Here is a 144,179-nt window from a genome sequence, read left to right as displayed (position 1 = left end):
AGAACTGATATCAGAACAGTAATTATACAGAGGAAAAAAACAGCTTGCGTCCTTGACTTATTTTCTAAATGGGGTATCTGACTCCAACAGTATATATTGAATGGAAAATGAAGGCCTAGTAATTAAATTTTGATTTCAGTTTTAATCTTTCATTTAATCAGACAGCTCTTCTAAATTGTACAGTGGATTTTGAAGCTTTGCATCAATTTTATCTTGCATTCACAGCTGAAAAAGAACTTTATTCAGTATCCTATGATAAAAAGAATGGATGAATGGATTCTGGATAAATATATATAGGCAGGGATTATAGATATAGATATGGAATATTTTTGGACACAGGTAACAAATATTGTTATCGCTAAGTCATTTTGTCAATACCAAAGTTTTTGTTAGTCATTGTGTGCCTGTGCTGCAGAGTGGCAGCTGCTGAGTCATCATTTAGGCTCTTTAATGACTAATAAAAAACATATTATAAAGATGAAAAGGGTTAAAGTTGGTTTTAGTTAGGGAATCAGCATGTCTACCATGTTTCATTAAGCAGGCTTCTTAAGTCTGATAAATTTCTCCTGGTCCAAAGGCCCAAATGACTAAACCACAACAGCAGTATTCTCCTGTGATAGAAATCTAGAGATAGACATATTTTGATTTTTACAGCTGTAATAGTCTTCCTCATTCACACTGCTTTCTGTGGTTTCCTATGAGTAGTAACATATAATTTTTTTTTTCCACTACAGATTGACCTTGTCTTATCAGTTCCTTTATTAATCATTAAAATACTCCTCCAGTGCAGCACTGTACACACACACACCCTCAGAGAAAACCCTGAAATGTATACACAGTACTGCAGCATCTACAGCTGCTGCTCTGAGAAGGGATCAGTAGCTGCAGCTCAAATGCCCTTGCAGGAGGTCTGGAAGCAGAGCAATCCCAGCAGCTCCTCATGCCATTGGATCTGTGCACACTGGACTCAGCTTCTGAAACTGCACGTGCACTTGGTTTGGAGCTGCCAGGGCAGCAGTATGGTTAGGGGGGATTTCAGGCATTAATTATGAACAGCTTCTGTTGTGCACAGTTACACTGCTGAGAATTTGGGATTATGCAGGCCAGACAGGTCTAGCAGAAGCAGGGTTTTACACTGCGCATATTTAGCACATTTCGTCAGTGTTTCAGTTAACATTATCTTAAGGACTGCTCAAATTCAGCAGTAGAGAAGAAAACAGGATACCTAGAAAGTTTTGGCAAGCAAACCCTCTCAGTGTCTCTCTCACCTTTAACCTCAGTAACTGCTATCAAAACCTAAATGCTTGAAGCCTCTCTATTGCACTAAGCTTTATGTGAATTCATAGAATGCTTCATATATTCACAGAAATTAGACATGAGAATGACTATGTCAACCTGTCCTTCTTCTGTTATTGACATACAGTCCAAGGTTCAATGTCTGAACAAATAGGAATGGGCCTGTTGAGAAAAAAAAAAAAAAAGTTGCTGTTTAAGGACCTGAAATACATTTATGACACACATAGGGGAGTTTTAGTTCAGAATAACTGTAGTTTGAAGGCTCATGCACATTAATGCTTGGAGCAAATAGACATATTCCTGGATCATGGCTTCTGGCTTACTTTAACCCAAAAGGAGTCTCATTTGCATGCCATCAGGCTGCTCTGTGATGAAACCAGTGTACAGAAGGAAGGACAGTAAGGAGATGAACTTCAAATCCTATGCTAATGCAGGCATACCTGGTGAAACATTTAGCTGGGCTGAGCCAGAATGTAGGACACCCAGAATGTAATAAAGTTGCTGTTTGCTTTCCTCTTGACAACCAGTGTTCTTGGTTTTATCCTCTCCATCTGTGGTTCATCCCACACACTTCCTGCTGTTCAATGTTTTGGAGTTTGAGATATTTGTAACCACATTCCCACAGATAGCATCAGATACCTGAGATTTACACTAGAAACCTGGGGGGGAGGGGATGGATAATTTGTGTTTTCAGTGCTCCATCCCTGGTCACTTCTGGCAACGCACAGTACTGCTGGTCCATTCTCAAAAGCTTCAAGGGGACACTTTGGGTCAATGAAACAATTATTTTTAAACATGATTTCAAGGCATAATTCAGTGAACAGTCAACACGTGATCCCAGCAAAAGTTCTTTTTCTTTCCCTTGATTATAGTAATTACCATTACAAATGTCTCTGTCTATCTCTGTCCAGGACCACTGATTCTATTGTTTTAAAACAATTACCTTTTGATTCTTACATGGATTTTAGACACAGTATATTTAAAACCATGTTACCTCAGAAACTCAAAATATTTACTAACAATTACCTCAGAAACTCAAAAATATTTAATCACTAAAATTTCACTTACTGCAAATTCCTTTGTATTTCCACACTTTTCTTACTTAGCTATGGTTTTATTTAATTTGGTGTCTTTAGAAGCTAATTATTTGATTTCTAGTCAGGAGAGTGACTAATTACACAAATACACAGAGGAGAAAAATATATTGGACTGTGTGCTGTAAGCTTGGAATAGCAGTTTCCAAACAAAATAAAGCTGCATCCTCTGAATTATTTTCCAGATTGTTTACTGGCAATCTCAGTAAACTGTATTTGTTTAGGTTAATATTTTGTAGCCACTGGGTTATTCATAGAAACAAAAATTTTAGAAAGTGTCTCCTATCTGTAAGAGAAATCTGTTTATTTTGCTGTACAACAAGAGCTTGCTTAAATTTTTAAACAGAACTTCTGACAGTCAAAAGGAAAAAAAACTAGGGAAGGGTATTAGCCAAAATATCTGTCAGCTAAACAGAACTTGTAAATCCAGTCAAACACCTAAAGGGCATTGCACTGTCAAATCATCAGCTTGCAGATCCCTGCCCTGTGGTTTGCTGTCTTTTAGAGAAGGATGCAAACTGTTTAGCTTTCCCAAACCCTCCCCCCTTCCATCTGCCTACTGACCCATGCATCTGCCTTAGCATTCGCGTTCGCTCCACTGGAAATTTCATGCCTGCCTTGATAGAAGGAAGTAAAACGTTGCAGTGACAGCAGCTTCAATGGGACTGAGCAAAGAATGATGGAGAAGACTAAATGTGTTATATCTATGGATAGCTGAAAATTGGATAAGAAAACTTCGTGAATCACTGTGCACCAGAACTGTCAGAGCAGAATGTTTTAGGAGAAATATGAAAAATACATGGAAGCCCCAAACCCAAAACTGTAGTTTGGATCACCATTAGGAAGGGAAGGAAATATATGTAAAGAATATGCACAGATATTTAAGTGCTCAAATGCAGAATACAACCATAAGTGCTAAATCTGCTAAAAATCATATTAAATCCTACTGAGACCCGCTTATAATAAAAGTCTTGTCTGTTCTTGACCATCATTTTCTTCACCCTGGCATTTAGTAAAAATGTACTCTAGAAGGTAATTGAGCATGCTTTCTTCCTCTGGGACCCATAAGTTTACTTACAAAGGAATATTTAAAACAGTAACAATGTAATGGATCTCTACAGAATTATTTCCTTAAATATTCATGGAGGTAATTTTCTGAAGGGGCACACATTGGTTGATAAGCTTCCATGGTATTCACTGAGGCAGGATACCCTTGCCTACCCTGTAGACAGGGTAAGCAAAAGGGATTGCAAGCCATTATATTGACCAGAGTGCAAAATATGTTTAGCCTCAGCAAAAAAGAACCTTCTCAGGAAAAGTCAGTGCAACAAAAAATGTTATTTCAGGTAACATTTTGCACAATTAATAAAACTTTCGGATGACCTGTTAGACATTGCCTGTGATAGTCTGTGTTACAGCCTCTGTATTTTCTTGCACACAATATTTCTGTTTATTCACTCTGTAGGCAACCCAGGCAAACTGCCAGACACAACATCTCAGGAGGTAAGGTTGAGACCACAAGATTGTAATAGCATTTACAGGCAGTGTTGCAATTAGCTATATCCAAATTTTAAAAAGCTATCCAACCACAAACCTAGATTAATTTCAGCCTGAAGAAATACACTTTATTCCCCATTTTCAACATACAAAGTTAGCTCTGTTTATTCCCACAGGCTATATCACCGGACAAGAGAGATCAAGGGCTTCTCATTATTTTTTGTGAAACTCAAACCTTAAGAGAGAAGACTACTGTACTCAATGATACTAATCTCTTTAATCACAGTGAGTTCAATAGTACAATATTTACTGCTGATATTTTAGAACAATTTGAAGCCTTTGCTTTTGAAGACAATGATAATCACGGGGAAACTGGAGCCACTTTTATGAATAAATTTCACTATGCTGTACTGTACAATGCCATAGTTAAGAACCTGTGAACAATGAAATTATAAAGATTGTTGGAAATTGTTGTAACAAAAGCATTTGATAATTGTTATCTGAGGAGAAAATTACCAGAGAAAGTCTCTGCATAGCATGTGGCACACCACATATACCCAGTTTCTCTTTTGGAAACTAACAGACACATTCACTCTCTATGCATATCGCTACCATTTCACAGAAACTTATTATTCTAATAAATGGAACCAAAGTACAGCAAACAAGTCACTGAAAACAAAGAAATGTCAATCCTATTCCTTGTCTATACTGTTCTGCCTGGGGAACTCTTCTTCTCCTCTTTCTCCCTGCACACATGCATGTCTTCTCTTGGGTCATTTGAAATTATAGTGATACCAATTCTGGCAGTTAAATGTTCCAATCTGTGAAGCTACCTCCTTCTCTTTCAGCCAGCCCATAAAATACACAGCATTTGTGCTTATTTCTTCAGTTACATTTCTACCTGGTACCTGCAATAACTCCTTTTATACCTCCAAACAACATTCCTCAATCACTGAGGGTTTGTCACTGATATCTCGGCAAGAGAGCTTGTTATTAAAACTGGTAAGTACACACACATCTCACAGCCTCTTTTGGCAATAGATGAAGATCTTATGGTTTCAGTCTTTTTACTTTCCTGCTTAGGTAGTACCTCTTTTGGTTAAGTAATTTCTGCTTTCTCTTGTTAGTCTCCCAAAGTTCTAGACACACACCAGCATGTTTACCCATACCTTTCTTAACCCAGCAATGATGATTCACCTAACTTACATTATTGTAAATGGAACCTGCATGCATAAATTCCAACTACCTCATATACCCTTTGGCATGACTATGATAGTGTTTTAGATGGGAAAATTATCTGTAGAAATTTCTAGACCAGTATTGACTTTTTTGTATACAGTAAATTCTTGATGAATTGCTGAAGAAAACAATCTTAAGGTTTGTTACAGTGCTTATTTGAATGCAACTACCCAATGAGTCACTCACAGGAATTATCTAACTGCTCTTCATAGACAATTGCACACATTATCTAAAAGCAACTGCTATACAAACAGAATTCCATTTCCAAATTGATGCAGTAGATATGGCCCACTGCTCAAGGTGCTGTATCTCAATTATCTTAAAGGACAATTTTAGCAAATGAACTTCATTAAGCCTAGGTTTTATCAGTCACAACCTTGGCTGGCCATTGCCATTTTCTAGATGTGAAGTTTGTTCGCAAACATTCACAGCATGGAAAAACCCAAGACAACAGAAAAATATTTCTGATGTTAGAAAATATAATTTACTTTTATCGCTGAATGTCTCAATGAGAACACTGTGGTGAAGCACTGCACAAAGAATTTGCTGAATCATGAGTAATAAGAAATTAACCTCAAGCAATATGAGATGGCTGTTTGCATAAATAAACAGTTAAATCTGACTTCACTCCTCTCTATTTCCATATTCCTTCATCCTTAACAAAAGTTTGTGGCTCCTTGGCACCCACTTTTGCTGGGTCCCTGAGCTGTGTTTCAATTCTACCACAGTTCCTCTGACAAAAAATAACTCCCCAGTTCTCAATAACTGACTGATATAGCTAATTTCTCTATTTCTTTTCCCCTCTCCTATTTAAAAATAAGCAAACCACTATTTCTACTCCCATTTACTGTTGTCAGAAAAGATTTTAAAAGTTCAGAAAATATGGATGTTTGGGCAAAACATGTGCCTGTAAATTCTGATCCTTTCTAACACTGACTCAAACTCTCAGTTTCATTGAAAATGAGTCAGAAATGGCCAAAGATTTATTTTTCTCCAGCCTAAAACCTAGACAGACTTCTCACTTTCTTCTTCAGTGTTAGACAGGATTAAGAAAATATAGTATTTTGTAATGTTAAGAACAAAAAGTGAGATCAGATTCTATTGATATTGCAGTCAAAACCACGAGCAATGGGAGAAACAATACAAACTCCTAATGCTCGCGTTTCATCCAAACTGACTCAGCCATGCTTGGTCTTCAAACCAAATCCTCAATCTTTGACCTTGATTTCACAGTGAAAAATAATCTGAAAGAACTTCTTTCATTTCACTTGTTCCCAGATACTCATTTTATACATTTGTGCCCACTGTTTTCTTGAAAAACAAGTGATCTCGAATTCAGTTAGTTACTCAAAGCTCCCTCTTTTCTTTCATCTGATGAAATACCTCAGACCACCAGGGTAATAGTACTATGCAGTGAGAAGTAAGGAGGCAAAGACCTGTGAACATGGCCTAAGAAAACAGATTTCCCCTCTCTCCCGCCTTTAAAACTGCCAGTTCCCAGTCTGTAAGTCACAGAAGCGGAATGGGAAGGGCTGTGATGAATAATTAGTGCTAGTAACTTCGTCCTGTTGCTTTATTCCCTTCTTGTTCCACATTGCAGAATACTGGTGGATGTGAGGAGTAGCTCTCTAGGCAGAGATAAGTTTGTGCAGCTTAAATAGCTTTGTGAGCTTAAATTGCTTGCATTACACCTGTGGCTAGCTGGCAGCCTGCTGTGAATGGATGAACTAAACGCCATATGTAGGCATTTAAGATTTCTCCTATGTCAAATTTTTACCCTTTAATTTAGAAGGTTACTTTCACAGATGATGCACAAACCAATCCCTTTTTTTACCAATCAAATTAACATATGATTCTAGTTAATGATTTCATGGTTTCTAGCACCCAGAACTATGATAAAATGGTTATTTTGAACTCTACTGCAAAGACTATGGAATACAAACATAAAAATTCTGTTCTGTTGTGATGTTTCCAGTTTGAATTTCTGAAGGCCATTGTTTTGCTCTCAATTCCATTTGATTCACTGCTTGTTTTGCTGAATTCCCTAAAAACAAGTAAAGCACAGCCCTAACATGAGGAAGGACTTTGGGATAGAGGAAATTTTTACTACTTCACATTAGTCCACAGTTATCAGAATTTGCTACCTATTAGAACAACATACTCTAGGGACAAAAGGAATCCCTTTACTCTTTCCTTCTACTAAGGATAAACTCTTTAACCTGTTATTCCTATGAATCATTTTGAATGCTCAGTTTTGGGAGCAATTATCAGAGAAACTGGAAGTGTAAAAAATTGTTTATAAAGTAAGAAAAATATTTTCAAAGCCAAAAACAGTCAAACATCAGGGATCACGATACAGTGAGATTCAAGAAAGTGAGCAGTATTCTCCACTGTAGCTTTTAGAAAGCAGTTCTTTATAACAGCATATATAACTTGCTCTTTTCTGTGAGGATAATTAACATGAAGGCTTCTTACAAATGCCACTCAAATGCAGAGCTGATGGTTTATGAGCTTAAAATATTTGCTGCACAGAGCAACAAAAGGCAGCAGTTGGACTTCACTGAATTTGTCACGCAGTGCACAGCTCTATCAGGCACACAAGGAAAGCTCTGAGGGGGTTAAAAGTCAATTGCAAGACCTGGGACCAGTGCCAATAAAATTGTACCTGGCCAGGCTTAAATTGAATTTTAGCTGCCAACTGTACATTTTCAGATCTCCAGAGGAAGCTGGTTCCTCCGTGTGGGTGAAGTAGACAGAGGCAGCTGTTGAAATGGAAACCATTGTATCAGACAACTTGGGAACTGATTGAATTTAAAATTGGACTTTCTTATGCCTTGATTTTTGCCTCAGAATACACTGAGGAGATGCAGGTGGCTGATAAACAGAAATGTATCACTCAGCCAAGAGGTTAAAAAACCCTTCCAAACAAACAAGAATTTTGTCTTTTGGGAAAGGAAAAAAAAAAACTCAGCAAATTCAGCAATAAGGTATAGAACCAGGCTATTATTAGAAATAAATCAGATTAGTTATTCTGCTTTACAGTAACATTAGTAGACTGATGCTCAGATTACTTAGTTAAGCCAGTGTAAAATGAATGTAATAATGCATTAATTTGAATATAATTACATAAGTCTGACCCTAGGAGTAGAGCTGGATTTGAAATATGTACATATGTGTTATATATGTGTGTGTGAGTATTCCCTAGTGCAAGGAATTTTTTTAACCTGTGCATAAACACAATAAAAAGCACATTAATATTTCCAAATGCAGAACTGCACAGTAAGAATTCCTGGAATTAAATTGTTCCTGTATTATGAAGAAAGTGCTGGGTCACATCCTAATCTTTTCCCCTACAGGATTTCAGATAATTCTGACATGGGGTTCTCAGGTGGTGTGATTTCTTTTAGCTTCAGTGGGAACTGCATTCCATTTACACCAGTGAAGGATCGAGTTTAGCATGTTCATTCAACTGAGTCCAAGCTATAAATGCCCTGCTGGGTACACCATCCTTGTCACCACTGATGGCCTTGGTGCCTGCTTCTAGTTCCTACACAGGAAAGAGAAAGTCTATTTTTTATGTGACAAATTTTTTTAAGCAAAATAGAGAGATAGAAAAAATAAGGAAACTATTTAATTCCTTCCATAATAGGTAAAACCTGTGGTGCAACAAAGTTTACTGCAACTCTTCCTTGTATATTAGTCATCCTTGGTGATGTGCAAAGAGTTGCTCAGTCTTTATCTTAGATGGTAGCAGGATGTTAAAGTGAGCTTACCCTGATATGGTGTCATCAACTATAGTAAAAGTAGAAATGTACATATAGAATTTTGCTTGTATTTCACTAATTCCAAGCCCGCAGATACCATTTTTAAGTTTACTGTTAAATCATGTTTCCTAAAAATTGTTTTCATAGTGAAATCTCAGTTGAATTTGTCATTGCCAATGGTGAAGTGCTGTAAACCAAACTGATGACCCAAGGTCTTGAAAGATTTTCCTTTGGTAACATAACAAAACACTTTTTATATATAAATCAGAAGTTGAAACTTACCTGGAATATTTTTGTCCTTGAAATGTGTTTTTTTTTTTTCCCACAAAATTTGAAACACAAATAGACAGAAGACAGGTTAAAATCTAGCCTTTCTTTACAAAACCAAAAATACAGTACTTGTATAGCTCTAGCTATATGAAAATATATATATATATATATATATATACAATTCCTAGCAGGATGGTACAAAAAAAAAATGCTTCTTTCCTCACCATATGCAAGGTGAAGATAGGAAAATTAAGCAAGGGTTCTTGGCCACCACAACATTATTTTAGAAAGTATCATAGACTGTCTTTTTCTAAATTATCAAAGAAAAAAAATTATGGGAAGATGTTTGTCTTGGTGCTCTCTGTCCGTGTTATCACTGCTTTAAAAAAGGAGGAAAGCATTACTGGGTCAGTTCTATTCCTATTGTACCTATCACAGCCCAGGTACGTAACTTCAGCCTAAGATAGATCAAAAAATAATGACACCAGTGAAAAAAAAATAAATTAGAATAATAACTGACCTGGTATAACTTTAAGACCTGTTTGACTTTCAGATAAAACAAAAAAAAACACTTCGATAAAGTGAGCACTCATTTTTATATGAAGCTTATTTTTAGCCTCAGTAGAACAGTGATATACTGCTCTCTGAGGAATAAGAAACAAGCACCATGGGTAACTTAATAGGGAATTTGACTTTGAATTTATTTCCCATTCAAGCTTCAAGAATTTTTCACAAAGACTGGAATATTTTGGACTATTTTTAAAGAACAAACAGAATTCTCCCTCTCCATACTCTGTCTACAAATTAAAAAGCCCTCTCTGACAGCTGAATTAAATCCTCTTTGAGGTGAAAAAATGGAACCCCAAGCACAGTACCTCTCTGGCATAATATCATTGAGCAGTTCTAAGCTCTTTGTTCTTTCTGAGCCTATTTTGAAAAGGAAAAGAGCAAAGATGTGCATGTGATATAATGGGGAATTTTCTTTCGTTGAATATTTCTTTCTTCCTTTCTCTGTGATTTATGTGAGTGCATAGGAAAATTTGCAATGGTCAGAGACCAGAAAGTTCCCCTAATGTAATTCTCTCATTTCACTGCTTTTTTTTTTTTTTTTCTTTCCTGATACATTCATCCTTTTTCTATCTCCAGATGCTTTCAAGCTTCTATTTAAACTACTGTTTTTTTTTTTCCCAGTGCCTTCATGATACTTTAAATGTTTTGTTCTCTGTATATGCAAAGTAACAAGTTAAGAATACAAGGTGACCTGTAGCACAAGCAAAGCAAAACTAATAGAAACTCATTGCTCTGAAACTAGATATATAATTTCCAAATCTCAACAACATAGGTAGGTAACATTTCAAAGGGGAATACTTAACAGGTGTCCTCAAGACAAACTAATATACAATTACACTATTATCTAATTTGGTATGTATTTAATTTGCAGTTTACAACCATATATAAGCTTATCCTTCATTATAACAAAATGGGCATTTAATCAGCAAATCTACAAAGGGCATACATATAGCAGATTAACCTCACCTCTTTCAAGGCAAATTTAATTAAATTTTGGTCCCACAGAAATCAACAGAAATCTTCATACTTTGCAAAACAGGTCTGGGGTAATTTATAAGGGATCGTCATATTGCTGTATTTCTTAAAACATTAAGGTTTCATTATCTTGCACAATAGCTTGGAGTTATTTTGCATTTTGAACTGGTGATTTTCTACCTGGTAAAGTCACAGTTATTAATTTTATGTGTAAATTTTATTAATTTTATGGTAAGACAAAGTGTTTTGGAGACTAAGTTATATTTTTATCAGAGAACCATCATTTAGGATGTGGTGCTGTAAATACAAATGATTGCATCAGTGTTTTACAGCTAAAAGTTACTACAGAACAATTTTCACTTTACAGTGATGTGTTTTCATTGGCATTTTAATAAAGGTGATTAACTAAAGATAGTATTCTAAAAAAGATTTGCCAGCTATATTTTCTGCTCTGCACTCAATAATTTAGCACAGTGCGTCATTTCTTAAAGTGCAAGCAATATGCACAACTTAATTAATTTGCATTGGATCTGACATGAAAAATGCCAAAAACGGTAATTGATATAACATACTGGTAATCATAAAGCAAATAATAAAAATACATTTAATTAGATTTTACCTCTAAAGACAAGGCTTAAGTCTGAATTTATTTGGTATGTTAACAAATAACCACTTATACATTTATCCAAAATAAGAGACATAGAAATAAACTGACACACTGAGTTTCACAGAGGAATCTGTTATGGAATAAAATCAGGTCACTGGAATTCTGGACCAAACATTTAATTCAAAGTATTTTTTTAAACAAAACAAACAAACAAAAAACCACCCCACCCCCCCTCACCCAATAAAAAACAACAAACAAATCAAACAATTACAAAACATCTCCCCTCCCTCCAATCTAGTTTTATTCTTTGGTAGCAAGGGGCAGAATCAGTTATTTAATAAAACCCATCACTCTTGGATTGCACTCAAAAACAATTTTTGATCTTTTTTTTCTTGCTGTAGATGTCATCTCATGCTAATTGAAATTCTAACTTAGTAGACAACAGACATTGCAAAACGTACAAGAGCAAAACGTCCCTTTGGATCATGAACATTTTATGGTAAAGCGGCACAAAAAGGTGAGTTTTGGAGAGAGAATTAGTTTGTAGCCCACCAATAACTGTTTAAAACCAGATGGCTGTACTGCAATATATCACACTCAGAGTATCTGTAGGAGCTACTACTATCTCTGAGTTCCAAAATTTACTGCAGTTCTGTCATAGATGGCTATGTATAAATTATTCCCCGTTACGGGAGCCTTTTTCAGCACCATGGATAGTAGCAGGTCCTGACTTTCCTGAGCGCCTACCAGAGCAGTTACTGGTCATTCTAGTCCAAACCATGATGACGTTATATATATATATATTATATACATATATATATGTGTGTGTGTGTGTGTGTGTGTGTGTGTGTGTATGTGGCATGAGAATGCTCTGGAATTTGTAAGAGATGGAAGGAATCGAAAAGGCAAAGACCCCATGGTACTCAACAATGTGTGATAAATAGTAACTAATAGATGCCCTGAAGAGAAACCAAGGAAAAGCAACAAGACTGATGGCATTTTAGAATGCATAATCTAGGAGGAAATTTTAAACAAACAATTTAAGATTGAAAATTAAAGATAAAGCAATTAGTTTTTGAAAAGGAAACAAACATACACAGAAAGGGACAAGGTACTTTTCACCATTTCTATCAGGTATACGGCAGGAAGAATCAGTTTAATTTGCCATGAGTGTGTTTTATATGAAATATTAGCAGTAACAGCCTAACTGCAATCAAAGATATACTACTTTGGCAAAGATATCAAAATGATAATTAATCTGATGTTTTAAGAGCATGTGTGCAGCAATATATATGCACTAAGTATGTTATACATTAACTAACGGTAGTGGTCCCCTCTAACATCCTTTTAATTCTAAATTTTTAATGTTAAAGTCTACTTTTTGGTAGCCAAGACTCAAGTGTTTAAAAATGCTCTGATTTCTAACATGTTGATCACATAGCCCACTGTAATCAAAATTACACATAATTATTTGGGTCATCTATCCATAATGGAATCACTCAGATTCATCCGTTGCTGTCTTGATCTTACAAGGGAAACCAAATCAGAAAACTTTAAAATCCCAGGAAATAGACCAAAAGCCAGGGTGTGTCCACATTTACATTTTTAAATCTAGATATTTACTGAGACTCGCCCATACATATGGAGATTGCATTTGTTAACCCAAATCCTTTATACTTTCCTTTATGTAATAAATAAAGGATAGTAAGTGTAAATGAAAAAAAAAGTTAAAGTAAAAACATTTAATTTCACTGCAGGATTGATCGTTTGCCAGCAATTTTTACTGTTTACAATAAGTTATACAAAGCAAAATATATTTTTTGTATATTTCATATTTCTATATTCAACTATTGAGAGTTAAAAGCAGTAACGAGCAACTCTATTAGAAACTCTCAGTAACACCAGGTTACTTAGAATGAGTGATTTACATAGTAATTGACTAGGTTTTTTTCACAGTTTAAAACCGGCAAGAGATAGTACTTTCCCTTAACATTCCTCAAGTTAATGACCCGAAAAAGAACCATGCAAAGCAGGTCATCACTTGTTAATTGACCTGCTACTAGTCCTGTATGAAACACTGAGCAATGCATCCACTGTGGAACCTTGAGAATACATTTGCTGGTTGTGCTGTGCCTTGGGACAAGCTGCAAAGATGAGCACCCAAATACATTTTACAGAAACAGAAAGTGTTGACTGTTCATTAATGAGATAAATATACATTTTCTGTGAACCCAGAGATACCTATACACTTTTCAAGATCTGTGAATATGGCAAAGACCCCACCAGATAATCTACCACAGTGCCCACTGTGCAAAGCTTTATTGTTGCAAAGCGAAAAAGAAGAGTGCATAGTGAGAACTAAAATTTCCTTCAACTGAAAAAAAAAAAAACTGTGATGAGAGCAGGCATGAATGTGCTCAGAGGTTGAAAATCACAACTTGCAGAAAGTTGGTTAAGTAGATTATTTTTCTGTCCTCTCAGAGATTTCTTTGTTTCATTGCAGTTGATAAAGGTCATTATAATCCATTATGCACACTGGCATACGTAATCTGTCCTTATAATTTTTTCAAAGCTCAGACCCCACTAATTTCTGTAAAATGGTAGAAGAGCATAGAGGGTGTATCCAGAAGCAACATGCAAATGTTCATGCTGTTTATTTGCACACCAATCTCTAGCATGTTTTTAAAACACATTTCTTCATAACTCTAACAGGATCTGAGAATGGGATGGTAAAGAGGGAAGAATAGGAGGAAAGAAATACTGAGTGGTTTGAGCGATCATCCATTGGTTTGGATATTTTTCCTCTGCTTGGCAAACAAGAATCTCAGAGGCTTTTATGAATTTTAGTCTCTGCATTAGACCTTTCCTGAGTGATTGTGCAGGGCAAGTTTTGTTCTGAACAAACAAAAAGCATGTGGCGCGAGAATCCTCTGGAATTTGCAAGAGATGGAAGGAATTGAAAAGGCAAAGACCCCATAGGACTCAACAAACTCAGCCATTCTGCATTCTTTAAACATATCACATGAGAGCACATTAATCAAGCAGTGAAGAGGTGAAGATGACAACCTGAACAAATTTCTAGCCAGAATTGATGACTGTAGATGAATTTGGGTTTATGGTCTACATTAGCAATAGTAAATAATTTCAACATTCAGGGACATATGATGGAATTTAGTGGTCTATCATTAACTTCATTTTCAATTAAATAAATTCTAGCCACATTTACAGTATGAACTGGAATACAAAATAAGGCTGCCAGATGCTGAATCTGATTTAAAGCAAATACAATGGAGAAGTAGCATTCACAGGGAAAATATTACAGGGAAATTATAATTTTCATATCAGTCTTGGGATATACCTGATCAGAGGTACCTGGTAAATGACACAGAAATGATTGTGATCTCCCCAATAAAACAGGAGGAGAAATAAACTATCTTGAGTTTCACTACTGTGAATGGTGTGTGAAAAGAAACATGTTGTCATTACATGGCTGATAACCAAGTTACCTGATCTTGGCACACACATATCACAGCAGAAATCTGCATCATAAGAAAGACATGGGGAAAAAAAACCACCAAACCAACAGAAAAGTAAAAGACTGAGTAATATTTTTTCTTTCTTTTACCCCTAAGGGGCCAAAAGGAAAAGAAAGAAATATTCAAAATGGAGAATACTAACGAAGAACCTAGTTTTTTTAAATATAACATTAGAACTAATTCATAGGACCATTGAAGCCCCTAGCCATTTTCAAAGTATACAGTAGGGAAGAAATCCATTTGATCTGAGGATATCCTTTATAGTTTGCCCTTGCTTTTGGAAGCAGAAGTCACCAGACTCTTGGGGAGGCTTCAGTTCAAAACGTGCAGCATATCTGTAGCCCCAATTACACAGGGAACGGAGACAGCAAAGACAAGACAGCAAAGATATCAGAACAAGAGCCTAGAATTTTTTTCAGTGGGACATAAATGCATATTTAACTCCATATGTATTAAAGAGAAATTCAGAGATTGAGGCTAAATTTTCAACTCTCCATTAATGGAAATTTCTTCTTCTCCTTGACAATTACCTCTGTGCTAAAATATCACGTTTACTCCTTCCTTCAAAGACACTGGTGAATGAACTATATGCTGCCATCCACAGCTACCTCTGCCATCAGCTGCAGGCTGCTTTTCAATTTTGTTTTTCTACTAAATATTTCTTTGGAGTTTTTCCATTACATTGAGTAATGTGTGGGCCAGAAGGATGCATGTGGCATGATGAGGTTACTCCTCTGTATTTCACAGAGCTTCACTAATACTTTTATTTCATTATATGATCTTTTTCCTCCTTTTCATGGACTTCTACATAAAGCTCCCTAAATTGCCTTGTGTGGCAAAAGCTTAGCTGATTACTTTGAAAATGAGAGCAAAATCTATAGAGACACTGACAAGACAGATTTTGCTGGCGCATGTAGATACCCATATATTTCACTCGGCATTTTAGAGAAAATGAGCTTAAAAATGTTTTGTTAACAATATCTTGGGTAAATGATGCAATTAGCTATTATTTAGAATGCACTGTAAATGCACTATAGAATACTGAGCTAATGTTTTTTCATATTAGGCATTTCCAGGCCTTGAATAAATACAGTTTCCAGTTCTTCTTTTAATTTCCTTTCTACTGTTAAGTGGGAAGTGGCCAATTGAATATGTCTCTGTATTTGTCTGAGAGAAAACATTTTCATCTACTCTGTCTTGACAGAAGAAAATATAAACACTTGACTCCTTTCAAAACTCTGCCAATGGAAAATGTTAAGACAGAAACCATAAGAAAGCAAGCTGAAGACAGACAATAACCATCTCTTTTTTACTGTTTTCTTAATTATTACTCCTTGAAGGGAGATCTTAATCTAAAGATTGAGTCATATAGTAGACAGGATGATACAGAGGTAGCAAGGAAATTATTTAGCTTCTAAGTGAGTTGAAGAAGTCTGGATGAAAGTAATGTTGCATTAATGTAAGGACATGGAATCAAAAATGAAATAATATATTAATTGCACTCTTTTTCTTTTAACATCAATGAAGCTTCTAAAGATATGGGAAGATTGCATATGTGAAAACTTTCATGGTTTTATGCAATCATTGATATTTTTAAACTAATCATCAACATTTATGAGAAGGAAAAAAGCAAATAATTTCACATGAAGAAATTTATTTCCATAAACTTCCTCAAACTGGTCTTATAATGTGACAGCTGACTAATATCCTGTATTCGGTTTGCACGACCAGGTTTTGGTAGTGGAGGGGGGCCTACAGGGGTATTTGCTGTGAGTAGTTGCCAGAAGCTTCCTCCGTGTCTAGCTGAGACAATGCCAGGTGGCTCGAAGATGGACCTGCTGCTGGCCAAGGCAGATAGAAATGGTGGTAATGCCTCTGTGATAAGACATTTAAGAATGGAAAAAAAAAAAAAAAGAAATTGTCTGGCTCAGATATAATTGTGGCCAGAGAAGAGCAGGGTGAGAGTACGTGAGAGGAACAGCCCTGCAGACACCAAGGTCAGTGAGGAAGGAGGGGCAGGAGGTGCTCCAGGCACCAGAGCTGAGATTCCCCTGCAGCCCCTGGTGAGCCCGAGGTGAGGCAGCTGTGCCCCTGCAGCCCAGGGAGGGCACAGGGGACCAAAGATCCACCCACAGCCCATGGAGGAGACCTACTCCAGGATGTCTGAGATGAGGCTGTGACCCTGTGGGAGTCCTGTGCTGGAGCAGGTTGGGGACAGGGATCTGCAGACCCATGGAGAGAGGAGCCCACACTGGAGCAGGCTTGGTGGTAGGACCTGCGACCCTGTGGGGACCCCAGGCTGGAACAGGCTGTGCCTGAAGGACTGAGCCCTTGGAAGGGTGACCCACATTACAGAAGTCTGTGGAGAAGTGTTGCCTGTGGGAGAGATTCACATTAGAGAAGTTCATGGAGAACTGTCTCCTCTGGGAGGGATCCCACACTGGAGCAAGGGAAGGACTCCTCTACCTGAGCAGCAGTAGAAACAATGGATGGAAACAGACCATAACCCCCATTGCCTGTGCTGTTTGAGGGGAGAAGGTAGAGGTGGGAAGAAAGGGGTGGTGGGGAAAGTGTTTTTTAAGGTTTTATTTTACTTCTCATTATTCTGCTCTGATTCTGCTATGAATAAATTCAATTAATATCTCTAATTCTAGTCTGTTTTGCCCATGACAGTATTTGCTGAGTGCTCCCTCTCTTTGCTGAGTCCTTATCTCTGCTCATGAACATTTTATTATATTTTCTCTTCCCTCTCCAGTTGCAGGGGGTAATGTGAGAGACTTTGGTGGGTGCCTGGTATCCAGCCAGGGTCAACCCACTCTGTATCCCTACCTGAACAGGTTTGTATGTGGTCAAGGACTCCAGAGTACCTTCCTACATCTGAAATCACAAGGATTTAAAGGTACAGACATACCATCTCTTATTCCTGGAAGCAATTTAAGCTCTACTACGCACAGAAAAAGAAATCAAGCCATGACTAACATGAACAGTAAATGCCTGAAGAGTATATGACAAACTCATAAACTGAGGTTTGTTGAAGTCTCATGTTCTTATTGTCAGAAATAGCTACCACCTCTGCAGAAATTATTCATTGAAAGAAAACAATCATATTAAAAATGTCAACATTTCTTAAATGCATTGTTCAACTTGTTCTGATTATTATGTAAGCCACAGTAAAAATTAATTTTCTGACAGAAGTCCTAGAGAAAGCAGAGAGTGGAGCAGTTGCTCATTTGCCGTAACACACGAGAGACCATGCCTGGCTTCTCTAGAAGCAACAAGTTTATATTACCTCCAAATATAGAATAATGGATTAGATAGTCTGTTTCAATCTGGCTTTTTCCTATGATCCTTTGTTCAGAGTGGACCAGATGTCTGCTGTTTTGTTAAGAATTAACATTGTAATTGTTTAAAAAAATATATCCAGCATACCAAGGTGTGGCACAGGTGTATTTTAACTGCTCTGCTGTGAGTTCCTCTAATTTATGACTAGGACTCTGGATGTTCAGCCAGGTTTCTTGGTGTTGTTTTGAGGATGCCTTTTTGTGTTGATTTCGTTTGGCTGTTCTTTTTTTTTTTTTTTTTTTAAGGCTACATGCTCACTGTATTAAAAAGAAAAGGGAGGGAAAAATTATTAAAAGCTGCAATTACTAAAGCATCAGATAAACACTTCTATGTGTTTGTGCAGGTTTTGGCTAGAGTAGAGTTAATTTGCTTCACAGTAGCTGGTACGGGGCTGTGTTTTGGGTTTGTTCTGAAATGACTGTGGATAATATAGACATGTTTTTGTGGTTGCTGAGCAGGCCTTGCTCAGAGCCAAGACCTTTTCTGCCTCTCACACCACCCCACCAGTGAGTGGCACAAGGAGCTGGGAGAGGACACAGCCAGGACAGATGGCCAGAATTTACTCCAGGAATATTTCAGACCATATGACATCATGCTCAGGATATAAAGTGGGGAAAAAAGAGGAAGAGAGGGGACATGTGGAATGATTTGTATTCCTAAGTCACTGTTATGTGTGATGGAGCCCTGCTTTCCTGGAGATGGCTGAACAGCTGCCCAAACATGGAAAGCAGTAAATCCATTCCTTGTTTTGCTCTGCTTGTGTGTGCAGCTTCTACTTTCCCTATTAAAATGTCTTTATCTCAATACATGAATTTTCTATCTTTCACCCTTCTGCTTCCCCACTGGTGGGGGAATGTGGTGCTTAGTTGACAGCTGGCCTTAAACCATTACAGAGTTGTCACACACAGGTCCATGAGAGAATTCTGCTGGTAACAGGGGACAGCTTCTATAGCTCCAAGGTGAGTCTTTCCCAAGGAAAAAGATAAAGAAGGAAACCTTACACGGTACAATAAGCATGTGTAGGTGTTAATAACCATTATTCATTAAACATCTGAAAAGAGGAGATCGACTTCTCTGTAAGATTGAAAAAGGTGAAAACTCCTGTGGAAAGGCAGGCACTCAGAAAAGGAAGAAAAATACTAAGTTTATATCACCTCTCAATCATACACTCACAGTTCTCCAACAGCAGGGAAAACTTTTAACTCTCCCATTTTAGTCCTACCTTGCTTTTTTTACCTGTACTCTTGGTCACTTCCACTTTCAGTACAAAAACTATAATATGAGTGGATGTACAAAAAATAATACTTAGAAATTCCCCTTAATGCTCTGAGCGCAATTTTCATCTGATAGGCTGACCTCAAGCAGCAGATTTGTATCATTTTATTGTCTTTTTGTCTGATGGGTTGAACAGGAAAAAAAAAATTGTACACAAAATACAGAAGAAAAATCTAAACTAATATCTTTTTTTTCTGGTACATTACAAACTCTCTTCTTCTAGACTTTAGTTTTTAAGAACTTATTTTTAAAAGACAAAGAGAAAGGCTTTCATATACAACCTAATTTTGTGGTTCTCTTAACTTCTAAATATTTCGCTTTGCTAATCCAGTGAATTCTTAATTTACATCTAATAAGCCAAAAGAGTGAAAATATTTACTGCAATTTTTACTAATTGTTTAAATGCCTATTTGATATATTATGACAAAAGAAATACCACTGTAGCTCAGTAGGGTACATTTTTGCTCAGTGGTGGCTAAATCTTCCCTAATTGGCATATCAGTTTTGAGAAATAAATATAATACTGTAGAAACAGAAGGAAACACAAGAAAAACAGTAACAATACAGAAGGAATCATCTCAAAACTAAAACTGTCATCACTCTGTAATTTTTAACTCATCAGTGATTTTATGTCTTTAAAAAGAACTTTTATATACTAAATAGCTGTTGTTGTTTAATTTATGCTACTCAAAGTCTGTATTTATCACAATGAAATTAGGTTCATGCTTGAAGTTTCAAATGCCAGGCAGGGAAGTATAAGTAATACAGATCAATATATACTTTATGATCATTTAATCATATGTAAAACATACATAGGCAGGTCAAAAATATATACCATGGAGCTCTTTTTCTGTCATAACAAAGTGTAATTTACATTTCTAATTCACTTTGAACATCACAGGCTTTATTGGTAAAGTACGATCTCCAAAACATGATGTTACAAAAAAGGAAAGATAGTTCCACACGAGTTGTTCAACACACAGTAGTATAAATAATGCAGTAATACTTTCTCACACTGAATAGATTCTTTGGTGATTAGAGGAATAATAAGTAAGGCTTACCTTCTTGATAGATATGACAGCCACTATTATATCACTAATTCAGAATGAGGTTTATGAAGATACTTTTTGATACTGCCTCAGTTGAAAATTCTCTCTATTATCAGTAAGATCCTTCTCCTCATCCCTCTAGAACACAGAAACAAAACCAGACCTTGAAACAACTCCCTGCAACTTCCTGCAAATCTATTCTTCCACTTCCTTTATATCTCTTTAAAGAAAAAATTATGCACCTTAAGAAAAAAATAAAAGTATTAAGACTGTGATATAGAAACCTTCACCCAAAAATGAAAGAAAATGAAGATTTTATGGGATTTTTCAGAGTTGACAACACTGTACTTAATTTCATGCGAACAACCTTGAGATCCTCTATAGAGAAGGCAATTTAGGGAGATACAAAGTGAAGTTGTATCTGTAGTTGCCATCACCTGACATTCAAAGCCCAGTTATATTTGCAGGTCTGAAGAGATTCCTGTGGTTTCTTGTAAGAGCCTTATGTCCATGCCTCTCAAAAATGCAATATAATTTCTGTGAAAGCAGTTCTTACCTGCTACCACCTTCTGCTGAGGTCCTCTCTGGAAAGCACCAACTCAGAATCCTTGCAGACTCCGGAATTCAGATTTGGCATCTATTTTCTTCTACATGGGAAAAGTCTGGGCTCCTGCTGAAACCTCCATCCTGTAATCATAAAGGGATGTAGACATCACTGCTCTCTCCCTGAGTTTGAAACTGCTGAGGGCTAGGAAAGGGAAGTTCCTGTATTTCACAAAAGGTAGGTTTCTTAATTTCACCTGATGAGGGACATTTTGTTTTCTTGACAATGCACCTGCCAACTGAAAATCATTAGAAAAAATATTAAAAACCCAACCAACAGTGTGAAAAAAGTACACTATTTTGAAAAGGAAAAAAAATACAGAAGTGATAATTGGCAGATGAGCACTAGACCATATTTTGGTTTTTTATTCCAGTCAGAACTGAATACAGATATGCCCCATCCATCTGCTGCTGGCTGTGTATTATCCTTGTGAGCTTCAATGAGTGTCTCTGGTATCTCAATGTCAGTGAATCCCTGGTGCACCATAGCATTCTGCTGTCTTACCTGGGTTCTGAGGTCTTCCGAGGTAAACTGCTAAGAAACCCCTATGGATCAGAGCTGACTTCAGAGCTTCTCTGAGTGACAATCTAATGTCTGGTCCAATGCAGAATATAAATCTGAATAATTTCTACTCTGCTTTGGGTTTGATTATTGATGAGTGGGAACATAAAATCCTGATTTGAAGGAATGTACATTCTAAGGAAAAGGAGGTCATAACAGGAAAACTTGAAAAGATAAGACAGAATCTTTTATCTGAGAAGAAGAATCAATGAGATTGAGGTACTGTACCAAAGAGTTTATAGCATGGATGAGCTAGAAAACATTGAACTATCACTTTTTTCCCCTTTAAAAATTATTAGGGGAAAAGAGCAAAAATGAAAATGCAATTAAAATTTACTTCTCTCCAAATTACTCCTACTAAGATTATGTCTTACAGAAATTGTTGTGGTTTCATTACACAAAATGTGTGACCTCAGCATATTATTTTAAAAGACTCTTGCACAAAAGTCTTGGAATAGCATAACCCTTTTTCTAGAACATCTTCTTCTCAGTAATTCCTAGGGTTTGGTTCTTTATCCAGAAACATTCTCCTCCAAGAATTAGTGTTTACTGTTTCACAGCACTTTCCCTTTTGGTCCTGGGGAAAAGAGAGTTTTGCCACGTCTGATTTTTCAATCTCGTATTTCCAGTAATTAATACAGGCATTAGAAATGCCACACGGGCTCACACCTTTCCTCTTGAAAAATGTTTAACAAGTAACTGTCTGGAAATTCCCTTGCTTATTTGTCTACTTTGTATAGTTTTTACTTCCAAAACAAGAAATCATGTCTAGCTTTTGGAGGAATATTACAACTACTTAATTCTGTTGCTGGAGCAGTCTGAATGCTTTCAGTTTTGTAAACAGAAATCTTTATGTTTTTCTGTTTATTCTGTATGAAGCATTGATTTGCAGATGCATTTTTAATCTGTTACTTCAAACAAACCTTTCTGCTAGAGCACACCTTTTTGCCCACTTGGACAACAGCCAAAGTCAAATCCAAAAATTCCAGTTTAAAATTCCTTTAAACTGACAAGTGTATTGGAGTATCTAAAACAGCCATGGCCAGACTAGCTGTATATCAGTAAATCTTCTAAAAGTTAAATACAGCAGAAGAAAAAGCAGCTAAAACAAACTTATTACAAGTTTCAGTGGTTTTTCCCTCTTGGTCACCCTCTTGAGTTTTAATGGAACCTAATATACAACATACAGGACTAAGCAAGCAGCACTGGCTCATTCTGGCAAGTGCTTTTCAGCTGAAGAATCCTAAGCCTTTTTAGTTATCAGAAAATCCTAAGAAAGCCTAGAGAAGCTGAAGGACAATGTCTTTGGATCAGGGGTTCTCATTTGCACAGGTGCTTGTGCCAGGACAAAGTCTTTCAGATTTTGAGACTTGTTGAGACATTAATGACTACAGATTACAGAGACTGCCAGTCCTATTTTACTTTGTCATTTTTGTTTGGGTTTTTTTTTCCTATTATAAAGAACTTCAAAAAAGGTGCCGCTTTGGCATATTCTTAATTCTGTGCTCCTCATTTGAATCTTTGTTACTAAACAAAAAGTGTGTTCATTTTGGTTTTCCTTTCATCTGAATTTTCTGGATGCTGAAGCCTCATGTCTGGATGCTTCCCAATTTATAATTATCTGAAAAGATACTAAATCAATAAAAAATAATTAGGTTCAAGTGAATGAAATCTACCTATATAATTTATACAAAGCTGTCACTTTATTTTTGTATGAAATTGGACAATTGCAATATTATTATTTTTTTAATGATTTTTGGTGAAGAACTATGTCAGGGCATATAGGTGCACAGGGCAGCTACAGAAATTGTGGTATATTGGTTTTGTTTTGGTGTTTTTCTTGCCTGGGTTTTTTAATTAAAAAGACCCAAATCCATTCAAATTTAAGTGGGGTTATCTATCTTTGTGACAGACTTAGGGGGCAATTCTAAATTGGAAACGGCATTCTAGATCCTGGGGATATCTCAATTTTTTTTTTTTCTTTTAAATCTGGGCAGGGAAGAGATTCCAACAATAAATGGTGAAGATTTTTAAGGTATCAGAACAATATAGCAGTAAATTATCTGATTCAAAGTACAGAGGTATTTTTAAATAATTTAATCTACAAATAATTTTTATTGATGATTAGAAATTTTCCTTCATAAGTAATAGTAGGGAAAACCAGGGAGATGAGTTTGACATGGAGAAGTAAATGGACTTTTTCATCTACTGACTTATCACTGAAATATTTTGGATACTGAAGAGACCGTAGAGCTTGACAGATTCATGGGAAGGACAGCAAGACCTTATTTAGCTTATTCATAGAACAGCAGTCTGTGAACAAATATAAAAACAAGCAACTGAGAATAATCAGATTATGCCTGGAATCAGTCCATAAAAAGATAAATCATGAAACATTACAAGTATACCTCAAGAAAAAATATTTCTCAGTCTGCAGGTGCTACAACTCAGACTTCACTCATTCACTTTACTGGATGCTTGCCCAAGCCAAGTACATGAAGCTGTTGTTGATCCTGGAATTGCAGTAGAAAACTAATTTATTCCCAAAATTTTTTCTTTCCACATATTTGTAAAAATTAATGTCTGATATACACCGGGGAATTTTCCTTTGTGTGGTAAAGTGTGCAGACAGCCTGAAGTGGTCCATGAAGAAAATGAAGAGTTATATTTCAGATCAGATAGTATTAAGTGTCATGCAATTTCTGGAGAATACGTGACAGAGAAAATGTGCAGAAAGCCTGGGAAGGCTGACAATAAGGAAAGCAGTGGTGGAAATAGTAAGACAAGTGATGCATAACCAACATCCAAGGGAATCAATGCTTCTTAAAAACCTGTACTTCCTCCCTCCTCTCTGTCACAGAGCTTTGTTTCCTAAATTTGGAGAAGCATTGCTTGACACATGGCAGTAATGTAAATTACTGATACTTCTTTCTACCTGGCTGCTTGATACAGATTTTACAGAGGATGAAGCTAAAAATCTCACCAGGGAGAAATCGCTTCATTTTTTCTGAAAAGTAACATATTCAGAACTCAGGAGCTGAATGTGAAAAAAATATACACAGCACTTCCCTGCAGGTCCCCTTTGCTGTGGTTACTATTAGCAAGGATCCACTGAGAATAAATTGTTGAATTAGAAGCATGAATGTTCACTTAATAAGAAAATGATGGAATTTTGTTAGTATGGCAATATATTTGTGTTGCTGCTGATACAAGAGTATGTGTCAGGGTTTCTTTATCAGCCATCTTCTAAAGGATTTAAATTTTACATGCATGATTAAACTAAAGGAAAAAAATTGCTTTGTGACAAACTTTATTCTAAAACTTCTAGTCAGGAGCTGATTGATTTGATTCTAATGGAGAAATATAAGATGCATATTAATATTAAAAAATAAATAAGAAACCAGAGCTCAGCAGGGTTTTTTTTCCCCTCTTCATTCCATCTTTGGATTTTTAAATATCTAAATAATATCAGTACTAATCCAATAACCATAAAAAAATATTCAGAGCACCAAGTGACTATGTAAAGCACTAGTTTTCATGCACTGGTTAACCCTGGGGAGAATCATCTCTGAAAAGTTATAATGGAATTTGGTATAATTTGTATGCGGATGTCTAAATCCTTAATAAGTGGTCATGAACAGGGATTTAGGTGTTTAAATTACAGCAAATTGCAATCAAATTTTTAATCTGTGTTTAATTGCATCTAAAATATTACATCTGCAAACCCATAGTCCAAATTTAAATTTAAAATTAGTATTTTCAGCAGCTTAGAACACAGAATAAGATTCACTGTTCAGTACTCTAAGTATCTAGTCTAGCCAGATCCTGTAGAGGGTCTCCATTTAAAGTAAGTTTAAATAATGAGGGAGGCAGTTATATGTATGTCATACCAGGGAAAGAATTCCAGTGACAACAGTGGGTTTGTAACACAGTTAAATCATGAATAAGTATCAAAAAATGTACACTTAGGTTATAAAGGGTTCATCAGTAAAGCCAAACAAAAGCAAAACTGCTTCATGATTTTAACCTTAACTTGCAAAATTTCAAACAGTGACAAATAAGCAGCTGAGCACTTTCTGCAGAATGACCATATTACAGAAGGATCACAGCACCAATCTGAGAGCCTCAGGTTCCAACACAGCCTCTACTGGCTATCTATACTCTACATAATTAGGACTAACCACACTTCCAGGATTTGGAATAGACTATTGTCAAAAACAGTGCAGTATTTTTTATATGCAGGACTCCAGTACAGAGCTCCTAAGAACACCCACATGAGGGACAGGGAAGTTCTGATGATCACTAACTGGACAGAGCAGTAACTTACACGTCACATATCTGGAGATCATCAATGCTGTTTTGAACCAGATATCAGTAGCAAAAAATATCAATAGTGAATCTAAATCTATACACAAATATATTGTGTCTATATATAAATATTCTATACATACTACAAATATATAGATATGTATTTTGTATATATTTGTGTATGTATGTATTTGCATATATATTTCATACATATACAATATTTAATACATACATATATATAAAGCACACATAGGTACATTGCCTCGTCTTGAATACTTTATGCACTACACATACACAGAACAAATACTGAATATCAATTCAGCAGGATTCTGTAACATCCACAGGAAGAAGGAAATGCAGAAGACTCTGTGGGCTACAAGAAGCCATTATTTTTTTGAATAGCTTCTGTCATTCCTGTCATATTTTTTCCTCCAACTTTTAAGAAAGTTTGACATCACTTCGAGGTGGCTTTGAGGACAGAGAATTAGGAAGAAGGTTCTTGCAAGTGTAACCTGGCAAACATAGGTTTGCAGTTGAAGAAAGGAATAGAATATTCAGTAGATGCTCCAAGTCAAGAGCAATGGAGTGAGGCTACCGAGCTGGGAAGGAAATGTTCCTTGAAGTTTTGTGTTGAATTACCCTGACACTGGAGGGGTAGGTCACCAACAGGAAAATTATTTGAGATGGGAGAGCAAAACCAGCATTAATTATGACAATGCTCTAGGACTACATGTAGTCCAGGACTGGTAAGCTGATTTTAGTTTAGAAATTATATTTAGGACATGAATAATAAGGCAGCAGGATTTTTAGATTAAGAAAATGCCTTTGGTTGGTTTAGACAGATCATCTGTCTATTTAATGCTTTATTAAAAACTTGATCCTTTTCAAGGCCTTACTGCCAATTAGTGTCAATTAACATAAATTTAATCAGCCTTCCTCTGCTCCCAGTATAATGCCGTAAAAGCAGTGTAGTTCTGGCAATTTCAGTGTGATTTATACCAGCGTAAATGGGAAAAGAATGAGCCTTAATAGGTGTGCATTTAAGTGCATGTTCTTAAACCACAGTTTGTAATGTGCCCCAGCCCAGGTAACTAAATTCCTGTGGGGCACATTTATGATCATAAACTAGACTTTTACTTTAAGTTAATCCAAACAATTAGGTTCTCTGGCAGAGCCTTGGAGGCAACTCTGAAGAGGTAATATTATACAGCAGCTTTAATTACGAGTAAACTAGATCACAGAATTGCATTAGTAATTCTGAACATAACTTAGCTTGGTTAAAGTATCCAATCATGTTTCATAAGATATAAGAAAAGAGAAATCAGCATGGATATTAGACTAGTGTTGCGAGCATGGCAAGCCTGACTGGAGATTTGGAAGATGAGGTGCTTACAAAATAGATAATCATGAAATCTAAAAATTTTATACTGGAGGATTGAAATGGAAAAAAAAATGTCAATAGAAAACCTTGGTAAACATCAATTAAACTGCTTTTAATGCAAATATATTTACCTCACAACATTTAAAATGTGTGTCTAAAGAGTAAAATATATATTTTTTAACACCTGTTTTAGCAAATCTCAGTTCATATAAAATTCTTCTTTGTCTTTTTCATGTATTCCTCAGAATATCACAAGGATTGCATGAAATGCACCACAGAATTAGGCATCAATTAACAAAAATCTATCCCTAAATATGCCTCATTAAATGACACCAATCTCTGAAAAAGGTACCTTAAAATACCAGAGAGTGAGCAACACGAAGTCAAACATCTATATAAAAACATATATAAAGTAAATATGTCTAAAAGAAAGATTAACTATAAAAACATACAAAGAAAGAAGTGGTTGCAACAATCAGGAATTCAAAATTAGGAACAGCAAGGACTGAACTGACCCACAACATCACAGATTTTACAATCTCTGAAAAGGCACTTTCATACGGCTTTTGGGTAAATATATATGTGTCTATATATTTACACACACATCAACCTGGCACCTGTTGAAAGACATTTAAGAATATGAACTTGTTTTCAGTATGTCCTCTTCACCCTTCATTGCAGCAGCTGGAAACTGCATTATGAACAGGATGGTGTCAGAAAGGCTGGTGGCATGGTTAAATCAGTTTTATCCTGCCTTGCAATATTGGATTATGCTCCAAAGCCTCCTTCAAAATATGTGTGTAATGCTGGGCAAAGCAATAAAAATCAAACCTTTTTTTTCCCCCATAGGTGTTCACAAACTATGTGCTTGAATACATACTTTGAGGCATCTTGATACAATCTAAAAAGCCAACTACAATTGAACCCTATGGAATGTCTGCTTTCAGCATGCAAAATATAGAGTACTCTGACATCACAAATCTAGATGCCCCAAATAATGGACAAATCCTTAACGAACAGCCATTTCCTATGTAGCTCAGAGTTTTTCAGTGCAGGTACATCCATTATTATCTATGTAGCATCCTTGTATTTTGAAAAAATTGCTAGAGAAGAGACACAAGAAAAATAAGACTCTATCTCTTTGTATCCATTATTAAGTAGATTGAGGCTGAAAAGTAAATGAAAATGGTATATGACATAAATATCATAAGAGTATGATATTTATATTATTCATAAAAGTGAATGGGACCACATGCATAATATTGAGTACCGTGAACATACAGCCAAAACAAAGAGGACAGAACAAGTGTCATGCTTCTAACTTATTAATTAGGATCACTTGACATTTCAGCTTTGGCATTTATTTATCAAATTCTGAAAGTATTAACTTCTCAATAAAGTAAATCTGGTTAAGCCTGGGAAATTCTAAAATTAAAAACCTATCTCATTTTTTTTTGTTACCAATTTGAAGGCTCAGAACCTCACAAATAAGAGACTATTCTTACCTTGGTAATTGGTAACAACAACAGCCAGGAGCACAACAACTGTCAGCAGAGGGAAGAGACAAATATTTTCTAATAGAAATTAAGATATTTCTAGCACATCAAAGAAATGTGAAGATTCAGTAATTCCTGTATTAATCCCAGGTTATGATTGGTATAAGTTTAAAGTCACTCCCAATTTTTTCCTCATGGAAAGCTGTTGGAAGTGAAGTTTTACAATAAATTTAGAAACCCCAGGTTCTTTCCAGCAATCTTCCTTAATAAAACACACAATAAATTGAAGAAAATTTATTAGAAAGATTCCAGAAGATCTTTCCTTGACAGACCTACAATTTTGCAGAAAACTAAAATACTTCACATGGGGTTTCACTGAAGCTACAGTTCAGATACTTAAAACTCATATTCTTCATGAAGGACTAAGCTTTACTGAGAGGATTATCTATAACAATTAAAGTAGGAAAGTTTCAAGCGTAATTGTAACTTATACTGGCAGTACCACCAGTCCTTGCTATAGTCACCAAATTTTACAAAAAGCTCCACTCCTATTCAAAAGCATAAATGAAAGATCCAGGTTCCAAGAATTACCTAAAATTAATCAACATTTTATGGCTGCTACACTCAAATATTTGACAGTGAGCATCTAGAGGCGATGGAATTCTTTTGTTGGCTGTATAAACCTAAGAAGAAAATAAATTAATTTAAATTTACACAGCTGTAACAGAGTAAAGAGAAACAAGATTATGCCCTTTCAAAGACAGAATGAAATGAAATACAGTCTGAGACAGGTATCTGCAGAGTGCATCAGAAAAAGGGGTTGTTTAGCAACACTAATGGGAAAATATTAGATGGCTAAAAAGAGACCAGACTTGTGAAAGAACTGGCCAAGTTACAAAAGCAGTTCAGACATTCCAGTGATCTCTCAGGGTCTGGCCTCACATCCTTAGGTGTTGCCAAGTGATTTTCTTTTTGTGCCGTTGTGATTTGAAAAGGACAAAATTTTTCAAGTACACTCATGATTTACCAGTAGTTTAGCCTTAATCAAGCTGTCCTGCATACAAAATACTTCCCTCTGGTTCAGCCACAGAAAGAAAAAAAAAAAAAAAAAAAAACCAAAAAAAAAGCTGATATAGTGAAAAACAGAGAATGATCACTGCTATAATTTACCCCTTGTCCAGAGACAAGTAGTCTCTATTAGTATTCAACTTATTTATTAAGATGTTTGTTTTCTTTCGGTCTCTAATACCTTAGGGGATCATAAAAGTAACTAGTTCAAGTCCTACTGCTTTATTACTTTTTGTCCAATTTTCTTTACTAAACTCGTTACTAAATGCAAAATTCCACTAAATTTTAAGATAATTAAAATATAAGTGTTCTTTCAAGATATTTTATCATCAATTCATTGTTTTGGTAAAAATGGTCACCTCAATGTAGTGAAGAAGGACAAGCATTTTCTCTTTTAACCTCCAACCTAAAATATATATTAAAAATGTTAAATATAAAATCATGTATTATGTTTTATTGTTTTCTTCTAAGTCTGAACATCAAGTTTTGGGATTTTTTTTTAGTAATTCATATTACTCACCCTCAAAAAAGCCCAGTAACCTGTTTTCTAATAGGTTTATGGAGTAGTGGGCAAGCATGAAAAACCAGGCAGTCTTTGAACAAGTCTCAAACAGTCATGAGATTGACAGCAAAATTTCCAAGTGGAAACCCTTATTTATTACCTTAATTCTGTGTGGCCTTGGCAGCTGCACAGCTCAGGAAGGTTTCATAAAGTAGAGCAATCAGAATATTTTTGGAATGCAGTTGATAGCATTATTAACAAGCTTACTAGGTCTGTTTTCTACACCCACTGCCAAATCAATTTGTAGTAGAGTCATGACTGTAACCAATTTCTTACAGTTAACAACTAATCCTGAATGAATCAGAACAACACAGCCCATTAAATTCCTAATTATACATATGTACATACATTTAAATAGGCCTAGATGTAGCCCATATTTTCACTGTATTGAAGTAGGGGGAAGACACTGAGTGATGTTAAGGCTGTGCATGAGCCCTGCTCAGGTTTGCAGGATTAGTTTAGAAAGCTTGAAATGTTTCTTCTTTTATGGCCTCTGATTCTCACATCTATTTTTATTAAATATGCAGCTCTGTCAAGCCTCTGACATGCAGCTCAGGTAGATATATTATAAAAATCACAGGGTAAAATCAGGACTCCTTGGCTAACTGACTACAACAAATATGGGAACTGAGTATTTTAGACATGTCCCTATTGCCTTACCTTACAGAAGATTGCTGACCTGGATAAACACCAGCACTGCATGCCAGAGAGCATCAGAGTTTACAACCAAAGAAGAAAAAATAATATTTCTTATGGAAAAAAATACTCGGAGTAGTAGAATTCTGATGGCAGTCTTAGAAGTGTTTCTTTTAGACTACAGCTATATTAAAAAAAAAAAAACAAAACAAAAAACAAACAAAAAAACCCAAAACCAAAATAAACCCAAAACTTCACTTTTTCCTCACACAATCATCCAGCTTATGTTTACTTATTTTTGTATTTACATATATCCCATTCTCCTTGTTTCTGTGATAAAACTTTAAAAGCCAATAAATTATAAATCAGATTTATGTATAATTTATTATTTTAAATACATATTTTATCTTCAAGCTTTTTAAAGGGGAAACTATTTCATCTTTTTTTCCTTTAAAGGCCTCAGTAGTTTGAAACATTCATGAATAAAGCATGCTTCAAGCTGCATTTACATTTTTATAGTGTGTGCTGTAACAGTATAGATTTTGTTTTCTATATGCACACTTATAGGTCAACATGATTGTCTTAGGAACAAACGTTACAGAAATCTCTGGGATTTCATAAACATACTTTTTTGTTATTTTCCAACACCTTGGACATCTCCCTAATGTGCTCACCCCTTCTTTGGTGAAAAAGTTGTAATGCTTTTTAGATGTACAAACACATCCGTGCTGGTACCTCTCAGATATTTCTTTACTTATTTCTGTCTCAGAACCAGGAAGGATTTAGCTCTTTTGAAATAGACAAGTCTTAATTCTACTACAGAGTAATTCAGAGCTCTTCTGGAGATGAATTAGTTTATCAAGTAGGTTTAGTTAATTCCTACAGTTAAAAGGTCACATTATGGTTTCAGTAATTAGAAAATGAAAGGAATTTCTTTATTTTAGAACTATATGGACCTACACCAATGCATTTTGGATTAGAATTTGATTATTTTTATCTTGCATCTGCCACACATCTCTCAGAGCAAAATGCAGGTGGTCTATTGAAATTAATCTGCTCTGGGAAATATACCCTATAACTTTTTGGGTTTTTTTATTTTCAGCAAAGACAAAGCCCTACAGGCACTGGTTTGATTCAAATCCCTTTTAACTTTCCTAAAAGCATGGTGCCATCCAGCTTACCCAGGAACTCAGCTATGGCTTTGTGTCAGGACTGAAGATTTCCCTGCATGAAATTTCATCTTATAAATAATCTTATCTTTTAATGTACTTTTGCCCCCTATTTCAAAGTATTTGCACAATATGAAAAGTATACTAAAGATGTGCATTTATGGAGAATTTAGCTTGTAATACAGAGAGACAGACAAAGATGAGGCAATCACTCACTATTAATAACAAGTAATATGCAACCTTTGTACTGATATTTTTTGCTAGAAGAATTTTGTCCTCCTTTAAGAAATTACATATACACAATAAAAGATTTTCTTTTCTCTTTTGAGAAAAGAAAATGCATAAAGAATGAATGGATTATACTGCAAGAATACTTCAAAAAATTTTGAAGATAGTCTCAAGTTGTTTTGCAATTCTCCCACAAAATTAGGTCACTCTCTAATGCCATAATGTCTTGCAAAAAGCAATATAAAAAGATATTTTTAAAACTTTCTTTTTCCTGCATAAAAGCTTATACATGTTCGTTTAACCATTGTTAAAATAATGCATGTTTTCTCATATTTGTTAACTGAAGCGTCAAATTACTAGCACAATTCATTTTTGATGAGTCACTGCACGCTGTGTGAAGTGGCAAACATCAAAATATTCTCAGAACTAAAATTACAATTTGCATTCTCAGGACAAGTGTTCTGCAGCTAATTCGTATCATGGATGCTGAAAAAAACCCCACACCAAACTCCCTGCAGCCCAGGCAAACTATTCACATCTTTGAAACATCTTCACTCAGCCAAAAGTGTCTGGCATGCACTTGCAGTCTGTTTGCACAAGGAGGATTCAAAACAACTTCTGACTGAAATCCCATGGCTAAATAACAGAGTTCATTTGTTGCAAGCTCTTTGGAAAAGGTGCAGTGATTAAAAGCAAAGCTGTGCTGCTATGTTGTGGCATCCAGAACTTTCAAGATTCACAATGGGTGACAGATTTCCGTGCTAGGGCTATTTTCTCTCCAAGCTCTGGTTCAGGAATCAACTACTTTCTTCATATTCTTGCACTGCACCAACTTTGGAATTTACCACATTGTTTTTTTTCTTGGTTATGGTGGGTTTCTGTTTTAACCTTCCCTTCCCTTTTATGACAAAAGTACTGTCTAGTGGGAACAGAGCTCTCAAGAAGATCATCTGTATCCTCCAACTCATTCTTCTTTACTGACATCTCCCTGACGTCAGAAATGAGATCTGTCATTTCTCCTGTTTTCTCCCCACTTTTCTTTCCTTCAGACTATTCTTCACATTGAGTGAAAAGAAAGCAGCAAAGTTCAGAAAGAATGCAACTTCTGAAAAGAAAAGTAGGTTGGAGTAGGATTTGCTCATTATTGAATTATCCAGAGGACTCAAATATTCCTAAACACTAAAGGTCATCACAGCTGTAGGGCAGCAAATCCAGCTTTGCACAGCCAGCCAAAACAGACTGTAGAGGTTTCCTTTGCAGCCTTGTCACCTGCAAGAGAAAATTATTCCCTTTATTTTGATGGACAGATAGGAGGCAAACAGCACATGCCATTGCTGACTGAGCTGCAAAAGCAAAACTGACAAATCCTGGAGGAGGAAAATGCTATTATAAAGGCAGACACGACTGCTAATGGTACCTTGACTTCCTCAGCTTATACCTGCTGCTGCTGCTCAACAGCCCCTGAGACCCAAGTGACATTACTCTGGATACTAAGACAAGCCAAAAAAGAGACTTATAATTTTATCATAAAAAAGTAAAAATAAAAAGAGACTCCTACAGAAGACTCACCATCATTGCAGGTTTTGTGCCGTGATAAAGAAGCAGAGAAAGGCGATTGTGTTAAAACTCAGGATGCTTCTTGCAACAACACTATTCATAACAGCTAAATGAAGAAAGAAAAAATTGACAGAAATTTCAGGGCTGAAAATCAAAAATTAAATATAACAGTGGTCCCTGTAATCTTCCCCTTTCTAATTTGTTATAATAATAATTATTATTATTGAAAGAAATATTCTTACTCTCTCCACGGGAATAAAAGAAAATCTGGAAACTGAAATTTTTTCCAATTCCCATTAAAGCAGTGCAAAAATGTCACTAATTCTAAAGGGCATTTTGTAGACTTAATCTCTGTGTGTATAAATACACATATATATATATATACACAGCCATTCACATATATACAAATACATTGATGCATATACCCATAAAGCAAAAGAGTCCATTACAGCAGTCCCCTTTTCAGAATAGAAAGACTCCTTTAAGATCTCTAGACAATCTAAGGAGAAAAAAAAAAAAAAGAAACTATGTTATAGTTTGTGTTTTTAACATTTATCTTTTTTTGTCACAGAGTGATTTTGTTTTGAGGAAGAGCAAACACTTCTCCAAAGTTTAAGAGTATGTTTGTACGAGCGTCCTAAATTTCTAATGCTCTGCTTGGGCTGGTTTTAGATTAAAAATCCAAGCTGGCCTTGTAACTGTAACTTGCAATATATCACTGTGAAAGAGAAGCATAAAAAGCACAGCCATGCAAGTTAAGATTGGCATGTTTAGACTTCCTCTTGATCGCAAGGGTTCGAGGAACAGACCTGAAGCATTAATATTCTGTCTGTGAATGCGCAAAGCTCAGTTTTTGCTGATTTCACAAAATTAACCCAGTAACTTTACAGAAGAGTTTGATATTGCTTGAAGTGCTTGTAGCTGTGTGAGTTTTCTCCAGTAGAGGAGGTGCTGCTCAGTTCACAGGAGCTCAGACTGAACTGCTTTTTTATGATTTGCAAATTAAAAAAATTAAAAAAAAAAGAGAAGCTGAAGTTTCACAAAGTGTAATATTCAAACTCCACAAGAATAACATTTGGAACAGATATGTTGAAAATGGTATACAATCAATCTGCTTCTGCAAAACACATACTAAAATAAAACTGTCTTCTCTCTCTCAATCTCACCAAGCCAGTTGCTGTAAATTTGTATCAAAAATTCCAAATTAAAAGGAACTTAAGAAGCACAGAGTAACTTTACTGTTTCTCTCCCCTTCTGATAATTTTAATGATGTTACCTATAGATAGCAAAGTGTTAAAGGAGTGGCTCATGTGCTTGTATCTTTACATACTGTTTAACTGAAATATATTTTTACTTTCTTTTTCTGTACCATGCCATAACAAAATTAAAGAATTATTTTATAACTAGAGTGCTGCTTTTAGACTGTTTTTGTCTTAACACTTTACTCAATGAAAATATTTTCTGAGTAAAATTCAACGGTGTCTATTGTTTACTCGGTTAAATTGAGAAATTATTAACAGTATAAAAAAACCCATCTGTCTTTAAAATAATGCAAAAGCACAAGCACCTCATTCTCATTCTCACCCAGTTATTTCTGGCTCGCAAAATCTGGAAAAAAAATAATGGATCTGTCACATGAAAACTGGTTGCTGTAAATGAACTGTGAGAAGTTTGTGTTCTTAGTTTTTCCAGTCTCTAAACTTGTCTGTGTACTGGAACTTTATTTGGTAACAGAGATATTTTGACCTTTTGGTGGTTTTTTGTTTGTTTGGGTTTTTTTTTTTTTTTTTTTTTTTTTTTTTTTTTGGTTTTGATAGTTTTGTTTGGATCCTTCTGGACTTTTTTTTTTCAATTGTGCTTTAAGAAGGAGAGCCATAGGACTTTCACACATGTTTACTGCATTACTGTTTTTAGAAGAAACTGGCTGCTCTCCCCTGACAGTCTGTCTCAGTACTACTATCACCAAATAAAAATATGATGATTTATAGAGATTGAAAGTATTAATAAGACATAAGTTGGAATCTTGAAATCTTAACACAAATGTAGGGATGAAGAAGCAAGTTTGCAGGAGATCTTTCTGCCTTCATTCTTTTCCTCAGCTGAGGAATAATTTAACAGGAATAAAAAGGATTGAAAGGATTGAAAAAATTTTGTGGCAGGAAGATAGAATTCTATGTATAATTTTTATGCCATTATTTTGTGATTAGTGTAGGTGGTTATAGCTGTTATTCTGATTATCAAATTATTCATCTAGAAGTTCAGATAGAAAATGACACTACTTATCTACTGTTTACCACAGTTTTCTGTTCATGATATTTCTTATAAATTATATTACCTGAAGTTTTTTTAATTGATATTCACTGTGGCTGTAGTAATGCCTTACCACATTAAAAAAAGGTGAGCTCAGACTCACAAAGGCAAATAAGAAGGCTCCTGATGATTGTAATTAAACAAGTTCATTTCTTCAAGGATTCACTCAGGCTGTCTTGGCAGTCCAGCAAAACCTGATTGCCATTTTCATTTACTGTAAAAAAAGCCTAATAATTTCTGTGAAGTAAAAGTAGTCATTTGCACTAGCAAAAGTATTGCTTGACTATACCTTAAGGAAGTAATGTCTCCAACAGCCAGCTTCACTAATCTTCAGAAGAAGATTAGTCCCCCAAAAAGTCATTACACTTACAAATAAATTCTAAAAAATAAACCAACATGCATATATAATAAAAAGAAAAAATCTTCATATCTCAATATAAAAATTCTTTCCGTGCCAATGGGGATTTGCAGAACAGAATATTCAGCAAATTCATGATGGGGACCAAAATACATTTAGTCTATGACTTCAGAAGAACCAAAAGAATTAATTCCACTTTAAGCTATTATAAATTTTGAAATACAGAATGTATTAAGTATTGCCAGAATGAAGGCACAATTTCTCACAGCTAGATACCACTGGGGAAACTCTCCTGTTGGAACATCCAGGAGCCACATCCTCACCACCTGAGATGGGACTGAGGCCACACAGCTGCACTCACACTGTCAGACCAGATTTCCTCACCAGCTTGACACCAGGTGTCCCATAGCAGAGCCTCAGACATCCAGATCCTTAAAATAATTTAATATTGGTGCAACAAATAAATAAATTACTAAATAAATAAATAAATAAATAAAGTTGTTGCCTCCAAGGAGAACCAAGAACAAAGGGACCCTTGGGCTTTTATATCTTCAGTCTAAGAGTGGGAAAATCTGGAGCCATCTGCTCCTGCTGTTTGTCCCAGTGTCCCCCACCTGGCTGTGCCACAAATCACTGTGTCCTTTGCTGTGCAAAGGGTCAGCAGCAGTTCACAGCCTCTTGTGTCAACCTGCAGCTCTGTCTATAGCTGCACCCCGAGCACAGGATGTGTTCCTCAACTCTGAATTCCTTCCTCAAACATACCCACCAGGTCCCACACCAATAAGAATGCCTCTAAATAAAAGGCAAGCAGGTGCCTGGAAGAGAACTAAACAATCAGAATACTTGCCAGGACCTGGCCTTAACAAGCAAACATCTCCTTGTTCCCATTCCCAGGAGGATCAGAGACCTTGGCGGTGCCTTAAGGGTGCCAGGCTGTGCCTGACCCCCATTAATATCCCCCGTCCAACCTGGCTGTCCTTGCTCGTGGCTGAGGAAATGGTTTGGTCAGGAAGGGAGGGCACTGCACTGCCCCATGGCCCTCCAGACCTCACCAGGCCACCCCCAGACAGAATGTACCCTGTAAAGTGGTCCTGGAGGAGAGCCTGGTGTCTGAGCCCTTGTCACACAGGCCCAGAGCTGAACAAAAACCAAGACATGAACCATAGTGAACAGAATCTGCCATTCTCCGTGATGACAGTCAGCTGTGGTCAGGACCACAGGTCACAACACAACGTGGCTTAACCACACTGAGGCTGGAAGGAGGCCTGGCAGAGTGAAGATGGATGTAATAGCAGTCAATAGCATTAAACACAGCACAGAGGTCTACCCGAAGAAGTATGGATGTAATTGACTGTCTTATCTAAGGATAGATGAAAGTAATTCAGCAAAACAACAAGTTTTGCTTCAGTATTATGCCCTAGGCTGCCAGCAGATGACAGCAGGTCCTGGTGGCTGCCTCAAAAGCTTCTAATCATGAAATACAATAAGTGAAGTAGGACAGCAGCAAGAAAAAATAAAAACAAAAACCAAACCACTCAACACACTGGGGCACTTACCTTCCCGAGGAATGAACTGAGAATAAAGAACAGAAAGAGTTAGATTCCAGTTTTTATTTTCAGTCAAATGCTTTTTTGTTTACCTTGAATGAAGCCTTTATTGCTAGATTTGAGTGCTCGGGAGAGTGAAGTCAATCTTGGAAACTGAAGTCTTTTATGTACACACCCTGGGATAAAAAACTACTGCTGGGTGGGTGAACTGAAGCTGTACTGGCCCATTGAGGAGAAGATTAGGAATCTGAAATCAAAAGACTCTTTCATCATTCTCTATTTGCCCTCTGTTACTTTTGCATGGTTGTTAGAACTTTAAAAAGATGAGAGTAAGTTTAGTATAATTTTTCCAGCATATGATTACTAGCATAGCAGTTATTTCTAAATTTATCGTGATGTCTGTGCCAACTTTGGTTTGGTGCTGACATACAGTGATACATATTCTGTGTCATTACTAGGACACTGGGGTGATGAGACTCCCTGTCACATCTAATTCTGGGCCTGGAGGGGTCCATATGAAATAGATAAGGAGTGGAGTGATGCCAGCAAAATTCACTTTAACTATGATATAAAAAAAAATGCAAAATCAGTGCTGTATGCAATCTTTAGAGAATTGCTTCTGTTGTGGTAAAGGCATGATGGTATATAATAAATTATATTGATTTGTGGTTCAAGACAGTTCAAAGATCTGTTTCTTTTGTATAATACTTTTGAACTCTGCTATGTGTAGGGATTAAGTAGCAGGAATTAGTTAAAAATAATTTCAAACAACAAATCTTGGAGGTTTTCTGAATATAGTAGATGGTCTTTATAGAAGACAGGCTTGCCAAAGCGGCCAAATTTGCAAGCTGTGAATAATGTTTACCATCAGTGTTTCAGAATGAGTGGTGATATGTTTATCTATAGGCAACTAATCAACAGTTTGCGAAGTAAAAATGCCCTTCTCAAGTTACATATTTTTCTCCCTTTTCTGGCTAACCTATCTTATTTTTTTGCTATGGTAATTCATTTCTACTCTAAAGGACCACAAAATACTGCTTTAGGTGAACAACTCAATTCACCTAGGCCCTGACTTAGAGCAGGCCATCCGTGACAGCCCTAATAAATTGTGCATGAAATTGATTTAATCTATATTCGAGACATAATTTGTCCTGCAGAATGTTGTGTGTGCAGTTCACTCATGGTTTTATTTCATTTGCTGTTTTGTGGCTTGCATTGCTGTATATTTACAAAAAATAATTTCTGTTTTCCTGTCAAAAAAAAACAAAACAAAACAAAACAAAATAACACCCAATTTCTTCTGAGATTGTTTTTCTGATCACTTTTACTGAGGGCAGCACAAATAGCTGAACTGAGAGGTCTTTGATAATTCTTTCCATACCAACCACTCTAGCAGCTGAAGCCTTCCACTTACAGTTTTGCTCCATCCACAGAACATACCCAGAAGGGCACACAGTTGGTCTCAAATGAAATTCACTATTGGCAACAAGAATTTCCCTGTTAGCTGTAGTTGGTGCTAGCTCTGGACTTCTTCGCCACTGTATACTTGGTATAGAACTAAAATAATAAAAATAAAAATAACGCGAGAGAGGAGAACATCTAAGGACTTTATACTCTTCTAATCCTGAAATTTAAAATATTTAAAATGCAAACACACACACATATATAATTTTTTTCTTTCATAATCTCTATAAGTTTTGCTACATGGACAGAAGGGAATCCATATATTTGACTGAAGAAGCTGCAAAACAGAAATCAGAAAATAGATTAAATCAGAAATTCTATAAAACTCAAGACAAATGTTAAAAAATCCTTAATTTGACTTGACACCACACAGACAACATGCTAATAAAGAAAAAGTAATTTCCACCATAGGAAATTATGAATAAAATTGCAAAGCTTTTGTCACACAGGAAGCCAGACTAGCTGGTAACAACTCCAGACCATTATTTGAAATACTTATTTTTTTAAGAGTACAGTGAAATTTCAATGGGATATATTTTCTTTTTGAAGCAAAATTTTTAAAACACTGACTCAGTCTTGTATAACGTGACATAGATATGTTCCGCACAACATACCTATTTCAAATTGTTTGTGAGAGATCCTCTTCTAAGGCCTCATAGATCCTCACAGCTGTTATCTGCAGGCAATGAAAGGACAAGTCATATATTTAAGGAATCTAGGAAACCTGGCACAACTGCTAACCTGTCTACTTAACATACCAAGGCACATAGGTTAAATCAATTCCCAGTTCAGTTGCATTCTATATACTTTAGAGCAGTTACCATGGAAATATCAATAGATAAATAAAAGATTATCAGTTGGATGCTTTTGTAATCACAAGCCTTGCTTAAATCAACTTTGATATTTAGCCAAAGGAGATACGTTAATGCAAAACATGTATCTCAAATGAAGACTTATATTTGATTCCTAAATTTTTATTTAATAAAGCCTTTTGTAAATGTGCTATTTTATTGAGGACTATTTGCTTAAACAAATCTAATAACTTCACAATTTCTCCCATTTGCTAAATGAAGCCACAGTAATGTAGGAAAATATGAAGACAGTGTAAGACTTTATTGTTATGGGTTTGGATTTTCCCCTTTTTTTCTTTAATGCCTTTTAATGTGTGTATTAAGCATGTGTATCAGCACACACATACATATATAAGTATACACATAAGCATTGAAAATAAGAATGCTGTACCTTTTTGTTAACCATAGACCTTGTTTTCCCATGCTATTTGTTTCAGGTTCAGGAGGTAGGATACAAATATGATGTATCCCAACTTTTTAATTTGGGTTTAAATAAAGATACCACCCTGAGGTATTTATTCCCTACATCCCACCAGCAGGTATGTCCGGCTACTTCCCAGGAAGCTGGGCTTTGAAAACTCCGGTGGTTGCTCTGGAAGACAAATGTCATAATAATGAACAGCAGCACCGAACATTGGTGTATTACCAACACCTTTCCATCTGCCAAAGCAAAGCACAGCACCATGAGTGCTGCTATGGGGAAAATTAACTCCATCCCAGCCAGAACCAACACAGGTTGAAATCTACTTTTCCCTCTGAAATATATGGTTGGGTTCAGTGCTTTCAATTTGAAGCAAAAAGCTTCACAAAGCTTTCATAAAGCTGCTAGCAGAGCTGAGTTGAAAATGGTGCTTACTTACTTGTGTAAGCACCTGTCTGCAGCTGAAACTTGGAACACGATAAATCCCTGAAGCTTGCACGAACAGGGAAAAAAAAAAGAAAAAAAAGAAAAAAAAAAAAGCCTTAAGCAGGGGAAAGTGAGGAGATAAAGTGACAGACAGAGCAAGGGAGTTCTGAAGACACGCATTAAATATTATCTGATATATATTTGCAAATGATTCTCATGAGTTCATCCATGTGGCAAATGCTGATGTGCTGCCTTTAAAGTTCCTCATGAATGCATTTTTTAATCTAAAGTAAAATCTCACACCAGTAATGCTCTTATTTAGAGCATGAGAAAGTTTCTCTTTGTTCTAAAATAAAATTTAGACTTCCCCAAGAAACATTACCTTAAGAAATATTCATCTGTAAGAGACAGTTCAGAAGCAGCTACGGAGCTTTTTGGCTGTTTCAAGGTTGTGACAGTGCTCAGATATTGCAATGGTTCTGTATTGTATTCCAACAGCTGAATGCGTTACTTACCCTGCATGAAAGGTAGAGTTGTTATTCAAGCTGCAATATCATCTTTTTCTGCTGACATAAATAAATAAAATCTTACAGTATATGTCTATTTCTCCAGCTTTCCTTCAGACTACTTTTATTCCAAACACAATGAGGCAGACTTCAAGCAATGAAGGTGAGAGTGTTGCTTCAGGTCACGAGACACACATGTATCTCTCAGACCCACTAGCATTACAGTGTGTGTCAGCACATACTCTTTTGGCTCCTGGTGTTTGATGCTCTTTTTTTGTTGTTAAAATATCTACCTTCTGGTAAGCTTGCAATTCTGGAAGGGTGCTGTTTGCAGGTTTTTTCATTTGAATTTTTCTTCTGTCTTGACATTTATTTTTCAGCCCTTTCATGCCTCAGTATGTTGCCCCTTTTTTTTTTTTTCCCTGAGTTTTCATGCCTGTATGCTTTGAGAGCAGTAGGTTTCATTTTTTGCTTCCATTCTTTTTATTTTATTGTGAGTGCTTCGCACTTCCCACACACCTTCAATTTGTATTGATTGTGTTCTTTTTGTTACCCACATTTCTACCATCCCAAAGCATTTCCCCCCACACTTTCTACCACTCATCAGCAAAACAAAACAGTAGCTTTCAGACCAAATTAGTGAACACACCAAAAAATACAGGTGAGAAAATTTATGTGACATTACATCAGTTCCCTTGAAAATAGAAACTCATAAAAAAGTTTAAGGGAAATTCTGGGTTAGGGAAAAGATTCAGGATAACATAACATGGTCCTTGATAGTTGCCTTATCAGTAGCTATGACAGACATATTTTAAAACATTTTTAAAGCATGCTAAGTAACCAAGACTGAATTGTTTTGCAAGCTGGGATAATTCTACTTCTGGGAGTGCTGAAACAACCAATATTTCTATCTTCCTCCTCCATAAAACAATCTGTTGCAGACTTTCCCCAGTTCATCAACATCTTCCTAGGAGGGTATCTCTAAAAAGACATATTGAAAGCTTTTCCCTGAATTTTCTGTTGAGCAGGTGGGCTGTGGGATGGTTTTTGTTTTGTAGATATATTTTGGATTGTTTGCAAAAGCTGTTTGTTACCATGCCATCTGATGGACAATTTCTCAATGTGCCATCATGACTACAGCATCTGCTCTCACCACAATGTTTCTTCTAATGTGAATTGGCCTAGGAGAAATTCATCACTGCAATGTATTATTCATGTTGATAAAAAGGGTTGCAAAGTATCTCAAAAGGTAAAATGGTGATATTGTCTGCAAAAGGACCCTTTTATAGCTCACTGCTCACATTTATCACTCTGTTTCCTCATATATCTTTTTTCCCTAAAGAAATCAGCATGTGTCAGTCCTCCATATCTCAGATTAAAACAATGAATAGAAATTACCTCTGCTCCCTGTGTTACCATGTTCTGACAAAGATTCTTCAGGACTTGCTCACCTTCAGTTGGTGTAGCAGGATAGCTTAAGTGTGGTAAACTTACCTTTAAATGCTTGTGTTTATGGCACATGAGCATTAGGTGTATTACCATTGATTGCCAAAAATTGTACGGCAGGTCATCACCGGGGATATCGGAGCCAGACAACAGCAATGTGAAAATTCAGCATTTCTTCATTTCTTACTCCTAGTGATTTTTTTTTCAGGGGGATATTACAGAGTTTTATCACCTAATATTTTAATATCTGACAGCCTTCTAACATTTCACCTGGAGCAGAGAGGAATAATTTGCAGAATTACTTAGGTTGGAAGGGACCTTTTGAAATCATAGAACAAAAATCCTTTGCTCAAGCAGGGTCAGATAGATCAGGTGTCCAGGATAACATACAGCTGAGTTTTGAATACCCTCAAGGATGGAGACTCCACCACCTCTCTAGGCAACTGCTTGACCAACCTCCCTGTTGCAGTTTTTCTGTGCTCAGATGGAATTTCATGCATATTAAATTGTGTCCATTGCCTCTTGTTCTGTCACTGGGAGTCTGTGGGAAGAGAAACTCTCCCTCATATTAGTTTACTCCTGTCAGATATTTACTCACATTGCTAAGATCCCTCTGAGTGCTCTCCAGACTAAAGAATCTCAGCTCTGTTTCTCCTTATAATTCCAATAGACTATTGGCCTTTCCAAAACCATTATATCTGGAATTTGTTAACAGCCCAAACAATTTTTTCCCCCTACTATCAAATAAAAAAATATCCTCAGGTACAGACCAATGAGTTTAAAGCATTCAAATCCAAATCTTATAGCTACATATATAATCTTAAACAGATATTCACAGTTAATAGCATTTCTTTCCGTGTTACTAGATAAAGGGCAAAGTACTAAAAGAAGTCCATATCATTGCCCACTGAATGACTGTGGAAGTTTTGACTGTGCTTTAACAATCAGCTTTGAATGAATTTTAGATCCTAAATTCTGTATCGACCTCCTGTAAGCAATTCTGTGCTCAGATAGAGCTTATACAGTGTTCTGAAGCTGCTTTTAAAAGCAGACCCACCATCCTTAAGAGACTGACACTTGTAAATGCCACCTCAGGCATCACTGGAGAGAGCTTTGCAGAGCATGAGGTGTCCTGTGCACCCAACAGTGCAGCTAAATATGCCACAAGGCACTCCCAGACACACCATGTGCATGCTGCCTGCGGGCTGGCCACGGGCTACCACCGCAGAGTGTAGGGGATGGGGTGGCCAGGGTCATCTCCTCTTTCACAGGGAAACCACTCCCGGGATTCTGCACAGGCACAGGGGCTGTCAGAACCCCGATTCACAGCAAGTTCAGAGTACAAATAACTACATAAGACATGATCCATTAGGGATCTCCTCAGATTCCACATGAGGGAAAAGAAACTCTTTGTGCTCTCACATGTGAAGAAACAAAACACAGTCTTGACAACTATCAATATTTTATCATGAGTCTCAAGGTGTCTGATTTTCTTAAAAGCCTCAAGTCTCTGAAATAAGTATTTTATGAGTGCTTCCTTTCCCTCTATGTATGCATATATAAATCTATAAAAGTATACAAATGTATAGATATATATACACAGATATATGCATATACATGCACATATGTGTGTGTATTTATATATTTATGTAATGTTTATATATTTTATATAGTGTATATATAGATATTTTATATAGTGTATTTTTTTTTCTTCTAATCCCTATAGGTAAGGAAGCAAGTTTGGAAATTCGTGACTCAAGGTCAGACTTGCAGCCCAAAACCAGAGCCAAAAAAAAAAAAAAAGTAGAGGTAAGCTGCTTATTGCTATTTTTAAGTCTGCTGTTCTGGCACTTCTGTGCCTTTTGAATATTTGGGCTTGACAATACTGAAAAACCTTCACCCTTTTTCTGTCACCATAGGATCCAATATGCTTTCCAATTTGGAACTTGAACTAGGGAAAATCTTAATTAACAATTGTGCCCCCAGTTGTTAGCTCGGTCTCAGCATATTGTGACACGTTGCAGTTCGTGTGCCTTCGTTTAAGCAGATTTACAGATTGTATTATCTTGCTTTACCTAAACCAACTCTCACAAAATGGACAAATTTCTCACAATGAAAATAATGTTAATGTGATGACAAGCAACCAACAAGAAAATGGCAGACGTGACATTTCTCCTACTCCTAGTAGCTGACAAGATTTTTCTCAGTCATTCTATAAGGCAACAATGATGATAACCTAATCAGATATAATCAAAACAGTCTGAAGTCATGTGATATTTAATCCTGTACTTCCCTAAATTTAATAATAAATGTTCAGAGGCCTCTTCTTAAGAGCAAAAGGCAAAAATCTTCCGTGTTGGAAATGGCTGAAATACACAGAAAACAATATGGCAACAAACTATAAAACATTCTTTTTTTTTTTTTTTTCAGAATATACTGGTGAAATATGCTGCAAAATATTGCTGATTTTTTAAATAGGTTTGCTATACAATTGGCTGAAAGTGCACATGTTTCTAACACATCTCAGTTTATGGTATTTACTAGATTCTGTTTCAGTACTGAAGTACATTAAGAGCCATTGCTTTGTAAGCCACTAAAGGAAAGAAATACTGGAGAAAATATATTCTCAATGGTGACTTCTTTAACAAAAATAACGTTTTATAGTAAAACTTTGCAAGTGAAACCTCTGATGGAATGGCTGCTTTTACTAGAATAAAAAAAGGTTCCCAGAGTAAAGTTACAGAGAGAGCACCACCCACAGAATTCATTCACCACATAATTTATAGAGAAACTGCTGCAGCAAACAAATAGCAGCCAGAAGTGCACAAAACTCTCCACTATGCCACCAGTGTGGTGAATTTTAGAAAGATATTTAAATAGTACAATCTTTACAGTATTTGTATCGAGGTGGGGAGTGACCATGAAAATCTTTTGTACCACGCTGTGGTTTACTGGTCTTCTCACGTCAAAGTGCTTAAAAGAGTTGTCAAAATTAAAGATAAGTTATTCATTTTTTCTTCTAAAAAGGACAAGTGTTCTGTATTTGCTGAGCTTTTCTGTGTTGACAAGTGATTGTCAGCAGGTTGCTACATAGCAGATATTAAAAAAAAAATAAACAGACTTAATGTGTATCTCCAAGGTAAAGGTGATGTCTTAACAATGAGTGAAAAATTAACTGTTTTTCCAAAGAATTTCATCCTATGGAGAGAGCATTTTGACAAGTGAGATTTGGAAATGATTTCATTGTTAAGGCATTTTATTTCTGAAAAGAATGTGTCACTTATGAAAATTCTCAGATTTGTATACATAAAAAAAAACCTGGAAACAAAATTTTCTATACATTTAAAATTTCTCCAAGAGAAAACTGTCAATGGGTTTTGAAGCCATTTGTTAAAAATATAAAAATGCAGTACCTTTCAATTAAATGGCAATGAAAACTGAAATGCATTGGCATGGATAAACATTTACTAGCTGAAATTCTATTAAAAACTTAATTAATTCATGAATGGGATTGAAAAATGAATGTTATTATTCAGCAAGCACGGAAAAATGATGCATCCATGTATTTTTGAGCTATCTTTTCTCAGCTATGACAGTCATTTAGAAGTATCAAAATTTAGAAACAGAACTTCATATTGCTCTAGCAAGATGTTACACCAGAATTAAAAAAAAAAATAAACATATTAAACCATATTGATCACAATACTGATTATTAAATATTTTAATTAATATTTTTGACTGTTATTAGAATTATTAATACATCTTTAATCTTTACTTCATCTCTTTTAAACTTCTATTTTGTGTTTTGTTTATAATACACAGAATTATTACAATTAGATACATGTATAATATATAACTAAGAATACATACATACATACATATATATATATATATATATATATATATATATATGCAACCCAGAGTGCATGTTTAAAAATATTTTACTGATAGAGGTATATGATCAAAAATGTTGTGAGACCATTGCTACAGTGCTATAGTAGTACACCTCACCCCCATATTATTTTACTCTCTGCTTAGACTTTACTGTATATAGTGGCTGCTTTTCAATTATTTTCTGGCATATTCTTGGAGACTGAGCATTGCCAAAATCTTTACTCACAAGAATCAGAGAGGGAATTAGTGTTTTTAATATTTAAATTAATTGTGTGATAGCTTTGCATCTTTTCAAGATGCAAAAGTCAAAGACCTTGACTTTTCACCCACCTTCCCTGCCAAAAATCCCAAACCAAACCTCAAAAACTACCATCCTCCTTTTCCCAAAAAGTCCCTTGAAAATTCCTGAGGAATGACTCAGTGATTTTCAGCTTGTGTATTTTCAGGTGTTGCCTGACATAAAGATAAAGTTCTGTTTTGTCTTTATTTACAGTCCAAGTCATCATCCAGATTTTTTTTAAGTGTGAAACCTTCAATACAAGGTAGCTCAGCTGGCTACTTGTGTTTATGTTGAGTCTTCCAATTGAAAAAGTACGTTTATTTTTTTCTTGGATTTTTTTGTTTGTTTTAAATTTGTTGACATATGAAGAGATGATCCTTCTAAAACAATGCATTAAAGTGAGAGCATAGAGAATACAACAAACCGAAACAGAGAGCAAAGCTGTGAAATATTTTAGGTGAGTAAAAAATGTTGATGAAATCATCTTGCCAAAAAGAAGTGATGTTGCACAGAATGTTAAGAGATAAAAAGAACCTGGGCTATAAAAGAGGAACTTTTTAAGGAAATATTCCAAACTCTATACCTCTGTAATATATTCTGGAAGTAGACCAAGAACTATTAAGAAATTCTTTTTTACAGAGCATTATCAGCTTGCATATTCAAAAGATTTCTGCCATTACACATTGATAAGTAGTAATGCACCAGAGCACTTCAGGGAAGATAAAAAAAAAGGAGATCCATTCAATACACAAGAAATGATTAAAAAAAAGAAAGGACATCTAATCACTGTGTGTCCTTTTCCTCAGGGTTCTCAGTAACAAAAGAAATAATTGACTTGTTTCTCTTAGGTAAATCAGTATAAACTAACTATGATCCTCCACCTTTTCTTTATTTCCCTGCTGTAGTCTTCATGTAAGAAATGCAGCTGATTCCACTTTTTTCACTGAGCTGTGGAACTTAGCCTGTACAGCATAAGTACAAGCGAGAGTAGTCAGTGAAATGTCAAGTTTATCAGTTTTTTTTAATCTTGCTTATAATATGTGGTTTTAACCAGACATGCAAAAGCATTTTACCACAAAGTTGGGAAAACCACTAAGTAAAAAAACTAGGTTTTTTTTGTTCCTTTTGTAAGGAAAAAAAACCTCACTCAATCAACTTTTTTCATGTTTGGGAATCCACTTTGTCACTTTTGGGGCATAAAATGCTAAAGGGTCAATATAAACTAGGTCAGATGTTCTGGCAATTGGCTGAGGATGTAAATCCTGCTGGGCATTACCAAGAACAGGAAATACTGCAATGAGGGAAACAAGCTGCAGCACAGCCCCAAACACTGAAATTACAGCTGGCCCTGGGGAATTCAATCATCTCCTGGGAAGCAGCACCACTCCTCAGAGAGAATCCTCAATAGCAAACTGGAAACCTTGCAGTTGGAAAGACCAAGTCAGGTATCTAATGGCCAAGAAATTTTCTTACAGAACATAGAATTGTCTTAGGGAGAACACAATAGCTGCCCTTCATAAATATGCATTTGGAAGAGAAGAATTTTGAGGACAAAAAAACCCTCATTCCCTAAAAAAAAAACCTAAAAAAAAAACCCCAACAACAACAAACTAAACTGCACTACAAAAACCAAATTAATCGATTTTTGTATAATTTGAAATTGAAACTGTATTTTCAGCTAAAGCTATATACTGTAAAAAATACATAGCAATACTTCCTGATGCAACAGGAGGCTACAGTAAAAAACTCAAATATTTTGAACTGAATTTCTTTTTGGTATTTGAAATGCCATTCTATCCTGCTTCCCCCTAACACTCTGAGATCAAAATCACATCACTCATGAAGAGAAAACATTTATTGAAAACAAATTAAACATTAACAAAAAAATTGAGTCAGATTTGACTTGCTTTATTTTTATTGTTTATTCCAATATTGCCTGTGGCAAGCACAACATCTACAACAGTTGCCCAAACACAAATTTTTAGATATTTACTTTAAAAAATAAATCTAGAAATGGGACTTTGAAAGATTCTCTCAAGTTAAAAAAGCCAAAGGATTTTACTGTCTTTATTTAAAAGGAAGAGAGGAGCGAAAGAAAAAAAAAGGGAAAAAAAATTGTGTTTTTGTTCAAAGTTGAATTTACATCAGAACACACAGCCAAGCATAGAGGTTTGAGATGCACATATTGTTCAGCAACCTCCTCATTTCAACTTCAACTAAAACCACATTTTTCTTTACTATTTAAACTCCTTTACTGCTCTTGTCAAACTCTCTCTGCACAAAATTCTGGGTAAAATTAAACCATTTTTTTTCCCACACCTTCCAGATGAGAAGAATTTTATGGACCCAGGTCCTTTTTATGCTGTGTCTGATCTCTGAATGCACTGACACATCATTTCATATGTCTTTGATTTACATTCACAGAATAGGTATCCTACTGTTTTACTACTGTTTTTTTATCAGTAGCATATTTTTGAAAATATGTGGTGCTTTTTTTTAAAGGATATTCTCCTTACCAGAACAATAAAGTACTAAAAAACCATTGAGTAAAGGATTACTTTTATTTTTATGCTTTATTATCTGACACAACCTGAAAATAATTTCCTGTCACCATAAAAAGAAGTCATAGTACCATTTACACATTCCTATCAGAAGGTGTTATCAGAGTAAGCTTTTAAAAATTCTTTTTCCATTTTCCACATATCTGCTGATTTCTATTTCATGGTGTACCTAACTATACTATACATACACACGATACACAAGATCTGTATTTTTTGTCAGATGCCAGAGTTAAAGCTACAGTTAAAGCAAGTCAAATTTTTTCTCCCTTAGGAAAGAAAACAGTAAATCAGAGATTGTTTCCCTGTTGTTAATAGCTCTGGGCATTCCAGTAGATTACCATCACACAAGAAACCTGATTATTTTAAAGCTATAAATTTCCTTATGCTGGTTTATTTTTTCTTCCTTGACTCTAACTTTAAATTTAACATAACAATCTGTGCTTTGGAAGAGGATATGCAGAAGGTGACTGAAGGAAGGGAAGAAGGGACAATTTTCAGGTCTATTCTCTTCTACTACATTATGAGTTAAATTAACAGACCACACTTCTTCCTTTTGCTTTATGCAGAATACAAAAAAAAAAAAAAAACCTCAATCAACAAGCAAATTCTGCATTATGTACTAATTAACTCTTCAAACCTTGCATCTAATGAAGAAAGATTTAACAAACCTTAGTTAGGTGCAAGCTCCTTATAGACCACCATATTGTGTAAAAGAACCTCTCCATGCATCTAAAAACAATTATAAAATTTGTAAATTTGTTGTCTTTTCAGATGTTATGAAGTAATACAAAACAAATGTATTATTCCATTTATATGGAATTTATGTTATTCCATTCAGTTTCATTCCAAGTGAATTTGGAGTACTCTACAAAAACAAACTTGGTAGTTTCTTGGTTTCAGAAATGCCCAAGGCACCAAAGGATGTTTAGAAGTTTGAACTGAAGAGCAAGCAATAAGAATTGACCACCTCTGTGTCTTGGATGACTTTTGTCTCACTCAGATCCCAGGCTTGATTAACAGAGTCAGTTAAGCCTTAGTGGTCATCAGCAAGTGATAAAAGATTTTGTAACCTTGGAAAACAAAGTTAAAATCCTAGATCTTTAAAAGTAGTTTTGCATCATTCTTGACCCATTCATTATCCATTTTAAATTCTATACAATATTATCAGTCACTGTAAGAAACATTCACTTTCTTTCCTGCCCAGAATTCCTAGTAAAGAAATGTTTCATCTTGTTTTTTGTTTGTTTGTTTGTTTTTTCCCCTTGTTTGTTTCCAGTTTTGTTGTGGTTTTTTTTGTTTGTTTTTCTTATTAACTTGTTTATTTTTTTTTCTTTCGGCACCCCTGTCCCCCTCCCTTAGGGAAATGGTGCCTCAGAAATTTGAGGCATTTAAAGCTAGTTTTCATTTTCTGGAAGACTGAAATAAAATACATTATATAATTACTTTAAAAACAAACAAAACAAAAAAAACCCACCCCAAAACCCCCAACTTTTTCCATCTGTCCATATACTGGTATACGAATTCAGAAATTGGAAAAAATAGGTCTTTCAGACAGAGCAGGGTGTATAAGTTCAGATAGCTAATGTAATCATGCTCTTACTTCACATGCAGCCACTCTGCTAAAGGTTGAACATGAAAAGCATTGTTCAGAAGAAGGATGAAGACCTCCCAACACTGCTGTGAGCTGAATGAAACAATAATTACAGAAATGTATGATTTAAAAGAAGTATTGGCACTTCGTATTGCAGACCTGACAATCCAAGCATCAACTACAGCAGACTGAGGAACACAACTAGAACTCTCAGCTTTGCTCAGAATTCAGCCTGATTCCATAATCCCAACTAAGTTTTGAAAGCTTCTGGAAAAAAAGAAACTAACAATAATGATTAAAAAAAAAAAAAAGAATAAAAATACACCAAATCCCCTTAGCACTAATAAGAGGAGACTTTAAAGGTAATTCCATGTATACTGCCCTTTCCTGTGCTGGAAAGACTTTTAATGGTAAAAAGAGCTACCCAATTGTGAACCAGCAGGAATGAAGATATCCCTCCATTTACTTAGTAATATGTGGAAAACAGTAAAGAGAATAAGGGGAATTTCAAAAGGACTTTAAGGCTAAAAGAAATAGGAATCTACCTGACCATGATGAGTGCAAGGAGGGGAATTGACTGGAGATGATTGATGCTAATGACCCAAAAATAAGATGAAGAGACAAACAACCCTGCCTGGAGACTACTGCCCAAAAACACCTGCAGGAAATAATCAGCAACAGGAAAACAAAGGGATAATGATTATATTAAATAATTGAAAATGTTTTATTCAAAGCTGGGGATTGGTGACAGAAATACAGCATGAAAAAGAGAATTTGCTATTCATTAGAAGGATCCTCAGAACATCCCAGAGCCACAACTGCCTGTGGGTTCAGGTGCTGTGCAAAAAGATTTGCCATCTCCTGGGAGGAAGCACTGGAGTCTTGTCCTCATGGCTGGACCCTAGGATAAGATAAGGTACATGCTGTACATGATTTGGATTGTGATAAACCCAGTGTCCTTATTAGTGATCTGAGCCCTTCTCAGGGAGCTTTCAGGCAGGTGCACCATGCAACTGTGAGCAGGAATTCTCAGGTGTGGCTGTAGGTAACAAACATGCCCTGTTTGTTTGAGATGCATGTGTTTGTGGCATTACCGCGTTTGTTTGAATGGAGATTATTTTTTTTAATTACTATAGCTACTTCCATAATTTTTTATTAATTTTCTTGAAATGTTTGAATTAAGATAGATTTCAACCATTCTCTGTCATGTTAACCAAGGATAAAGTGAGATTAATCTGAACATCTTTTTGTGTGTTTTGGTGGAGGGAGAATATGACTCAGCACATTGTAGTGCTACCAGAGATGGAATAAGATTCCAAATGTTCTCTCTTGGGAAAAGTGAAAGAACATATCAGTCCTATGAAGCATTGCACTTGAAGTACAGAAATACAAAGAAAATATTGAAAATAGAGGAGAACCAGACAATAGTTAAGAGAAAGCAATGGAGAGAATTTGAAAGAATAAAATGGAAGGCAACTATGAATTTCTGTATGGCACTGAACCATTGTTATTATTTCCTGAATCATGTGTTCTTTTGATGAATACTTCTTATGACACGGGGCAAAAAAAATATTAAATTAACACTGGATTTCAATAGTGCAGCAGAGTTAATTTCAAGTTGTGTTAGTTTACACTAGGTGAGATATACATTGCTTGATATACATACTCATTTTTCCTAGACCTAACTAATAAAATCATCTTTGCCTGGTTAATAGGAGGGCTGCGTTGTTTTCCTGGTTTACTTCTGGAATAATCGAGATCGAAATATACACATGCTTTATAGTGTTTTCCAAATGTTTAAAAACTAGGGGTGCACTTCCCTTTTATCCCTTGAGCAGTACTGCACAGACATGGAGCACTAATTGCAGCTTCATCTGGCATACACACAAAGTTACCCTTCTTTTCTTTAGAAGTTACTTAGGCAATTGGACAATTCCAAATTAGCCTTAGACCAGAAACAGGAAGCTCATCTTAAGGCTCATTTAGCTGATGATGTTTCATCAATAGCAATTAAAAAAAAATCTGGCAAATTGATTTTCTCTATTTTTCTTTGCTGTGGATTTGGTATCAAGCTCACTGAAGTCAGATTCCCACAGTTTTCCAGTTAGTAGATCAGACAGGAAGAAGGAAGACACTTCTAATTCTCAGTAAAGCAATTGTTTACTTTTCATGCAGTCTCACTGAAGCCACGGAAGCTGTTCAAGAAATAAACTCCCTCTTATTTTACATCTTGACTAAACATTGACTGTAATTCTGGTTTTCTGAAGTTAGTTATTGTGTCCATTTCAATTTCCCTCAATACAGAAATATTCTGAATGTACCTACTCAGGTTAAGATCCAGAATTATATGTTGGTATTGGATATTTCTGGGGGCTAAACTCTAGCTAAAAGCAGTAGCATTCATTTTGCTTGCCTGCAAAGCAACAGGAGAGCAAAAAGAAATATGCAAGCACTCTACCTATAATAGAACATGATTGCAGTGCAATTATATATAAGGTATTGTAAATATTAGTGGGTGTTAGGGAGCTTCAAAACCCATGCAGATTCATGAAGAGAGATTTTTTTTTCTCTTCCCCTTTCATTTATTCACCTGTGGATTACTTACATTCCACTCAATAGCAATCACATTAATAATAGTAATTCCTGCATAAGTCAAAATGTACATTGTATTTTTTGCCAAATATCATAGCAATTGAGCAGAAATAATGCAGAAACAGAAAGCTGTACTAAAATAGCCTTATGTAAATGTGAAACATTGAAACATTATAATCTATGCAGTTTATATTACAAAGAATATACAGTTTTAGATTATATGCTTGAAATATATAGTGATTTTGGCTAGCTCTGCACTCCTGGCTCTTTATTTTTGTCTGAAAAGTGAAGTTATGCTCATAGCAAAGAAACAGAAGCCCCAGTGATTTGTTCTGCTTTTCTTATTTTAAGGAATTAGGTCAGTCTGAAAGTCAGCTCACCAGAATATGAAATACAACCTAAGTCCCATGCTGAGACAGTAGAAGCTGAAGTTATCAAAGGTGAAAAAAGAGACCTCACAATACAAATTATATTAATCCAGAGCCTTAGATGTGTCCCCCATACAATTTTTAAAAAAAAATTTCCTATACTCTAAACAGACTATAATGCAAGGAATGCTTGGTATTTCTTTTTTTGTCTGTTTCCACGTGGGACAATGCTGAGAGATTAAAAAAAAAAAAAAAAAGAATTGGAAAAAAAGTGAGAAGGTTTTTTAGGTGATGTCTGGTTCTGCAAACCAACTTTGATATATTTTAGATCAAATCTGAATGAGCGCTGAATGCCTTGTTAACATGTCCAGTTTTGTGAGTTTTATGAAAAAATCTCTCAATAGCCAGGAAATTATTGACTTGGCTGTTCCATATAGTGTTCAGTTCTCAGAAAGGTGTATAATCTGAAGGAAATCTCAGAGAATTACTGCTTAGTGTAAGTGGAAAATGCCATCTCAGGAAAAAAAAAAGTTGTGTTATCTAGATAGCAATAATAATCTCATGCAATCCATTAAGCCCCAATATAATTTTATGCCTTAAACCAAATTTGCAACCCTTTGGAGCCCCACTGTGAACTACAGCATATTCAAATAAATTAATTCAGAAATGAGAAATGGAAGCTCTCTTTGACACAATAAAGGGACATGACTATGAGAACAAGATTCTGCACCAGTACACAAGCTTAGCTGTAGCTGAGCTCTCAGATTATTTGAGGAACAAAATATTACTGTCAGCATGTCCAAGTGGCAGAATAAGGCCACATGTACAATCTTACTGCCCATCAGACAACAAAACGTGAAGTAGAAGGGCAAAAAAACCTCAGTGCAAACTTCAGGTAGCAGAAGAACAATGTATATTTGTAATGACATATTTGATAGTGCAATGTAGCACCTAAGCTGTACGAATGTTATTTACTCAACACAAAATGAGCTGATGTATACATGCTTCAATGCTGGATTAGAGAGGACAAGGAGAAAACAGACTAGATATGGAGTAGATGAAGACAAAAGCTGGAACTAACATCTTTCACAGATAGAAACAGCAGAGATTTAAGCAATCTTTAGATAAGCCCAGAAGACAGCAGCATCAATTATTCAGTAATTTGAAACGTGAGTCACATCAACCCTATGCTGATATTTTACACATGTACACTTGCACAAAAGGGAAGTGTACTTGTGCCTCATTCTTTTCATTTATATGAACTATTTTACTATCTCATATATGATATATATTCTCGATAGAGTATTCAGAAATGCTGTTTCATGGGCAATAGAGATTATTTTTTTTACAGCAAAGACAGACTAATTAATTTAGAATATTTAGCATTCACTGGTGTCTTGGAAAACTACAGACTACTTCTTTGGAGTACATAGGAAAACCAGTATGCTTTTGAGGAATGGACTTCACTTGAGGCAAGATTTTTTAATGTAGATATTTGTGGATAAATAGGAGTGAAAGAGCTTTAATTAGTCCTATCCCTCCCTTACGATAACTCATGAATAAAAATGAACAATTTTTTTTTTGTTTCCATGGCAACTTTCCCTTATGAGACTTCTAAAAGACTTTTTGTGGTAAGAATTTGTTACTCAAATATGTACAGAATGGAAATCCTCAACTTTCACACTCTAAAAACAGATCAATTTCTCAATGTCAAGCTCCATGATTCTTGTAGACATGTCTGACAAATAACAAAACAAATATTTTTAACATTAAACAAACAAAACTCAGACTGTATTTTACATGTCAAAAAAAATGAACAGCAAAAAGGTTCATCACAGAAGGGAATATTAACTGGAGGTAATGGCTAAATCTTCTCAATGCCTGGAGAGAGACTTGTAGACTAGAGTGCTTTCTTTAAGATAAGCACCTGCTTCAAGCAGCCATCTAGTTTTTAACCCTCCTACTGAATGGGTTTCTAAGGTCTTAACCCTGATTCTGCGATAAGTGCTTTTGCTGATGATAATTCTTAACTCAAGAGCAGAATACATTCTGTTCAACACACAATTATGTTTCATAGCTTCCCTTTTTTCAGACATTTCAGAAGAATAATTAGGCTTGAACAATCGAGAAAGGCTAGGTGAGGGACACAGAAAAGAATGTTTATGCAGAATGCAGTTTTTCAGAACTTTGGTGTGCAAAGTAGCAGCCTTTTTCTTTGGTTCCCTTTACCACCAGATTACTCAAGCCTCCTGCCTCATGCTCTAAGTCACTCTTCTTTCATGGATTTGAGCTTTATATTCTTTTCATTAAATGCCAAAATAATAAATCTGCTGAAAACTTGAGAGTACTTCTAGGCATAAGCAATTGCTCTTTCTTTTGCCTTTCAAAAGTTACAGGTACAAAGAAAAATATGATGGTAGAAATGGTGAAAACTGTTGTGAAGCTGTTTAAGAGGATAAATTCAAGTGAGCACTGCAGATCTGAAGTAAAAGACAATACCTTTGTACATGTAGAACTACTAATAACAAACTGGTCTTCATGTCATTTGGTGATCAAGCTATTTAATAGTTTGCTGTTGCTGATAAAACTAGCACAAGGATAAGGGTGATGAGGAGGAAGGAAAATTATTACAACATCATGAGAATATATTCTCCCCCCACTACAGAGCTGCAGGACATGCACACTTTCCTAACTCTGCTAGGAAAGGGGAGAGAGAGGTGACAAAGAAATCCTGTCTTTCAAAACTCCCCAAACAAATCCCTCAGAGTTTGAATATGCTGACTTTTTGCACTTACAAACAAAAATCCATGCAAAGCAAACACTGTGCAGTAGTTTCAAAAGAGTTCAAAGTGAACCACTTTGGAAATGCTACAATAGAAGAGTCATCACCTCTTTTCAATAGGGAAATTGTGAAGATGTATTCATCCATTGTTTGGTTCTGCCAAAAGGTAAAGGAATCCCAAAGGAAAACAGCAACAGATTTCAAGAATTTTTTTCAGACAATGTCTGCTCCAGCTCCAAGGCAGCTCCACCTGTAACACGCCAGACATCATTTTTACTAACGCTTCAACATCAACACACATTGCCCAGGTGGACAGCCCAAGTTTCAGCTGCTGCTGCTTTAAAAGATCAAAGTGCTTCTAAATGTCAGTGTTCATATATACTGTCATGTGCCTGAAGTTTCTCTCTGGAGCTCTTGACATTTGAACCTTTGTATGGCAGGATGGATTTGGGAGGGGTTCCTCCCACCTAAATTGCTACTCTGGCCATAAGTAATGTCACCTCTGAATATTGCACCCTAAGAGAGATGATATTCTTTGGTTAATGGAATGATTAGTGGAAGGAGGAGATAATTTGCCTTATTGTTATTATCTTAAAGATGACAATGATTGAACAATATTTAAAATTATTGGCTCGATGTACTGAGACAGACAGCATCTGTAACTCCCACTGATCTCCAACAGATGTGGCAGTTCAACACCTCTTAAAATAAGACTTTTATAATATTCTCCCATTGTTTCTAATGCCTCCTGAGAAGCTTGAAAGAGAAATTTGTTTGAGCTCTAGAGTGTTTTCTTTCATAGCTCACATGTTCTGCTTTGTTATTGTCAGTAACCTCATGAGCCTTTCTATGCTGATAATGGTTCATATAATGATCTGGAGGAAAATGAATTATTTTTAATAAAGGATTACATTGAGGTTATAGAGAGATACAAGTAAAAATAATCCAAATGGGAGTCTAGCAACTTTACAGTACTTCTTTAATTTACTCAGCTTGTAGAGATAAGTCAGTTGCTGGATATACTTAATGTAAAGGCAAAGGATGAGAGATTTAAGCTGAATTCCTTATTCTGGGATGACTTTTGGTTTGACATTGTGTAATTCATCTGGATTCTCTGTGCCCCAGTCTAATTTAGCAATTTTGTTTCTTTAGGATGTAAAATACTGAAAATGGGTCTATAACGTGCATTAAAAGTACCACCCTTCTCTTAACCGTACACTCAGCCACTATTGTAACACAAATGTTATAAACCCTTATTTGGGATGTGAATAAGGTAGAAATTGAGAATGGTGTTCAAGTGAGAAACTAGTTTATTTACTGTTATTTTAATAGTGGCAGCATCATTATAGCCTCTTTCTATCCTAGCACAGCTGCTGCACTTATTAGGCAAGCAAGCTGTAATTAGCCACTTAAAGTTGTCAGTACATCACAGTTGTGCCAAATTTATCTGTTTAAGTTCATTTTTAACTGTACTGGCCTCTTTTTCTCTCCCCTAAAACATTTCAATAAGAGCTACAGATACATCAGAGCGGTAATATTACACAAAATTAATTCAGTGATGAGAAAAATCTTTTCTATTTTGAGGAGGTTTTGCTGGTTTGTTGCTTGGTTTGGTATTTATCTTTGCAAAGGGAAAATTAAGTATGCTGAGAGTTCACTAATTACAGTTCTCCAAATCTTTCTCACTCAGGACAGAATTGGTAGAGGCATGTGGCCCACTTGAAAACATTTCACATTTTTTTTTGTTTTGTTTTCATGCATGCTGGAAACTAATGCAATCACAATTTTTTTTTTTTCAGTTGTGACTGAAAGTATGTTAAAAGTAAATACTGTGTTAAAAGTATTTGGGCAGTGTAGAGAGCTAAACTACTATCACTGCACTGTTTAAATCTAGAGATGGCAGCCTGGAGTTATAGTAAGCAGGAAAAAGGAAATCTCACTGTTAAGTGACCAGTTTGCGTGTTAACAGGTTCTTCATTTAGCAATATTAATAGCAATCATACAGCAAATTTAAAACAGAGCAAAGCCACAAAAGAAAAAAAAAAAAAAAACTACGCAGCAGAAATTCACTTATTACAAAATAATCAATACCTCCCAATGAAATAACTACTGATTAGTCTTTCCATGATAGGATTGGATAGCGTGTTGTCCTGAATATAAAGGTCTGCATAAAATAATGAAACAAATGAAACATCTGTTAGTTCTCACCAAAAGGAGTTTTACCCTACCCCTAGCTCAAAGTTTCATTCTCCAGCAAGAGTATCCTGGCAATATCAGAAAGGCTTTATTTACATCTACTAGTTTTAGTGGGGGGTTGTTAGTTTTTCTTCAATTAACTTGAGCCCTGATTACACACAGGGACACAGCACTACCTATTCCAGCACTCCTGTGTCAGAGGATTTTTCTCTGCTGTAAATCATAATAAAAACTAGTAAACCCTAATAAATATAGAAACATTAGCCAGCACACTTCGCCAAAATGTAAATGAGAAAATTTATGTTAAAAGGTTTTCTACATACAACTTTTAACTGATTTCACCATGAAAGCACATTATATATCTGCTGAAATGTACTCACCTTGGGGATATTGAGCTCTTTCCATTATTTCTTAAACATAAAATATACAAGAAAATTAAACCAAAAATTCCACACTGTCTGAGAGAAGCAGAATATAATCCAGGAGAACAATTCCTGAATCTGATAATACTGGAGCATTATAATTTTCTTACTTGTTTTTCAAGTAATTTTTTCCCCAGCCTATTTATCAAGTCATGGATTGGTTGTTTTGTTTTTTTCCCCTAGCATTCTTTCAGCATTTTTTGACCTACTTCAGTTGCTTTGGAAGCTAGCAGAAAATAACAAGGACTGTGAACAAGAATATATTTTGCTAATGAAACTCATCTTGGCAGTTATCAATTTATCAGTTTATTTTTTGTGGGTTTTGTTTGCATTGTTTCAGAAACATGTGATGAGTGTTCTCCCAGCCTCCAGTGCTTCAAGGCTTGGAGATAATTGAAAGCCACCTGAATGTGGTTCTGAGCAAATAATTCTTGGTGACTTCTTCTCTCTCTCGGGCCCAAATCTTAACATTTATGAAAGCCAAAGCAAGGCAGTGAGGAAATTTCACCTTAGTGATACAATGTTTCAATAGAAGTCTCTCAAACATCTGGATGATATAATTTCAGGAAATTGAAGATGCTAAGAAGAATATTTCCCACTGAAACTTCTGAGGGAAAAAAAAAGCTCAACTCAAACCCATAAAAAATTAAAACCAAAACAAGATTGAGCAAGACTGGGGAAGAAAAACACTCCTAAAAATCCTCAAAGCAGTTCAAAAATCTAGATGGAATACTGGCATGCAAAAAAAACCCATACCTTTGTCATGAGAACTTTCAGTTTCAGCTTTCTAACAACAACAAAATCAAAATTATGTCTGTAGGATAAATTCATTGTTTTCCTTTTAGATCAGAACAATCATTTCCACATCATAATCTTCAATCTATATCTGCGGTCCCTCACCCTCAACATAACTTCTCTTATGCTATGCAACAACTTCCTGGGTCTAAGTATTTTCATGTTATTTACAATGGTTTTCTGCAGATTAAGAATTCACATATTTCGTTCCTTCATTTGTATTTTTTAGCGCTATTTAAAAAGAGGGTTACATTACCCTGAGGACAATTTTCTTCTCCTTCTCCAAGAAGGCGAAACAAATGACAGAAAGGAATTTTATGTTTATCTAACTTATGCTGGAGACTGAAATCAATGAACATGCTGGACAGAAAGAGCACATCCAGTAAGAAAGCAGCCATTTCCATGCACATTCAGTTTTGAGTCTAAGGTACTAAATAAAATGAAAAATAGAAATAATAACCACACAAGTGAAAAGACTTCAAACCTTGTCTGTTTTGTTTGCTAGGTTCTAATGTAGTAAATATCTGAAATGCATTTAAAGAGAACACAAAAGAGAATAGAAGAATAACCCTTAGACACAAATGAATGATGCATAGTCCAACAAACGATCTAAATTTGAGCAGTTCTATTCAAACACATCCCCTGGAGATCACTTTCAATCTATAAGAAGAGTTTGTAAAGGCTGAAAAAGTGAAGAGCTCCTTGTGAATTTGACACTGTTGCATATTTGCTTTTATATGCTATTCCTTTAAAAAGCAGAATGTAAGAGGTTTGGGTGAGAAACTAATATTTCCAGACTGGTGAAGATGAGGGAGCAAATTAGAATAAACAGCGATGACATCAAATTAATATTATCTCACTGAAGAAAAAAGGTAGGATACTGGGGTTTTTTCCTCATTTGCATTTGAGACAGATGGGGTCTACATATCTTTAGGTATGACATTTAATAATCTTCAACAAATAGATTGGGCTCTTTTTTTTTCTTTTTTGTGAGGAGGTCAGTGTCACATTCCTGCTCTACTTGCACACCAGAAAATGTGTGGGAAGAGAGCAGGGAGTTTATGCCATTACAGTCCTGACACACAGCAGCTCTATTTGAGCAACTGCTTCAGGATATGCCTCGAGCAACTTTCATATGTTAAATACTCATATGAGGGGAAAAGTAATTTTTACAGCCTGAAAAGGTTTATTGGATTCTCAGCTATGGTTGCTCCAAAGACTGACTCAGCAAAGCAGATATCAGGTAGTTCTTTTCAGGAGCAGATTAATTTTTCATGGATTTAGGTATAGCCAGAAAAACCAGGATGTTCTGGTTTAGAGTGTAAGCCACACACAAAAAGTGTGTTATTCCAGGTAAACAAAATGTATAAGCATGTGGTGAAAGAGGAACTGAGCTTGATTTGTTTCCTGCATGGAGATACTATCTCATAAGAAAATTCCAAAGGGGAATAGGCAGCAAATTTCAAATTTACATTAACTAAAATATATGTTAAATTAGATTCAAGAACAGCATGTGAAATCTGATACTCGGTATGATAAATGTAACTGAACATCCCCAGAAGAAATGAAAGCAAATTATTTTCCTACAGGAAAAAGAAAGTTGTCCTTAAAAATAAAATCATGAAAGAGTGCTAATGGGTTATCACATTAATACAGTCCAATCCTCTTAATTGGGATAAATCCATAGATAACTCATTGTCTCTACTTTAGAGAGGCAGTTCTTAAATCAGTTGTGCCACCTTCCAAAAAAAAAAAAAAAAGTTGTTTACTGCATAGCTTATTTTAGACTTTTACATTCCAGTCCTTAAAGTTGATGTGGCTTATTATTTCAGCTCAGGGTAAAATATATAGATTCCCTTTTACTTTAAGATGCAGGTAATTCCATTAATACATTGAAAAGCAATTCTGCTATGCTGTCCACGATGAAAATACCTAAGATGCCATTTTCTTCAATTAAACAGATTACTCTTTTCTCAAACTTAATTTAATAATGTATAAAAATAACTTAGGGTCACTCAATAAAGCACTTATGTTGATTTAGCCAGTTCAATAAACCACGTATATTTCACATTAAAAAACAACAAAAAGTGTTCTCATGGTTTAGCCCAGCATCTAAAAACTTACACAGCTGCTCCCCCAGTCCCTGTGAGAGAACTGGAAGACTAAAAGTGAGAGCTCCTTGGTTGAGATAAAGACAGTTTAACAAGTAAAGCAAAATCTAGGCATGCAAGCAAGGCAAAGAAAAGGAGCTCATTCCCCAGTTCCCATGGCTGGGTGTCCAGCCATCCCCAGGACAGCAGGGCTCCATCACACACCATGGAGACTTGAAAAGAGAAACACCATGACTCGGAACTTCCTTCCCTTCCCGCTGATCCCTCCAGCTTCATACACTTATTATGATGTCATATTGTTTGGAATACCCCTGGGGTCACTTGGGGTCAGCTGTCCTGGCTATGTCCCCTCCCAGCTCCTCAGAAGACTCCCTGGTGGGGAGGGAGAGAGGCAGAAAAGGCCTTGGCTCTGCGTAAGCCCTGCTCAGCACTAAGGGAAGCTTATCTCTATTATCAGCACTGTTTCCAAGCCAAATCCAAAACACAGCCCCCCGTGTTTTTCAAGAAAATTAACTTTACCTCAGCCAGCACAAGTGTTTATTGAGTATTTTTGCTATCAAAGAGCTAGGCAAATTTTCAAACTCCTCTATGCACGCAAATTATTTTAGCACTCATTAAAATGCATCCCCTTTCAAGAATGAACAGCCATTAACCAGCATATGGGTATAAAGAGAATTACCATATTTGCTATGCTGGTTACAAAATGCAAAAACAATGAATTAAAATTATTTTATGATTTAGTCTTCTGAGTGAGCATATTCAGTGTGAGACAGGTATCATATATGCTTTCCATGAGCTATTCAGAATAACCTGCAGCTAGTAAAAGTACTGAAACTTCTGTTCTGACAAAATCTTCTGGACATACAAACCATTACAGCAAAGACTGAAAGGCTGTGATACTATATACCCAAAAAAAGATTTAAGTAAGCAGATTGCAAATAAAAGACAACCTTATTACTGAGGAAAAGAACCTAGAGTAATAACAAATATCCCTACTTGTAGCATGACTTCTAACCTTCTCTGAAGGATAAGGCTTTCAGAAGTATTCTATCCCAATAAACTCCACTGTAAAGCCTGTGGCTAAACACAAACCCAAATATTAGACTGTACTGAACACCAGTACCTCTTTCTGTAACAAAGTTTTCTTTGCATGTTCCTCTTTCCCTTCCACACATCAACTTATGAAATCTCTGAGGAATTTACAAGACATGACTTGATAATTTATTTGAGCATTGCAGTTCTAGGGTGGACTGGAACGTATCATTACGAATGGCAACTATCAGTGAATATATTAGCCAGAAGGGATTTGCCACAATCATGATGGCTTTTTCCCAGCCTATGTGATGTATCTTAACGTGGTCCTGGTCTACAGAAGACGTCTTCAATAAAACCCCTCTTAAAGAGAAATGAGCGTATCTTGATCTGCATTACCGAAATTGTAGGCAGCTGGTCTCTGAGCGTGATCCCTCCCCTCCTGAGCACTTGTGAGGCCACATCTGAAGTACTGTCACCAGTTTGGGCTCCCCAGTAAGATGACTGGCATTGAGGGAGTCCGGTGGAGTGTCATGAGTGATGTAATGGCTGGGCCTGGGTAACACTGTCCCAGGAGGAAGCTGAAGACAGACTTTTCTCAGCGGTACAGAGGAGGAGAATAAGAGGCAATGAACCAGGTCACAGCCAGGGTAAGTCCAGCTGGCTGTTTGGTAAAATATTTTCACAATGAAGAAGGTCAAATGCTAAAATAGGTGCACAGAGTGCTTGGGAAATTATTACCTTTAGAGGTATTTAAAACTTGACTAGATGAGGCCTAAGCACTGATCCTTTCACCAAGTAGTTTCTGGTGATTCTTATGTAACAGATTAATTTCCCTTTGATCCAGTCTTCACAAAGATTAAGTCTACAATGTCATCTGCATTTAAATTTCTCCCACCTAGAGCAACATAATCAAAGCTCTAATCTTGAGGCAGAAAAAATTCTTCATTCCCCAAATGTTCTTTTACCATCATCTTTTTATCTCTTCAATGACAAAGATAAAATACGCCCATAGAAAATGTCTGATTTAACTAGATTCTGCCTGTTAACATGGACTTATTCAGTACTTTTTCTTTTTAAGGTGTCCTGAGTTCTATTAGGCTTTGATGTGATTTTTGGGAATCCAGATTACCTAAGGAATTGAGTGCCAGTGTAGGAGATAATCAGGAAATGCTTGGTTCCTGTTGTAGTTTCATCACAGTGAATGAATTGAGAATTGTTCCTAGTTATAATCTACTCTGTTAGGATAAAAGAAATATATTTAAGCCAGCTGTCCCTTTGGGTATTCTAAGAATTAAATCCAGTAGATACAAACCTTGGGTATGTCTGACTGCACATCCAAGGGTGTATATCAGGAAGAAAGAAGCCATGAGAATGTATAGATATTATATGTGTTTTGGAAGATTGTTACTTCATCATTTTTCTAATTAGAAATCTGTCTGCAAACCATCCTTAAACAAGAACAGGTACTTCAGTTGTAGGCACAAATTTAGAAGTAGTTTAGTTATTCTAATTATTACAGAAATGGGCTGTTTCTTTTGTCTAAACAAATGGAAAAGACCACACCTTAGCTAATACCCTTTCAAGGTTGATTAACATTCATAGGCACTATAAGTTTCTGTGAGGAGATCTGCATGTTTCTGAACTCCCTAAAAAAGCACTTGCCAGGCACCTCCCCTTTCATATCCATTCTTTCTTTCCATGAGGATACTAAGGCACTCAAAGTATACTTTGCCTTTGAGGCAAAGGCAGTAGGCACCACCAACATGAGGTTCTCCTCTCTTCTTGGAAAGAAATGTCATACCAGGCACAACTAACAGGAAGATTATGGTACTATGTTGGGTGTCACTTAATCTACTTCAAAAGAGCGAGGTGATAAAATTGTAGTTAATTTGCTAACAAAACAAACCAACTTTCAGCAAATTTTTCTTTCTGCTGCTGCTGTTTCCTCCAGGAAAAATAATACCAACTGTGACTGCTCAGTGGACAGCTCTTCCATACCTACACATGACCATCTGGGCTTCCACCCCAAGTGCTTGTTTACCAAAGCTGTGGCAACATTGCACTAGTAGTTATAAGAACCAAATATTCAAGCAGCAGGAAATAAAAGCTATTTTTCAGACAGCTTGCTTTAAAAACTTCTATAGAATATAGCACGTTAACTCTCATGATAATCCAAGAACATTGATTTAGATTCTACTAACACTGAATATTTCTTCTGCAGTAGCTCTTATGTATTCCATGTGGTTTTTATGCAATCTCAGAAGTTTCTCCAGAATGATGACACTTCAGTTCTAATCTACATAAATTTCAAAAGTCTGATATTCTCTACAAAAGAATAGAAAAGGACCTTATTTAATTGTATATCACATGTATTCTGTTTGCAATATGTTTTCCAAACATGGGCCACTCCCTGGTCATTAGAGTAGCAAGTTTGATACTTTTAAATGTGAGACAACACTACATTAATGCCACATATAGGGAAATAACCAAATACATATCTATCAAATTACATTCTACAAGTTCCTGTGTAATATCATCTGATTAAAAGCTGTGGGAGGTAAGTATTGCATGAACAACTAAAACTTTCATCTTTAAAATTCTCTAGAATTTGGAACAAGAAAAGTGGGAAGTCTCCTATTACACACACTTTTGATTTGGAAGAAAGGCAATACTGTAAAGCAGCTCAACTGCCTTGTGCTTTTCTGGCAAACTCTTTCTGAATATTCAGAAAAAAATATTTTTAATAAATTCAGTCACAAGTTATTAAATAATTACTTATCTCTATATAGAAGTGACTTTCCCCCCCTAAAGTGACAGTAAATTATAAGCTAAATTATAGCAAAAATGCAGTTTAAACTAAAAACAAAAAATGTTTTGAGCTTTATTGTAAATCAATGCATATTATGTAAATAAATAAATTTACAAAAATTTTTGTTGAATGTTATATGCTATTTGATTTTTGGCATCATGTGCATTTTCTTCAGACAGGAAAGCATCCTTACAGCAAGATGAAAAATGTATATTGAATGTTAAAGAATGTGTAAATCTTTATCCCTTTGAATGATGTACTGCACCTTCCATGCATCCAAAGAGTTGTAGACAAAACTGTATGTAAGATTCTACCTCTGAATTTTCTTTTTACCAAGGGCACACCCATTTCTTTTCACACACAGCATTATAGCCTGCAAGTCCAGTAAATAAAGCATTATTATGGTTAACAATAGGATCCTAGGACTGCATGAGCCCTGCAAGGTCTCAGCCTTAGGATTTGTCAGGCTTCATTTGGCTTGACTTGCCTGTGGCTTTTGTTTAAACTTACTTAGCTGTGATAGCAATTGTTTAATGACCAGGTGAATATTACCTAATTACTTTTAGTTTTATCTTAGCTTTGAGCAATTGTGTTGTATAAATCCCAATGTTATAGTAATTTTGATACTTATCTGTAATTAACAGATAGTAATAATAAGTAGCCTTCCTGTGCAGAGTTAACTCTGACCCTAGACAAAAATGAGCAAGAGAGATGTGCAGTAAGATAATTATAAAGGCCCTAAAAGTACCAGCAGATGATGAAACCAGAAGACCTCAGTCAGATAAATTCTTCATTGGTCAATTATTGTTCATTAAATGAAAGCTGCCTCGGGAGCTAACAAAACCAGGTTTTGGGATATTAAAGAACATACATCCAACACATGTAAAATACTGAATGTCAGGAAAATTTTGCCCCGTGGAATTGCAGGCCAAGAAAAGAAAAGCAAAGTATACAGTTCTGGAAAAACATAAAATAAGTTCCAGTATCTCCTAGAATTAATTAATTTTCATCTTCAAGACCATATTCCTCCTGGTGAAGCACTCAGGATGATTTATCATAATCTTCCTGGACTAGGAGGGAGATTAGCAACAAGCACTTTAAGATACAGAAGGAACATAGTCTAGATAAGTACCATGGAAAGCATCAGTTCATTCCTAAAAATGCCACAAGTGTTAAAAGTGTGTCATGATAATGGGCCTAAAAGTAGCCATTTTAAGAATTAGCAAAGATTTTAAATTAGACTAACTCTATCTTCATGCACACACACACAAAAAAAACCATTTGATACTCATGGAGTTTCTTTTTCTCCACAGAAATTTTGGGGTCTTTATTTGCTACCCTCCACTCTTGATGTTTAGTCTGAAAAGCAATAGCTCAGCCAGGAATTACTGCAAACATTCTACCACATTCTGGTTGAATTCTGGTACCATTCTAGACTTCTTCTATGTACAACTCACCATGCCCTGAGACTCAGATCATAGGTATCGATGATTTAGTCCCCCACAATAAATGTACTGCAACTCATTTAAATCCAAATGTTTGAGTATAACTAGATAGAGCGTGTGATTTTTTTTATTTTTAACTCAAAAATCCCAGAAACCAGGAAGTACAAAAGAGCCTTTTCCAAAGAACGAAAATTGATGAAAAATAAAATTAAAAAAAAACCAAAACAAACATTAATGAGAATATCACACGAGAACCACCAAAGCAAATTACAGTATTTTGTTTCACATTATCAACTATATAAAAGCAGTAACTAAAAAGGAAAATTAACCTCTATGAAGCAAATTGTCAGTAGGTTTTGTACAACAGTTAAAGAATATACATTGAGGAAATCCAAAATCCACAATAAAATTAAAACAATGTTAAGTCAAGTGTTGTGAGCTCATGAGAGTAAACGTTCACTCTGACTACTAGCAGTAAGTGCATTTTTAGTAAAAATGTTACAAAACAGGGGGAGGGAGAAGGATATCTATAATCTTTTTACACAAAATTATAATCAAGTTGTTTTTCATCTGATGAACAGTATCCTGTTAATGATCTTTACACTTGGAACATTCTCAAAATCATAAACTGAGAAGAGAAATATGAAAATTTATATTCAGTTGAAAATAATGGATTTCTAAAGCTGTAGGTTACCTTAGTACCTACTACACTACAGATACCTTATTGAGGCAACTTTCTGAATTGTGCTGCTAAACTGCAGTCAGGAAACACAAGAATTTATTTAAAAACTTCTCTGTAGTTCTTGAATTTTAGAACAAAGGTAAAATTTTAAACTAAGAAGAGCAACAAATAACTTTGAAGAAAATTTATGAAGGCAAAGGGAACACCAAGAATTTCTTTAAACTTTATAAAGCATGTACTATAATTTCTTTTATAACAGAAATTTTGAAGAATCTTTAAATATGAATTATTTTTATAACACCTATGTTAAAAGAACCCATTGCCTTAGTTTTTTCTTTCATTATTTCTTTTTTGTCACAGATGTCTAGATTTAAGCAAGTGTTAAAGCCATGAGGGTGATGAATTTTTATTACCTCCAAGTCTTATATGCTGTTTATAATTTACAATCCTGCTGGCAGTATGATGGATCTCTGACAGATTCCTTGAACAAAATGGGCAAGTCCTTTCACCTGTGCATGCCATGCAATGCATTTTCACCCTCATGACCTTCTTCTATCCCTCTATCTCCTGCTTCAAAGAAGCCTATTTCTCTATCATCCATCAGTAAGGCAGGAGCATATGGTGTCAGTCCAACAGGTGCCAAGTTGTTCTCTGATATTTAAATGAATTCATCATCAGTTAGAAAAAGAGAAACCTGCACCTGATACAGTCTGGAGTTAACAAAATGACAACAAAGCTGTGAAAGAGAACCAGAGAACCAGTTTGTTGCTGCTTTCCTCTGAATTTATGAAGGCTGGATTTATTTACTGCCTTTTTTTTTTTTTTAATGATAAAAACATCCACTTTTCCCTACGTGACAAGACCACATAAGGCCCAAAATACAGAAAGGATAAAAAAATCTCCTTGAATGCTGGTGGCAGTTTCCTATAAGTGCTGTAATATTTCATGATAGAAAGAAGATAAGCATAGCCTGTATGTAAAGCAGGGGTTTGAGAGAGCTACCTCAATAATTTTGTTTCCAACAGATTTTGGAAACCCAAGTGAAAGAGGCCAGCAACGGCTGAAGCAGAACCTGTGCTTGCTGAAAACAGAGAGCCCAGCAGTACCTGAACAATACACTGTCATGCTAGATGTGAATTTGAACACTCAAGAAGGAGAAAGGTACAGAAAGTTTATAAGGTCATTGCTACATGATTGCTGTAAACTACAAGAGGCTGAATACCACTGATGCAAGACACAAAGGTTACAAACAGCTGGCCCAAGGCTAAAAATGAAAAAGTAATGGCTCAAAGGCTAAGCTGGTGCAGGACAGAAGGTTATGACTGTAAATCAAAAGCAGGTCTCTCTAGAAAAGGGAAGGGGAGCACTAATGAAACAAATGTGAAGCCTGAGGACTAAGTAAGAAATACAGACCGATTCAGATTTTTATGGTAAACTGATTAACTGGTATTTTAAAATTTTATTTTAAACTTATTTTCTGTTTAAAAATGATGTAAAGGATTCCAGAACCAAGCCCCCAGGGCAAACTGATAGCACATCTTGAAAGAGCTGGTGGGTTACAAAATATGCAAGTCTTGTCTCAAAAGAGTAGAGTAAAAATAAGCAATTTTCCCTAAGGGGGAGTTTCATAGTTTTTCCAGTAACCTTAAATATCGATAACAGTAAGCTGAACAGAACCAGACAAATGATAAAGTTCTTAATTCCTTGCAATGCATTAGCCTGATTAAAATGATGAGATAGGCATGAATTCTCCGTCCTAGCAGGCTGCTCTTGAAGGAGAGGTCAAAAGAGCTGGGCAAGAGATACATAGAGGATGATGTTGTCTTAATCAGAAGGATCAGCAAGCATTGCCATGTGTGGGAAAAAAAAAAAAAAAGAAAAAGTCTATTGAGGCTGTTCTGGTTCCAGATCTACTATTGGGGATTCAGGGTTGTATGGCTACTGGAACTCTCTGACTGTTTCATTCACATATGATTATATTTTCCAAGTAGAATTAATATTTTACAGTATTTAAGAATAAAACAGACCACAAGTCTGGATGCTGTACGGCATTAGCTTAACCCAATTAGTCCTATATAAAAAGTTTAACAGATAAGGCTATGCTAAAGAATTTACTATGTACTTCTCTGAGAAATTAACACCTCTATAAGGATAGTATAGTCCAAGCAATTCAGGTATCTTGCTCTCCCTTGCAGACAAATCGTTCTTTGAGTTACAGACTCCCTAGCCAATGTCCCCAAAAAATCAAATAATATGTTTTGATTACTTAAATTTTGAGAATAATAATTTGAAGTAAGATAATAGAAGACTGATCTTCTACTATAAATAGATAAGATTTTATTACATGTAACAGAGTTAAAAAGAGGTATTTTACAATCTTGCCCTGAGAAAAAAATGTAATCCTTTCTCTCCTTAGGATCTATATACAGGAAACTGCCATTGATGAAAACAAATACATGATTACATTTAATATAAGTATTCTTTTTGAACTTAAATTCAGCTCTCTTCCAAGTCAATGGGTGTTACAATATTCTAAGTAGCCTTAGATTGTCACAAATGTAGGATTCTGATTGTAAACACATGATTAGGCACAAAGTACTTTTATCAGTAACTCTGGAATTCATTCTTTCCTAGAGGCTCTCATATATCTCATGGCATGACAAGGTTCCCTGCATCAGCTGAACTGTGGAAATTGCATATGATGTCTTGGACTGAGGCAAGCACAATATACTGCATTTCAGCTTAAACCTCTTTCCATCAAAAGGTGTACCAAGTCATGCAGAAAGATCCATAAGATCATCAACAGTTGGTAATTAAAAATAATAACCATTGTGGAAAAATATTCAGAATAACAGTTTGTGCCAACTGTATCAGTCGACTGTGTACCAAGATTTTTAGGATGGTAAAACGAAACCAAGTTATTTTAGTGCAGTTCATGCTGCATCAGCCAGGCTGTAAAACCAGAATAAGCGTGCTGTGACCTTATGCTCACAGCAGGGAGATGCTACAGGGTCATAGGTGTTGGCTGCTACAACCACCATCTCTTAACCACTTTTTTCAGTTTTGCCTCCATGTAACTTCTATTAGAGAGGCCTCAGACAAGGTTTCTCACAGCTCTCACCATTCAGATGGTTTCTAAAGCACCATAGGAGAACTGACCTTGAACACAGCCAGCCTAATCTATAGGAGTTGGGAGAAGATGCAGATCCAGGTATTGAACTCAGGACCTTGATGCAAACTCCCCCCACAGTTTATAGGGACAGTTGGCATGGTGCCTTCCCTGACTGCTGGTACATCAGCATCACAGCTTGAATGCTTTTAGCTTAAACACTCCTAATTCTAATGCAGGTTTATGTTGCTGTAAGTGATATCCTCCACCTCTACATAATCTCTATATCAGATTGTTTGGAAAGAAATCCAAAAGTAATTTCTTCCTGCATGGGGAAAATAATGCTTCATCTGTCAAAGATTTCTTCTATTATCCTTTATAGGTGATTCACACAGACAACTGGGATTTCTTTCCTTATTTTGAATATGTAACTTAATATTGGGATTACAGAAAAATGGGCTTCAAAACCAAAATGGTTTGAAGAACAGAACAGAATTACAAGTACCAGAGACATACATAGCATGATGTGAAAACGAAATAAATTGCTGAAGAAACGTTCATATGTCAGCTGTGAGATAGCAACTGACCTTGTAAATTCTGAGCCAATTTCAAAACACATAAAGCAGATCAGGATAAGCCAGTAAAGATAGAACATGAACCAAACTTCCCAGTTCCCAGAATAGTTGTGTATATCCATGCTAGTACTTGACCATTATCTGACCTATGCTACATTATTCATACACATTTCCTCAGGACACACACTTCCACTGTGTTAGAACATTAATACTGTGACGCCTCTCCTCTTTTTCCTTCCGCCTAACATCTGTGTAATCACAGGTTCTCTGCTCACAAAGATATCCTAGCAGTCAGCAGTTGGAAAGTACTGAAGCATCCTAGCTAGGCTATTAGTGTTGTACTACATGGATTGTGGCACTGAGTTGCAGAATAGGCCAGATTCACGAGCCCCCTCCAGTTGCTTTCCACTGCTTTGGTAATGGAAAGCAGCCGTAAACCCACTTTAGCTGAACATTTGAGCTGGGTCTGTGGTTATTTTTGCACCGTCTGAGAAGCACAAAGCAGCTGGAGCCCGCTAACAAATCTGGATTTCCATTTATGTATTCTGGCAGTGAGGGATTAATTTTCAGACCATATGCAATTGCTTACTGGTGAGAAAGGTTTTTATACTTTCCACATAGATATTATGCAATATAACATTTTAAGAGGTTGTATTAGTACAAGCTGCGAGTGATTCAAATCAGACACATGCAGTGTTATAAAGTCAAACACTTTCCTTTTCTAATTTAAATTTTTTTCCTCATAAAATAAGTAATATTTTACCCTTGAAGGCTTTCTTTCTTTCATTTGTGGGAAGACCAGATGGGTCTCACAGGTCATTCACAGTTATGAGAGAAACAACAATAAAAAAAATCCCTTTTCAGAGGTGAGATCTTACATTCTTTACTGGAAAACAAATTATTTGCTTGGATGAAAAGCTTTTGTATTCCAGTGTAATTGCTAATATCTGTGGGGTGTCCTGGAAAATGAGATGCTTTGTATCAAAGAGCTGTAACTTGTCCCTGTGCATAAAATCTTAATAAATAAACTGGAGCAGACCTTAAGGTATCATGCAGGCAGGAGATACAAGGAATACAGCTGTGAAATCAGTGGAAAACCTCAAGTGATAACAAGTGGACAAGCTAAAATTATTTCACAGTGGGACTGGAGTCATCTGGCTATATGGGTTTGTTGGTGGTGTGAAGGAAGATGGAGGGAGTGCTTTTCTCTGGATATTGTATTTTGTAAAGAATCTTAAACCACCTACTGTTGCAGTAAAAATAGCTGCTACTGGAAGAGTCAATCAAGGGTGGATTCTTTTTCTCAGGCTATAGACACTATTTTTCTTGATTAGTGTTCTAAAATTAAAAATCTGACAAGTTATTTTACATACATCAGAAGAGATTATGAGTGAAAGAACTGCAATCTCATCAAGAACATCCAAAATTAAACATTTGATGAAAGGATAAATACCTTTCCCCCTCCAAGTCTGAAGAAACTATGACTAAAAAAGTTCATTTAGAAATAGATAGGGCTGATCTGGATATTCTTTCAGGAACATTAACAAAGCTCAATAAGAGTTTTGGCTGTGAGAACTAGCTAACACTTTTTTTTAGCAAAATGTGTAAAGCATGTGATCAGTCAAGCTACTTAATTCACAAAGAGTAAATAAAAATACAGAGGCCCTTTATAATGAGCCTTTGCTGTCACTGGCCAGTGCTTTCACCTATGCAAAAAGTACTTTTTTTGGACAATGAAGGTGCATAACAACGCTGTCAGCAGCACAAGACACGGGAATAATTCTTGGTGTTACAGGATTTATTTCATCAGCCAGCCTTGACACAGACCTGTGTAATGCAGACTTCTGCAGATCAGAGGGACCAGGGCAGCAGAAATCTACTGCTCTGGATCACACCACACAAGCCCTCCATCTACTTTGGAATTACATGAACGGTGCCATGGAAGCATCTACTTCAGCCTACCTGCTACAAATGAAACCTCTGGGCTCACCCTGCATTCCAGATAAGTACACTCATCACAGGGATATCACACGTGGTGGGATTCTCAGAGATGTGTCAGAAGAAAATGTAAAAGAGAAGTGTAAGAGAGAAAATTGCTTCTTTAAAAAAGGATCAGTCAATACAAGGAGATGTGAGGAAGACACAGTCAGGCTGAGCTTCAAGATTAGGACCTATAGCAATAATAATGAAAAGTTTAATGTGACAGATATTGGACAGATGAGCAAGAAGGCAGAAATTACCTTTTGAATGTAGAAAAATAGAAATAAATCTCACAAGAATTTTGACAAAGCTGAGGAGGCAGGAAAGGAGATGATTTAACTTCGAGTACGTGTATAGAGCAATGCATATGATTCTTCAGGGATTCAAAATTCATGGCCTTCAGCAGGGACTTTGCCTTTTCTTTCTACTTTCATGGAGTTTCTAGTGATTAGTGCATGTGAAGCTTAGCCTAGTGATGCCAAGCATGAATCCTGCATTTCAGGAAGCTTTTAAATTCACTATTATTCCTATCACAGCAAGAAAACTTCAATTTTTGAACTAGGAGTATAAACTATTTTTTGGTAATAATGTTTTCACAAGCTTCATATCTTACAAATTGCTCTTTACACTCAATGCCACTGTACACATTTCAAAATAGTCTGGATATTCACATGACTGCTACTAAATTGATCTCTTTTTTTTTTTAAATCAAAGTGAAATTCATCTTTCCTAAAAAGTGCTCAAATACATTTTATTCTTTTAAATTTACAAAAAAAAAAATCCTAATTTTGATATAAAAATTACCTTGATTGACAGATTTCTCCAGTTAGGTATTCAAAATACTCAAAGTGACTGGATAACCCAACAAGCCATGATGAATGTAGTGAAGGTTTGTATTCCAGAGACAAGCATGCATCTGTTCCTTTACAGCATTATGAAGAGATGAATTTTAATATTTTAAAACACAAACTGTGTTACTTGCTGACTTTGAGAAACTACAGGATGGGGTAAATATGACTTTGTTAATTTCCTCCAATGTGCATTGTGTCCCTCTAATTCTGTCAAAATGTCATTGCTGTAATATATATACCTTGTTGCTGCAGTAATACTTGTATAAAGGTTTTAACTGATATTTTACCCAAGTTTACAGAAGTAACTAACTGTCTGTGGATTAGATCCAAAGCCCATTGATGTCAAAAGTCTTCTGTGAGTTTTGCCTCAGGACATAAGTGCATGCAAAAGCTCATGACAGCATCTGTCAAGAGTAATTTGAAAGAAAGATTAATATTTGTGGGCTTGCAGCAACAACTGAGAACTAGGAGTTTGACCTCCTGCTATTGAACCTTACTCAGACATGTCTGTGAGAAACCTGTAACCTTGTGGTTAAAATTATACCACACCTTTTGGAAGCTTTCCAAGTCTCTTGTAAAGTTTGCACAATATAAAGAGTGCATCACCTCACTTGAAAAATGATTCCAAATGTTAAGTACCCTCGTTGCTAATTGCTTAAAAGAAATAATAATAATTCTTAAAAGAAGTACAAGTTGCACCTCTTTTTGCATTTCAGTTTGTCTAGCTTCAGTAATGGAAATTAATCTGGCAGAAAAAAATGGTTTTGTAAAGAGTCCTTTACTGTCAAAAACATTCCTCCTGTGCAGGTACTTGTGGAAGGCGACCAAATTACCTTTGAGATGTCCCTGCAATAAGTTAAATGGATTGCAGCAGAAAGAGGATGTCCTTGTTACAGAAGGCAGAATGAAAGCATTTTGCACAAATAATTTGTACCAGAACAGCAGGAAGGCTTATCAGCTTATCCTTATCTCTCAAAATAGCACACGAGCTCCTCTGAACCAAGCCAGGATCACATGCAGTCACAAAAAAGGCAGTACTAGCAGCAACTGTGGTATTGTTTTTAAGTTAACTGGCTATGTACTACAAGGAGTAAAACCACAGAAACCAAAGGTATTGAGGTCTTACACTTTGACTGCATTCAACAGCAAATACTAAAAAAAGAATATTCATATACACATATCCATGTGTAAGAGTTTATATGTATCTGTAGAAATGTGCACAAACATGCATATACATATGCATACCTATAGATGTAAAAAAGAGTTTCCATTACTACGATCAAAAGCAAAGCAGCTAATACAAAAATCCTGTGTGTCAACATGTCAACACTAATGAGATTTTTCAACAAATGGAGGCAAGAGTCTTTTCAATATAATATTCTGTGTCATAAATATCTTCTTAGGTTCTATAATGGTATCAATGCCTAATGTAGTAGCAATTGCAATACAATGTGTCAATATGTTTAGCATTTTGTGAGCAGATTATTTTTTTAACAAAGCACTTTTAGAACCATTGCAACACTTTGGAAATTTTTGTCTCTTGACATTAAAACTCTGCTTAAAGTAATGCATGCAACTGCATGAGAAAGAATAAATATATTTTGGAACTAAAACCATGATTATTAGATTTGATTCCTCAGGACAAAGTGAGTTTTAGTAAGAGGCAAATATTCACTCTCATTTTACCAGTCCAACACTACTTTCAATAAATTTATATTTCAAGAATAAGCAGAGTAAAATAATCTGGCTGTAAGCATTATTTTTATTCTGGTTCTATGAGAAAAAAAAAAATTAATTGTTTTTTAACACCAATGATGACAGCAGTTATGGTGATAGTAGTTTAACATAATTCTTATATTTTATTTAGGTTAATATAAATATACCATAATAAACACTTAAAATCCAAATGTTTATAATCCAAGCCTGGTTATGCATTCTATTAATAATAAATACAAACAAAAAAATCTGTCTTTTGAAAGAAAACCATTTAATCATGAAGCAGCTGAATTGGATGTATTGTAATAATTTACCTAATTAAGAAGGTATTGCAGAGTATTAATTATTTAGCTAAAGATTGTAAGATGGATTAAAGTTTAGTACATAAATGTTCTTTTCAGACTATTTTATAAATTGTGATAAATTAAATTAAATTGACCACTCTAACATGTCTGTTTGGAGGGTGTGTGTGGTGTGTGCTCATTTTTATTCTGTGTCAAGTAAACATGATGGAATATTACTGAAGCTTGCTAGAGTACTGCCCAATTAGGCTTTCCCTTTCCTGATAAACAGAAAAACTCTAAAAGGAAGAGTACATCATATATTTTAATGGGCACTGTGCACTAAGAATTCATCCAAGATTCCTTAAAAATGGACTTGAAAAAATGTGTAGGTTTGCTATAGCAGCGAAGTAAATACATTTTTCCCTTTTAAGGCTTGCTGGCAAATTTTAATTCCCAAATTAATTGAAATAGCATTTCCATATAAGCAATATATCCAACTGTTGAATCTACAGACACCAACAAATTTAGTCAATTGTTTTAAATAAATATTTTGGAGATAATTAAAAAAAATTCCACATACTCACCACTTTACTATTTTCATATTTTAGATATGAAGCAACTGACAAACTGTTCAATGCTGTGCTTTACTAGACCATTGCAATACTTGAATACAATAACACAAGTCATTGCACATATAAATATTATTTCAAAATGAGTATGCTGTGAAAGTGCTTTTAGAACACTGTAGCATCATGAACTTTCAATTCATTAATCCACATGCAAGGAAGGTACTATGAATTTAAAATCATAGTTTAAATATTTTTCTTTAAGAATAAATATGATATAAACTTTTTTTTTTTTAAAGGAGAACAGCTTGTTTGAGAAAGGCAAGAGTTCACTTTAGTATTCAGAACAGGGAGGATGGCTTTTTTTATTTATTATTTCCCTCCTTTCCCATCACCTCTTGTTACAAATGAGAGTTTTGGTCACCTCCATTATAGAAACATGAAATCATCTAGGTTTTACAGTCTGAATATAATCCTAATATATAGGAAGATCACTATCATCTTAGCTCACAGTTTGCTCAGGGTGAAATACAGCTTTGGGCAAAAATCCCAGAGACAGCTAAATCACCAAGTAACTTCTATCTAAAACTACTCTGTGGATGTAATTACACATTTAAATCATATCAGCTTTGTGCAGATGTGATGCATAGGGGCTGCTCAAGAGATGCACCACTCTGATCAGCTTCCATGTCCCGTGTTTTGTTTTCAGTATCACTAAGCTTGTCCCAAGGCAAGATGAGCAAATTGTGAGTTTTTGGTCTTTCTTTGTACTGATTCGAGACATGTTTCAGGAGCAAACACCACAAATTTGGCTAACTACCTGAAGGAAAGAAATCCAGACTGTGAGAAGAACTGGCAGATTGACTGTCAGCTGTTTGGAAAACAGTTTCCCTTCCTCCTGGTATTTGTGTTACCTTAGTCTAACAACTTCATCAACAACTCCCTCTCTCTTTACAGAGGTGTGAACTTGGGAGAAAAAATATCTCCATAGTAAGTTGTGTTTCTGCATAGAGTTTACTTTAATACATCCCCAATTCTCCTGCTTTTGGATATTGATTCTCAGACTACTTTTGATATAAAAACCTCACAGAGAGCAAACAAAACTTCTTTACTACACTACATTTCAATAAATAGTTGGCATTAAGTTTGATACTGAGGACATGTGTCTGTGAGGTGTCATTGTTCAGAACTTCCATGCACTACCAAGATATTATTATGCGTTTTGGGGGATGTATTCTCTCCAAAAAAGCACACCCATGTGTTCAATGGAATTATTTAAAGAAAAAGATATATTGACTCTAATTACCTTTTAAGATGTGGTTTGTATCCCTGTCAGAGGCACTTTGTCACACAGCATAAAAAGGTTACTGGAGAGAAAAGCATTAAAATCCTGAACTTTTTTCTAGAGCAGCATTTTGAGCTCTCGACAGATGTCACTAATGTACCTGATTTACAGTACATGCACTTCTACATTTGTCATTTATATTGACTTTCCATTTGACACTCTCTAATGGATAATCAAGGTCAACTAAAGCATAATCAATTAGTCTGCATTAATTGGTGGCCAGAACTACATTTTTCTTGTGATTTCCGACATATCCATGTACTGTACATCTTTCTGCTTTCCCCAGGGTCCCCCTCAAGCATGTTGCTTCCAGAGTAATTATAATGAGTTAGAATGTCTTTGTTCAATGATATTCCTGCAAATTATTCTCCAGGAGAACCAAACAGAAGGCAAATTTTGCCTTAAAATACTCCATGCTTCTATCAAAAATATAATTTTCTCTTTTAGTGGCATATTGACAGTAATGCTATAAAAGAGGCTTTGACAATGAGAGTGGCAGGTAAAAAGGCAGACTGAAAACTACCACCTCAGCAAATGCATCTGAAGAGGGTAAAGGAAAAAATTAAAAAAAAAAAAAATATATCAAAAGTGCTTCTCTCTGCTGTCTAAAAGTGTGTAGAAAGGAAAAACCTATTTATATTGCAACCCTTTTGCTCTTCTATTTAATGTTTTCTCTATTCTTTTCCCTACTTACCCAGATTAATCTACTCCCAAGCAACCTGTCCCTAACATTCCTATTAACTTTGGAAACACCTTGAATTTCTCTTTGAGCCTTATGAGAATCACAACTAAACTTCATTTGATCCTGAGAAAACAAATTCCTAATTTGAAGTCTTTAATGCTTTCTAGCCCTAATTCTGAGTCTTCTGAAAATACAAGAGAAAGCCATGCAAGCATCTGACATGCAGGTGCCTTATTTTTTCCTCTACAGACAGATTGGGATGCTTGTCCTGCTGACACTGATGCTGTTTTGGTTTTGCCTTTTTTTTATGTTCTCTACATTCTTCACACATATATTCCGTCACCTGTTGTATTAGGGACTAGTTTTCCCAGAACTTTTCCATGGCCTTTCCCTAGGCAGAAAGACAAAAATTCCAGAGCCCCAAGCCCCGGGAGGAACAAGGCCCCAGCGCTATCTTGGTTCTTCCTGAGAACCAAGGCTGAGAACAACTCTTTGACATCTATTCTCATGAACAAAGCACAGCCAGTGCTGAAGGGGGTCTCCAGAGAAGGGTCTTTCCATAACTGCCCCTGAGGCCTTCAAATAGAAATCCCCTTTTATATTACCTCCTTACTAAAATTATCTCAAGTTTCATTTCCAGGTTGGGAAAAAGGCACCAACAGGTTCTATATATCCTGATTATTTTATCATAACAGTGATGGAACTCTAATTTTTGAAAGGCGATGTCCAGAGAGAGGTTCCTTGTTGTTTGTGACCAGTGACTGGACCTAAAGGAATGGCTTGAGGCTGAGTTAGGGGAGATTTAGGCTGGATATCAGCATCTAGAGGGTGGTTGGGCACAGAAACAGGCTCCCCAGGGAAATGATTGCAGCACCAAACCTGACAGAGTTCAAGAAGTAAGCACATGGTGTGATTCTTGGAGGGTCAAGAGCTGAAATTCAGTGATCCTTTTGGATCCTTCCCAACTTAGGATATTCTATGATTTTATGATTGTTCCCAACCATACTGTCCTTTGTATTCCTGGAGGGGTCTTCTATATAATGATTTTTGATGAGAAATGTGAAATTTACTTACTTTCCACAGGAAGGAACCTCTCCCTGCACGACACCTTTCCAAAATTTCAAGTAGAAGTCCTGCAGTGACACCAGACAGCTTCTGAGTCATCTTGAAGGCATTGCACTGGACTGCAGGCTGGGCTCAGAGACTTAGAAAACAGGCGTGCTGCATTACCAGGGCAATCCATGGCAGTGACATCTCAGCGTTTTTGGTATTGTCATTTGCCAAATGTCTTCTGCCCCACTGACCAGTAAGAGCAGGTACTCCTTAGTCCTTTTGCTGTCCAGGAATGTCTTCATTTTAATGGTGCTCCCTTTTAACTCAGCAAAGCAGGACTGACTTGTGTAGACAGCAAGTAACAACTAGGGAATGACCAGCAGTCACTTTGCTAAAAATCTCTGTCTACAAGTGCAGCATGCTAACTTGAGACCTCTCAAAGAAAAACAGGCAACTAATGGCCTCTGAAAGCTTGTCACTCAGAGGTAGACCAAGACTCTAGTTTAAGGGCTTCACACGAGTACAACAATTATTTAGGTTGCTGCCATGGAAACTTACGCTGCCAAGAGACTCATGGCAAGTGTCATGAAGCTAATGAAAATTTTCCATGAAAAATAATTTGTTTGATCATTTCGTGACCTGGGTCAGCGCATTTTGGATTTTGCCACCCAAGGCAGAAGTTTCATGAATACCCACATCAGACCCCCTTCCAATATGGCTTCTGACACTGTGCTTGAGCATGCTGGGGGATCCAGTGCAGTGACATCTGTCACAGCGATTCTCTCTGCAGGTTAATCCCTTGGCTGCCACTCCTGTCTCTTCCATGCTGTATTGAAATGTGTTCACACATGAAAGTGCCTAAAGCCAGCACATTTAAATACAGAAGACATCAGGAGAAAGGCAATATAAAAGTTACTTCATCTGAGGTGTGTTTTGTGTCCTGCTTGCTGTGTGTCCCATTGGCAGAGCACCCCTAGGCCAGCAGCACCCTGTAGGGCAGAGCATGGCAGAGTCTTTGCAGGTCTTGACCACTCATCCTTCATCCTTTTGGACATTTTGCTTCTTAATATTTCAAAGTAATACCATCTAATGAAAGAGGGAGGAAGTCAATTAGCATTTATTTAGCCCCCTACATGAGACACATAAACAGCCTAAAATGCCAGGCTTTACTGAATATGCAGTCCCATCTGTGACATCCATCACCTTAACAACTCAAAATTAACAACAGGTGTCCTATTCATAGAAAGATAACATACAAATTCACAGGACATCTCCAAACCTCATGAAGAAGGAGATGTTGTGAGAATGATCTTTGCAAACTGAGGAAAAGAAGGATTTTAATTATTTAGCTTGATTTTGTCACTATAGCAACAATGACTGTTCCAGGTTTTCTGCTACTGTTGAGCTTCTTATTCTAACATCCAATATTCCTGCGGATTGACCTTGGCTGGATATCAGTAGCCCATCAAGCTATTCTATCACTCCCCTCCTCAGCAGGAGACAGCAGGGGGTGGGATAGGATGAAAAAAAGCCCCTTGTGGGTCAAAATAGCAATAACTCAATAAAGCAAATGCAAGGCCACACAGAGAAACAAAGGAAAACAAAATATTTTTCCACTACTTCCTATCAGCAGGTGATATCCAGCCACTTCCTACGCTTCCATAGACATAATAGCTGCTCCAGAAGACAAGCATCTTAAGTTCCAATGTCCCTCCCCACTCCATTTCTTTTAGCTTTTATTGCTGAGCTGATGCCATATGGTTTGGAATATCTATCTTTTGGTCAGTTTGGATTATCTGTCCTGGCTAGGTCCCCTCCCAAGATGTTGCCCACTCCCAGCCTAGTTGTGAGGGAGGAAGGTAGGAGAGGGTGATAATGCTGTGCCAGCGCTGCTCAGCAGTAGCCAAAACACTGGTGTGCCACCAACACCTTTCTAAATACCAATAAAAACCTACAGCTCTTGAGTGCTGCTACGGAGACAGTTAAATGAGCACTGCTGTGGAGAAGATTAAGTCCATCTCAGCCAGATCCAACATAAATATAGATGCTTGTACCCACAGCCTTTAGGCCAAACAAGAAAGGTAGGCAGTAGATTGGTCAGTGTTTCTTTCCAAGTAATACTAAAACCCAGAAGCAAATTCAGCTTAACGGGAGAGACAGAGGCACTACCAAAAGGAGAAAAGAAATAGCAGAAGTACATCCGTGGCTGATGAAAGACTGACATATCTGACAAAATGTTATGTATTGTTTTAACACAGCATGAAACCAGAATGACAGCCCAGTCATGCACTTAGAGCAACTCTGCCAACAGTGGTTTTTCTCTTCCATAAGCCTTTTATGGCCCTTTATTTCCCATGTGACATCGTAGGAGCAGGTACTTCACAGTGGTGCCCACCTTCCCTCTGCACCAACTTGCTACCCCACTGTAAAAAGCTGATTAAGGCTTCCTCAAATACCACTCTATACCAGAAGGAAAAATTCCTGAATGAGCCAACAAAGCAAAGCATTGAGAAAGGCAAGTTGTGTCATCACAAGGCAGAAAGAAAACAAAGATGACACATCTGGCCATGGGCTGCAAATATACGTATCACCCTGCCCTCAGTAAGGCCTAGAAGAGAGCTTTTAAACCTTTCACAGTGTAAACCACCATTATGTTCTTCTTCCTCACAGTTAGGGGTGCCCATCTAGCTGCAAAGTCTCTCACTAGCAGAAAGGGAGAAAGGAAAAGAACAAAGTACTGCAGGGCTTGGGAGCTCAATCAGTATTAATGTCCAGAGTCACTAGGACAAGAGGTTGCAATATGAAGTTCCTGTTTAGACCATTTTGCAAATATCTGCTCTAAAAAAGTGCCAGACTTGCCAGTTTACAAGTTAGGCCTATGAATATTTACATTTATCTATAGCTTTTAGGCCTGTTATTTGCAAATTAATAACAGGGTTTAAGTTTACACTGTTCTGTAGTTTAGAGCTGTGAGCACTTAGGCAAAGCTGTTTCCAGATCACTTCCATAGAAAGAAAATGAACAAGTATAAAAAATTTTCACCTGCTTTTTCAGCATTCAGTAAAATTGTTGCTATTCCAGAGCTGTTATTTGAGTTGATGTATGGAATATCCACTTAAAAACAACCAGAAATGATGAAAAGAAGGAATTCCTTAACAAATAGAATTACATTTACTTAATATAACAAGAAGGTAAGAAAACATTGTGCCTGATTGGCACAAAGTTACTGCTGTTATGAAAGACTAAAACATCAAAGAGCATTACTTGTCAAATCAAAAGTCATTTAATAAAGTCACTGCTGATTACCTTAGGGACAAGTGAGAACTGCTGCTTAATGGTTTATTTTTAAGAAATTGGTCAAGGAAATGAAGTCGCAATGCTTGCCATCTGTATTAAGGCTCCTGAAAACACTAAAATGAAGAAGCCTCACAGCAATGTATTCAAGGCTGCATGCTGAAAGTGTCAGGCATCTTACCCCTGAGAAATAAAGCTACAGAAACAGACTACTTGTGGCATCAGTTCACACTGTGTGGAAAGTTCAAAAGAACACAGGAAAAATTGCTGCATTCTTTCATAGTGCTGGATTAGAGCATGAATATCAGATCTGAGCTTCTTATTTTAAAGGAGGATAAATGAGGAATTCTAAGGAATTACTTGCCCACATCTTGAATCAAGACAATCATCTTGTAATCCCTCTGCCAGACTTTTGATTAAAACAACACAAAAAAGAATTCTGAGATACACACCCTATGGTAACAAGCTAAAACCACAGCCAATAAAGCAGAAAAAAAAGCTGTTGAGGCATACGCATCTCCATTTTTAAAATATAGATTTTATGTTGCATCCCCCTTCAAAACAGATAAATCATGAATCCTTTGCTGAAATGTGTAACTTCTCCAGAATTCTCTGAACTGTTTTTTGTCCTCTTCTGAAGACTGCAAGAATTCTTTTGAATATGTTGGTCCAAAAAGTACTTGATTGCTGAGAAGGGCAGACGTGGCAGCCAAAGAGAAAAGGAAAAAGGTTGGACCAGCTCATCCTCTGTGGTCCCCTTCCAACATGACCCATTCTGTGTTATTCTATGATTGCTAAGTAAATCAGTTTGATTAATTCCTTCATTCAAAAGTGCCTCCACTTAATTCAACAACAAGGAAAACAATACTGAACATGTAGCTGGCTTCATGCTCTTTTGCATTATTGCCTTTCCCAATGTTTGTGCACTGGTGCAAGGAAGGAAATTTACAAGATATCATTCCTTTACTCCTAAAAGGTTTGATTGGGATCTAAAACAACAGACTTCTGGATTGTTTGGTTTTTAATTAAAGTAAATATTTGTAATTTTTTTCCTTAGTTTAGAGAGGTCTATAAACTTCCAACAGCCTTTCATCATCAAGAAACACTATTCATTTTCAAAATGCTGTTTTGTTTTCTTTCTGTTACAAGAGACAAATTCTATGTCAAGATTTTATTTTCAGTGATGGTTCCATGTTGAAATGCCACAGATGGGGCAGGATAGCACACTTCAGTGCATCAAGGATTGAAGAGGTAACATAACACACAGATTCCCAGAAAAGAATATATGTGAGTTATTAGAGCACCCCTTTGAATTACAACATCTGTTTTGAGGGATTTTAGGTTTTGGAAGGATTGTTGGAGAGGTTTCTGTATAAAGCTGTTTTTGTGGAAAAATATCTCACTCCTTTGAAGTGGGGCTGCTGTGGAAGATTTGTTTTTTGGTCCTATTAAATGTTACATCCACCTTCACTACTGCAACTGGTGAATAAGAGGACTTGTCCACATCAGCACTAGTTACAGAGATTTAGATGTGACAAGACTTCTCAAGCAGTTGCACAGAGGTGTCGAACAAACTGCTAAAGCTGTTACCTACAGTGGCTGGCTAGCAACAGCAAAAGCATGGCTTCTCATTCTGTACTCATAATACAGACTTAACCTGAGGAGCTTTGCAACCCCACTTCCATTTATAAAGGACAGTCTTTTGTTCTCAGAACTGTGCAGAAAACATCGTTATACCTGAGTGTGCACAAACAGAAACCCAAGTTATTCACCTTGAGACCTTGTCAGAAATCAGAGGACAAAAGATGAAGCTCAGTATTTGCCAAACAGTGAAAGATAAAATGTTGATCTTATTCTTTAAAATGTACTGTGTTTGAAAATAGGATGGAGAAAAAGCTTTTAAGACCTGGCATCCCAAGAAAGCATGTCTCATTTGTTCATTTCCAAAGGGATTACCTTCAAAATGTAAGGCATCTTTGATAGAGCTTGTTCTCATTTACCGAAAACAAATGAAAGAAGAAACAATGAGGAAGAGGAACAGAGATGCCCTACATTACATACAACCAATATGCTTTGCTAGCACAAGTTTAACTGAAAAATACTTTGTTTTCATGTTTTCTTCCCCAAGAGAATGCTGATATGGAACAAGCAGCAACTAAAAATGTGTCAGCTACCAAACACCTGCAACTTGAAGATCTTCAGAGAATACTGGCAATGAACAGATAGTAACTCACTTCTGTGTGTGTGTTTGTGTGCCTGTACTTATCTCCCCCACCTTGCTTAAAAATCAGTATCATGTTCTTGAAGTTATCAGATCCACACAGAAAATCATCCCTAAGCATGAGAAAACTGACAGAAGAATATCAGCCTGGAATTGCATAACAATTACCAAAGAAATGTGCATTCACTTTGGTTTCCTAAATTCCTGTTTACCCACTTACAGCAGCAGATGAAAGAATAATTTAGTAAATTCTTCTGCTTTCATATAGAATCGTGGGATTGTTAAGGTTAGAAAAGACGTTTAATGTCAAGCCCAACTGTCAACCTGGCACCACCACCTTCACCATTAAATCGTGTCATCAAGTGCCACATCCACATTTAATATCTTTCTGAAAATGGCAGATTTAATATTTATGGTATAGTTTTTGTCCTAGGATTGCAGTTTGTTTTCCTCCTCACAAAAGGAAAGAAAGGTCATACTGAAGCTGACTTTCCACTAGTCACATCAGTTTCATTTCTGCACCTAACAAGGTGATTTTCTCCTTTAAGAGCAGAACAGTCCAGGATCCAGTCAAATTCTGTTCTACCCTATTTTCTTCACAGCTTTCAAAAACCTGATGTACACAAAAATTCAGAGAATCAAAGGTTTAGAAAAATCTCAAGGCAAAGACTTGGAACAGAACAATACGGCTACTACATCTGTGTGTATTTTCCTTCTGTCCTACAGCAACAAAAATGTCAGAGGAAAAAAATTAACCTACAAAAGGGCTAGCTGGGCTGGAGGAAGATAAGCATCTTAGGATAGGCTATGTGACCCAGGGAAGAAGCACAGGAGTGAAGGATCAGCCTCCTTATTTCTGAATCAGAGCAGCCTCTCCCCTCACTTTCTGATCAAAGGAAGGCTATCATATTTGAGAAGACTGAGAAAAAAGGGGTAGGTCCACTCTATTATAAAAGGCAGCATTTAAGAGAAGACAGAGTAACACTCCAGCATAACAAAATGGATGAGTAAATGTAGAACACTATTTTCCAGATACCTCAGTCTTTGAGCATATTCTAAGGATATATCATCTTGCTTACTTAGCAACTGAATGCTACTGTTCCAGAGCAAACAGGTGTTATTTTTACTTCTCTATATGTGCTAATAACCAAAAAGATGAGACCACCCTTACCCTGCAAGTTTTTTCTTCCAATTTCTGCTATTGCACCTTTTATATAAAGACTCTTCTCACTGATAAATATGAGAAATTACTCAATAACTATTCTTCAGAAACCACATAAATAGAAGGCTAGTTAGGAACAGCATAAATCATAAAGAAGAAAAAGTAGGAGGTTTACAAAAAACAAGAAAAAATGAAGTGCAGAACTGGAAGGCATTCAAGTCAGAATTTAGACTCTTTAGACTTTTTAGGAGCCCATGTTTTAACAATGTCATTACAATCAAATCACTGCATAATCACAGAAGGAAATGTTTCCAAGCAAGTTTCCTTCACACTGTTCCCAGAAGACCTGTCCCAAACATGCAAGAATAAAGGCAAGAAGCAGGAAATGTTTTAATTAGGCTTTTACTCTATTAACTTAACTCATCTGGGAAATACCAGCAATAACTTATTCAGCCTAAATTGTCATTCTTTAATTGCTTTACCTAATAAAGGGCTGTCCTCTGTGCCCAGCCTTTCACAGCTGGCTTACAACTTGTTGTGGGCACCCTTTCAGGTAGGCTAAGGGAGCTCTGTTCACAAAAGCTCCCTTAACTTACCTGAAAGGGTGCCCACAACAGGTTGTAAGCCAGATCTCCTAAAGCTCCAGCTTTAGTCCCCACTTCCTCAGAGCATCTCTAAGCACTCATTCACATATCATAAACATGACCTAACTTCTCAGCATCATACTGAATCCCTGAGCTGCTGAGGATGGAAGACAGGTAGAGCTGGATTAATGGCAGAAGGAGGAAGAAAGAATGATTATCCAAGTTCACCATAAGACAAAGTGTTTTGCCAGGTACTCTTTCATCAAAAGGGTGACTGTCAGAATGAGAAGAAAAGACCAAAGTGATCTGACAAACACCTGGTGGCCAAAGTGGCAAGGAACCCTGGCAAACAAACCTGTTAATTAATAAACATGTGGCATTCATCAGTTCAAACAGCTGCAAAACTATACTTGTCTTATAAAAGTGGTTTGGTTCCCCTCCTCAAAAATATACACAGAGATTCATAGAAACAAAGCAAGGAAGAGATAAGCATCAACCAAGTAATAGGATGTGTGTGTATGTCCTTTGTTACATAAATGTATTATGGAGAGGCTTAAAAAGAAAGCCATAAACATCTCACTAAACAGGCAGGAGTCATCAGCATTCTCCCAGCAGCAGCACCACACTGCAGAGTAGGAGCTTGAATTCCCTCCAGCAGTTGACAGCACAGTAGTACATATGCAAAGTCTTCAGAGCCATAAGCCTTGCTTTAAAGTTGAGCACACAACGCATCTCAAGACAGTTTGCCAACTTTATTGGAAAAATATCAATGCATTACTGTTAAAAGCCTGTATATGCATGTGCCTGTCTCACAAAAAGCTGAATGGCATCAAGTTAACAAAGCTTAGCAGGCCTTTTCCTGAATCTATGATATATTTTTAAATGCAGTTGTATTTAGGCAACTTTTAAATTACAGAGTGCTGTGGCTTGATATAGAACTGCAGTGAAGGTATCTGTTGTTTTGTAATCAACTACCTGTGATCTCTAAGATGTGAGGAGAATTGCCGTGGAGGAGTTAAAGGTTTAATCTAACTGTGAGGCTTTGAGCTGCTAAAAAGACATTTTAGAGTTGAATCTGAAAAGAATCAGGGTTTCAGCCTGTTCTTCTTTGTTCAACCTTGCTCCGCTGCCTAACAAAACCTGCACATGCTAGACTTGTGGTGGATTTGACTGAAAAGTCTTTATTTCACCAAACATTTCTAATGTATTATCTTGCATAGAAGCCTGCTATATAAGAATATAAAAAAAAACTTGTCATGTTCAGCACTCTAAGATTTCTTTCTTAATATGATTACTTATTTGAAAAACATAGAAGATGACAGATAAAAGAAGGAATTAGCAGTAATATTTCAGTTGGCTTGTTTATCCCTCTTCTCCTACTTTGGCAGCACTAGATTCTCAAGTGTTTCCCTTGTGAAGACACCAATAGATTGTCAATCAAATTTCTAAAATAAATATCCTGTGTGTTACAGTCACTTTCAGGATGCTGGTCTTTTTTTTCCTGACCCTAAAATGGATGTTCCTTAAGAAAAGCTGAGTGTAGATTCTCAAATGTTTTAGAAATACCTGATATGTTTATATTCAAGCTACAATTAAGCTACTATAAACCTATTGGTTTGCATATTTGAAACACCCTTTTTACACAAAAAAATCCCTCAAAAAACCAAACACAAAACAAAACCCATCAAAACCCAACCAAACACAATCCCTCACCAAACAGGATTATTACATGCTGGTGTCATTATAATGATTCTAAAGAAGAAGTAGAAATTAGAATGTTGTCTGGCCTGCTAAAATATTCTGATCCTTCAAACAGTAGGGTTGTGTTTAAATAGATGTAAAGAAATAGCAAGTGCCCTAGCTGCTACTCAAAGGATCCACATCATCACCCACTATCTACATTCATTCCTAGAAATATTGAACCAAGAGTGATTTCTTGACATTTAAAATTGCTTCATAGCCTAGACAGCTTTGTGGTCAGGATGCCAATAGCTTTCCAAATAGCAAAAGAGAGGCTCAGAAGAATTACTTAATGGAGGTAAATGTTACTGTCATGTGAACAAAGCTTATGCAGGAGAGTAGGGCAATACAGAAGGGAGAACAGAAAACTGTATCTTCTGCAGCTGGAAGAGGAGAGAGATTTTAAACAAAATTCAAAACAAGGCAGATCACTGAGGAGAAAATGCAACAGAAAACAGCAGCAGAACAATGCAAGGCCTGAACCCTGTTGTTAAAATTGTTGAATTTGTAAGTTTTCTATAATAACCTTTAGAAACATGCTTTTGGTTTTGAGCAGAATTGTGACACCTACCTTGGGGAATAAGTTAGCCTGAAAGCATATTCCACCACGCAAATACCTACCACAACAAACATAACTAACTTGCCACATAATATATAGTTTTTTGTTCCTCAGTGGATGCTAATTGTTAGATTCAAACTTCCTCTAATGGCTGCAGTGTTGTCCCTGCCTCTATTCCCTCCCAAACTGTAATCAACCCATGGCATTAGCTGCTTAGTAAAATATCCCTTTGTATTTGCTGTTCTTCCACAGCTTTCCTGTGCCTATATTATTCACTTCCATTTTCATCTCTCTCCTCCCCTGCCAAGTTATCAGACTAATACTGTCTTTATATCTAAGGTATCCAACCAGATATTTAACTTTAGTTAAGATTAGCAACACATTCTCAGGTTCTTTTTGTACTTCAGTGTTGTCTTGCTTAGAACAGTTGCTAAGTCTCTAAATTAAAATAATGTAAAAAAAAAAAATAAAAATTAGGAAGCTAAATAGTAATAAAGAGGAGAGTATCATCATTAGCATTATACCTAAAGATAAATAGCAGGAGGAGAAGTAGGAAAAAAATTGAAGTGACAGAATATTATTTCAATGAAGGAATAAGAATAATAAGCTGATCTTAAAATAGTACAGAAGCACCTGGAAACCATTCAGCAGTCTTTTTGAGCTTCAAGGAATGACAGATCAGAGGATGCAGACTGAGACAATCCTACAGGAACAGCACAAAATCAAGACTATGTACTATGAAAAAAACCCCAGAGTTAGAAATCTTGTGTCTTATCCTTTTACTTGCTTAATTCTGTAACCTGTTTACAAACAGTCTGTAACCTGTTTACAGAATGGGTCAGGGTGGAACGAATCACAGTCACCAGGTCATCTAGTCCAACCTCCCTGCTCAGGCAGGATCATCCCAGAGCATGAGGCACAGGATTGCAGCCAGACAGGTCCTGAATATCTTCATTGAGGGGGACTCCACACCCTCTCTCAGCAACCCATTCCTGTGTGTGGTCACCTGAATCAAGGTGTCCTTCCTTGTGTTCAAGTGAAACATTCTGTGCATCGGTTTCTGCCTATTACATCCTGCCTTATTGCTTGGCACCAGTTTGCACCACAACCAATCTCTGGACACCCTCCCTTCAGATACTTCTAGACATGGATGAGGTCCCCTCTCAGTCTTCTCTTCTTGAGGCTGAACAGACCCAGCTCCCTTAGCCTTTCCTCATAAGGGAGATGCTCCAGTCCCTTCATCATCTTTGTTGTCCTCCACTGGATCTGCTCCAGGGGCTCAGTGTCTCTCCTGTGCTGAGGAGCCCAGAACTGGACACAGCACTCTAGATGAGGCTGGGCTGAAGAGAGGGGCAGGATCACCTCCTTGACCTGCTAAAACTGCTCTTCCTGACACACTCCACAACACCTTGGCCTTCTTGGCCACCATGACACACTGCTGACATACGGACAGCTTGGTGTTCACCAGGTCCTTCCCCACAGATCTGGTTCCTAATGCCTCGGCCCCAGCCTGTGCTGGTGCCTGGGTTTATTCCTCCCCAGGTGCAGGACCCTGCATTTACCTTTTTTAAAATTCAAATCATTCTTCTCTGCCCATCTTTCTATCTGTAGATAACTGCAGGAAAGAAAAGGATTGAAAATCCTTAAATTACCTCTCCATGTTTCTGTTGCCATTCTAATCTCTCTTCCCAGTCAAATATATGTACATGAGTAATTATTTCAGCACCCCAGCTAGATCCTCTATATTGCAGCTTAAATTATTGAAAGAGTATAAAAATGTTACTGCTTGATTAAAACAAAATTTAATTGCATTAAATGTAATGCCATGGTTCTGGGCTCTGACAGGAAAGAAGGAAAAAAATTAAGAGGGGAAAAAAAAACCCTGTTGATTGAAATTCTGCAGGAATAGCTCAGATCTTTCTACAGCAAGAAGGTACTGCAGGAAATTACCACAGAAATAATTCAGCCTTGTACATTGTGGGGTAAGCCATGCAGCAAAAGCTGTCAGAGGAACAGCAGGGGGCAAGTTCAAATCATCATCATTCCCTGGAATCCTCAGTGTAGACTGAAAGGACCTGGAGGATTAAACTACCAAGTCTAGTTGATACTTTGAAAAGCCTTTCTTTTCACACACTAGTTTACTAACTGGAAGAAAGAGAGAAATTAAATAATTCTGTTTTGGGATGGTCTTGTCTTGGTGAATCTAACTTGGGATACCTCAGTGTCATGCCTTCAGAAGCTCACAGGTTTTGTTAGATCCTAGAACCCCAGCAGCTCCAGCATTGCCAAAATGGAAGTGAGAAGTACCAGCACTGGGTCTTTTGTTGTTGTTGTGTGTGTGTCGTGATTACACACTCTCTTCACTGAATGGAAAAAAAAAAAAAAAGAAATATTGCCAGTACTAACCAATGTGGTAAGTCTACAATGTATCCTAGTCTTAGGTATATTTATAAAAATATACCAGCTCAGGTCACAAAGTTTTCTATACATGAATGAATATGGGCACATTCATTATCACTTCATCTGGAAAAGAGAAATTTCAAGCAAATCTCACAGAGAAACTCATCTTAAATATAGGAACTAGCCCAAGTGTTATAAAGACAAATAGAGAGACAGTGGATTAAAGTGGTGCCAATCCTTTGGATAACCTTCTAAAACCTTAGGGTTAGAGATTCTATTAGAAATGATGAAGCAAATGACACCCAGTGCCATCAAAAACTTGCATGTGTTCAGTCGGTGCCATCTCACACAAACTACTCCAGAGGGAATTATAGTTATGTATAATGTTTACAGAGCTCTCATGAGGCCATGAACACCAATCATGATGTTGCACGCTGCAGCAAAAACAAAAGGTTATATTTTACAGATTATTTATTAATCAGGAGTTTCTGTTATCATCCCCTGTGCCTTGAAATCTTTGTAAAAATCAGATATCTACCACAGTATGTGGAGTACAAGAACTTGAACTTATTCCATTCCCTCTACAGTTCAGCCACAACAGAGCTTGTTGCAGTGGGCAACAAATTTTTAACATGTTGCTTGATCAGAGGCTTGTCATGGGAAATAACCTAAAGTAATTTATTTCATAAGATTGCCATGATAGCCAATAACATTTCAACAGGAAGGTTGCTCTTTGGACTAATTAAAACTAAAGCTTTTGAGACCTTTGTGCTCTTCTCCCCCTATCCCCCCCACTCAATTGCCTTCAAAGGCATGAGAGATGAAGTCTTTCTCAAGTTGTTTACTAAAGGTAATTTGATAGAGTTTTGAGCTCTACTAATGAGCTTATGTGTATTGCATATTAAATATTATGACAGAATAGCTCTGGGAATACTGAGTCTTTGGTCCTTGGACTACATAGAGAACTGATCTTACAAAGGTCCCAACACTCCCTCTATGCCTTGTGACTTAGTATTATAATATTAATATTTCTTCTCTATTTTTCCTGCTTGCATTTTTTGTCTCTCTGGACATGGCCGCAGGTTATATTTTTGAATATGTAAATTGTTTTTTTTTAATACATGTATTTTACTGTAGGTATAATACAGAAAGTTTGCCTTAAAATTTAAGTATTAACTTTATTTTGTATTTATTATGAGAGACAACAAGATTAAACAGAAAAAAAAATATGGAAAGTATTTTAAATTTTATCTTGGCTTAAAATCGACAAGTCTGCTGCTAAACTCATCAATTCATCAGGCCAAAGACACTCTCCAAAGTTTCTCTTACCATAGGTTTCCCTGACTAGAGTGAACAAAAACCACATTCTGATCTTGTCCGATCCTACATGCTCCAAATACCTCACCCTGATAGAGGAAATGCAAAAAAAAAAAACAAAAAAAACCAAAAAAACCCCACAAACAAACAAACAAACAAACAAAACAACTAAAAAAACCCAAACAAAAATTAGTTGTATGGTCAGATCAGTTGTTTCATTCCATGATACTTTAGCACACAGATAAGTATATATTAGAATAGATATTTGTGACTGGAAATGGTGAAGGTTAATGCAAGATTGTGTTGGCATAAAGTTCTCATATGAACAATTTTTTCTTTCTCTACCTCAGGTAATTTTTCCTCTTATAAGAATGGGAGGGGAGAATAGGAGGAATACAACATAGTTGTTGAGTTTTACCTGCCATAATTGGTATAAAATTCGAACTGAAGTAATGAAAAGGCATTAAACTCCTGCTTTGAAACACAATAACAATTTCAATCACCAGTCATTTACTTATTTTATGCCTAAGACATAATAATAAAAAAAAATGAAATTCTGCCTTCTCTATTACTGCTGAAACAGAGGTATATCTTAATATAACATGAAAATAATGCAATTTTTACAGACTATGTTTTTTCTTCTCTTTACATAGATACATCCCACAGCTAGTTAATATTTAATAATCTGCAAGTAGAATATGTCAGGATATATATATATATAAACATAAATAGCATTTAATCTTAAATGCTTTATTGAACACTCTTTCATTGAAATCTTGCTGAAGTCATTCCCATAGTAGACTGGTTGGAGCAGAACTCCAGCATGAGAGGCACACTACATGTAAATGATCCCTCCAACTCAAAGATTTTACTGTCTACTGAAATATCAGCCAGATATTTATATAATTCTCATTTTTAAAGTTAAATTGAAAAAAAAAATTGAGAATAAAAGAATTATCTTACTTCCAAAAGAAAATATCTCCCATTTTATATATCTTGTGAAAAGAAATTTTAAAGCTGTTTTAAGGGATACTATTCTTATTCAAACTGAGATAAGATTTTTTTTCTCTTAATATTTTAAACACCTGATGTTCCTAAGAAAATTTGTTTCTGATCAAATATTATAATCAGAGTGACAGATTTACCAAGAAAATTCCTATCTCCAACTTTTCCCAGCCCTTTGGGTTCACATTCCAGAAGCTTTTTCAAAACCAGAAAATGAACAGTTGAAAAGCAAGAGTCATTGTTAGCCAAAATTAGAAAGTCAAAAAATGACAATTTTCAGCAAGTTAATTTGTAATTTAAGAAGTGAAAGAGTTTTTATGTGATCTACTATTTTGATGTTTTTCTTAAAACAAGCCCCCTACTTTCTGCCAATACATGATATTTAGTTCAAACAATTACAAATTTTATATTACAGATCCTTTTAAATATTTAACTTACTTTGAAAATTTATTACCCAGACCAGTTAATGCTCTCATTTATCCAGAAATGTCTTTCCATTTTACTTTATTAATTTCAAGTCTCTAGCATGCAGGCAAAACGAAATAAGTGGTTTGTGAAAACAACAGGGAAACATTTTCTTGAGACTGTTAAGGAAATTTTGATTTCCCAGTAACATGATTTCTGGAGGTTCTACCAGATGCACCTGTTGATTTGTTGCAATGCTAACACACCAAAAAACCTTCAGGTGCCACGAACCCTGATTTAAACAGGGCATGATTTTAATTGAATGCTCAGGTCAATTTTGCTCCACTTTCTCGAGATCACGAGGGAGACATTCTGCTGTCATCACTCACCGGTGAGATTTTCTGCCACTACTCCTTGAGCTGCTGTTTTCCACACCCACCTTTAAGGTCCATCAGCTACAGGAGTCACAAATCATGCAACCACACAGATGGAACTGACACTTTTAGCCCCTTGTAATCAACTCCATGGTAGGAACAGTCATGGTATCTTTTGGAGACAGGCTGAAGTATGATTAAGGAAACAGTCACAGGCTAACTACTTTTTGTGTAAAAAATTGATCCCAAAGTGGTTTTTCCAGCCTTTTTTTAGTCCATGTCTTGAAGCTGTTATGTGCTTAAATAGGGGATTAGGAGAAATGTGTTTTGCCTGGTCACCCACAGAAAAATGTTCTATATAAAAGTTGCATTAAGGGGTAGCACAACTGAACAAAACAAGCAAAGAAAAATAAAACAACAATCACTCAGCCAACCAAAAAAACATCAACAACAAAAAAGCCCTAAGCAAGCGAGAAAAAAAAAAAAAAACAAAAAAACAAAACCAAAAATACCACACCACTAGGTAAAATTCATAAATGCTTATGCCAAAAAATCTGAAAAATACATTTAGTATTTTTGCTACACTCATATTTTGAAGCAAGGCAACGAAGGAAAAGCAACAATTTAACAACTTTACTACAGGCTTGACTCCTATTATGTCAGAAGGTGTACATCAGGCAGTTTACTAATACACATTCTGGAATTAAATATATATTAAATGGAAATTTTCCAGGGGTAATAATATAACTTCTTTTGACTAGCTGTGATTCTTAAAGTTCAGAAGTAATTTGCATGTCATCGAGGATATCGAATACCTCTGATTTTACACACTTGAATAATAAGTACTATTCTGGTATACCAAATCATAAACCAAAATATGGCTCATAATTATTTATCATAATTTCAGCAATTCACAGCAGTAAAACTAATCCATCCACCAGCCAGTCCTTGGCTGGAACAATATAGCTGTGTCTATAACATCTGAGCAATAAAAAGAGAAAAATAAAAACATATTTCAATAAAAAATATAAGAAAATCATCATTGTCTCTAGCACAAATCCCACATTCCTCTTTGGACAAATTGTTTCATCTACTGACCAAGAACCATCTGTTCACACCTCCTGCTCCCTCTGCCCCTCCTTATTTCTTTTTCTTCAAACAAAGTCTTTCTTTTTAACCTTTTGAGGCTAGCTCACTATAATTAGCACAAGCTAAAAGTAGCAGATATCACACAATTTCTTGCACAGCAGACAAAGCAGGAGCAATAGGCATTCTGAAATGACCCAACCCAGCTCTCGGATAACATTCAACTGAGTCCATTATGGAGATAATAAAAGTTCAGGCTCTGGCTCAAGCAGACATATAGTCCAGCTGTATGTGGCAGCTAACTCTCATAATCTTGTTTCAGATATTTTTACTGCCTCAAGCATTACAATCTGTTGAGCTTCAGCCAAAAAGCCTAGCTTCTACAATTTCTTTTCCTTGTAGTAGGAGTGAGAAACTTATGCTTGAATGACACTGAAGGTCATTCACCAAAAAGGGAAATAAATCCGGGAAACTTGTCTCCTCCTCAAGTTAAAAATTCTGTTTTAATAAAGCCCTGCTTCTTTCAGCTACTCATCTAGAGTACAATCTAAAGAAGCTGTGTCTCCCCATAATGTAAAGGTGAAAAAACGATGAATTATTTTCGTAAATTCACAGGGAAAGATAGTCTGATCCTTCCTGAAGCACTGAGGGTGCATCATCTATGTCACTTCCCATTTTAGTGGGCTTCAGTAAGAATGTCTGTGCTAAACTGATAAATAGCTGATAAAGTTATCCAGACATTTGTTGCTGAATTACTAAAATCTTCTGTGCCTGTTCCATAAAAATAAGGGTCTTGGCGTATTATTTATTAGTAATATGTCCTTCAAGTTACATGGGATAGTAACTTGCTTGAATGGTCTTAGGTCAATCAGCAGAAGAAAACCACAGGAAAAAAAAGCATAAAAATGTGATCCTGATAAATCAAAAATCTATTAATTAAGAAGTTTCAGGTTATTTTCTTACAGTTTTCTCTATTATCTCTTCTCAAGCTACTCTAACCATGACAAGAATGTTTATACGCTAATGCGTGCATATGCATATTCATTAATATTCTAGCAAGTAAAATATAAAAATCACAGACCTATTCTACAAAACAAAGTTGGTCTGAATACTGAGAAAAGGGAAATCTACAAGGTTTGCATTTCAAATGTCAAATTAGAAGCATACTCATTAGAGTTTCCAAAGAAAACTATTCCAAAAGAAGTAGGAGGTGCATGAACAAAAGCCACACAAGGAATTGTTTGTCAGCTCCAGTTGGAAATTTTATTTTTGATTTTAATGGAATAAACATGATTCCAGTTTTTGTACTTTGAAGACTATTTCTGCAGCTGTGGCATTACAGAAGTGAACAAATGCTGGATGAATACAGCAGACAAGGAATGTTTTTCCAGTCAGTGGGAACTTCACTGGGCTGCCACAACTCCTCAAATAGGGTAGAAAGCGGCTTAGCCACTCCTTGGGCCCTCAGTTCCCTCAGGACCTGCAGACGCATCTCATCAGGTCCCATGAAGCCAGGACAGTCAAGGTCCTTAGGTGGCCTTGAACTTGATCGTCTCTCACGGGTGGGTGATCGTTCCTCCTCCCAACCCTTGCCTTTTGGGCAGTGTGGTTGGAGCACTTGGCAGTGGAGAGGGATGCACAGAAGTGCATCAAGTAACTCGGCTTTCTCCATGCCCCAAGTAACCAGGTCTCCTGTGTCCTTACAAAGAGGGCCTAGTTTTTTTCCTATTCTTCCTTTTATCACTGACATGCCTATAGGAGCTTGTTTGGTTTCTCCTGACACTCCTGGCTAAGTTTAACTCTATCAGAGTTGAGTGGATAAATGTGGTATGTGATGAGGGGTAGGTTACTTGGGTTTATTTGCTTGCTTTGTTTTTTTTTTTAAGTTATAAAGATCTGTATAAATAACTTACTGTATGAGGTGAGGGTACACTTGATAAGAGAATATCACTTTACTGGTGGGGAGAGAAGGAGAAAAAGAAAAATCTCTACCCTAAGAATTTTCCAGAGCAGTTCATGGCTTTATCTTGTGTTTAGTAGTCAATCCATATACTTGCACTGTTGATTTATTTCACTATTAGAATTTGCTAACTAGGGATGCTGAACTGTCTAACTTTTACTGTTCACTTCAAACTATTCTTATGAGCAACTGAACCCTGCAAAGATGTCAAAAGAAGAAAAATCTTACAAGCTTATTTTCTGTTTAGTGGACTGTAAGCAATATAAATATTAAACAGACTGTGCATCTTAAGTATGCTATGAATAAAGATTCAAAATACTGAAAGGAAAACCAGACAAAACAGCAGAATGGCTTTGAATACAATATAAGGGCTTGTTTGTTTGTTTTCTCCAAATAAACTATTTTCTTTAAATCAAGGGAAAATATAAGACATGATGCAAATCTTAAATAAGAAATAAAAGTAAATCTAAGACAGCTTCTAAGAAACCTTTTGTTTATATTATTATACTACATTAGTAGAATACTTATAGGTAGTTTTAAAAGTCATAATTTGAGCCAACAAATCATAAGACATTGTCAGATCACAAACTGTAGAAGACAGAATTCTTGTCAGTAAAATGCCAAATCAAATTATGAAGCACATATATTTTAGAGAACACATTAGAAGAGGAAATAAATACAACCTCCAACAGAAATCCTTGAAATCAGATACTTAATAATAACTCCCAGAAGTTACAAGTGGTGTGGTCTTCCATAGAGGTTTACTGTGGCATTAATTTATATGAAACTGAAGTTGAAAAATATAATTAAAAAAAAAGTCAAATTGGAATGCCAGGTGCAGCAAGTCTCAGACACAGTCAGAGGTTTTAATGTGCAATAAGTAACCATAGCTTTAAGCTCCTCTGACCCTTTTTGATTTGAAATTTCTTTTACTACAGCTATTATATCATCAGGGTTGGAAAACCCTCTTGTGTGGGATATGGGCAGAATACTGATGATGTAATTCATGATTATGGAGATGGAGATTGTAATTGCTGACTTTTAAAAATAGCAGTAGCTAATTCCCCCATGACCTCTTTGAGCCAGTGGAAGCTGCTAAAGGAGATATCTTCATAGAATAATTAGAAAGTTTGGGCATATGACTCTCTCAGGATGGTTATCTTAATTTTATAGTCTGCTGTTTATATTGCAAATGTTAATGCATCTAATAATTAATTTTTTTAAACGTCATGATGCATCAGCCACAAGACATGAGAGGAGAAAGAGAGGTGGGGAAAGAGAGAAAGAGAGGTGGGGAAAAAAGCAAAGCTAGCAGACTGGGAAGCACTGATCTCCAGTATCTAGTGAGATTAAACCTTCCACTATTACAATTCAGACAGAGAGTTTTAGTGAGTCACATCCACAATGCCCAGCCTGGCATCAAACCACATCAATAAATAAACTAGTTGAGAAAATATTGTATTTGACAGTGTTCTCTGCAAGCCACAAGCTGAGTACTCTGCAATGAGGAAAGGAAAGCAGTCATCGGTAAAAACATAATAACATTGAGTAAAAGTCCCATCTTCAGGAGCAAAAAACAAATTATTCCACTCCTCTTTCAAGAGACTTTTTTGCTACTATGATTCAGCTTTCATTGCAAGCTCTGTAGTAGATTCATCCTCAATTTAGATTTCTTTGTGGAGTAGACAGTAATGACTGAACCAAAGTGAATTAAAAGGAATGTGAACCTCTCTCAGGTGAATTGAAGCTCATATAATCCTAATTAGGAATTAAAGGTTCATGGAGGTTACCAGCATTTACCTCATATCACCTCCACATGTGAAATAAATATAGATGAACTGAAATCTAATTTATCCCACATTCTTTCAAAATAAATATTTGTTTCCACAGGAAATATTTTCTAAACGATAGTTTCATTATCTTTTTATGAAGGTTGTGTATGACATAATTTTTAAGGTTCAGAGCAAAGTCCAGTCAGGTCCAGCCCCTTGCTATGATGAGAATCACATCACAAAACTCCTTCATTAAAAGGTACAATGGCTGGTTTTTGCTAACTATAGAGGTTCAAAAGGAAAGCTGCCAAGGTGTATATATAAAATTCTTACAACTGTATTAATTTTCTTACAACCACCTTTGTTTTTAAGTGCAGAAAAAGAGTTCTAATATGTCAATGTAGGAGTCTCTGCCATTAACCATGGAAATTGATGAAGAGTGCAGTACCTCAGTACCTAAGAGACATTACAGGCCAGGCAGTTCAGATACAAGGATCTGCAATTTGTCACTGACACAGTCATCTCTGCATTACAGTCAAAGTATTCCCGTCCTGTGGTGTCAACCCAGGCTTTCTATTCCCACAGATTAGCACCCAAAATTATTTCTGTAAGATACCACAGGAAAGTATGAGATAAGAAAAGTTTGCCTTTCTCTTGTATAGGTCTTAAGTAACAAATTATCTTTGTTTTCATCCTCACCCCCCTGTCTGTTCTTGCAACAAATCTATTTAGAAATTTCACCTCTTGAAATTAAAGCAAGAACTCTCTGAGAGCAGTCAGGAGTCCACAGGGCAAACACTAGATTCTTTAGTGAATTATAACAAAAAAAAATCACTAGAAAGTAGACGTCTATGAATAATTCAAGAGCACAATGTTCCCAGAAGTTAAAAATTTCACATAATCACTTCTACTTGAAATAGTTAAGACACTGAAAATTCCACCTAACCTAGGAGAAGACTTGAAGTCTCTGACTTTCTGTTGGGTTTTTTTTTCCACGCTGTATCTGCCCAGATCTGGACTAGCTACAATAAAGGAGATAGCCAAGATGCAAAGGGAAGCACTTTTAATGTACTGGATCAACCATGTATCGCAATTATTTTTACATTTGGTGTCACACATTAGATAATATGAATATATAAAATGAGTATAGATGATACTCTGTATCCATGATCACTGGCAGAAAATTTAGATTTAAAAAAAATATACTGCCATAACAGTGCCTAAAGAATCAGGAGTTTCATAAAAGTTTTCAAACAATAAAATACATCCAAAGAAACAAACCCTAAGGCACACAGTAGAGTTTTGTGATACTAGCATATTTCTACAGACCTAAACAAGCACAAAAAACTTAAGGTTGTTTATTGTCTCCAGAGAATCATATTGAAGCTTCAAGGGTGACAAAAGCAAAACACACTGCTCACATTTTTAATTCACCATAATGCAGCTGTTTAGAATTAAGTCAGAAATTACAGTGCCCGTAAGTCTGCCCATCATATTATTTGCTGCATTGTTGTCCCTGACAATACCTCAAGGACTTCCTTCAGAGCACAGGAAGAAATATTTGACAATATCACAGATGTTTTTACTACAGTCTTATGCTCTCACACCATCAGTGCAAAACTCCATTTTGCCATCAACAAAACAGGAACAAAATAATTCACCCATAAATCTTTTATTAGAACAGTTTCCTTTAGAAAGGGAAGTCATACTATTGCACATATCTACCATCAGTCAACACTCATGCTCATCTAACATAATCTGATTATGTTATTTCTAATTAACAGAGATAACTACAAGAATTAAAATTAACCAATCATTTTCTGTCTCTATCTTTATGTGTACCCTGTGCATAGCCACACAAAAAACCCACCCACATTAAGTGCAACAGCAACGTTTGTCACAGAAAATGTCTGTAATAACATGAATATTTAACAAGTTGATGTCAAGGTAAACCAGCATCCACTGCTCTCTCCCTGACTACACAGCCCAAATTCTCATCACACTATGTAGATACATTGAATATTCACAATTTTCCCTGGGTAAATCCATACAATCTCTCTGTACCTATGTATGGCGAGATGGTGGCAGTACCAAGTTCTGCCAACAGAAAAATCACGGTAATGAATTGTATCCAGGGACTGTCCATGACATCCACTCAGGAAAAGCAGGAAACAAAACCAGAGTGGCCTGTAATACATCCATGAACCATCCAGGAGACAGGACCAAGACTTGAGAAAAAACTACTCACCGTGTAGGTGTGGAGTCCATGCAGTCAGTAAGTCAGGACAGCAAAGGAACAGCTCACAGGGAGCTTGGACTCCCAAACCTGTGAGCAAGGCATAGGTGTGGGTGTCACAGGTGGTGCTGGGAGGAACAATTGATGCTCATTCATATCTTCAAGCCCTGAGAACAGATCAGCTGCTTCATCAGCCTGGAGAAAAGGCACCTGGTAGACCCTCCAGCAGCCTCCCACTACGTGAAGGGGACCTACAAGAAAGACAAAAAGGGATTTTTTTACAAGGGCATATAGTAATGCCCTTGGGGCATTGAGAGAAGGGGAAAGAAGGGGAGATGGCTTCAATCTGAAAGAGGGCAGGTTTATCTTAGATATTAGGACAAAATTCTTCACTATGAAGGTTCTGAGGCACTGGAACAGGTTGCTTAGAGAAAGGGGCAGAAGGCCTCTATGGATGCAGGGAGGTGCACAGGTAGTGAAGGAGGGGACAGGCTACCCAGGAGAATTGCAGGCACATTATCTGAGTGGGAATGTGTCACAGCACACATCACAGTTGAGACAGCCACGATACACACAGCATCATCACACAGTTTCAGAAGGCTTCAACACATACAGAGTAACACCATAACTCTTCAGAAGGCTTCAAGTGTCCACCCTTCTTAGTCTTTAGCCCAACCTTTTATACCCCTCATGTTCCTGCATTGCACCTGTGCGCCTTCTGTTCCCTTTGTGGTTGGTCAGTGCACCTGGGCACTCCATGGCTCATTGCTGTCAGTGCTGCTCACCTGCTTCTCACAGCTGCACCCACTGGGGATGAGGCTGGGCCACAGCCCCACTCCCAATCACCACAAACTGTGCCTACAAGAATGGACAGGGTTGGGCAAACCAGAGCTCAGGTGGAGTTGGGACAGAAGAACATGAAGGGCAACAAGAGCAGCTTTGGCTAAAAGAGGCTAAGAAAATCACAGATTAATCATAGAGCCATAGAAGCTTAGGGGTTGGGAGTGACATTAAAGGTCATTTAGTTCCAACTCTCCTGCCATGGGCAGGGACTCCTTCCACTAGACCAGGTTGCTCAAAACGCCATCCAACCTAGCCTGTTCTTTGAGTACAGCTCTGCACTCAAAGATTCCCATCTTCCTTATCATGGTAGTCCATCCACTCCTCTGTGCACAGCCATTTCCAGTACTTCCCACCCCATGATGGGGCTTAGGGTCTTGTTTCTGCAATCTAAAATTTCATCAATATTCTGCTCATCCAGGCCAGTAATGTGCAGTCTGCTTATCTCCTCTCAGAGCGCCTTTACTTGGTGACTCAGTGCCTCAAGGACAGCCCTCCTCCCAGAGGGAAGGACACCCTCAGCACATCCCCAAGGAGAGGCACCAGGTACTACCTGCATACTCCCTGCAGAGCTCCCTGTGGGTCAGGGCCTCAGATGTGCCCAGACAGCTGCTGACTTGTGGCAAACCTGCACCATAGATGAGCAGGCTCAAAGAGCTTTCAGCAGAGTTTCTAGAACCCCTTGCAAATAAAAAAGAAAAAAAAATCTGTAGCAGCAACCAGTTGGAAAGAAAAAGTGTGGGCTCTTGCAGGAACTGCTGACAAAAGCTGACTGTCAGAGCTGGTTGAAGCAAAAGCCTCCAGAAGCCACCCCTCACCTGCAGCAGCAGGCTGCCAGAAGTTCCCCCAAGAAAGACAATCCCTGCAGAAGAAACATATGGATGAAATTCCCTGAAGAAGAAGCCTGGAAACTGCTGTGACAACTGTTATATCTCTACTATCTGATTCCCTAATTGCACTTAAGAGCAGGCACAGTGAGAACTAGTTGTTAGCACATGGGTGTTGTGAATTAATTTAAAGATGAGTTTTCTCAGAGCCAGCCCACAGTCCAATTTTGTGTGTTGGACAGGAAAGATTTTCTTAAGGATTCTGTGAGTTGTTTGCAACACAGGGAGCTGTTCAGGGAATGCTGGCAACTAGAATTGAAATTGAAAACAAAAGGTGCAGATAAAGCCTTGGGTGGTTTCTGTGCCTGTCACAACCACACCACAGAATCCCTGAGAACTTCTGGCAAGACTCACAAGACCCTCTACCAGTCCCACAACTAAAAAGCTCCGAAAGTCCTTGGGAAAGTTTACAGCAGTGTCCAAACAGGCAGTCCTGTCAGATTTTCAATTACCTGTAGCAGCTCACTCTGGCATCTATTAAACATACAGGTAGTGAAAATACATAGAAATAAAGTGCATGTGGTAACAGCCAATGGCTATGTTTATATGGGTGAGTAGTGCTGCAGAAATAAAACAGTTTTGAGGACCAAAACAACTGTGCTGACAATGACACATCAACATTTCCTGTGATTCAAGAGCTTTTACCTCTGTTCCATTCTTGGTTTTATGAACTGCTTGCTATTGGCAGCTAGAGCATGCTAGGTATATTCCTGGAGCGCATGTGCTCCAATGATTTCAGCTGAAAAAGTCCCAGTTCATGCTTTCATACTCTGGGAGACTGTTCAATGACATGAACTGGCAGTAGAGAGGAGATTTGTTTCAAAAAATTCAAACCCAAATGCTCATATAGTTATGCTCATATTTTTTAGAAATGCAAAAGATTTTTCTGCTCTCAACCCGTCTAACTACAACCTTTTAATTGTTTGGGTTCCTTGGATGATAATATTGGCCTGTTACAGACATTGTGTAGTTTTTAGAGAAATTCCTTGTCCTTCCCAGGCTGGCTTCAGACACTGAGTGTAATGCTGTTATGGTTTGTTAGCTCAACTCTGCCTGTGAGCTGAAGCAGTCTGGTTATCCGTGTGACCTTGGAGCAAAAAACCCAGACATCCATGTAGGGGAGTGCTGAATGTGGCATACATAATGTGTTCTGGCTAACACTGAGCTGGCCATCAATCATTCATTGAAATTGTCCCAAAAAATTAATGCTAGAAACCATTTGCACCCTAAGCATGTTGTGCCAATGACAAACAAGATCTTTCAGGGTTCAGTGCCGTCACAACTCTTAGCACATGTAAAGTTTTGAAACTAAAACCTGTGGTTTGCTGCACAGTTCCTTATACATTTCCAGCCACTGAGCATATCAGCGACCATATCAGAGGGATAGGGTTGGATGACAACAGGGAGGTCCTCTTTGGAATCCAGAGAAAAGCAAGATATAATACTGTATATTTTTAAATGCTGGTGGGCTTTCCTCTCCAGAGATTAGACTCTCCACTCAATCCTCTTAATAAAGAACAAGCATCTAACAATTGTATTCTACCAGGAAGAACTCTCTGCCTGAGAGTTCACAAGAAGTTATCTAATTATACATTGTTTATATACAACTCTAGATATCTCTTAGGTAAAATTAATCTAACCAAGAAAATACATGAAATAATTTAAATTGATAGGGTTTTTAATATACTACATTTTCCTATAACTATAAACAACTTTTCAAACTTACTGCAGGCTATGGGTTACTCAACTACGTATTTGTTAGCTGAAAGCATTTTTAAACCACAGAACATTTCCATTTTGAAATTCTGATTTAACTCTTCAGAAGAAGCAGTGAAGAAATACTTTATATCAGACTTTGACCACTACACAGGTTCCTGTCAAATCTGTTTTAAGGATTTGGATTATGATGCATGAACTTCTCCTTCCTTTGTCATCCAAATTTATTGAGATGGTAAATAGGTACTCTGTGTTGTTAAAGTGCTCCTGCTATGGAAATAACTTGTATTTTCAATCCTTGAACAGTACTCAGACACGATAATGACACAAAATATAAATATTGCATACAGAAATGATGGATGCCAGAGCTTGGTATGTCTTTTCTATGAAAGACCTGTTACAGCATTCCTTTCTAGTTAAAATATCACTATAGCCAGTGGCCTTGTCAAATCAGCTTTTTACAAGCACTACCAGAAAGGTTTCGAATTGTTGGAATAATGTCATTCAAACACTGTAGTGATTCTCTCTTTTTCATCTGCTCCACAGAAAACTTCAACTGTAACAACTACTAGCTAATGAAACAGTGCTCCACTTAAGAGAATCTCTTCAGGAAAATCTTTTTAGATGCTTATAGACTCTAACAGTGTGTAGTTTAGATTATATGATGGAGGGTGACAAAACACAGATCAGGCAGTAAAAACACTCTTACTGTTGCTTGTGGACCTAAAAGAACAGGAGTCTAGAAAATAACTGAACACCCTTTTAAATATTAACACAAATGAAGGAGTTTCAACTATTTCCCAGCATTTTTCCAGCTGTTTGGGTTTTTTTTTTTTTTTCTGGTGTTTCAAATCTCACATTTTGTTTTTATTTTCCTCTTGACACTGCACCGTGATATTGCCTCTTTGAAAATTGCAGACAAAGTGAGACAGATGTCTTGAATGTGGAATTACCAGGGGAATAGTTTCTCAAGATGCTGTGGGCAGGTGTAGATCTCAGGACTCTCTGCCTCCTCTGCTATGGGAGATCTGTTAATAATGTGCATAACAAGTACAGAAAATCAAATACAAAGTACTACAAATATCCAGACACATTTGAGAAAAACACTGGGAGAGGAAGTCAAAACAGTATTTGTGGATCAGCAGGTCTGCTGTTTACCCGGAGCTAACAGATGATTGTTCCAGAGAGCACAATATCTTTCTGTACTGCCCTAAAATAAAAAATAAATTATTGTGTCATAGATAGGTAGAAGAATTGTAAAAGAAAGGCCTTATGAAATCAGGCCTTGCTCTGCTAAAATTGCCAAAGCTGGCCTGTCATTTCTTCTAAGTGCAGCTAACAAGCAATTTGCAAGTTCTCATGTGAAGCTATTTTGCAAATGAGAAATTCATTTAACACAAAAATCTGTTCTGAGGGTGAAAAACAAATGCACCTGTGTAAACAATAAGATTTGTTCCATGATAACCCACAAAGGAGAAATGTAAACATATCTAAAGAGAGAAAATTTGACAGACATATAAAGTAGCCCTTACTGACCAATGAACTGAGTTTCACTCTATTGCTGACCAATTTGGTTTAACACAGTGTCTTCTGATATTTCCTACAAACATGAGCTTTGTGAATAAAGAATTGGCTTTCTGCATTAAGAAAATGGAGTCTCAACTGATTTATTCCAACATTATTATAAATGTATTATAAACAGTAAAGAAGAACATTTGTTTCTGTATTTATTTTTATTAGTTATTAAGCCTAGTTTCCCCTGCCCCCCTTTATAATTTCTGTGCCAGGAGATTGGTTTTCCTTTCTTTTGTTGAACAGAAAATGCTAGAACTTATGAATAAATTTGTTGTGTTGCTGTTGTTTTACATCTTAATTACATTCAAAAGATTTTCTATACTTTTTTTTTGCATACATGGTAAGTTTGAGCATACTGTTTACAATATAATCAAACATAATCAAATATGTGGTTATTATCTGTAAGATAATGAATGAGGAAGAATGTGTTACTATGTTTTTAATCATTGTGGAATCCAGATGATAACATTAACCAAAAGAGCCTAGCTCAAAGGTTCTCTAATAACATCTGAACTGTATTATCATTTTATACTATCAATTTAACTTAGCTTGGTGTGACTCATACAGGTTAGAAGAAATTAGTTTCTTTTGAAAAAAATTGGAGTTTCAAAAATAAAAGTTTTTAAACCTTTTATTTCCTGAAACATAGACCTCAAATAAAATTTGGTAGCAGTAAACCAGCAAGGTACTTTTGCCAATATGCATACATCAACTTTATCTCATTAAGATGGAGAATTGTTATTTTGTAGTATTGATTTTTAAGTTCTCTTTCATAATTCTTATTGACCTGGCATTGTCTTATTTTTCACATTATTAAGTTTCCAAAAAAGCCTCTATTCTGGGCTCTGGTACAAGCCAATTTACCCTCTAATCACCAGTCTTCTTGTGCTACTGATAGTGAGATGGAAAATCCAGAATTTAAAAGAAGAAAAGTTAAATCTGAGCCATACATGCAACTCAGAAAAAATTGTCTTGTTTTTTCAGAGCTCAGAGGATGTCTGGGAAAATTTTTTCCTGAACCAATTTTCTTGCCATCCCTTATCATATTCTCCCATTCACGACTGTAAAATATCCCTAAGAACTTCAGTAGGATTACTGATAGTTGTTACCATTATCAACATTGTCATCATCAATTGTTTAACAGATTTTAAGTTTCTTTTAATTTAAATGAGGAAAACAGGTCAGATACAGAGTCCTGGTGTCATTCAACTGCAATTTCCATCACATATTTGATAACTATTATGCTTCCCAATTTTATTCCACTCAGGAATTGAAACTGTGACTGACAGTATAAAAGACCAAAACTATTCCATGAAAAGTAGGCAATTAGATTTATCCCTGATGCCAAGACAGGATCCAGCATGGAAGGAACATGAGTCAAGGTGTCAAGCCACAAAACTACTGCACCCGTTTAAATACGGTCTTGACTTGAAAGCAGCCAGTAAAGAATCCTTGAATTAGCTATGTATGAATCAGTAATACACAAGGAATAGAGCAATTTAGGATAGTCAGTCACTTTAGCTATTTTAGTTGATGTATTAATCCTCTCAGAGAAAAAGACCTTTTACATGTGAAGTGCGCAATACACCAGGTGAACAGTGGGGTGAGGAGAGTGGCCTTGTAAAGGGAGAAAACTGGAAACAAGGGGAACATAAGGGGAATGGGGGAGAAGGCTGAGAAACAGGAAGGTAATGATATATGATGTGATATAGGGAAAACAAAGGATAAAAATGTGCTGGTAAAGACTAAGGAGGATGTGGCAAGGCACAAAGAGACAATAACTTCAACCTGAAAATATATAGTTTGGCATTTGGAGTCATGCTCCAATGTTTTTGAAATCAGGTCCACTGAGACCACCTTGGAATTCCTCAAACAGGAAGAAGGCTTTCCCAGTCTTTGTCCTCAAGAAATCCTTTGCCTTCTCTATGCTGCTGAAAGATTGACAGGATGGATAATGGTATTGTTCATTTTTCAAGTATGTATTAATGCCATTGACTTAACTTGTCTATTTTGAAGAGCTATTAGAGCTCCTTTGTGCTGTATCTATAGGTTGTATTGTGGGTTGTCACTACAGCACAGGCACATCCTGCACAGCACTCTGCCTCCCTCACCCTGCTGCTATCTGGCTGTCAACTTTATTGTAAAACATCAACAGGAAAGATGTGTACCCTATTTTTGCCTTTGCAAACAGACCACATTATGTTAGGCTGCAAAATAATTACATGACATTCTCTGCTTTCCAAATTCAGGATTATCTGGCCTGTGCCTATGGCACTAATGCTGCGTCTGCTGGTGCTATACATGACAGCAAGAGCAGGGGATGATTTGCAGTCTCAGGAGCTATCAAAACTAGCAGCACTAAAAACACAATAATTATATTAATTGGGCAATGTCTCTACAGCACAAGCTTTAGCTTTGCCTTAGCATTTAATAACTTCTCTCATATATTGGTTATGTCAAATATGAAGGGAAGTCAGAAAGAACTCCTCAGTGTTTTGGCTTCACATTAGGTACACTAAGAAAAAATTTGAGGTCAAAATCTTTACAATGGAATATTTACTAGTCAGATGACATATTTCCACCAAAGTAAAAATATTCTGCAAGAATGTACTGATTCTGACAAATTTAATTCAGAAAAAAAAAAGTGAAGCATTAAGATTTCTGCTTTAATATGGTTTTATTTCAAGAGCATATCCTTTACAGAAACTAACAATTAGATTAATAATAATATCAGATCTATTGAAAGAAATATTTGGATTCAACTAGCACTATCTTTTCAAGGAATCATAATGAAACAAGTTCAGAAGTCACAGAATTTTCCTTTCCACTGATTTTCAATTTCTGGTGTTTTCCTGCAAACATGAGGTAAAAAAAATTACCTCCCTCTACTACTCAGAAACAGATAAACAGGCATGTAAAGGACTTTTACAAAACTTTTCTCCAGAAAAGTGATGAAGTTTATAAGCTGATGTTTCTACTAAATTCTTCCTAGAACTCTGAGTAGATCCTAAAGTGATATAAATCAGATAAGTCCACTGTGTCCACAGAAGGCAGAGTTTGATGCAATCAATCATCATGAATGCTCAGGCTTTTCAGGTGCACTTGCTGCTGGACACTTGCAGCATGTTTCATAAAGTGAGCATTGAAAGAACTTACCATTGCAGCTCAGTTTGCTGTTCTACTCTGTGGTGGCAATTTCTGGGAAGTCACTTAATCACCCTCTGTCTAATATCCTTCTGTAAAACTGAAATAATATTTTCCAACTCTCATTCATTCTAGAATTAGACCTTACTCTTGCAATCACCAATGTTGGCAGACCATGTAGAGCAAATTGGAAGAAGAAGAAGCAAGAATATATACTAAGTGTTTAAGAGTGGAAAATATCATCTAGACTATAAACAATAATAAAGAATAATTTCTTCTTTTAGAATTGGCTACAGAACTTGTGCACTGAGATTACTTTTCTCAAGTTGCTAACCAGTAAACTCTTCACAACATAGAATTCTTAACTAAATATGTAATTCATTATCTCTTCCATTACTTGGCCTTATGGGCACTAGAAAACCTCATATCTCCACATCTCCTCAGTAAGTTACTGGTTTATCTTTTTCTTTTTTCCAAGTCTGCAAATTAAAACAGTGATGATCGCAGATTCTGTGTTGTAAACCAAAGCCTCCTTCACACAGGCTCTTTTTTTAAAAAATGTTTTTCATGAACAGTGAGAGCTAGTCCATGAATACTTGAAGATTGAAGAGGGAAAGCTTTTGCAGAAAAGAATGAATTGGATTTTGACTAAAACCTGAATGGGAAAACACCTTTACATACTCAGTAGCTAACATATTCATCTATACAAAAGGATGTCTTTATGCAGAACAAGGCTGAAAAACCCTTCAATGGCACACTAGAGAAGTGTTAGAAAGACAGGTACTAATTTGCCATTATCCTTTAGACAAGGTGTCTGAACAATATTGATTATTTCTCTTATTTACTAATTATTAGGTTTGTCATTACAAGACATAGTTTGAATTTCACCTGGTCTGCCCTTGTCAGAGGGGCAAAGGACACTCACTTTATCCCAGAAATTATCAAATTAGATTCTTAGCTAATTAATTAAGTCTAGTCTCAGTTGTTATAGGAAGCTACATAGACTAGAATTTGATGCTCTCTGTCAGCTGTGTTTCTGATTAAATACTGGTTCACACCCCTGCAGGAGCAAAAAAAAAAAAAAAAAAAAAAAAAAAAAGTACTCAGTATAGGTTAGAATACAGCACTGTTTGTTGACAAGAGAGACAAATACATGCCATTTGTTGGTGTTCTCTACGTGTGGTCTAAAACACTCAGCAGCAGAGCATGCACAGTTCTGACATTCGTTAGCACAAATGACCATGTGGGACATCAGAAGGGCCACATGAGAATTGCCTGGGACTTGGTGCTGTGGGTTCTGTAGGGCCTCCCCAGATCCTGCCAGCTGCACAGCAGAGGGCCAGCAGCTTGTGTGCAGCAGCTGCACACATGGCCTGTTAGTGAGCAGGGCTCCTGAGGCAGCCAGGAGCACAGTGACAGCCTCTGCCAAACCATCACACACACTCTGGGTACCTCCCTTCCTCTCCAGGGCCACGGGAGCTGCGCAGCAGATCTGAAGTTACGTGACCAAAAGCGATGCAATTGGCCTAGGATGACACACCTGGGGCTCCAACGTGTTTCTTTTGTAGCATTTGTCAAGGAAAGAGAAAAAGGGAATTTTTTGGTAGGAGCTTTAAGAATTGTGGAGGTGGGGGAAAAAAGTCATAGGATTAAAAGATATTGTTTGAAAAAATATTTTCTCTATTCAATAACCTTAAATGTAAAAAAATTACCACAGACTGAATCTATTTCCCCATTGGCATATCTATACAAATGAAATGCATGCTGTCCTAAATCATCTTTATATCTGCACAGGCCTTAATTTGCTTGAACTATCTTTGCCCCTGATTTTCCAGCTACCTTTCTTAGCTACTAAACAACCTAATGCTACCACAAGCATACTAAACTGGAGATTTTGTACTAGATTTTAATACACTGTACACTGTACTAGATTTTAATAATACAGCTTCCATTCCAGGTATTAAATAGGTAACAACCCAATTCAGTAATCAATTCAGGAGAAATAAAGAAACAAAACTGGAACAAGTGTATAAACTATATTGTATACACGCATTGCAGTTAGTGATGAAACCAAACAGACCTAATAGTAAGTTAAGTTGTTTTAGTAATGCTCATCAATATTGTGTCAGTCAATAGACTTATAAAATACAAATAAATATAAAAAATGGTATAATGCTAAAATATTACATAGGTCAGTACCAATAACATATCAAAACCATATCAATATAAAATAAAAAAAAATAATGGTGATGTGGTATTATGCACATTTTTCATTGCAAAACCTAACCATAAAAAAATACTAGAGGGCCAGTTTCAGTCTGGACATAAAAGAGAATGAGATTCAGGATTTCATTTTCTGCAGCCATGGAGATTGAATCATGTTACTCCAGTACTCAACAAAATAAGGCCTGAGAAACCAGTGGGTTTCATTAAAGGCTGAGTTGCCTTTCTAATTAGGCTACTCACTAAAGTTTTAGTGCCACAGAATGACAACTGTTTGTCTACACAGGCTTAAATAGTGATGTTTTCAGTCAGTGCAATTATTTCCCTTCCTTTGCTGTAATCCCTCCTAAACTGTGCTTCAAAGTTTAAGAGGTATCTCACCCCCTACAGTAAAAGGAAGTTAAGTCTGAAGTTCCATTTATTATTGTCTACCATAGATATCCTCAGCTTGCAGTACATTAATGAAAAGGATATGTTCAGCTTGGTTAGTCCAGTATAATGCAGTTATATTCTATATTCTACTTCCTGTAGCCACTAATTCATTAAATGCCACTGCTGGCTGTGTCCCTACATCCCTCAAAATGTAGCTCTGGTGCAATAAGTTCCCAGGAAAACCTTTGAACACAAGTTTTTAGTTATGAATATTGGGGGTGGGTTTCTTCTTAATTTCTTTTTTTTTACTATTCACGTGGTGAGACACTTGCAAGCAACCAATGCAATCTGGAATTCATATAGTTAAAATTTTGTTTAGAAGTTAATGTTGCAGATTATTGAATAGACAGAGAAATATTATTTCACTTTCTACTTGTCTATTTAATTACACGTAAATAATGATATAAGCTATTTTTTACTTGGTACAACAAGTATTGAATATCTTCTATAATGATGAACTCGATAATATAGAAGTTAGGGGGGTATTGATAGGCTCAGGAAATTGTTTGGACAAAAGAAAACACTCCTAATGAGCTATATCAAGAATTATTGCTTGTGAAATTGAGATTCTAGCCATCTAATCAAATAATTCAAAATCTAGTAATTACAGACAAATGGGGGGGGGGGGGGGTAAAAAAGAAAAAAAAAAAACAAAAAACCAAAAAACCCCAAACCCCCTCCCTAACAATAGATTACTGTTAGAGAAAGGGTCTCAATAATAATAGAGATAAGACTGCTATACGGACAATTCCTAGTACTTAGTCACTGCCTACTGTCATGGCACACCCTCCTGCTGTTTTTCTTGGTCCTGAAGTTATTGACTAAACTTTAGGGGCAAGAGGAGTCTGACAGCAAGTCCTTCAGAGGAAAAGATTTGTTGGAGGCAGGGGTCTCTTCTCTTTGGTGGCAGGAGGATAACTTCATCTTCCTCACTCTGGGGTCCAGTGAGGGGTATTTTTATGTCTTTTTATCTTATCACTTTTTACACTTTGAATTTCTTCCTTGCTCTGCAATTCTACTTTTCAGTTAAATGTACTACATATGGAATATTTTACATATAACTGATACTTATTCTAAAAATCTGTACAGTCCAATTCACACACTTTTTTTTTTTTTTTTTTGCTTTACTTATCAGCAAATAGTCACAAGTGAGTTGTTTCCTGAGGTCTCCAGGGTCACCACGTGTCACTTTTCTTACCATGTTACACCCTCATTCCTCTCACTGCACCAGGTCTCAGATTTCAAGCCTCTCTTGCTATACCATGCCTATACTTTGTATTACTTCATTAGGTGAAGATTATGGATGTCTGGGTTTTTTTCTATGCAGAAAAATCTTCACATGCACAAAAAAAAAAAATCTTTAAGTAGATCAAGACAAGTCCAGACAAAGCCCAAGGAGAATCAGTTCAGAGGCCTTGTTCTGGTTTCAGCTAGGGTTGGCAACAAGGCTGTACCATCCTTGTTATCATTTCAGTTTTTGGGATATGGATGCAGAAAACTTTAGTGAGCTTTTTAAGTAAAAAATGAATGGTGATAAGCTGGACAGCTTCTAAACCAGGCAGTAACATCACTTAATTTATCCTGGTAGCATTAGAAAGTTTAAAGACAGTACCAGCCATGTTTCCACTCCAGGAGAAGAGGAAACCACATAACAATACACTGCTGACAGCCCATGAAAACAATTATCTTTAATTTCAGCTATGAAACAAACCCACAGACATTATTAAATATTGGAACTGCTTGTGTGGTTTCAGATACATGTGGTTCAAGTGCATATCTTCAGGAAATGGTTTGATATTTGACTCACCAAGATCAATGTGTTATACAATTACCAAGAACATGTTTACACAGTGTAATACTTTGAACACATTTTCCTAGAATTCACAGCAAAACCAATTTTGCAATGAAATATAGTGCTTAATAAAGGCTGGAATTCTGCTTTGTGAACATTTTCTTATATAAACGATCATAATAGCTCCTAGGATGGAGGTGCTACTAAAGCAGAAAGAAAAAAAATAGTTCAAGCAAGCCATACTTTTTCTTTTAAAGTAAAATGCCAATAACCTATCATGACTGTGATGGTATGACTCACTTTAATACTGACACATATAGATCCCACACACCACAGAAACATTTGGGCTGTTATTTTTAATGGCCTTTTAAAGACACAAACAATAAAAGCAAACAATAAAACATCTTTATTGCATTGCTGCACTTGGCAAAGGGACTAGAAATGTTTTGGATGATGGCTGTGCTGTGTCTGGCTGGGATGGAGTTAACTTTCCTCATGGCAGCCCATATCGTGTCCTGTGCTGCATTTGTGGCTGAAATGTTGTTGATAAAGTGCCAAAGTTTCTGCTGCTGCTGAGCAGTGCTTGCACATGATCAGGTCATTCTCTCAGGCCAGAAGGCTGTAAGGATGGGCAAAAGTTTGGGAGGGGACACAGCTGGGACAGCTGGCTTCAATTGGCCAGGGATAGTCCACACCATTCAACATCATGCTTAGCAGCAAAAGACATGGGAAAGCAGTGGGGAGGAAGAAGGATTTCATTAATAAACCAATTATCTTCCAAAGCAACTGTTCATACTGAGGCCCTGACTCCCAGTGGCTGGATATTGCCTGCTAATGGGAATAAGGGAATAAATCTCCTCATCTTGCTTTGCTTCTGTGTGTGACCTTTGCTTTATTCATTAAACTGCCCTCATCTCAACCCTCAAGCTTGCCCACCTTATTTTCTTCTCCTGTGCTGCCGGGAAGAGGAGAGTGAGACTTACAGAGTGGGAAGCTGAAGGCCAGGAAAGGCAGACCCACTACAACACATTTATTTAAAAGTAGTGCAGCTATTGCCACTGCTTTCACGTGACACAGTAAAAAGAATAATCTCATTGCAGACTCTTTGATAAAGATTCTCCAAAAAGCAGGCCTGAATATAAACTATTTATAAAACCATAATATAAAAATATTATTTTCATAGCAAGAAAGGTAAGAACTGTTCTTTTAGGGCTTCTTTAGCAGAGCAGAACATGAAGTTATTTATAACTTTATTAAAATAGCAGAAAGTAAAACCAAAAATTTAGCTGGGTCAAATCCCAAAGTCAATTACGAAGCTCCTGATTACTTCAAGTTGCAAAAATTGCTCTCTACAAGACATGAATCAGAAATGAAGGCAGAAAAAGTCTAGAAGTTACCCAGATAATAGAAACTTTCCCAAATCATTATGTATAGTTTCTCTCATCCTCAATTAATCTGGGACAAATTACAGATCATCCAAAATCAGAAGAATGGCTGTGATTTTACTGCAGCACCCAGGACCACACCAATCCATTTAAAGATCAAGGAAATGCATGATTCTTTACATTTTTCCAACATTAATTATAAATTAACACTAAAATACATTATTTGAAAAGATGAAGTTTTTGTCCTTAAATGATCCAGGTGTTTTCAGCCAGCCCAGAAAAAGAACCTTTTCACTTTTCTAACACATCTGACAAATGTCAAAGTTCTTGAACATTCCTGAAATAGGCTACTCTAGCAAAAATTAGCAAGATGGTATGGAGATTAATAGATGGTAAACTAATATTACCTTTGTTTCTTGTTGTAAGTCATGTTTCAATTGCTTTGACCATAATTAGCACCCTTTCCATTTTACAGAAAGGAAACTGAGTCAGAGGGAAATCATTCAGCCACCATTTGCTAAAATAAGAGAACACAGGATGTAACTTGGGGTAGGGATGGAAAAGAAGGAAGGCATCCTGCATATCAAACCAAATCTTTCACTTACATCCCCACAGTGGGGGGCACAGGCTACACAGATCTAACTGGTGCTGTTTTCTCTTTTAGCTAAATGTCCCTTTATCTTTTGGGGATTCTTATTTTTCTTGGGTGGAGGAAGGGAGAGGAAGCTTAGGGAAAGCTTCATGTCATTTTCAGTTCTCGTGTCTTATTTTATGAATTGAAAGATAATCCCTCATGTTTCTTTTTGAAATGCAGGGTTGTGTATATATATATAAAAGTTGAAAAGAGAAAAATCCCAACAATTTTACCCACATTCTAGTGAAGGCTATAACCTACCTGCCACTTATGATGTCTTATTCAGTCTGAATAAATAAAAGTTTACTGCTCACAGTCAATATATTTTGGGCTGACATTAGGTAGGCTCCTCCTCCCACATCACAGGAAATACCCTTAACTTAGGCAAAAAAATCTCAAGACACAGAATCTTTCTGGTGGACTGTCCTTTGTAGGACTTCAGTATAATAGGGTCATCCTGATTTGGGAATGGCAGGGATTGGAGCTCACAACTCACTATAGCTACATGAAGAGAGAAAAATAAAAAGAGTAACTACACCACTCATGCATTCACTTTGCAGAAAACAAAGATCTGGATCTAGATCATGGTAATGATAATGTTTCAAAAATATTCAGTAAAAAAACCCTCAATTATCTTATGTAGCTGCCCCTTATAAAATTTCTGGTGAACTGCAGAGGCATACAGCAGGAGTGGGATGGGAATGCTGTATCTATTGGGCCTAATTTTCTACATCCTTGCATTTTTATATAATTTATGTCTCTGAATACAAAGGTACAAACTATTTCTAAGATATAATTCTTCATTCAGCTACAAATCTAGTAGCAATGACATTTTTTGCATATTTTACAGTGATGTACATGAACATATATGGAGTATTATACTGAAGAGTGTGGAACACATTTAAAATTTGAGTGTTGTTCCACGAAAAGTTCCAGAGGTTCAAACATTTTAATGTTTTACTTCTGTTCTACTTCCCCACTGGTACCCAGCTAAAAATGATCTGAAATTTTAGATTCCCCTTTCATATACCTTTGCTGAATGCAAATATAAGCTGTTTTAAACAAACAAAGCGGAGAATTTCAGGTGCATAGACTGAAAGGAAACTAAAGAATGGGTCATGAGTATGGCAGCATAATGAATGTCTAAGAAGGACTCTCTTCTAGGTCTTCTTTTTTTATTTTTTAAATTTATTTTCTTAACTTATCATGTATTCTTTTTCTAATAATAATTAAAAAAAATGGTCCATAAAGGAAACATCCTTTTCCCCAGCAGGTATTTTGACATAAGTACAAAGTGTTCCAGAAAAAAACACATACAGAGTGGTTGGTAGGAGCAGATTACCTGACTGAGGGAAGGACAATATTATTTTTTTCAAGATTAAAAAAAAGTAAAAACAAAAGCAGTCGATACAAGCACAACAAAATAATCAGTCATGTACAATACTGAATGTTTTAGAATGGTGAGATAGCTCTGATCATAACAAAGTTTAAAAGAAGGAAATGAAAGAAAGTAATTTTATTTTTTAAAAAATGGGATACACTGCAAGTGGTGTACCAAGATGATGTTCTTTAAAATTAAACTAGGATCCTACCTAAAATTCCCACATATTTTAACCTATTTAATATATTTCCCACTTTTTAACATATTTCATTTTTTCCAGCTTAAAGATTCTCTTCACTGATAGGACTGTGCTAGTTGAGAATAATGATTTTTAGAATGGACTAGCCCAAATAAGAACTAGACTGAACCAGAATGCTGATATTGCCTTTTTTCCATGAGCACCAAGAGATAGGAATAGAAGTCATATTTGAAGAATTATATTTAAACATACTTAAATAATTCTACTGAGCTTTGCTTACCAGAACACCCATATATTTTCACAATAAAGAATTTGTCTACCATATTTTTCAGTTACATATAAAGCATAATAAATTTCATAAGCTAATAATGTTTGAAAGCAGGCAGAGTAGAAAAAGAAATCCATAAAAAAAGCTGAAATGCTTTAAAATACCATCAAATATCTTCACACATCCATGTTTATTTCAGAATACCTTTATAATCCTATTAGATTGTTCACAGGATAGAGTGTCTTCATTTTTCCAAGAATGTGTTCTGATTCCCAGATAAGGCACCTCAAAATTTACTGTAATTTATGTATTTTCCTTCCCTGAAATTTTATTATCATTGTTTGATGTCATAATGGATTTTAAAGCTATCTGAGCAAGAGAAACATAGAAATTCTATAGTACTTTTATTATCGAGGCCTGAAGATTGTGCAACTCTACAGCAAGCAATAATTTCTCATTTTCTTATTTTGGAGTTTTCCTTCTTTGCCATATAATTATACATAAGTATTTCCATTATAAAATATGTATTTAGTACAAAGATAAAAAATTGTTTTCCAGTAGAAAAAGAGGACTGAAATAATTAAAGGTATTTAATGTCCTAACTGGGATATTGTGAACTAGACAAATTTGAAAGCATTAATGAAGAAAAATTTCAAAAATAACTGTCTTGCCCACATATATATGTGGTTATAAAATGAGAGAAAACATTTCTAAACTGTAAGAGCGTAAATTTAGATTAGATATGAGGATGAAATGGCTTACCATGAGGGTGGTGAAGCCCTGGCACAGGTGAACCTGTGGATGCCCCATCTCTGGCAGTGTTCAAACCAGGTTGGATGGAGCTCTGAGCTATGTGGTCTGGTGGAAGGTGTCCCTGCCCATCGCAGAGAAAAGGGAAATAGATGATCTTTAAGACCCCTTTCAACCCAGGCTATTCCATATCTATGACCTATATTTAAATCTGTAGGATTTGTATAGTATAATGGAGAAATTCTGTGCCCCACCATGTCAGCCCAACTCAATCCATGAAGCCTGGTTTCCAGAAGAAAGGACCTGGACCTCTCACCTGCCTAGCACAAGACATAATAGGGCACCTAGGTGAGATCAAGATGAAATCTTGCACATTTTCTCCTTCAGTGCTCCTGGTGTGACTGCACACATTTTGTTGTAAGGCATCACAGAGAATTGAAAGTATCTAGAATAAGGTGCTTCATTAAGTATTTCACTGTGGTGCTTATCCATCAACAGCATTCCTGTTTCTCAGAGCTCCAAAATGTGTGTTAACTTTCATAAAAATTCAAAACAGCTTAGTCTTCCTAATAAATAAGGATCACCTAAGTACATACTTCAATGTGCTACTTAATTAAGCAACAGATCAATTACTAACATCACATTTCTGCTAATAAAATGACAAGGCTATGGCCTGGGATAAGTTTATTGTTCTGTGAAAGAATGTTTCTGAAGAGACTGGAGAGTCTTTTGGATAAACTAAACTTTCTTTTTTATTTAGTAAATTAAAGAAAAATTAAAAGATATTAAAAATAATAAATTATTAATTATTTTTTAAAAAGTATTCTGTAATTTCTGTGATGGCCATTTGTGTCCTCACCATGATGTAAACAAGAAGGAGTGCTGTTCTGTGCTAGCTGCATTGAGAACTTTGAATTCCTAAGTATTTATTGGGCAGTTGAATCATATGTAACTATTTTATGGTCAGCAATATCAAACTGACACAAAAATCCTGCTCATCTAACACATCTTCATTAACACATTTTGTTTTACAATTAGATTATTCTAAAAAAAGATAAAAATTAATTTAATTTCATCTGGCATATACTTTTACCACATATATATATTACCTTAGAAAACACCCCCAAATACAAATCCCAACCAATCCTATTTCAAGTATGAAATGTTAAAAAGGCTCTTCAACTCCTGTCCATTTTTTTTTTACCTTTTTTAACTTCATAGAAGACTTATCAGACACATTGGAGTTTGTTATATCTTTGGCACACTGAAAGAAAACAATTTTTTGATATTTGTATATAATTTTTCTGCAAAATTATCACTATTTCTGCTTTTCATAGTTTTGCTAATCCATCACATCCATTTACCCAAGCTGCTGCCTCTGACAGATCTAATGAATGACACATTTTGTAGCATGTTGACTGGAAAAATATTTAAAAAACAAGGACAAGATTGACTGAGGTCAGTAAAAATAAATAGCTTATCTCTGTGCTACATCTCCTTTTCCTTCATATTTTTTTTTTCAAAGACATCAGTAATGCTTCATTTTCAGAGTCACAGTTAAGAAAGGCTGAGGATTTAAATGTCACCCTTCATTATTGTTTGATGTGATAAAGGTTTCATGCCACAGACTTCCTGAGTAAAGATAACTGTTTATCAAATTCTTTTAGGAAAAGTATTAACTTTGCTTCTTAAACCAGTTCTTTGTCAGAAGTCTTTTGTTCTTTGTTACATACACTATTAAATAGATCTTACGAGACTTAAAGTTCATCTAGAAAAGTATTTTATGTGTTTTCTGAAATGTCCTTTACATGTTTCACATTTAAATTCTGCCAGGTAAGGACTTGATAACTTTTCCCAAAAGGAGAGGTGGTGGTAAGGTGACACAGTGGATTAACTTTAAGACATTCAGAACCATATGCTCCCATGGTTTTCATGCTTAAAGAAGTAGTAAATCATTACACATCATACAGCTCCTAGCCCAAAAACAAAAACAAAAAAAAAAAAAAAAAAAAAAAACCAAACAAACAAACAAACAAAAACCCCCACCAAAAATCAAACCCAAAAACCCCCAAATTAAACAAAAAAAAGTTTTTTTTTCTCCAAATTCAACATATGAACTAAAAGAGCCCTGTTTTACTCAGAATCCTGCTGGGCCAGGCAATAAAAAAAAAATGGCCAAACTAATCAACAGTTTCGTGTAGGACATCCAGCCTGTATCTGTCCAGCTGGGAGGAGTGATGTTCTTTTCAGCTCAGCCCACAGCTGGTGGGGACACCCCATTGTCTAGAGGGATCTGTGCAGGGCACATACTTCCATCCCAGAGGGGCAAGAGAGGTTTGTAATACAAATGCCTCCTTTAAGCACTGATAATTGAGTGGAATAAATGGAGGCTTAGCCCTAATAAAATGTTTCTTCCATAATACCAGTCCCAAAATCAGCAAAAGCCAGAAGAGTTTAAAAAGGTAAAACGCACATCCCATGCATGTTAATTATTCCTGCCAGGATTTCTGGCCATTCTTGAAGTAAGGAATGTGGCATATAATGAAACTGTATTAACTGCATGAACAGAAGCCTGCCAAGAAACATACCATTTTTATAGATTTATATTTTTTTATCTACCTTTCAGTATTTTTGGTACTCTCCCTCATCTACAGTATTCCTTTACTCTGAGATATGCATTCCCACCCACTATCCCAGAGTTTCAACCCCAAGATATTTTGGGTTATACAGGCAGGTGAAAACTAAAACCTTTCTAATTCTTAAGATAATGCTTGCAGCTGAGGTAGGATCTTACACTGGAGAGTGTGGAAATAGTGTAATTTTCTACCTCTTTGATTCTTGCAAATATGAATGCTTCATGTACAAACACTTCTAAGTGTCTGCAATTAAAGAAAGGTAAATTGTGTTTGATTCCATTATGAGTAAAGACATTTACCTTTTACTAAAATTATGGTTGCAGAATTGTGAAGGTTTGCTTTCCTTTTTCTTACAAGTATGCCTTTAAATCCTATGGAAGACTAGAGAAGGATTTCATCAGGGATCCTTCCAAGCTCTTTCTCTTGTTTATGGCTTTTTTTTTTTTTTTTTGCAGCATTATTCATATTGGAAAGCTTTCCTTGTCTGCATTTCTATTCTGTGAAGTTTTCATAATTAGTTATGTATAATTAAGATTTCCATTAGTGCTTTTTTTTTTAATTCCCTGTGTCCCAGTAAAAATGACAGATAAATGCCTTGAGACCGTTATGCCTTAATTGTTCCCCAGGAGTTAGATTACTGAGTTAGGACCTGATTCATACACATTTTATGCACCATTTCCTTGACTTTTTTTAAATTTAACATTTTGCTCAGAAACTTAATACTACTGAGAAAAGTGCCAATAGTCCTTATTTATGTAAATCCCTTGGGAATAGTTGCCATGTCTTCCCTCTGCACCTCATTATGCACTACATGCATTCCAAAGAAGAGGAAGAATCAGCTGCAATAGTCCAACTAACCAAATATTTACAGCTTTTTTGTTGTTATTTCAGCCTTTCAGATAAATCATACCATGGGTTTCAGCAGTATACACCTCAAAAAAGTCACTCTGAATACACATCAGTGTAAATAAAACCAGATTTTGAATACTAAGAGACAGCCATCAAAAGAATGATCAAGGAAATGGGAGCACACGTAGCAGTCTGTTTTTCAGACTTTATAAATATTTCATCATATGACTTAGTCACTATTATGCAGGAGTGAGCTGCTAAAAGAATATTAAAATAATTTGCTTACGAGTCAGACATAGAGTTAAAACAAGTCATATTGCTCCTCTTTTCCATGGAGATCAAACAGCAATGGGAAGAAGAGCTTTTCTCACAGCCAGTAGGGGTAATGCAGCTCCCAGCAAAAATACTGGAGTTAGAAAGGGTCATCTTCCTCTAAGGGGAATGAATCACTTCCACACCAGCCCTACTGTATATGACATTATTATTAGTGCAACACAGTTGGAAAAACCAGTCATGGCATACTTACTGGAAAACGTCTTCTCATTTAGCATATACCCAACAAATTTACTTCCTTTATCTTCTCTGATAACTTGCCTGCTACTTCATTGTCCCAAAAACCTAGAGTCTGTCAGCCTAAAGAGCACTGAGCATGGCAAGAAACAATTAATTGCTGTTCTCTTCTGCTTTGGAGACCCATTCCAGTTAGACAAAGTCTCCTTTCCTGCTCTGATTAAAAAAAAAAAAAAAAAAAAAAAAAAAAAAAAAAAAAAAAAAGCTTCTGGAGAATTCCTTTTTTTGTTGCCCTCAAAAAACCCTTCATATTTTTTCTCTGTCTAAAGTATCAGGCAAAGATATTGGTGACAGTTTTTTTCTCCCAAGAGTGAAGCTGTGAAAGAATTCTGTGTCCTGAGAACAAATTCTCAGTGAAATCTGTTCATTATACTTGGCTGTTGGAATACAGTTAGGTCAAACAAACCTTTTTAAAAACAAGTACTAGTTCCTTGCAATGAAAAATAGCAGTGAAATGGAATTTAATAAATTTTTCTTGGGTGGGCCCTGTGTTGAAAGGCATCCAATAAAGAAAAGGAAAATAATCTTTTAGTTGCCTAATATTATGTGGCCAAAATAAAGGGACAAAGTGCACAGAAAATGTAACTTACTTTCCAACCTCCCCCGCCCCCCGTAAAAGGGAAAAACTTGCTTCTTTCCCTATGTCAGTGTTTCCCAAATTCTTTTCCTTTTCTCTCCCTTCATGCAAAGTAAGGATAGCTCAAAAGAGACTGTAACCCAAAATGCTTGGGATACCAAAACTCCAGTAGGTCATTATAAGAGGTTACAAATGTACAGAGAAATACTGACATGCAATTAACACCAAAACAAACAAACAAAGAAACAAAAATAAAAACCTTCTAAATCACCTGTTTTTCATCTCTGTCCTATATAACAATCCACATGTTTCTGTTACAAACACATGTGGACTTTTTTGAGGGTCATGCTGCTTCAATATTCTTTCTTCCAGAGGCTTTAAAGAGGTTGAATCCTTATGATTGACTCACCTGAGAACCTCTTCAGAAGCTTTCAGTTGAACTCTTGGTGAACTGAAGCTGCAGAGGAGGAACAAATGATCTATTCTTCTTCTAAAGGAACTTAAATTATTCTTTACTTGGCCTTCCAGATGCAATTTAATTAGATTTTTTTGTTTGTTTACAATAACTGGCAAATGCATGTTCAAAATTAAATGCCTGGGATATATTTTTGCCTGTGAACACACATACTTGATGCTTAAAATTATCATGTATTCATTGCTTCCCACCATTGCTGTTGAAGCTTTTCATTCCTAAGCAAAAGAAGGAAAACTAATATTCCCTGAGGATACATACAAATGTTTATAACTATGACAGTTACTAATAAATCTGTAATAATTAACCTACATCTTTAAAGCAAGTAATTACATCCTTTTTCCCAGCCCCCCTCAAGCTGTACATTCACACACAGCTCTTGATGAGTTTAAGCTACTCATACCAAAACAATAACTCATAGAAGGCACCAACACCCCTTCTGCAGAGAAACATGTTGTAAAAAATGTGACAGGCTTCCTGCATTCCTCCACAAAGGAAAATCTGAACTAACCCCTAAAGGAAAGAAGGAGCTTGCTCTCAATTGTCTCAAGACATTCTGATTCTCCTAGAACTTATATAGTCAAGACCCTATGCCTTCTTTTTGTACTTTTTTTTTCCACTTTACGTTTGACTTATTGAAGAATAAGGGGGGAAAATGTATAAATGAAACACTGTGTACCCTAATATCCCTTTTCTTGCTAACAGACGTTCTAGAATCCACAACTTATTTGACTGTGAACAAAAGTCAGTGTTATCTCTCACTGATTTCATTTCAGGAAGGACAGTCAATTGCCATATGATTTAATGAGTGTATGTACACAATCTCTGGAATAAAAATATTTTCTTCTTGGAACATATAAATATTCGTGTTCATCTTACATTTTTATAGAAAACTCATATAGACAGAATCTTTAAACAGGAGAAACAGGAGATTATTTCAAAAGTTTACATTCAAAACCACATAAAGCTGGAAAGGATGCTTTTCTAGAGGTTAACTGATGATCTGATGGATTTATGGAGTAAGATTTTCAACCATGTTAAAGATATCTCAAAATGCCCTGCTTAGAAGAATAGTCAGGAATACAGATGTTTCAGAAGTTAAAATCATTGGTACTGTAGTATTGCCCAAGTGACCTCAAAGTGGAAGTGATTTAAAAAAAATCTGCATCAGGAGATGATCATCTACTGGTAATTAAATATTTAATGTATTTTATATTGACAACTTTTTTTTTTTGGTGAGAAGGTGAAGGGGGTAGGGTACCCATTTGGCAAATTATATGGATTATAATAATCTAATTACAAGTCAATGAGTTTAAAGTGAAGTAATAAATAAATGCCTTCTACTAGTACACTTTAAAAATAGTTAAACCCTCTTTTAAAAAAAGTTGAGTTTTAGGCATTTTAAATAATATCCCTGTTAAGCTTTCTCATTTGATGTTTACAAAGAGAATTGAAATGGGTCCATTCATTATCTAACTAATGAGGTCTAATATATATTAAAAACAACCCAACCAACCAAACAACAACAAAAAAAAACCTAACAACTTTCTTTTCTTACTGCCATGTAATTTTTAGTTACTACCAAAATTTTCTCTTTTCAAATAGCCTTCCATGACTGGGAGGTTCACAAGACAGGTAAAATATTCCTTTAAATCTTGATTGATAGAGTGTGCTAATGCACTTTGCACTTGTCTCTGTCAGACATCAGTCAGTGACAAAAGCAGGACAAGTAACTCTAGACTTTGGCCGAGAGCAATGTGTCTGTGTTTCACTCCAGGCAAGTCTGCTGCAATAGTGGCAGAATCTGCAAAAGATCCTAGACACTGGAATTTTCCTAAATGCCTATGCCATCAGTTTACAGCTAAAGAAAACAAGTATAGTTCATGAAACTCTACTTGAGAGTCACAACCTTGATAAGGAATAAATCCTTTGGTTTGATTAGAAAACACCAGTTTATTGAAATAGTCTGTTCAGAAGTAAAAAAATGTCACTCTGAAAAGTCTCTCCATTCACAACCATTTGCAAGAAGTTTTCTAAGTGCTTATTATAAAAAAAAGGAATTATTTTTTCTTATTGCAAGGTCTTCATAGTAATTTCTTCAAGCTGAAATTAAATATGAGTGCTCTAATTATTTCAACTGATTTATTTAGGAATTGAAATGTTTTGCTTGACAAATATTTATTAATATTGGACTGAAAGAAAAATGTTGAAGTCAAGCTTCCACAGAAATGTTTTTTAAAATATTTCCATTGGCTCATACTCCATTGTCCTCCTTACAATAGAGTGCTATAACAGAGTTCCCATCACACTACTCATCAAGACTCCACTTATTACAGTAAGTGCCTGGCTGATTATTTCGTGCTAGCAGCACATTGCACTCACTGTTCTTGAACTGGCACTGACAGTTCACGGTCAGGTTAGGAATGAAGGGAGCCCTAAATTGTCTGATATGTGTTCATACACACAGAAATTGCTTCTGCCCTCAGTTGGAGTGTCTCAGTATACTCTGGAGCCTGCTTGGCTTAAATGAGGAGAAAACGGCTAAATTATTCTTAAGAATGATGTGCAGCTGCTCAGTTTGGAAATCAGTTCTTCCCTGCAGGGCCTGCAAAGCCCAGCTGTGTCAGCCTGGGCACAGCTAACAACTCTGCTCCCACGAGGGAAAAACAGCACTCACCAAGGGTGGGAGGATGGAGGTAGTGCTAATTACTTTGTATTTTAAAGACATCTCCCAGTTATCATCACCAATGTGCTATATCTTAATTTAAAGTGGCATAAATCATCCTGTGTGGCATTGCTGGAGATCACAAGGGCAACAAAATTACAGGATGGATATTTTTCATAATATCTTTGTAAAAAAGAAAAAGCCAAAATAATCACCCCAAAAAAGCCCCCAGCAAGACAAAACACAAGCCAAATGAAACAAACAAACAACCAAAATTTCCTAACAAAGCCACACAGGACAAACTCCACTGCATGACTCTCACTACAGCTTGAATATCCTCTGCAAAATTTCCAGTACCTTTTTCTCTGTGATAGAGAGCAAGTGATCTATGGCTTGAGAGATAGTTAACTAACTCTGGATACTAGTAAGATTGGGCTTTTTTCACATAACAATACCAGACTTCAGTTTGTGAGTCATTGTCTAGATGGTAATTCAATATTAAATGTGTTTGTAAAGAATCTTTAAACATCTCTTTCTGTAAATAAGTTTGCTACTGTTTTCTAATCACCTAGTAAGTAAAAGAAGCCAAGATAAAAAATGTAGGTTATTGTCAATGCTTGTAATGAAAGGGAAGTGGGCAGAAACAGGAAACAAACTCTCAGCAAGGTGGCTGAGCATCAGATAATTTCTTTTGCCAGTGGACTTATGCAAAACAAGGTTTTTTTCTCGGTTGGATATCAGTGAAAGTACAGAGGGAGCAAGCACCAGTGACATTGCTTTTTTTCTGAATACACAAAGCTCTAAGATGCCATTATCTATAGGTGATGGGCAAGGTCTTCTATTTGTCTAATATTAACTGAGAAGCATTTGGTCAACAGTTTCAGTGCTGTTCTTTCAAAATCATGATCCATTCTACCTTAGTCATCACTAATTATGTTTTTTTTATTCATTCCCTAACTTAAAATAAGCTGTTCACTTCCAAGAAATGCTTTTTCAATGTTATATTTTTTGGCTACATTATGTATGGGTTTGCATCATGAGCCCCGCAGAGCTGGGGCATAATTCCTCAAGGTGTAATTCATATATAGATATATCTTTCTTCTGTAGATTTCAAGAATTTTATCCTGTGTCCAAAGCAAATTATCTTTGTGCTAGACAGTGGTAGAAATATGGGAAGAAAATAAACGTGGTTATTTCCTCATTGCTCTGATGGTCACTGCCTCTATCATATAGAAAATGGCTCCCATTTCAGCTTCATTCTCATAGCTCGCAGATATTTTTTCATCTCCTACTGATTCAAAACATCAGTAGTGTTCAACAGAAATTTAAATACCTGTGTAGGTCAAGTCTGCATCAACTCTGAACTACAAGATAAGGAATCAGAAGGTTACAAGCAGTTACAGTACTATAAACATTTCTGCAGGCAAGTCACTGGCCCTGGTTCCTCAAAGATTGTAAAAGGCAGATACATTCATTATTAAGACATCAAAATAAAATATATAATTCCAACTTGCAAACACTGGAAAGTTACTAATAATAAGTATTGTAGTGAAAATTTTAAAATTATTATCTTTTCCTGCAAATGAAACATTAGGATTAACAATCAGAGATATTTATAAATTCTGTTATTTGTTTCCTTTGGCAAACACAGACTTTGAAAAACTCTTCTGAGCATACCAGGTGCCTCGGATACAACATATTTGAATGTAAAAACAGCAGAGGCTAAAACCCATGTTGAACTATCTCCACTTTTTATGTGAGACTCGTCTTTTAAAACCCTACTCTGACAGCACAAAAACACAGGAACTGTGATTGAAGTTACCCTATCTGTGCATCTCTTTTAACTCCTACAAAACATGGCCGATGTAGCCACAAAGGCAATGGATCTGGGTGCTGGGGAAAAACACCATGAACAAAAAACCATTTCCCTGGTACTAGGGCTGTGTGCAGTTTAAGAGTCTTCCACACAGATCAATATTAGACCACATAACTCATCAAGTCAGGATGAAGAATAACTACTGAAAACATTGGTAGGTGCTAGAAACTAGGAGAAAGATACCTGAGATAAGAAAAAGTAATGCAAATTGAGATTAATCAATTTTTTGTGAACTAGGCCATTGAAACAAAGATCAGGAGTCTAGAAATAAGGCTTTGAGATGAGGAGATAATTCCTAACAATGAGTAATGCTAGAAACACAGCTTCTTTTCAGCTTCAAAAACAAGATAGGTGACTTGTGTACTGCATGCAATTATCCTTAGAAGACAGTACAGAAAGCAAATGAAGCGAGGAAAGGTAGAGCAAGAATAAGTACATGGAAACAGACAATTCAAGGGAGAAATTTGATTCTTTTTTTTTAACTATACTTGAAATAAATAACAGATGCTGCTTCTTATGGTTCCAAAGGTTTTTAGTTCACAACTGCACATTCTTTTGGAGCACAGGCTTTATTCAGCCAAGTTGCTTTTATCAAGGGAAGTGTTGCAGTCAATGTTGTGAGTGATATGTAGACATCAGACTGGATGATGTATCTGTGCCTGAAGATCTGACACTCTATTTTGGGGGTTTATGGAGGGTATAGAAGTTGGTTGTTTTGGGGCTCTTATGTTTAGTTGAATTGAATTTTGGAGGGTTTTTGTTTGTGGGAGTTTTTGTCTGTGTGTGTTTTGTGTGTTTTGTTTTGTTGAGGGCTTTTTGGATAGCTGCAAACACAGCTTACAATCTTGCATGGTTATTAATCAATTAGACATCATAGTATGTAAAATAAACATGGAAATTATTTCCTACAGTAGCTATCATGTCCTTCCATCACAACCTAAACCACATTTACTGCATTAAGTTTTTTTTCTTTTACAACTTGATTCTTCTGAACTAATAATAAAGCAGATCATTTTTCACTGAAAATCCCAGAACAACAGAATTACCTAATTCAAGTAAGAAACAAGTGATCTGGCTTTTCACTCAGAAGAACCTGTTCAGCTAGAGCTGAATCCTATACTGGAAACATTTTACAGCTAAAATGATGTCTTCATACCACACCAGCAACATGTCCTGGTATATCTCTCATATGCTGACATCACTGTAATTCTCCAAGTCAAACCATAAACCATCCCATCTCTTGCACAGGAAGTTGCACAGATCTTAGCACACTTTACACTATAACAGTGCAGACCAGTCCACTTGTGCTATCTTGTCAATGACTGCTTCCACAAACTGCACCATCATCCTGAACTGAAACTTTTTCACAGTACAGAACAAAGGGCTCATTGTTTCATGTCAAAAGGTGCTGAGTAATTTTCTTGGACCAAATCAAGTAGGTCAGACTTGATCAGACTGTGAAGAAAATCAAAGCCATACCCAAATGTTGGTCACAGATCTTTGTAACAGAGATCAGAGGCAGCTCAGTTCAACCACAATGAGGAAAAATGCCTGGCTGATCTTTTAGGGTACTGCACTATCAGCAGGCAATATCATCTTTCAGATTTCCTAGGACATGCAAGGATTCTTAGGCAAAAGATAGCCTATTGGAAGAATTTGGAAATGTCTGCAGGAATTGCTATCCAGAAACAGGATGAGAGGATAATGCCTTTTCTTGTTTAGAAGGGAATGACAAACCTGTGTTTCATCCCAGGGACTGCTACTGGAGCTCTACACTTTATTAATAAGGAACAATAAGGATTAATCAGGATCAATCTACTTCATCAATAAGGACTCTGCATACAGACCTGGAACTTTAACATGCCTACGGTAAAGGGTTACTTTCTCAGAAATATATGTATTTCCTGTACAAGAGCATAATGTCCTTCTAAATTAAATAGGAGACATCCTGGAAGAAGTTTCTCTTCTCTTAAAATGTTCACAAAGAAAGGTCTTTGTGTTGCTTGGTTTTGCTCCCTTTTGAAATATTTTATTTTCCATCTTGAAAAAACTTATATGTCTACAAAGGGAAACTATAAATAAAATTATCTACTGTAGATCACAAAGTTAGATTGATATATATACATATTTCTGTAGTGATACTTGTGAAACAACTTGTATGCTCTTAAAAAAATTTTCGAAGGATAAATTCCATTAGGTCTAGGAATTCTTTACAGTACCAACATATGAATATTTTTTTTCTAGCTATGCTGCTGGCCACTTCCATATTTAGTAATATATCTAGGTTGTTGAGTATGTTAATATAAACAGCATCCAGAAATTTCTCATCATATTGATCTTGTGTCTTATCATAGGAGATCTCCAGCTTTACTGGATTTTTTTTCATTCTTTTACCAGATATTGCAATATTTCATTGCAAATTTTTATAGAAATTTCTATTGCATTTTAAGAAAAATATCTTAGGAATACAACTGCTTGTAATAGTTGAGTAGTCTCTGGAGGGAGTAAAAGAATTGGCAACATTTTGGAAATACAGAATAATCTAAATAATTTAAAGTTGCTTATGCTAAAATTAATAGTGTAAAGGACATTTTACTCGAATTAGAATTAACTCCTTTTCATAAGGGGAATGAATTAAAGAAATGAAGCCTCTAAGCTCCTATTAGAACTGTAACTCCTGGCTAAGTGCCACATCTGCCTTGTGTGGTTTAATTTACTGATAATTTTACCTTTTTTTCTCAGGAAAACAAAGTATTTATTCTTATAATATGACATGTCACAATATTACAATGATTATCCAGTTGCTTTATGTATGGTCATAATACCATCTGCTTTGCAGCTAGCCTTCTTTTGCATGTGTACCATCTGGAACATCTATCTATATTCTAATTATTGTACAGATGAGATTTTTGTTTTTACAGAAACACCATATTGGCTGTATCCTTCATCGATTTCTTAATTTAAAAAAATACAATGTAAAATAATGTAGAACAGAAGCAAAAACTTGGCATCTTAAATTAGTTCTAGCTGTCTGGTTTTCCTCTGTGTTTCTCCCAAGGAATGAAACAAAACAAGAAACCTAAATGTAAATACAACTACTTTGATATTTATTTTAGGAGAAAGAGGATCTGGGTTTTTAGGTGAGATGAGGTAGCCCTTTTGTTTTCAAGTAGCTTGGTGTATATATATATATATGCTCCAAATTTTCCCACATTCAACTTAATTCAGTTCTCCATTTTTCCATGCAAGTACAAAACCAAAAGTTGAAAATGCTCCTAAGACCCTCCTCAGTCATTTGCACACATTTGCTTCACACAGGCCATCAGCTCTTACATTGCTTATTGATAGCAAAAATATCATTAGGTTAAGAGTCCATAGCAAATACATTATGTCTCAGAGTTTCTGCAGGAGGGAGATTTGGCAATAACTTGCAATGAGGGGCAGACAGTGACTCAGCAACAACAAAGGTGGCATGGTGTGGCATGGACCCAGGCTATGCTTTTTAAAGTAACCTTAGCTTTTTCTAAGTTTTTTCTACTTTTCTCTTTCTTTCTCTGTGCCTCACTTTCTATTAAATAAAAATATATCAATTTTTTGGCATCAACATTTAATTTTGTTTGGTTTTTATATCTTTTTTTAGGGAATGTTTTGAATCTTCAAAGTTCCTTCCACAGTTTAGTTCTCTTTGCCCTTCTGTGTTTAAACCAGTTCGTAGCACCCATACCAACAAGTCTGCAGGGTCTGCACTACTGCCCAGGAATGCTCCAGGGCTTGTCTTACAACCCTAATATCCAACTAGGACCCTACTGCACCTTGGTACCATTCCAGCTGGGGACCAGTGTTTTGCACCAGGACTGTGGGAGAAAGGGAAGAAACAGAGAGATGGAGTGGGGTTCTTCCTGGATCTCAAAGAGAAAGGCATGATAAATGGCATGATAAAATACCTGTTTTAACAAGGTAGAATAAAAAGAAGAACATAGATAGCAAGTATAACTTTACATGCTGGAAACTCCCCTTTTATGCAGTATTGGGCACACCTTGGGTGGATTTTTTTTTTGTGGCATGATGAATAGATTTTGTCTGTGGAGACCCTCCTTCCTCTTCCCCTACTGTGTCTTTGATTCAGTGTAACAAGCAGAACTACTGCTCTATACTTCAGATTTTCCTTCCAAAAATGATCCCACCTGTTAAGGCAGAGAAGCACCAACTACTTATTTCATTTATTTCTAAAATGGGGATGCCTCTGTTACATCAGATCTGTGAGATGCACTCTGCACAATTCCTTAATAATTATATAATACAAGGGCATCAGCACAAATGCATTGAAATTCCCAATGCTTAGCATAGATATAGGAAAACTTGGAAGCTTTGCACAAAAGACCATATGAAAAAAACAATATAGGTATGGTCAGTTTGCATGGAATGCCTCTTTTCATCCATATTTTTATTGTAGTGAGAGTACTTTGATGATGCAGATAAATTAAATACTAGAGAACTTTATCTGGCAACAAAAGGATTTCTTTTTGGTTTCTAAAAATTATGTCCCTGGAACAATTTCAAATATCACATAAAATACCCATCTCAAAATAGCAAATAGTCCAACATTACAACAATTTTCTGGTCCAAAACAGCTAGGTTTCAAATTAGGATATTAAATTTCAAGTGAAGACTGGAAAATATATTTCCAACTGTACCCTGTTTTTTTGTTTGTTTGCTTTTTTTTTTGTTTTTTTTTTTTTTTTTCTTTTCCTCTTTCTTTTCTTTAAGTCATTACAAAAGAATAATCAACATCCAGATATGAATGTTTCTTAGTCTTTCTGTGCTGGAGAAAATAAAAATGAGGCTGTGTTAAATTTTAAATCTTTTATTCCAGTCTCAGCCCTACCTTAAGTAACTTTTAGAAGACTCTTTTGTAATAATTAATAACTTTCCCTTTAGGATGAAAGGTGGAGCTCATAATTAATCACTGATATGAAAAGCACAAAAATGTTAAAATCACAAAATAATAGGTCTGGGGTATCCTATACTTGACTGCCACGTTCAATATTTATTTTACTTCCCCAAAGCTTTGATGTATTTGGTAAGACAGAGGCTTCCTAGCTGCAATTACAGCAGAAGCAGTAAGTGCATCACTGCTTTTTACATTGGTGTTTCTTCAAGTGCCTGAAGCAGCGTCCTGTCAGAGGCCAGGCACTGATGATCTGCTCACAGACCTTTCCAAGGACATTTCTAACAGCTCCACTGTAAGAATAGGGAGCCAAGCCTGCATCTGGACATGTGAAACATATTTTCCAAGAGTATGAATGCATAAGACAAAGGTGGTTTCCCTAGTGGTGTCCATACAGTACTTTATTATTTGTCACCTATTGCACAGCTGCAGCAGAAGCTTCTCTCCTGCTAGCACACAGTAATTAACAGGAAAGAGGAGAGAGCAAGAGACACTTCTCAAAGAACAATTTAAACCACACTTACAATCACTTTCATTACAATCAACATTTTTATTTTAAAGGTAACTTGCAGTTTGAGATCATCTGTGACCTTTAAGAATATCATCATGGGTACGTGTTTAAAATATATATTACACTGTGTAGGGTGTCCAATTTATTTAGTCTGGTTTTCAACTTTGTACAAGATTTTTCCTTGTGTTTGCAGCCTAATTTTTCTTTCTTTCACATTAAAATTTACATAGTAGTGAGATCTGAGATAAAACCAGAATAAAATGCATCAGGTAAAATCATATAAAACCCTCTTAAACTGAAATGCTGAAATACACCATCAAATATGCTAAAGGCTATTGCTTCCCCTAGTGTAATACTGCTTGCTTTCAAATTGTTTTCTTCTGGTAAGAAATCAAAAAAAGGCAGAATTCCTTTAATTAGATGGAATTTCAAATTAAGCGTTTTATCCTTTTAGGTTTGGTAGGAGAAAGCCTACAGAAATTAATTCAGTGGAGAAATTATGTACAAATTGCAAGATGTTAATTTAATTCTCAGTTAATTAGGTAAAATATCCTCTATTTTACCCCAGACTGAATTGTGCAAAGTGATTCTAAAAAATCTCCAGCTTTACATAACTCTTCAGTAAAAGACCAGCTCTTCATTCAACACATGTAGAGACAAGTTAAACAAAACTAAATCTATCACTGAATTTAAAAGAACTATAAAAGAATTAAAAGGCCAATATGAAACTTTTTTAAAGGGCTCAAACCGATGACCCTGATTCATTTTCTAAGCAAGGAGAACTTCTTGCATATGACCTTAGTTTATAACTCTTTTATGACTTAGGATTTAATTGAGCCAGTAATTCCTAAAAGTTTAAATTATTTCCTCCCTACACCCTTTTAATACTCAGTCTCTGCTTCCTCAATAATATATCCCTGTCATCCATAGTACTGAAAATAGAATTTAAATGGTTATTTATAGCCAGTATTCATCTATTTATGGAGACATTAAGTAATATTTGAATGATGGAAGTATCTAAGTAACCAGGGCTTCCTCAAGAATTTGAAGGAGTAGTAAAAGCAGTTGCCAAGTCATTATGATTATTTCCCATGACCTGGAGTGTAACTGTTGCAGCACAGGTCAGGAGAAGATAAAATTTAGTTGTTAAAATTTAACAGCAGAAAAAAACAAAAACAAAAACAACAACCAAACAAAAGAGTACAAGAAAATCATAGACCTGCCAGCCTCATTTCAGTATCCAGAAAGATACTGGATAAAATTAAACAATCCATTCCCAAAGCTTTGAAAGAATAACAATGCAACGAGAAGCAAAGTCAATGGAATTTCCCTTTTTGACACTCTAAGTGGATCAGGGGAAGAAGTCATAAACTACATGACATTCTTAATGAAGTTGTGGAAACATGGTGATGATGAAATTATTGTATGCTCTATAAAGGGGAAAAAAGGACCAAAAAACAATCAAAATGTGCACAGGCAATCCTCTGGTGAGTCTTCTCAGTCTGACAGGAAACAGGGTTCTCCAGAGATCTGCTCGGGTTCAGGCCTCATCAATATTTCTGGTAACGCTTAGCTTCACATAGAGAGCACACATTTCAAATGTTCAGACTATGCCATTTGTGCAGCAGGAAAACAAGTGAGCAAACTTCATTCTGTGACCTATTAAGTGTTTATCTGGTGTCAGAGGCACAAGCTTGTTATTCTGCTCTCTTTATTTCCCATGGCACTTCAGCTTGTCTGTCTTTTAGGGACCATGCTTTAAAAATGTGGGCAAATTAAGGGAAGCATAGAGAAAAGAAACAGAAACATGAGATTTAAAAGATGCTAAATTAGAAAAGGTTAAAAGAATAGATGTTTCTACTTTTCTACTGTTCTACTATTACTGTGTTTAAGGAATGCAAGAAGAGGCTGGGAAAGAAGGTGTGATTAATGATAGTGGTGTTCTAGTCAGTAAAATGTTTTTATTGAGACTGTGAAGAGTTTTTTCTCCAGATTCAGGAAGGTTTTGTCAAAGAGTAATGAGCTTTTGCTCCAAGAGAACACAGACTGCTAGAAAGAGTCTTTCAGACATTTGACCATAATTGGTTACCTGGAAAAGCTGAGAAATCCCTGCCAATAAACAGCTCTTCAAAACATAAGTTTGACTTATGTTTGAGACTGAAAAAATTAGGAGAATTAAAGATCAAGCAAGCAAAATTAATAATATGGAACAATGTTGTTTTTCTAGACTCTTCTTTGGAGAATAAAATTTAACTAGAAAGACATATTTGCAGATTATTTTAGGGCCAAAAGAAATAAAAAAAAATATTTCACTTGACTGTCATCAGGACTACATATAACTAAGACAAGTAACCAACTAAATTTATTGTAATTATAGAAAGAGGGAAATACTGACTTCTTCCCAAGATATTTTATCACCTCACAAAAAGGGATAAAAATACACATATAATTGCACACATATTTGCCTGAGAAAATCCTCTTTTTCACTACAAGAAAGATTTAAATGCCCTAAAATAGGCTAAATGCATCTAGAAGGATAAAAGCTGTAACTATGGTTGAAACTTTATGATCTTGACTAATTCCCATCTTGAGTTACTCACTTTACAGAAATCATTTCAGCAAATGAAGCAAAGTTAGGACGTGTGTCAAAGATCTGCATATCCCATTCATTGTCCATGAAGTACATAAATTAGAGATGAAACACAAATACACTTTCATGGCACTTTTCTGTAGCAGTCTAAAAGTTAAACAGACTTGTATCAATGCACCGATACTTTTATTTATGAGGATGTAGACTGCAGAATAAAAAAAAAAAAAAAAAAAAAAAACCAGCAAAATCCCAAAAAACAACCAACCAATTAAAAAAAACCCCAAAAAACCCAAACAACAAAAAACCCTAAAAATCAGACCACTAAATATTTTTTTTTTAAATGCTAATAGATATCAGGAGAAAATTATATCCTTAACCACATTTTGCTTCTGCTTAAATGATTTCCACTCTTCCAGTAAAACAAACCCATGTTTTTCTCTGAACCAATTAAAAAAACACATTGATAAAATTGTAAGAGAATAAATATTCGAATAGAAATATGATGCCCACAGAAAGTCATAAACAGAAAATAATGAATTTAATTCTCTAATAATGGAAATGTTCAAATAAAGACCAAATGGAGTAGATTGGTCTCCTTATGTTTAGTAATCAATTGGATACTTTGGTCATAATAAAAATTAAAAAAATTATTAAAATATTTGATTGTCTTTATTATATATCATAAAAAGTATTTTATCTCCCTCTCCCTTCTTTCCTTGCAACTGTAAAGGTGCTACAGCCTATTTTAATTCTTTCCAATTTTCCCACTTCCATAAATATAACACCCTTATTTCTGATTTTCTATTCCCTCCTCCATTTTAAATAATTATTTCAGATCTCCCTTTAAAATCAGAATTGCCAGAATATTTGATCCGTTCCAATAGCTTTGATCCATTCCAGCTTTGCATTTTTCTGTCCATTTTAATATGAGAAACTGATTACACAGACACATGACTGTAACAGAAAAATGTTTATTTTATATTTTAACAAAGGGATGCACACAGCAGTTGGCAGAAGTTGTGTTCTGTGCATGCTGCAATTCTCAGTAAGGATGAGAGTTATTCACCACCAGCTGTTTTTGGTGCACTGATGATTGTGGGCCAATTGACCAGGGATTATTTCTTCCTCCCTACTCTGAGGTGAAGTGTTTACACATTCTCTGAATACTGCTGATGAGGAGCCCCCTGGGAAAAAGCTGGAACTATGCTGTAATCAGATTGTTTCTGGAGTTTTTCTGAATATTTGTGATGTGGGTTTTTAATTCTGACCTGCATATTATATTTTCTAAACCAGTGAAAAAATAGGCATCACATGGCATGGCTTATGTATCTAAAAGAGAATAAACTAAAATAAAAGCAAATCTATCTGTCTATCTATATCTCTCAAACAAGTCCACAGGAAAGAGTTATCAAATTAAATCAGTCTTAAGGGACTCCTTCTCATAAGAGATATTGGAATACATTTTCTGGTACAACAGAATTGTGTTTTCTTAGCTGTGGAGCAGCATGGTAAAATCCATCCCGTCTCTCCATGTAATAGCCACAGCCCTCAGCACAGTTATTTTTAATTTACATCATAGCCATTGAGAGAATTCATCCATTCATCCATAGAAAATTAAGTAAACCAACCTAGCCCCTCCAAAAAACCCAAAATCCCTGGAAACAAATTTATTTATAAGAACATTTCTAGCCATTAGTAAGAAAAAGATGCTGAGGAAATGAATTGGAAAAAAAAAAAAAAAAACAACAAAAACAAACAAACTCAAATTTGAACACAAGGAAATTAAAAGTAAACCCCAATATTAATAAAACATAATAACGTCACTATCAAGTCCCTTAACATTGATTCCATCTCTAGAACTCCATATACTTTAGATGATGCATTGTATACAGAACTAACTTCCTGGAAAATATATTTAACAGTGTAGCAAAATCAGTAAGATGTGTGGAGCACATAAAAATCAACCCTGCTTAGGAAGACATTTTTATATTCCTCCTGTATAACTAAGTCTGCAACTTAAAAGTGCATTTTTAAAGAAAAAAAATTAAGAACAATATGGAGGGTGCTAGTAATATAAACTATAGCAAATATGAAATACAATTATAACTTTAGAAAGAACCTAAGCATAAACAGAGACAAAATATATTTATAGTGAAATTTTCCATGAAATTTTCCCTTATTCCCACTGAGGAACACCTTACTTACTAGGGCTGACGTTGTGCAGGGACAGAAGAACCTAAAAACTCCAATGTTATCTGTAGCTCTAAAAAAGAATACAGAAGGCAGAAACAATAAACGAGTTTGTAACCAATACCAAATTTCTGTGTGGATCAGCAACAGAGTTGTATGGGTTTATAGGTCTTTGGATGTGATTCCCATACCTCACACAGACTTTCACTTGTAACTAGCAGAAATATTTACTCCAACTCTGTGTTTTTCTTTTTCTTTCCTCCTCCCCTATGCTCACATTCAAGTCTGGTGCAAAGCAGACTAATGGTTCTAGCACTTCTGAAATGCAGAAGCCAAGGGGAGATGAAACAGAAATTTATTCAGCTTTACTCAGATAGTTCCTGCCGAGTTGATTCTTTAGGTTTTAGGTGCACAATGCTAAACCTGGAACGCAAATCCACAGTGGAAGGAATAAAAGCAGCAGAAGCCTCAATGAAAAGGAATAATAAAGTAGAAGCGAAAGAAAGCATGGGAAGGTAGGTCCAAAAGAACCTTGAAAAGTATATTTTCACCTTCCTCAAAAACCCCCATCATTCCATGGCATTGAATAATCCATAGTCGGTGTGCACCGCGGCATAACCAATACATACCAATGATTATGGACAGAAGTGTGACTTTCCTCCCTGAGTCATTCTCCTGTAAAATTATTGTTCTGTTTGTTAATGAAGTGGCTAATTTTGACACATTTTCCTTGTATCTGTTTCATCATTATTTTTGTCAGAATTTCAGTTTTGGAAGTGAAGCTTTAAAAAAAAAAAAAAAAAAAAGGAGGCCTTCTCATTGACAATTCTACTGAGGGAGAAAACCCTAAAAAAGCAAAACTCTAGGCTCAGATACTCAGAATAAAATCTTCCTGAACAGACACTCTCATGGAAGGCATTGGAGTTTTTCAAGTAGTCAGATGTTTCTCAGAATAGTAAATTCATATTGTAAGAGCTAATCAATGTGCAGTAAGTAGGATAAGGCTGTTAAACAAGTACTGGATTGAAAAACAGTTTCACTACTCACATTTGTGTTCACACTGGAGCTGTTTGCAGTGCCTTGGAGAAATCCTTCAAATATTTGCCTTCAAAGCTCTCCCATTGTTTTGCATTAAATCCCTCCTCATTCTCTGAAGGTACTGCAGGGGTTGACCATAGCACACAGCACTCATTGCCTATCATGCTGACTACACCTTCCTACTATTTCCAGGTCTCATCTTGTACACTTGCTAGAATTTAGGCCCATCCACTTGTACACTTGCTAGAATTTAGGCTCCACAAGTTTGCACATCCTTAACCACAGAATCATTAAAATTGGAAAAAACCTCCAAAATCATCGAGTCCAACCTTTGACCCATCCCCACCTTGTCAACTACAGCACTGAGTGCCACATCCAGTCATTTCTTGGATACCTGTGACTCCACCACTTCCCTGGCGTAGCCCCATTCCATTGACAACCCTTTCAGTGAAAAAATTATTCCTTCTTGTATGACTGTAGATGCTCACAGGTTAGATGTGACAGAGTCAACAACCACTTCACCAGGTGTAAAAAAAAAAAAAAAAAAAGAGAAAAAAGTCAAGAACTGCCTAGGAATCTTTAAGGATACCTAAACCACAGCTTATTTTGCTGCTGCAAGTAGTAAATTTCAGCATGGTCTCTATCAAACAGCTGCACATGACCCAGTGGTTGATTATGGAGCCCTGAGGTTATGAGGCTCCTAAGTCTTCTATTCTTACAGCTAAAAAGATGAACTCAAATCAAACCCTGTTTTTTAATGAAATCATTGGTTGCAGTCCCAGGGAAGTTATGAGATAATTATTAAAAGGTGTGCTCCATGCTAGGCAAAAGATTGAGAATACTTTTCCTTGCAAATAAGGTTATGAACCAGACATATGGGTTATATCGCAGACTCCAAAGGAAATTTTGGCCTCCCTGAAGGTAATAAAATTTCGTCATTTTATAAAAATGACATTTATTATAAAATGACATTTATAATAAAATATCATTGTCATGTTAACAATATTCTATTTCTCATCACTGAACTTCTTGAAAAAGTCACTTCACCTTTCTAAACACCCTATTCCTGAGCTATAAAATAAAGATAATAATGAATTACTTCTCTTTGTGAGATATTTTTTAAATTATGATAAAAATCATTGTAAGTCTGCATTCTCAGGAATACAGATTTCATTTCTGCATGTCAAATATATGGCACCCAATTGACATCACAATGTTCTTCAACAGAAGATTGGTTCTATACTAACGGAAAATTAAGAAATAAATTATATGATTATACTGAAGTTTTATAGTTCTGCATTCATTTGCAGTACTTAAAGCTTGGCCATTTATCCTGGCAATGAAATAGATATTTAAAAGTTCTATTAAGATGAGAACAAAATCTGGCTAGCACAAATGACTGATCTTAAAGTTACATTCATTTCCATCAAGGAGTGATATTTTTATGGTCCATTCTCCATCGACATTTTGGCAGGTGTCAGAATAATAGCACTGAGCATCAAGGAATTCCCATAGATAAGATTCTCAGCAGATGTAAATCAGCAGAGCTAGAATGTATTAGAGTCACAAGAAATTATATCACCTCAGAATGTGCTCTCAGGTATCTGCTATCCCCACTAAAATACCTCTCAAGTCAGCAGTGTGCACTGTTATCACTGTATTGAGTCTTAAAAGTCATGTGCTAAGCCTGTGAATCAATGTAAAATTTACCAGACTAGAATTGATTAAATTATTGTGATGAGTTTGCAAATTTTCTGTATTTTGTGTCCAGCTTTTTCATAGTCTTACATTTTCTATGTGCTCTCTTTTGCTTTTCATTAAAGGTACATCAGTTTTATCCAGTTCTAAACAAAAAAAATGGCATTTTCAAGTATACCTTCGGGACAGAAGGCACAATCTGAAAATATTTTAGGCTTCAGCAATAAAATTGGAGGGAGGAAAAAAACCCTTCTGAATACAAAGCAAGAAAGTTTATTCTTTATAGACATCTTTTTTTGTGCTTTCAGGATCTGTCTACCCACACCCAAGTGCTGCACGAGTTCTAGGAGCTGAGATTGGCCTGTAAGACTGTTCATCTCCAGATATTGAAGGTGATCTCCATGCACTGTCTCTGTGTGGCTCACAGATGGCATCACACAAGGGCCTCATTCCCCAGGGAAAAAGCACAAGGGACAAGTGCCATGAGAGCAGAGCAGGGCTCTGCCTCCTAGGGCACAAGCCAGTGCAGATCAGTGGCTCTGGGAGCAGCATCCCAGATCCTATCACAGACCACCAACAGAAAATGGAAACCTTCATGAGCACTTGGTAGTAGCCAGCACAGTAAATAACTTTTCCATGATACATTTGTTTAATGTAATGCCACAGTATTTCCATCTCTAATTAGCATTTCTTTCCTGTAATTAAACTTTTGGTTTCTATAGAGAGATGCTACAGCTATGAAATTTATAATTGAAAATGTTGCCTCCAAATTGCAGATTTCAGCTACATCCATGCATTCTTAACGGATCCCATAGCTTTGGCAGTGTGTAATAGGAACAGATTTCCGAGGGAAAATGCCACAGAAGGTGAGAGAATAGAAAATTGCTTTAGTGTGGTAGATATATCTGCAAAACAAAGCCCACCACTGCACAAACCACCAGCTAAAAGCTATAAACCATGCATTACAGCTCTTCTGTTGATATTCTGAAAATAATTATGATTGTGAGCTGTCAGAAAGATTCACTGCGCCAGTTATGTTCATCACCAGCTGACAACCTACCTAGGCAACCCCTTTTAAAAT

General features: G+C 36.1%; 1 long non-coding RNA gene across 1 annotated transcript; it reads right to left on the bottom strand.

Annotated features, from left to right (window-relative positions):
- Positions 1–34,625: 34,625 nt before the first annotated feature.
- LOC137466195 (uncharacterized) lies at positions 34,626–103,314 on the bottom strand. The gene is made up of 3 exons (XR_010995042.1): positions 103,265–103,314; positions 36,498–36,608; positions 34,626–35,067 (listed from the first exon to the last, which is right to left on the bottom strand). It is a non-coding gene; the product is annotated as an uncharacterized lncRNA (long non-coding RNA).
- Between the last annotated feature and the right edge of the window lie 40,865 nt (positions 103,315–144,179).

Source organism: Anomalospiza imberbis, chromosome 2 (genome assembly GCF_031753505.1).
Source record: "Anomalospiza imberbis isolate Cuckoo-Finch-1a 21T00152 chromosome 2, ASM3175350v1, whole genome shotgun sequence".
Taxonomy (NCBI): Eukaryota; Metazoa; Chordata; class Aves; order Passeriformes; family Viduidae; genus Anomalospiza; species Anomalospiza imberbis.
This window is presented reverse-complemented; position numbering and strand designations above follow the sequence as displayed.